This window comes from Phaethon aethereus, assembly GCF_964289735.1.
Source record: "Phaethon aethereus genome assembly, chromosome: 19".
Lineage (NCBI taxonomy): Eukaryota > Metazoa > Chordata > Aves > Phaethontiformes > Phaethontidae > Phaethon > Phaethon aethereus.
In genome coordinates, this window is record NC_138595.1 from 7520742 (window position 1) to 7629974 (window position 109233).

Sequence of the window (109233 nt, forward strand, 5' to 3'; positions counted from 1 at the left end):
GCCAGGAGCGGTGCTGAGTGTGGCTGGGGAAGGGTGCGGAGTGGCTGCTTGCCTTGGCACACTCCTGGCTAGAGGGTCTGAACTCAGGGCTTACAGATCTGCCTGATGCAGATCAGCAGTGGCTCTGGGCTGGTTTTGTACAGATCTGCAGCGACTCGGGTGGTGTTTGGTGCCGCATTCCACAGGAAGCAGAATCTCCCCAAAGTGTTTTTGCTCTACATAGGCAAGAAAAGTTGCTGGCACTGGCAGGGAGTGGGTGGTGGTACCTTGTTTGCCCTCAACTAGAGGGTTGTGAGGCCAACCCGCTTCTCTGTAGTATCCTATATGCATAGCGAGCACCTTCTGTGAAAGGCTGAGCTTGTTTCTCCCTCTCTTGAATGGCTTGTGGGGTATGGATGCAGGGTGGGGTGGATTTGGGGCATCATTCTCAGTTCTGTGTGCTCTCTTTGTTTCTTGCTGCAGGTGCCCCAGAAGAAAATGGTGTAAGGCCAGCCAGCGCCGCTGCTGCTTCCAATCGCGGCCTGCCCAGACCTCAGGGAGGAACATGGCAGCAGCTCAGGGAGCAGGAAGCGGCTCAGCCGGGCCATCCGGACTCCCCGGTTCTGCCCCGGGGCACAGCAGCAACTCCACGGCAGTGGCAGTGTGGGAATGGCAGGATGAGTTTGGCAGGTGGAGGCCGTACCGAGGGAACGTCTGCAGCTACATTGAACAGGTTTTTCAGGCCTCTCAGCAGAAGGGCCGGCGTTCGGGGCATGTCAGCAGCATCCCTCTGGGACATGCAGATCCTGTCTTGGCCCCTTACGTCATCGACATCCCAAGCTTGACACAGTTCCGGCAGGATACAGGTAAGGGAGCTTCCCTGCCCATGCTGGGGTTTTGATGAGGCTGCTTGCATGCTGGGGGATAAGGGGGACCTTGTTCTGCACGGGAGAGCCCTACAAAGCTCTGCTGTCACTGCTGGGCAGTTTTTTCATGGGTGGTGTGTCTGCTTCTCTCCTGATGCTGTCTGCTGCCCAGCATATTAGCACGTGAGCAAATCTGTGTTGGGTGCTGTGGATCTGTGGGGCTGGGGGCAGGCAGGCGGGGGTGATCTCTTAAGTAGCCTTATCACGGGACCTCTGGAGCTCAGAGCTTGTGAGCCAGAGCCCTCAGAGCTGCAAACTTTCTTCCTGCTCCCACCCACATCCAATTCAAGACCGCTCACATAAAAAGGCCTTTTTACGATTCAAACCCTCCCATTTGAATCCGTTGTTCCCTGTGCGACTGGAGTGCCAGCTGCTTTACCTTGGCACGCCGCCCTGCACAAGCTGCTTCGCGAAAGCCTGCAGCCCCCACAGAACGCCGTGATGCTGCAGCAGAATACTCCCCGCACTTGTGCTATATGAGGCTGGCTTGCTTCCTCCCTGGGAGGAAGGGCAGGCTGGTCTTAATGCAGAATTGAGACCTAATTTTCATTCTCGTCTCTCTTGGGGTCACTGAGGCTAGCAGCTTAGAATTCGCTGAGATGACTCCTACCCACTTTTGCTCCAGATGTGTTGAGCAGCTGTAGCTTAGGGGGCAGGGGTGGAATGCATGCTCTTCATCTCTGGAAAATCAGGGAGATCCCAAATTACACACCCCGAATGAATGGCTGCTTTGGAAATTCTCCGTGCATCAGTTTCCCCTTTGCCAGCATTTTTCCCATCGCCCCAAGGCACAGCCAAACATCACCCCAAGCTTTAGAGACGGGCAGTGCTCTGGTTTCTTGCCATTTGAAGCAGTAGGTGAGCAATATCTTGAATCGACTGCACAATCGAGTAATTACTGCAGGAGGGGGAATTGGTTGGAGCAAATGCCAGTGGTCATCACAGCTGCATCCGTGTTTTTATTCTGATTTGGTGACCTTGGGATTAGTTTTTCCTAGGGGTGTCTGGGTGAGGAGCTTTCTTAGCTGGGTGCCTTGACAAGTCTGGCTCAGCGTGGCCTGTTTGAGGACCTGGAAGCCCTGCTGAAGCTGTGGCTCTGAGCAATACAGCATGGAGCACCAGAGCTGGCATTAGCGGCTGTTTCTTGTTTAGTTTGCACTGAACTTGTGAAGGAACCTTCCAGCCTCTTGTCCTTTCGGCCAGTGCTCCAACACATGGACAGCAGTGTTGTCAGGAAATGGCCCAGTTTGGTGAGGGTGAGCGGAGTGTCTGTGGGAGACTGAAAGATGTGTCCCAGTGTGAATGAGACATCCTTCTCCACAAGTGGAGCTCTCTCTCTACAAAAGTCTTTATATCTTTTCAGACCTTGTGAAAGATCTCAAAACACCTAGTGAATATTGTCCATCCCAGGATGGTTTGGAGTTGGTCATCTGTAGGGGACAGCCCCACAGAATTTTGGAAATTATGTTGGCTGACATAATCTCGTCTTTCCTTGGATGAGATTGTGGTTGCATCATTAATAACAAATGCGCTGATTCCACTTCACAGCTCTCCTGCAGCGTTTCTCACTGATTTGGAGGGATGCTGATCAGAGCAGCCAGGTCTGTGAGCCTCCCTCCACCAGTACCTGTGTGCTCTGCAACATGACTATTGGAAACGCTCTCATATCCCCTTTCAATGGCCCAGTTCTAAGTAAAGCTTTTTCACTCTGCAGGGCTCTGCCTCAAACGTGAACCTTTCCAAGCGAGCAGCCAGCTGACCTTTGTCATGTGCTGGAGAAAAGAATTTCTGCAGGAAACATCCCCATGAAAAATCTTTAAACAGAGCAAAAAATAGGCTGTTGTATTCTGCTCATTAGCTATTAGACAGACAAATAGGCTCTTCAAAGGAAGCCAGGGAGAATAACAGGAAGCCAGTGTTAATGGGACCAGCATCCTCACCAATAGGGAATGACAGCTGTGCAGGGGATCTTGTGGGCAGGATTAGCCATGGGCTTCAGCTGCTGGCTGAGGCCGATTAGCTGGGAGTGAATGCAGGGGAGCAGCAGGAGTTGTCCTCTCGCCACAGCTGTTTGCCCACCCTGGAGAGGAATGCCAGTTTCCCTGCCAGCTTGTGGGAAGGGGGATGTTTTCCAAGTGCGTGGCTTTGGTCTTGTTACTGACTCCTAAAAGCTCTTGTCCCTGCTGCTGTTTTGGGATGTTAAAAATACAGGTTGCTTACAAACTCCTCAAGTCCTCTCTGTGCTGCTTTTAGCTTCGGACCTGCCAATGGAGCAGGGACAGCCTTGCTAATCTCCTCTGAGATGTGTCCCGCGGGGCTTTCCGACACCTTGCTTTATGCGTGGTAGTCCCCTTTCTCCTGGGAGCAGGCTGCCTGCTCTCATCTCTAAATGTAGTTCATTTCACACCATCTCACTTCCAGCCCGGTCTCATCCCGTCCTCCTGCTCAGGGGATCATCCCTGATGTTGCTCGCTTGTGAAGGCCATAGGTTGTATGTTTCTAAAATTCAGTGGCACTTGTTTGCTGGATAGGAGCAGTCATTGCTAGTGTTTGCTCTTGGCTGTTTCATCTGCTTTCCCACGTAAGGTGTTGATACCTGGTTGGGGAAGGTCACCTTGGTTCTCCTGACACCTTCTGTACTTCTGCCAGAAGAAGGTCTGGTCCCACGGGAATCCCTGGGCTTTGTGGTTGAGCTATTGGGGTTCAATCCCAGTTCTTACCAGGGAGGTTGCTGTGTTTCACTGGATGCTAGTAGCTTTTTAGGTGTGCTGATGAGATGTTGTCTGTTGGATGGTGTCACTGGAGAGTCCCGTTCCGCAGTAAGTGGGATGCTTGGTGCTGTTCTGGATGCTGAAGCAGAGGTTGGAAGCAAGTGCTGGACCTTTCCTGGCTGCTCATCGCCTGCATGGGCTGAGGCAAGCCATTCCGGTCCCCAGCCCCTTCAGCTCCCCAGCAGGAACAGGAGTCCTGCTGTTCCTTGGTCTGGCACGTTCTGCCTTTGAGAGAGCCTCAGCCTTTATGTCAGCTCTGGAGCTCAGATCTGTCTTTCCCTATTTAGTTTCTGCAATGACACGTGGGACATACCTGCACCCCCAGCACAGGGTCTCATTGTAGTCTGACCACCAAAGCGCTGTGCAGAAACCACCAGCACAATTAACAAAGAAGCCTGGGAGTGTGATAGGAGCAGGGATGTGACTGTCATGCTGTTGAACAGAATTTTTAGCAGCGAGGAGGTGGTTAATGCCCTTAATGTTTGAGTCAAGTCTTAGCAGTTTCTGCAGTACCCCAAGAGCAGGAGGTAGAAATAACAGCAGCATGAGGCAGAGATACTCAAGCCAGCATTCAGCCAGCCAGAGCCTGAACACAGGTAGCAGTTGGGTTTTGGCAGCCTGGAGTCCCACGTGGGCTGTCCTCCCTCTTCCTTGGGGTGTGCTTGTTAGGCGTAAAGCTCCCTTGGATTGCCTGCTGCCCACGGAACCACCAGCAGCATCCTGGGGCAGTTCTTCACAGGCTTTAGGTGTGGATACTGTTTTTACCTGTGGTCTTGGAGCTTAGGGTCATAACTCCTGACCTCTTAGGAGGCTTTATTTTATTTTTTCCCCTCTCAGTGCTGCTGTTCTCTGAACTCCTGTGTTGTAACGACTCACTGCACCCCTATTCAACCCCACCTGCCTGCATCCCCAGACTTGCTTGCCCTGCGGCGTTCCGGGCTCCTCATTCTCAGTGCAGAGCACTGCTGAGGATTTTTCCAGCAGCAGCAGTTTCGACCCTGCTGCAGGAACCTGTTTTTGCAGAGGTTGCAGAGCTTCTGTCCTGTTGGGTGGCTTACCTCCCCCTCATTAGGCTTCTCCTTTCTTAAAGAAAGGAATAAAGTAACCAGGAGTGAAGTCACCCGGGAGAGCCAGGGAGTTTCGAGCTCCTGCTGTCGCATGGCCTTGCAAGAGTAGTGTGTCTGCTTTCATTTATCTCTTTGTCTGAACAGCTGCTCTCTCCAGCTTCCAGGTTACTTCGTTGTCTCCTCCTCCCTAGTCTTGCTGTATCTCCCAGCAGTCAGGAGCCTGGAGAAGCTGGCCCTGTCTGTCTCCTCTCCAAAGTCCTTGTCCTTGTGGGACTTCACCCACTCCCTCATGAGCAAAATTGCCCAGACCCTTGGGTAGCGAAGTGGGCATTTAGCCCCATAAACGCTCCTGCAAAGCACTTCCCGATGGTGTCGCGTCTCTATAGTTACTCTGTTGTCAAGGCTGTGGGAGTTGGTGGGGTTTTTTTTAACCAGATCTGTGTCTCAGCCTGATTTTTTTTTTTTACTTTTTTTTTTAACGTCAGGGAGGCATATGTGATCGCTGTGCCTTTGTGCTCGGGTGTGTCTGTTTCTGCATCCTCTCTCCTTCCCTCCTTTCCCACCCTTCCTCCCAGCAGCTTTTGAACCTGTTGCCAGCCTGCAATCAGATTTGGCAGAGGGACAGGGATCTCGGGGGTATTGCATTTCTCTAAGCTTCATGAGCAAACCCAGCCCTGTCGGGAAGAGAAAGTCTGTTAGTGCCCCTGTTGAGGGAGAGGTGAGGAAGGCCACCCCGACGTAGACACCACAGATCTATGCAGAAACAAGTCCCTGCAATAACACACCCCCCCTTAACTCTCTGCTCACAAAATGATTTTATTTATTCTTCTCCCTCTCCCCACACAGGGACGATGCGGGCCGTCCGCAGGCACCTCTTCCCTGGGGACTCCGCTGCCGGGCAGGGCATCGTCTGGGAGTGGCAGAACGACGAAGGCGGGTGGTCCCCTTACGAGATGAATGTCTGCGTGTTCCTGGAGCAAGCCCGTGCCACGAACCACCAGCGAGTAGATCTCGGACCCTTGGGCTACAACTATGAAGTTGACTTTGTGGCTCAAGTCCAGACCAACAAGACCACGAGGTTCCGCCGTGGCGTTCAGAGGCGCTTGGATGCCCCGTACCCGGTGACGGCCTCCCCGGCACCCCTTCACACAGGCGTGGCTTGTTCCTGCCAGCAGTGCTGGCTAAATGGTGGGACTGGTCCCATCACCACACGTTACCGCCACTCCATGATAAACTTTCCCAACTCTTCAGCTACTCATCAGGTTTCCGGTAGGACAGCATCAGTAAGTTCTTCCAGTGTTGGCTTCGTGCCCTATAACAAACCGACTTTGTCTGGAGCAAGGTCAACACCAAGACTCAATGCACAGAGCACCTGGGCTTTGCCTCAAGCTGGGGGCCCCAGCACAGGACTGTCTGCCTCTAACGGAGTCAGGTACAGACCCTAATTCACCTTTAAATATTGTGCATGTGTTTGAGAGACCTGCTGTGCTCAGGTCTTCATTATCTAGGAGCCTCTCTGTCCCAGAGGACTTTATAAGGGTCCTCTCCCTAGACTGAGAGAGGTGTTTGTGCCTTTGTCCTGTACAGTGGGTGAGAAGGCTTCTCGTCTGCTTTTCTCTTCTTTTCTCCCACTTGAAATCTAGTCCCTGTCTACTAGTCTCCCTTAACCACTGGAGAAAGCAGTTAGGTTGACATACTGCTGGTTTGAGGAAATTAAAAGTGTTTGGTGGCATTTCTGGTTACTTAAAAACAACTTCGAGGGGGTCTTAGTGAATGAAAAGGAGGCTTGTGAACACCCTTGTTAAATGAAAAATATGCAGTAAACATAGAGTGGAAAACTGCTCTGTGTTCAAAGGTCTTCCCCTTCAAGGAGGGACCACAGGGCTTGCTTCATGTGGCAGAGACCTCATGAGTCCTCTGACAAAATCAGGAAGTCCACGTTGGACATTTTTAAGGTGAACAAGCAGGAAAAATACCAACTCTAAGACACAGATTCGATCAAGAATTTTTTAAAATCCATTGTGAAGATGTTTAGAAAACAAATCAGTAATTTACTTTCCCCTTCCTTTGATATCTTGAACCATATTTATCCCTCTTTATCTGAAATCAATGGGGTGACACTAGCAATTTGAGTGGTGTCCAGGCTATTCGTCAGGCTAAATGCTGATGCAGAGCAGAGATGCCACTGGATAATCACGGAAGAGATTTGTTTTGTGTGTGTTGAGGTGTTGCAGGGCTTCCCTGTTGTGATGTTGGAGGACGGGAAGCACAAGCAGGACTGTAAGTGATTTAAAATCCAGCTCAGCCTTGCCTTGTGAGTGTTGTTTGCCACATCCTTTCCCTTCATCTTTCTTCAGTGACCCTCTCTGAGCTGGGTGCTCAGGTGGGCTCTGGCTCTCTGGAGGGAGCTAGTTACTTTGAAGGAAGGACTGGCAGTTGTTGCGGTGCTAGCTGAGGTCTAGCTTTCCTCGGTTCTTTGAGCTGTCACCCCTCAAATGCTCCAGCTTGTATGGATGGGACACCCGTGCTGGCTGCTGATCCGTTTTCACCGTGGCTTTTCTCTGACAGGGCTGAAACTGGTGCGTATCTCACAGCACAGGACTTCAGCTCCCGTCAGTGAGCGGCTGGAGCCGAAGGAGAGCTGTGTTTGCACCTTGCCGGTGGGGGAGGAAGGGCTTCACTTCTCTTCAGGCCTTTTGGCTCTTGCCAGCTAAATGAAAAGCAGTCTCGTGGGCTGACAGCTTGGCTCCTCTTCACAGCGTGGGCTGCTGGGCCAAGCCACGCTGGGTTATCCCCCGCGGGCTGGAGCAGGGCTGCGGCACTGGGCTCCAGCAGGGATTTTGGGGTTGGGGGAGATCTCTGTCACCCTTGCAAAGTGGGGCACTTCTCTCTGTGTTCTGGTAGGATGGCCTCTGTGAAGCCTGGGCACCCAAACCGAGCCAGATTGCCACTAATCGGCTTTCAGGGTCTTACCTCTTTCTGTGTGTAAGCCTTTGCTAGCAGAGGTCTCTGTGGCCCATCTGGTGATCCTGCTTGCACCCAGTATCTCCCAGCATTAAACTAAGGACCGAGCCAGGGCTGTCTGACTGCTCCCGCCTTTTGTAAACCGCTGGAAGTGTACGGAGCAGTATATGCATTTCACCATAAACAATCCAGATGCTGAACCACTGTGTGAGCACCTGAGAAACTAAAGGAGGACTTGCCAGGGTTGATTTACCTGTCCAAGCTACCCTGAGTGAATACAGAGATAAGAGATCTAGAAGGGTGTTGAAAGCACATTCTGGTAATTACATGAGGCACAGGGGTTTGAGGTTTATTTTGAATCTCGTTTGTATTTTAAGCAAGGTGATGAATCTTCAGATATTTTCCTTGGTGTCATATCAGGACTTTCCCTCTTTGGGGTCATCTGAGTGAAATGACTTCCTGCACCCTCTTATTCTTTCTCACCGTCTTTTTCTGGTGCTTTCTTTGTACCTGGTGATTTTTTGTGGCGTCTTAAGCATCCGCAATACTTCTCTGTTCCAGTCACCTTTGAATAGGGCTGAGAACCAGAGCTTGGTACTGCCTGTGGGAGCCCCGAGTAAGGAGCCGCTGGTCGGTGCTGCCCAGCTGCCTGGAGCCCGTGTCCTTCTCCAGAGCCTCAGCGTGATTTGCAAAGTGACTCTTGGGGTGGGAATTGCTGATAAAAACAAAGAGCCAAATGCTGCAGCCATTGCCCTGCAAGCCTGTCTGGAGCCGATCACGGTCTGGGTGTGCTGTCGGCTGCTGATGGGGAGACAGGCTGTCCTGAAAGGAGGAAGGATGGGAGGCAGATGTTAGAGAGGGGTGGCACAAGGTCCTCGCCGTGAACTGAGCCCACAGCCCAGGTGATGCTGGCTAGGAGGAGAGGGACGGCCAGGAGGAGATCTGTGGATGCCCAGCCAGGGTGGCTGGGGAGGACATTGTTGTGGCAGCTCTGGGTCCCAGGAGCTGCTGGGGCAGCGGGCAGCTCTCGGCGGCTGGTTAAACCCCTTGACAGGCAAGTTGCTGGCAGAGTCTGTGCTGGGTTAACGCAGCAGCCCTCCGGCCTGGCGTCTGCTCCCTGCTCAGCCGCTCCAGCTCGGTCCCTTCTTGAGCACTGCTGAAGGTGGCTTTTGCGGCAGGAGCATCTGGTACCCTCCACGATGGCCGGCCTGAGGACAGCAGCAGCGGGCAGAGCCCTCCCAGAGCGCTGGGACTGCTGCGGTACTGGTGCCGGCGTTGGCACGGGATGAGCCTTGGTCAAGGTCTGGCTGTTGCAACCTGTTTTGCAGCTCAGCTGTTCGTGGTGTGCGAGGGGTGAGGTGGCTGGTGTCTTGGTAATGATCCCTGGCTGAGACAGCCTTCCTGGGGGATGCAACGGATCGTACGGTTAAGTCTTTGCTGGGGACGGCAGAACGCACCACGCGGGGAAGGCGGCAGCTCTTTGGACGCTCGGAAGGGAGCATGCGAGTGCTGGCAGGCGTGTGTGACAGGCACGCTCTGTGCAAAGCCGGCACCCCCAGCTGGGAGCCCTGGTCCCCGCTCTGCCGGCTGTCCGTCCCCACCGGGCTGCGAGCGTGCCCTGAGCACGGGTGCGCTGCCCGTGCTTGCCGTGGCGAGTGTGACGTGAAGAGCCTGGCCCAGACGTGGGGATGCTACTGGGCGCTTGCCTGGCTACAGGGCTTGTTCAGGAGGGGCTTTTGTGGGCAAGACATGAGGACCTGTCTTCATCTCTACAATTCCATTTCTGTTCATTAACACCCAGTGTTTTCTACTAAACGTATCTGTGGAAGCCTCTGTTTTCCATACCCCCTCGTAGGAGCATGCGTGGATTGCAGATCCAGCCCGTGGCTGCGTGCTGAGCCCGGAGGGAGGCAGGCAGCCTCTGGGGGCTCACCCAAATGCACCCCGGAGAAGGGCACAACAAAGATGTGCATTGGTGGCCCTTCATGGATGATGGACGATGTCTGGATCTCCAGTCCTTTGGGATTAGTTTTGCCAAGGGCGCTCTCCTTCTTCCCTACCAGACAGACAAATGCACCTGGGGGGCAATCTCTGCCTTCCAGTGTAGTGCTGTATGTGAAAAGGACTTTGTCGGTGCCAGCTGACAGCTCGAGATGGCTTTTCCCCTGTCACCGCTGTGCTGGCTTTGAGTCGGAAGTGCCACTGGGTGGGTGTAATTGCTTCTGGCTGGGGTTACAGTCTTAGGCTCGTGAAAACCCGTGTTCCAGCAAAAAGTACTCTTAATTTCTGTAAATTAGGGGAAACCTGAGTAGCAAACTCTAACAATGTGTTTCATTTAATTCCTAAGCCCAGAACATTCCTGAGTTATTTTCTCCCCCAGGTTTCCCGTCTTCCCCCCGTCAGCTGGGCTTGGCGCGGTGTGGTGGTTAGTTCCCCTTCCCTCGCAGGCGCTGCCCGTCTCCTCCCGCATCGCTGAACAGTGCGGCCTTTGTGGCGGTGCACGCAAGGCGCTAATTATCCCGCACTAATTATCCCACACTAATTATCCCACGAAAGGTTTCTGTCTGTGTCCAGCACGCAGCATTGCTCATTCCTCTTAGCTGTGATGTGCAATTCCTGTGCTGGCCCATGCTCAGAGACTGAAGGGAAGGGAGCAGCGGGCCACGGTGGATCCTCTGGTGTCTAATAAAGGTTGTGCTGTGTTCACCCCACAGCCTTTGGCTCCAAAGCAGCCCTGGTGGATTACTTTCTTTTACAAAACTGCTTATCTTCACAAAGCTTGCAGGGATGACCCAGCTCCTGCCTCTCAGAGCTGAGCTGCAACTGGCAGAAGGGCTCAGAAGCTATTAGAGACTGAAAGACAGTGCAGTTGTGTACACCCAGTCTCTTTAGGAAACACAGCTAAAAATGGCAGTACTGAAGCAGACGTCTCTGCTGCAGGGCTGAGAAAGAGGTGTAGTTCGTCCTGGAAAGCTGCCTAGCTCCCTGTGTGGCTGTGACAGTTATTTCTAATACGCAGGCAGGAATAGCCCCCAGTACGGGCTGTTAGTAGCGCAGGCGCGCCTGAGCTTTTGTGGCATTGGCAGTGATTAAATATATTTCCTGCTCGCTGTGGGGCTGAAGGGTGGATGCTGGTGTGAGAGAGGGTGGAGCTCCGGCACTTCAAGAGGCAGGTTTAATTTCCCCGTGCTCTCAAGGAGGGTCAAAGTCACTGGATAACCCTGAGAGGAGTGCCAAGGCTTAAATCGATGTTAATATTCTTGGCTCTGCTACCGATATGTTAAATACATGTGGGCAAGTTATTTTGCTTCTTAGTGCATTAGTTTCCTCCCGTGTATTAAACACAGTTCATGAGTCCAGCCTCCCTCACAGACGGCACTGAGATGGGCAGATGGAAGGTGCCTCGGCAAGGGTCGTGTCCGTACATCAGCGGTGTTAACCGGCTCTGTGGAGCGGGACTCGGCGCCTTGCTGCCTGCACTTCCCCGGGCTGCCAGCCACGCGTGAGCCTTCCCACCCGCTGCGGGAAAGCATCCGTCCCTGGGGCAAGAGCTGCCCTGCTCCCTGCGCCGTGCTGGCTAATTACAGAGAAGGATGTTCCCAAAAGGCGGTGAGGAGTTCTCTGCTTGGAGTGTGAGCAAGTAAAGCTGCAGGAAGCGATCTTCTCAGAGATATTTTAATTAGTGCCCCAGCCAGGCAAATCCCCGCTGTAGCTCTGCTGGCCCTTCGGAGCTTATGTGGCTTTGGGTGCCTGGCTAGCTTGTGCCTGCAAATAAGGCAGGCAGCTCAGGGCGGAGGGAGGGTTTCGTTAAAGATGTGAGGAGCGGGGGTCTTGGGGACTTATAGCATCGTGGTGGTCCTAGAAAGGTCTGGTGGTGTGCCCCCAAATCTTCTGTGGGGCATGACCCATGCTTTGTAGCATCAGGAGGAGTAAGCGATAACTGTAAGCAGTAACTGCTCTCTCCTCCTTTGCACCTTTCAGATGCTTTGTCCATGGGTGCACCCACGAGCTCCTCGGGTGGTGAGGAGGTGCTCTGCACGGCGCTGGTTCCACTGGGATTTGTCCCGCAGCCTTCTGTTAGCCAGAGTGGTTCTGCCACCACACTCTTCCTGAGTGGGAGCAGGGGATTCTCCTCTGCTCGGTGCCAGGAGTGAAACCACGGATCCACGTGGCTGCGTGCAGCACACCAAAAGGTCTTCCTTTAGAGGGATTTGGTCTGGGTTTTGGCATTGCTTTGAGGAGAAAGGTAGAGGAGAAACTTCTGCACAGTCATTAGTGTCATCATACACTTATAAAAATTATGACCTTGAATCCAACCACGTGAGAAAATAGATGTTCTTTCAGCCTTCTTGCAGATTTTAATTTTTTTAAGCTTTGAGGCTGCATTATAGCCAGGAGTTTGAGAGTCAAACCAAGGAAGGGGGTTAGACCTTTGGGTGCTGCGGTGGCACTTTGTGTTACTGTGAGGCAGGGCTGGACGCAGTCCTGATCTGGGAGAAGTGTTGGCTGTTGTCCAGAGGGCCCCAAAGACGCCATGATGCAGGACTATGTGGCCTGCTGGCTGGTGTGCAGGGCGAGAGGAAGAACGAAAGGGCCTTATCAGGTGGGGAGGGTGAATTGCTACAGAATTCCCCGTTTCTGCCCCGTTAGGGTGTTGCGTACATGTGGCTTAGGCGACGTTTGGCTCAAACCTGGCTGCCCAGTGTTTGAAATGGCAGCAGCCACGGACACCACACTTCCTCTCTGGTCTTGTGCTTTGCTGTCTCACCGGTGTTGCACTATCTTGAAATTCTGGAGAAGCAAGTGGCTTTGTCATGCTGAAATATCAGTTTGCCCTGTCTGCCCCCCACAGCAGATTGCTTGGGAACCGTTGAGGGGTAATCTTATCAGGATCTTCTTGCTGAATCTTTGAGGATTGTGTCTTATTTTGCATCTTTCTCTTCACAACTTGGTGACCCCTGTTGCGCTCCGTCACCTCCAGCGTACAGAGCAGTGGGAGAACAGGAGCTGCAGCGAATGACAGGACAAAATTGAACCAGGGAGGAGGAATCGATATCAGGAAACATGCAGAGGATTCAGGCATTGACTTTCAGGTATTGCAAGCACAGCCTGAACACTTGGCTGGGAGTCAAAGGCACTGACTGCTTAGAAATCTCATCTGCAGCAGCAGGAGCAGGCGTCTCGGTGGATCCCTCTCATTTCTCCACGCTGCAGCGCTTGCTCTTGCACTGATGCTCTCCACATTTCCTGTACCCAAGACCCCCACCAGCCTGCCTGCATCAAGTTTTCTCCTATCTGAGCCTGGCTTGAGGAAATCAGCAGGACCTCACCCCAGCCTGGCTCCAGCTCGCTCCTGAGAAGCCAGCTCTGGTATGGCGATACAGGAGTAGCTTGAGTCTGAGCTGGTGGACTAAATAAGTCTGTCTGTGCCGCTGGCGAGCCTGCTCTCGGAATCAAGGCACAGCCCATGTTATACTACAACAGCACTATCCTTCCTTGTTACCTCTTCCCCTTCCTCCTCAAAAAAACCCCCATGTCAGACCCAGCGTAGGCTCCGAGTAGCATTTCTGCGCCCTTTCTGGCATGGCAACACTTCCTCCTACGCACTGTGGCTGCACGTCTACCCAGGCAGTGTTGTGGCAGAGGCACCTCAAAGCGGTGTGGATTTCCCTTGATTTCGTCAGCCTCAGGTCTGGGCTTTCTGCAGATGGAAAGGAAATCACAGCGTGGGGCGGCCCTGCCGGTGCGCTCACACGGTGTCGAGCACATGGATCAGCACATCCTAAGACATTGTTGGCTGAGATGCCGCTAACTGAACGTGTGTGTGTTCAGCTTGTGTGAAATAAGAAGTATTCGGGTTCTCCATCATCACGTCAGTTGGCTTAAAGCCTCCAGAAGTCAAAGCTGACACGCTTCACCTTTACAGCAGGAGTGTAGCTGCTCAGCGGCTGTTTCCTGGCTGATGGATAGTAATTTATCTGCAGAGCACTTGCAGCTTCTAAAACTTGATTGCTTGCAAATTCATCAATTGCCTACCCATTTCCCTCTGCAAATCTCAAGGGCTCTTCTCGCTTTGTAGAAGCTCTAGCTCCTGGGCAACTTGGGCTTGAGCCTTGCAATGCAGGAAGGAAGAGTGAAGAATTTCTCTACCGGTCTTCTCGAAGCGTGGTTACCAGTGATCCCCGTCCCAGAGCAGCTCTGCGTTCGCGGTCTTCAACCTCAGGTGTAATGACCTTTTGCTCCAGCCCTTTAGAAGGATCCCCCACTACCCATCTGCGTTCCTGGCAGAGCGGAAGGTTCAGCTTTGTGCTTTATTGTATTTTTACCTTCCACAGGGAAGTGAAAGCGGCCGGGGTGGCTGCTGCACATCACAGTGTGACGATGGAGCACAAGCTCTTCAGTATCAGTCACATGCAGGGTCACAGACTGGGGTGGAGGGGCTGCCCAGGCACCATGTTGTCTTCTTGGCTGCTCAGTTGGAGGAGGGAAGGTCCAATGCCTCTCTGATTTTTCAGTCTTTCAAGTTCCTTTTCATTATCTGGTCCTCAAATACCCTCCTTGTCTGCAGCCGGAGAGGGAGCAGCCCTGCTACTAGCCATCATCTGAAGAGGATCATAGGAGCAGAAACAAAGCAAAGGGATGAGATAGAGAAGGAGGAGGGAAATACCTGAGAAAGAGCTGTGACGAAGAGGCTGAATCAGGAAAGAAAAAAAGTCATAAAGAGGAGTCGCGGCATCTGTTTCAAAGCCCTTGGAAATTGAGAGGAGGATTTCCACTGTGATCGGTGGGTTTGAATTGGGCTGTAGCGAGAACAATCCGTTGCATCATTTGAAGACATTGCAAAACTGGGGACAACGGAGGGGAAAACACAGCCTTTGAAAGAGACAGAAGGGAAACCTCTGCGGTCTGGAGAGCTTTTTAAGGGTCTGGAAGAGCTGGGCTGGCTTGGTCAGCCTCAGCACAGCGCCAAGCCCTGGGTCCTGCCCGGGGGTTTCTTCAGGGAGCTCGGCGCACGTGCGGAACCCCTTTCAAACTGCGGCAGGTAGGAGAGGAGGGAGGTGGGGGTGCGTCCCTGTCTTGAGGGGGGCAGGCAGCCATGGGTCACTCGCAGATCTTTCCGGCTCTGGTCATTGTCATGGAGCTGTGGACAAAGATTTTAGCAAGGGTGAAGGAGGGACTGCTGTCTGTGATGCTATTTTGGGCACAGTGGCAGCTTTTGCATCCCAGCTGGGGAGAATTAGGTTCCCTCCCTAGACAGTGGATGGCATTTGGGCACTTGACCACCTTAGTCTGCCCTGTGAATTCCTAAGAAGCTGGCCAGGTTTGATATTATTTTGTGTGTTTTGGGGAGTCCTTTGAGACGGTTGTCTGGATGCACCATGTATTTACTGCGGCTGGTGTGTATGAGCCTGCATCTGTCACAGGCACATGTGCCACCTGAGACAAAGTCCGTGGATGGCTTCTTCGTGCCAGCATGTTGGATTTCAAATGTTCCTGCTTTGCTCATGTGGATCCAGCTTGCTTTCTCCTCTAGTGACCCCCTCATCAGCTTTGATGGTACTGCTCACCCTTTCCTTCCTAACTCCTGCCACCAGCTAATTGCATGACCCTGACTGCCCACACATCCCAAACTAGCCTGAGGTGCAGCCTCCAGTGCTGGGAAACACTGCCAAAACAAGTTGGTTACCAACCCGAGGGGGGTGTTTGGTATCCAAATTCTTTTGATTTCCAAAGGAAGGTGGGTGCCAAACTTTTCTAAGTCTCCTTCAACCTTTCCTCCCTTGTTCCCACGTCTTGCAGTAAGGCCACAGATGCGCAGGGAGAGTCCAGACCTGATTCTGTTCAACCCAGGGCTGCAGCTGCATGTGCTCAAGTGCTTTTCTTGGCCTTTCTCTGCTTCAGTTTCCCCATCTGGAAAGCAGGGGGAGGTGATAAAGCTTCCTTCCTTTGATCAGTACAGCTGCAGCTTCTCATACAGCATGGGGGTTCACGCTTTGGTGAGTAGTGTTTCTCTGGCTGGGGACCAAGTCACCTTTGCTGCATCCCAGCGGTTTCTGGCCACCTGCTGATGCCATGGACCTGCTGGTGCAGCAGTCTGTTGCGGTACAGGTTGGCTACTCACGGGAAGCTCAGTGGTGGAGCAGCAAAGGGCAGGGGCTTGACAGCAGGGTCTACTAACAGACCCCAGCAAGGGAATGGGATGAGTTGGACCCAGCCTCCAGCGAGGAGGAGATGGGGCTGGTAACAGCCATCTACAACATAGGTCTGAGGTCCACCTTAGAGATAAGTAAACCTATTAAGTAGCTCTAGCAAGGACTGGCCTCCTTAAATGGAGCTGCTGGACCACTGAGCAAAGGATTTGTGGGTGGGGGTCTCAGGTGGGACTCATCTGAGCAATTAATCCATGTTAATGTATCCAGGGCCCTGGCACCCAGGAGGGAGCAGCACACTGCCAAATTGTCTGTGTTTTGTCAGTGATTGAGCTATGCTGTTGAGCTTGTCCCTTTTTCTTTTCTCTCTCCAGCACCCCAAAGCTGCCTGTCAAGATGCCTAAACCCAGCAAGGTGAACCAGGCCCTGGCAGGTAAGGATCCTGCTCTGCCCCTAGGGTTAGGGAGCAAGCGGTTTACCTTTCTGTGGCACTTACTTTTCTTTGCTAGTTTTTAGGAAAAGTCTGAAACATCGCTGGCATTTAGGGTTTTAGGCCCAAACACTTTTCAGAAAGGCCAAGAGGGCAAATTTGGGGGAGGAGGGGATGGCCAAACCTTAGCAACTGTTTTTCATATCAGTGCTGGTCCTGTGGCTCTCAAAATGAGTGGGTTTATTTGAGGGTTGAATATTCATCTTCTCCCGTAGGTGTGGATGAGCAAGTAGCAGGGGGGAGCACATGGATCAAGCTCAGTGTTAGCTGTTACTTGCTACTTTTTTAAGTCAAAGGGGTGTGTGATTTTTAATGTGTGGGGTTTTTTTTAATGTGTTTTTATTACAAAAGCTCAGGTGGTCTTTAGCTTAAAAAATAATTGTGATGCCTTGTCTTGGGGAAAGGAAGGGGCAGAAGTTGAATCAGACATGTCTCCTCTGGCAGCAGATACAGGTTTGGTTGTTATCATCCAGACCTGTGAATACAATGCTAAATATACCCGAGGAGTGTGTCTTGGAGGGATGAAAGTGCCAGTTTTTAACGCTCCTTTTCAGAGTAGGTTTGCCTGTGAAACATGAAATGGCGTTGCCTTGAAAACGACAACTCGCGCTTGCAGCTTTCGGTGGAAGCGTTTCTCTGCCAAAAACCGTCGGCACATTTGCTCGGTTTTGACTCAGCCAGCGCCAAACCGCAGGACCCTGGTGCGGTGGTGCCTGGGGAGACGGGTGTTCTGCTGAGAGCAGATGTCTTCTCTGTACCGACTGCGCACTCGAAGTTGTATCGTGACATGGTAGCCCAGGGGGAGATGAGTGGAAAAGACCTGATGTATGGTACTTTCTGAGTTTTCCTATACCTATTTCAGACACTACAGAATATCTATAAACCCTGTCCTCTGGCTCTTGTCCATGCATGGTCTGGTGAGGTTATTAGCTCCTCGGACACCAAACTTTGCTCCTGAGCAAGTGGAGACAGTTACATTCTCATTCTTAGAGAAAATGATTGCCACCGTATTCCAAGAAAGGTGATGGTGCTTGGTCTCTTCCCAGGCGTCAGGCTTTACCCTGCCTAAAAGTGTTCCCCAGGGTTGATGTTTCCCGTCATCTGCTGTTATCACCGTTGTAAAAACTGTGCCTTGCATGGCTCTAGCCAAATGGGCACTGTCTAAAGACTAATACTGCGTGTCCTCTGACAGCGTGCAGCCCATCTGTCTCCCTGTTAGCAATCAGTCTTTGTGGAAATGAGGTGTAAAGTCAAGCTCAGACCCCGTCTAGATGGATGACCTGAGCAGAAGAACTCCCCTTGCTTATGAAAGCTCTGAATTTCATCCCCTGGCTATTAGCAGTGACTGTGTAATTAGGTATTTAATTGCGTAATGGTAAATACAGGAAAGAACTGAAGAGCCCTGGTGAATCCAGGCTGTGTTAAAGTTGTTAACTGTGATCTTGTTCTACATGTGCAAATCATTCACTGTTAATTTGGAAGAGGTGAATATGCATGGTCCATTTATACCTTGCAGTACCACGTTTAGATATAAAAGGCTGCAGGAGAGCTGAGTAGAATAAGCCATTTACCACCATGTAATAAAATAAAATGAAAAGTTTAAGTCTGTAATTGATACCTCTGTTGTTGGAGGCTGGGGGTGCAAAAGAGGGAATAATTATTCCTTTTAATAATCTTTAGCTCTCCACGAGGCAGCTAGCAAGAGGCACCCCAAGAGGCTGGGTTGAGGGTGGATGCAGAGCTGCCTGGGCTGGGCTGAGTGTGGTCAGCGCAGAAGCAACTCCCCGGGGCCAGCGTCTCCTTCCGATCCAGGTCTTTGTAGGACACAGCTTTGATCGGCACTATGCTGCCTTCTGCCAAGTGTCACAGACCTCAGAGGTGCAAGGGAGGAGAAAAATCTGAATTTGAGCCCGTCCTTAAAATCACATAGAAGCAGAGGAATGACTGGACAAGTTAATTAGCAAGCAAAAGGAAAATAAATCTCTGGGAACATTTCTGGTAAAAAGCAAGCAGCACAGTTCTGGTTAAAAGGGCAAATGTTATCGAAATGTTAATTGGCTGGGTCTTTAGGGACACCTTCTTCCCCTTCATGCTCCGCTCTCTGTTTCTATAACCTCTTCTGGGAAGTGGTATTTTGTTCGTATTTAAAATCCTGCAGATGATGTTTGAGTTACTTATTATTCAGGTTATTCTCTAACACACAGGCTGGGCCCCTTTTGTTCCACCAATCCCCACTGCACGACTGCTTCCTTAGCAGCCTTCCGTGGGGGAAAGGCTGGGGACCCAAGGGCTCTGTGATGATGTGGGGGAGAGGGCAGTCTCAGATGTGAACCGAAGAAGGCTTTATTCTGGGCAACGTGTCCGGAAGTCTCACAACACTTGGTCTCCATCCTGAGGTGCCTCTCAGCAGCTTTGGCTCTGGTTTGAAGCAGGAGAGATAAAACCCCTTGAATCTTGTGGATGATCTCGAGAAATGCTGCAGGTGCATCTCTTGGATGCAGAGGGAACGTCTGGTGGATAAACAGGAGACGGGGGATTCTGCGAGTCTGAATGAGAAGCTGGGTTTCAGATTTGTAACTCTGTCAACCCCATGTCTTCTAAAAGCACCACTTGGGATCCCAGAAATCATGAAGCTGACTTTAAAAACAGGTTTTGTACCCCCAAAAAAATTTCTTTTTCCTTGCTTTTGGCTATTTATTACTTAAAGGTGCATGTGGAAACTTGTCTTTTGAGCTTTTTCTTCCCCTCCAAGTATTTGGTTAGTATGGTGAAATACCAGAACCAAGGTCTAAGCAAACTGTTGAACCACAGTGTTGGTGTTTAAGGATCAGCTGGACTAACATCTTTCGGGAATAATGGAGTTTAGCTGGTGTGCCTCAAGGCTGGAGGGTGGACTAGGCAGTCATGTGAAGGCTTTTATATTACTATTTTTAAGATGAAGGCTGGAAGTGAGCTTTTTGTTAAATGAAACCGAGTGTTTCTCATTAGCGTCGTTCCTAGAGCTGGGGCATTTGGGAACATACTAACCCTAATAATTTTGCTGGTGGATATAATTGTACAAATTAGCAATGCTTTTCTGAGATCTCACATTATTTGAAAGTAAGCTCTGCCTTTTCCCTTCTACCTTCTCAAATCCAGGACGGGAACCAAAGGCATACCAGTCTGAGGTCTGTGCAAATACAGCTCAGTAGCCGGAGCCGGTGACCAGAGGGACATGTTAGGCTGGGTATGTGAGCAAGCGTGTGGTCAACGCTCATTACATTATGTAAGGGTGTTTTTCCCATGCTCAGCGTATGCACAGGATATTACAAAAGTCCCTTATTTACATGGCAGGCTGAGAAAAGCTGGTGAATGTTGTCATAGCTCCAGTGAAAATAATTTTACCCAGTCAGAAGCGTTGTACTTCTGGCCAAATAGATGCTTTGAGCGGGAGGAAAGAGGCAGTTCTCCGAGTGTCCTTATTGCGTAGGATTGGATCGGATGCAAAGGATGCTTTGCAAGGCTTTTTCTCTCTTCCCTCCTGCAGTCTCTGCAGGGAGGAAACCCAGTGGCCGGTGGAAAGTGTGAACATATTCATTAATGTTTTTCCAGCTCCTGGGGTAGCTAGTGAGCAGCTGGAACTCTTGCAGGAATGCGTGGGCGTCCAAGGCAGTCTTGGTCTGCGCAAGCTTATCTTGTTGCAGCTTGGCCCTTGGCGTCTTCAGGGGAGAATTTTTCCAGGTCCAGGGCCCCATTTGCTCCTGACATAACTCCACGGATGCCTACGTCGAGTTCTGAATTAAAACTTATGTCTGCAGATCAGAATCGGAGAACTGATCTGCAGATGTGATGTGTGTGTCTGTGTTGTTCTGGCACTTGGTGTGAACGCACACCCCCACATAGGGCTTGGAGCAGAGGAGATCCCTTCCCCGGGACTCTTGTCACCAGGCTTGTGGGAGGATTGTTAGGTGCTGAGATTTCCAGTATTGTATTAGAACTTCAAAGGAGGCATTGCTGCTGGGTTTTGGAATGAGCCAGAGGGGCAATGTAACACCGGAACAGCCCCTTTTTGAATGCTCTCTTGATTTGAATCTGCAGAAGATGATTCGTTGTGTCTCTCTGAAGGCGGCAGAAGGAAAAAGTAGAAAATTACCTTTTCTTGGTCGATTTCAGATCGTCCATGGGAGAACATTTGGTTGGGGGTAATTCTGCTGGTTCCACGATTTCCCCGTGCTTTGTCTGTGTTGTAATTGTAGATCTGTTTGTAGCTCATGAAACAGAAGTGAGGAAGTTCCTGGAATAAATGTTTATTTTTCTTTGCAATGATTTGTGATGATGGATAAGTTATTCCAGGTATGAGAGGGGCTGTGTTAGAGGGTACCTGAACTCAGCTGAGGTTCTGTGGCTCATGCTCATCACTTGGTCTGATTTTTGATGGCAACGTTTTGTCCTCTGATGTTAAGAGCCTGAAGTCAGTTGTTCAGCCTCTGCTTCTGTCGTGTTCGGTTTTTTGGTTTTTTTTTAATGGGCTCTGCATGTTAATGTTAGCAAGACCGTATTGATCTCTTAAGAAGAAAGCATTAATTTTGCATTTGCCTATCAGTCAGCTGTGTGTAGGTGGTGATAATCCCTGTTAGTCTGTGGACTTGCTTTTCAAATGTCAGTCTCTGCAATCAGTGTGATCGCGCCGCTTAGAAGCAGGCGTTTCGGAGATAACTTTACCGTTTGCTTTTCCGCACCGCTTCTGGGGAATTGCATTTGCAGCCTCGGCAGGGTCAGGCTGTCTGCGGTGATCTCCCCCAGCTGTGGGCAGGTCCAGCATCTTGCCTGCTTCTCAAGGACGCCGTTCCTCCAGGCGCTCTAATCGGCGTGAGTTGGTCCTGCTCCTCTGGGAACACCTCTGACTGTCCTTTAACCTGCTGCAAGGGGAAAGTACGCGCCTGGGGCGCCGTGCACGTGGCAGCTTTTGTGCTGTTGCTGGGCTTCAGGTGTTCAGTTGTACTCCTGCGTTCAAAAAACAAGTAGGTTTTGTAACGGGGACATTTAAGGTCTTGCTTAAGGCTCCTTGGGACTAGGGAAGGACTGCTGGCTTAGACCGGGGTTGAGAGCACGCGGTAGTCTTCTGGTCTTTAGTTCAAGACCTAAAGGAAGTTATTTTGGTTGCGAAATTTCTGGATCTGTTGGTACCTAATGAGGGTGATCCACGGCTGCCTGGTTTGCTGTAACCTGTCGCCACTGGGAAGCGTGTGGTTTCACCGTGCGCTGGGCAGCCTGGTCTTCTGGCCAGACCAGCTCTGCCAAAGGTTCTTGGGTAACTCTGGGGAAACCACTTCATCTGCCTGTGCCCCTCTCCCTGCTTGTGAAACTCCTGCAGTCTCTCTTTTGGCTCATAGATGAGGAAGTTTTAGTAAAAGCGTCCAATGCCGTGTAGGGAGAAGGGACTGAAACAGGTTCAGGAATATTTCTTGTGCCTAGACCTTAGGTGAAGGAGGTGCGCAACACGGTCGGCACTGCGTAGGCGTAGTTCTGCTTGTGGGGCATTGACACGGGCTTTGCACGGAGGATTTCTAGTCACAAGGCATGGGTTCTTGACTAGTTCCATGTTAGAGGCAGAAAATAGTCTTACCATTTGCACGCAAAGCTGGCTGATCCCATCATAACTCAATTTTTTTCAGTCGTGTGTAGACAAGGTACCTTGTTTTCATCCTGAACAAATGCGCTCTTGTATCTTCCCTTCCCAACCCAGTTGAACAAAGTCTTGAAAAAGAAAATCCACAGAAATTTCAGCTTTGGTTGTGAATTACTGTGCAGGATGCTGGCAAGAATTCCCACAGTGTTAGGATGTGGTCTATTGTCAGAGGTAACTTTGGGGGAAATGTTGGCTTTTAGGTTGTCTGCAGGTGGGAAAGTCATTTCTTGGGAAAGCAAAGGCAGGTGTGTTCTTGACTGTAAGTTTAAGAGCAATATGCTACCTTAGAAATGTTATGACTTGTAACCGGCCTGTATTTCACAGGCAAACGTCGTATTAGATCAGCATGATCAGTCCTGTAGCTCTCTGCGAGCCAGCTTTACCTTCAGGGAATGGCTGTCCTTTTTAATGATTCATTAGCTTTAATGAACTGCATCCCATGCATGCAGCTGGCTGGGATGGAGGCAGGTGGGAATTGCTTTGCAGCTGGGGATGCTAGGAAAAACCAGAAAGCCAAGGAGGAGGTGTGGGGTGAGCAGGGGGCTGCCACCGTGGGTCAAGTGGGGCTCCTCGGGCAGGGGACTGAGTGGAGCAGCTCCAGCCCACGGTCAGCCTGGCACTGCCGCGGTGTTTGAAGGCGGTTAAGCTGCTCTCTGGGGATCGGTCTGGTGCGTCGCCTTTGACACGCGTAGCTTTACGGGGGGAGTAGCTGAGCGGGACCTTGAGGGGTTACAGGTGATGCCCCTTGTCCTTCAGGGCCCCGGAGAGCAGGAGGACTTTGCACCACAGCAATGCAAAACGCCTGGAGAGCCCTAAAGCCGAGGCAAAGAGGAAGGTCCTGTTCACCACCAGCGCAGAGGGTCACGGGCGAGACTTGTGCCCGTATTTCTGTGCTTTAATTTGTTGCCTGGGCTCCTCCCTCTAAAAACCTCTGGATCCTGTCCTTGTGCTGGCTCCGACCCTGCTGCCTCCGATGTTTTATGTCCTCTGAATCAAGGGCTTGGGTTCTGTTTTATTTTTATCTTTAATTTTCTTTGAAAGGTTAAAGCTTTTTTTTTAATGAATGTGTTTCCCCGTTGTTTCCTTCCTGCATGTTGATCTCGTACCCGCTGTAGGCATGACGGCTATTCTGATGTCAGCCGCTGGACTCCCCGTGCACCTCACCTGTGTGCCGCAAGCTGCCAGCACCCATAAAGCCACTAAAAAACACAGCTCAGTTAAGGAGGGGAGGAAAGTTTCCAAGAAAGGTAGTTTCTGCTCAAACTCTGATATTTGCTTCCATCTCCTTCTCTTTATCTCTCTGCACTTGTTCTGCCTCCCTCCTTTCCTCTTGTCTCTCCCCTCACCCTTTTGGCTCTTCTGATTTGACTGATGATGTTCGTCCCATCACGGGGAGAAGCAGGGCACGTCTCCTCTGGCCTGCATGGTCTCTGACAGGCTGTAAAATAAGATGATCAAGTAGACCCTGTCCTGTGGTAGCTCTGCTCGTTTCCATCAGTCACTAAAGCTGGGGCAGCCCAGTCGTTCTCTGTGCGTGCCAGAGACTCCTGCAGCCTCCTCCATGGTCCTGCTGCACCCTCTCGGGGAGCCCTGGGCATCCACGCACCAAGATCTTCACTGACTCATTGATGGGACAAGTCTGGGAGCTGAGGGACCATCAAGGAGAGCATTTAATCCATGCATGCTCTCAAGAGAAGGTCTGCCTGTGAGCTATACTTGTCATGGTTGAGTCATGGAGTGAGAAGGATCTTCCAGACAAGAAGGTCCCTGAGTCATATAAGGCTTTCAGGGTCGAATTGCAGAGGATTTGTTCTCTCCACCTCTGTCTGGGGTGGAAGGGAGTGAGTGGAGCTCTCGGATGGATGTGCCCTGGCAGGAAGGGCTGGGTTACCCCAGCTCTCCTGCTGAGCTGAGCCTCCTCCAGGGCAGGGCCTTCATTTCACCTCTTCATATCTCACTGGCATCCCGCACCCTTGCAAAGTCTGTGGGCCCCTGATCTAGAGCCTGGGTCCCACCCGTGTATAGCAGCCCTGGGACTCTGTGGGGGTAGGTGTGAGTCCAGCCTGGTGTAGAGGTTGTTTGCCAACCCTGGCACAGGTGACCTGGGGTGGGCAACCACCACCAAACCTAAGGCGTTTCCCCCCTCAGATAAGCCAAGAGGGGACTAGAGGTGGGTGGTTGTTCAACATGGAGATGCTTGCATTTAAGAAAGAGGGAAGAGCCGTGAGGTGGAGGGGAAGAGGCATCTGGCTGTCTCAGGGAGTTTGTTGGTGCCAGTGTCTCTCACTGGAGTCTGTGCATGCAGTGAGGAGACCTGATGGGGAAGTGAAGTCCAAACCCGACTGAGGGAGGCGGGATGGTTGGTAGAAGGAAAATAGAAATTAAATGCAGAGGGAGGTATCTCGCAGAACTGCGTTATGGAGGGAGCTGGGAGGAGGAGACGCAAACAGCGAGAAGGAGGGAGAGAGCAAATGTGGAGTAGGATGTGTGATGGAGGGGGAGGGCAAAGCAGGGGCGGCCGGAGGAGCAGTGAAGAGCAGGAGGAGCCAAGGAAAATGGGAGGCGAAGGAGAGGAGCCGAGCGGAGCTGGGTGGTGGAGGGGCTGGATGAGGGTCTCGCTCGCTCTGCGGAGCCAGCTGGCAAGGCGGCGGGGAACGCCGGCTCCTGGCACGGGCAGCATCCGTGCAGCCCTCGGCAGCTGGGGGCAAGGGCTGGGTGGCGGGGGACGTCCTGGAAACCGTGTCAAAGCGGAGCTGCGGAGAGGCCAGGCCCTCCCGCAGAGGCGTCGCCTTGCCCCTGTTGCTGGAGGAGCCTGAGAAACAGAGGGCCTGGCCCGCCATTGCTGTCAGTCACCTGCTGCTGGTTGGTGACGTGAAACTAGCTGTATGTAGGGCAAGGAGTGGCCACAGATTTACAGCCCTGCTCCTCTGCGGTGCAGCTCGCTGCCAGCTTCTCGGTGGGGTCTGTCGGCAGCGGCACGCTCGCGGCATCCAGCCCTTCCCCGGCGTGGAGGGGATGCGGGTGCACGCGACCGGGATGCTGGCAAGAGCGTGGTGGTAACAGGAGGACGTGTGCCGCAACTGAGCAGCAGCGGGGCGGGTGGGGAGGACGGGATGTGGGCTCGGGGCAAGAGCAGCACACATCGCATTAGGTACCCGCCGGGGGAGCGGAGGGGTGGCTGTAGCCGTGACGGGTGTTACGTACCCCATCAGCACCGGTTCCTCAGCGCTTGCTGCAGCACCCAGGAGCACACGTGTGTTGCCTCCCGCGGCCGCTGAGCCATACCTTGGCCAAAAGCTGGGTGTGCTGGGGCAGGGCCGGCTCCTGCCGCAGCCCCCAGGGGTGTCCGGGCAGCTGGCTTAGCCCCAGGGCTGTGCCCGGTACCAGCCCGGAGAGCCAGGCTGCCGCCTTCCCGCCAGCTCACCAGTGCCGCCTGACGGGGCCAGGACACCTCCAGCCGGGGGGGCTGAGACCAGAGGTGCAGAGAGGGGGCACCAGCAGGAGGGACAGGATGGCATCTGTGGCAGGGGCACAAAGCAGTTCCTTCTGCCATCTGGTGTGGCAGGATTTGGCCCAGGCACCCTGCTGCAGAGGAGAACCTTTGCTAGCTCTGCCCTTTCCAATGCCGACCTGTGGGAAAGGGGGCCTTTCTCTGTTTTAGTTTGCTAACATCTCCCCTCTTGCTTTAGAAAGCGAGATCCCCTTTGCTGGGAACAGGGGGACTAGTCCTGCAGAATGCATGACTCCCGGGATGAAGAGGGTGCTCAGTCCCTGTTAGGAACCAACTGTTTGTACAACAGCCCTCCTGGCTTAGGAACGCTGTTCTGCAGTGAAAGTAGTGAGCCTGACTTTGGGTCAGACTGTTCTTTTTCCCTTTACAGTCCTTGAAGCTGCCAGCAGGCAGAGATGGGCCTGTTTTGTGCTCTGAATTTCTGCATCGCATGCCCTTTCCCCTCCCGCACCCCTCTAGGTTTTTCTGTCCCGGAGGGCTCGAGCCAGAGCTGTGGGTCCAGGAGGAGGCTGTCAGTGAGCTGACTGCAACCAGCTGGTGCCCAAATAGGCGGTGGTGGGTGCAGTGTACCCCTGCCGAGCCCCTTCTTGCTCTCTCCTGCTGCTGCAAACCCTGGCTGCACGCTGGCCGAGGCGGTGTTGAAGGAATTGCAGCCAGCCTGGTGAATAGCTGGTTTATGTTAAACAAAGGCGCTGCTTAGTCAGGACTCATTAACGTTGGTGTTGCTGTCCTGGTAATGATGTCTCTGGCGCAGGCGAGTCCTGCGCCGTGGGTGCTGCAGGGCTCGGGGAAGCCGTAGTCCCCGGGCAGGCACGGTGCTATCGGTGCTGGCACGCGGCCCGGCAGCGTCTGCCGCCCTGATGGATCAACGCTGCCTTCCCGCCGGCCGGCACGGTGCCGCGCGTCCTCCGGCCGCTGCACCAGCGCCGCTGGCTGCGCGCTCAGAGCGGGCTGAGACCCCGCTGGCCGCCCGGGACAGAGGCGAGCGGCTTGTCCGGCTCTCTCCGAGTGCTGCCAGGGCATGGAGCTGGCTGCTGCGGAGGGGAACTGAAGGGAGAAGGTTGTTTTGGGGCTGGTGTGCCACTAGTTACCCTTTTGGCTAAGGGGATCGCCGACCACTTGGCCGTTTCCCTGCAAGTCCTCTCCAGGGTGGGCAGTCGCACGCGGAGTGCTGCGGTATGGAGGGAGAGGAGACGAGCACGCTCGTCCTTCCCTGTGGAGCAGGATGGGATCTGGCGAGGTGAGGGGAGTAATTCCCAGCTGACTCTGATTGCTCCCAGTATGTCCATCCCCCTGTAGCTGGGACAGCAGACCGTGCCTGTGGGATGGGTGGGACTGGGGAGCCCCACGGAGTCGGGGGAGCTCTCTGTCCCTGTGGGGGACCACCTGCTGAAGGAGATGGGCTGCAATAACAGGGATGCTCTCTGTCAGGATCAGAGCAGCCTGGTTGCTTGGTTAGCCTGCCAAAATGCTAAATGTGGAGAAACCTGGTTTTAACACCAAATCTCCTCTCACCTTCCTGATCTCTGGACAGCCCTCTTGGGGGTTGAGGCCAGTAGGTCCAGCCTTTACAAATCCAGGGAACAGAGAGCAGAGGTGATCCGAGTTGGGTGACTGTCCACGACAATAACTAGAAACAACCTGTGTCTGGCCTGCATAGCGTATCAAAAAAAAGAGTCTGCTGCCAACCAGATGGCTCATTTTGGGCTACAGAAGGAGGTATGTTACTGCTGCAAGCATTTGCAGCATTTGCTTGCCAAAGAAGGATTCAAAACACATCTGTTAAATGTTGCCCATGGAAAGCCCTTGCTTCAGCAAGCAACTTATTATCTACAGGGAGGAAGGGGAAGCATTTAAAAAAAAATAAAATCGTTATTCCTCTCTTTATAAATGAAAGAATGGTAAACATTCCTTCACATCCCAGATAAATCAATAGCAGAGCATTGAGCCAGCTGGTGAGAAACACCATCGGTTGATTCTGCTATTGCATTTTCAATCTGCTATTGAATCCTGAAAATTATGGGAACTGAACAGGCTTTGATGATCCCAAGGGATAGCTAGAACAAAGATTTGGAGGCAAATGCTTTTACAGAGCAAATGGTCCAGTAAGGAAGTGATTCATGTGCTGAAGTATATGTGGCTTGTGCCGTGGCGCGTGCTGTGCCCCCCAGCCTTCTTCTAGCTCCCGCTCTGTGCTGCTGGGATGCAGCCTGCCAGCTGTGCTGGTCTGCCCAAGGAAGGACCTCTCTTCGGAGGCAAGGAAGGCTGTGTGGGCTTCACTGCCTTTGCTGAGTCCAAGTTCTCAGCATCGAAAGGCTTCCTTGGGGCTGGATATTCAAGCACTTGCAGCTGGGAACAGATTTTCTAAAGCATCTGTGCTCCCCAGCCCTTTTGTCTCCAGACAGGCTTGGTGGATCTAAATGCATCAGAGCATTATCCCAGTAAAGTGATGGGAACAGATCAGAGATGCCACAATGCAAACGCATCAGGCATGGGTTTCCTGAGGACGGCTGAGGGCTGCATCACCCTCTTCTGCCTGTCTGCCCCCAGCTCCATCCTAATGCCAACTGGTGAGGTGGTGTAACACCATTTGCTTTGCCCAAAATCCCTGCTGTACCCCCAAGATTCTGCAAGAGCTTTATTGTCCTCACTCTTACTCACTCCAGACCCAATACACCAGCTCTGCACTGGGATTTTTGTCTCCTTTCATTGATTTTATTTGAATGAGCCTGGCCAGTTCTTGAGCAAGTCATTGCTTTGTTTCTCTGAGCTGCTACAGAGGAAGTCAAGTCAACAGGCAAGAGAAATGCACAGCGGGTGCTGCAGGGAAGGAGCGTCCTCCGCCATCCTGAACGAGGTGAATAGCTCTAGAGCAGCTCAGATCTGCTCTGCAGGTGGGAGCAGGTGAGCTGGGGCGTTCTGCCAAGTACCGGGCAGGCATTGCTGCTGGTGTAACACACCCTCTCCACTCGCTTCCCTCGCTGTCTTCATTACCTTCTCCGCGCATCTCTTTGGCATTGCTTTCTCCAGCCCATAGCCAGAGGAGACAAGAAGGTCACTTCAGAAAGGGCCACCTGGAAAACACAGTCTGGATGGAGGACTTGGTGGTAAGTCTGGCAGGCAGCACAGGATCCTCAGGAATGAGAACATAGTGGTCATCATGACCGGGTGCTCATGGAAGTGGATGGAGTTATGGTGGGTAGCAGCTAGCCCTGTTCACAGGGTCCTCTCCAAAACCTGCAGAGCAGAAGAAGCTGAAGCCTCTGTCTCCTGTGTGACTCTGAAGGTCTCTTGCAGTTGCAAACCAGAGCCTGTTTCCAACCACCGCATGTGGAAAATGCCACCCTGTGTTTGCCAGCCTGGAGCAGCGACCTTGGCTGGGAGAGCTTCAGGCACAGTGAGCACCAACCTGAGCTCTGATGAGAGATTTCAGTTCAGATTGATCACATCCCCTTGCGACTCATTCCTGGCTGGCAATTCCTGATCCGCTGTGTGCAAGCAAGGTCCCAGCAGAGAAGATTCCTGGACCCATCTCTCACCTTTGGAAAAGGTGAGGCAAGGATCTGTATTCCCTGTGAGATCTGGTGAGGAGGCCTTCAAGCAGCTCCTGGCGCTGCTGAGAGCTGGAAGGCTGGGGCTTGCCCAGGCTCCTGTTTGTCTCCTGCTCTTGTGGCAGTTCTTGGAAATGCTTTTCCAGGGGATTTTTGCATGCTGCTGAAGTGGAAGACATCTGCTTCCATGATGCTCTTTGGCTTAACGCTTATTTTATCCTGTTACCACCGTCCCGACTAAGCGTCTCCAGAGCGTGATCCTTGCAGGCTGGCTCTGCCTGAGATGTCAGGCATCTCTCCTGTCCAGCCCCAGCACTCGGAGGGAGCATCCCTTCACCTCCTGGGCTCCTCCTCTTGCTCTGTGTGCTCAGTCATCCCTTCCGCCTGCTGCTGCTGCCAGAAATCATGTGTTTCACGATGGCCAGGATTCCCCTTCTGAAAATAACTCATCTTAATGACTGTGCCTTCATTTCAGAGAGTCCAACGCCCAGTTCATCAGTCTTCCTTAGCTAGAAGATTTTTCCACCCACGTTAGCACTCTGCCCCACTCTCTTCTGCTGCCACGAGCTAGCTTGTCTGCAGCGAAAAGGCATCTCTTCCCTGGTTGCACCTCACCCGTCACACCTCTGTGCTGCGGGGCGGCCTCGTGCTCTCTGCCGAGGTGCCCCCATAGCACCAGCTGCTTGCGGAGCTGGTGTTCATGGGAATGATACAGGATCTGTGCCATCCAGGTCCTTGCCTGTTCAATGACATCTGTGGCACGTGAGCAATCCTTCCCTTCTGCTTCACCACGTTTGCCTCTACCATGAAAAGTGGTTATCCGGCAAATAGCACCCACCCCTTCCTGCTGCTGACAGAGACTGCTCTTTGGGGTGGCAGAACAGCTCGGTACTGGCTCCGGTGTGGCTATCTCTTGAAGCGCAGCTTTTTCAACCACAGAGGCAACACTTGTGAACCCTTCCATCTTCCTTGAAAGCTCCAAAGTGGATGGGGAGAGCTGAAGATGCGTGTCGTGCAAGTGCACCCACAGCTCTGGTGCCCGGCAGACGTGCGTGGTGATGCTCTGTGTCCACCTGGGAGCCTGGCAGTTTGGAGTAGCAGTACTCTCTGTGCTAAAGCACAGTGAATGTCCTACAGTGGCTTAGAAACGAGCTCCAGAACAAAGCTCTTTGGAGCACTGTTGGAGTACAACTCCTCGCAAGGCCCTGGGGTGTTGGGCACGGATGCTTGTGGCCCGTCTGGCTGCTGCTAGTATTTCCTTTGCTCCCCGCGGCTTGGCCGGCCAGGATGGAGGAGAAAGGAGAAAGAAGAGCTACGCCTTTGCTGGCCCATTCATCACAGCACTGCTCTCCCCTGATCTCTCCCAGAAGTAGATTCGGGAAGGAAGGGCGAGGTTCCCCCCAAGCCAAGTGGCAGGTCTCTCTTTTGCCTCCTGCCAGGTGGAGTCATGAAGTCGCGTGTGCGTGTTTCCTTTCCTAGGCTGGCGGAAGAGCCTGGCAGCCTCCGTGATGGGCCTGATGACTGGTAAAGAGCTCGTCCCCCTTCGCCTGGGGCTGGGCGCCGTGCAGAGGCGTGCGATGCTTGCTAGCTTAAGCCAAGCCTTGCTGGGCAGCTCCGAAAGGACGGGCTGGGCGTTGAGGTGACCGCTGGCACTCTCGGCGGTAACTTGCTCTGGGTGTTGTGTGATGTTTGTTGCTTAATCCCGTAACGTCTCTGAGGTGGACCAGGCTGGTGATGCTGGTGGGCTGCACAGGTGCCTGTGCCTGAGTGGACAGGGAGCAGGGACTATATTCAGGAAAATGCAAAGATATCAGTGTTGTGTGCTGCAAATAGGGTACCCGTTACAAAGCTGCTTTGTTTTGTGTACCCTGTGACTTGCGCTGTGTTTTACTGGATTTGAGAGAAAGGCTGCTATTTTGTGCTAAGGATGTGAGGCTCATTCTGTCACACTCAAAACAGGGCCTGAAGCTTAGTGTATTGCTGGGTCCCTCTTTAGCAGGTGCTAGCTGCTGGGTGTGAGAAGGCCCCACGTCAGCTGGGGCCATGTGGGAATGCCTTTTCTCCACAGGTGATGTTACCCTCTCTCCCAGTGAGACCACGGTGTCCCTGGGTTGATCCTAGCTGGCCTTTGGTGCGCACAAAGGAAGTGCAGCTGGGTCCTGGCCAGCATCGCTTGGGGCACATGGGGAGAACTGGAGCGCAGCAGCTACAGGTGTCTGTAGCCGGGTGTGCAGTTGGTGCCCTGGGTGTACGGCACAGGGCACCAACATCTGCCAGTGGGTTCTCCCATCCGTGGTGCTCACAGTCCTAGTGATAGTCATTTCTGATAGCAAAGCCTTTGTGGGGCTCGTAGGGATCAGTCGGAGCAGCCTCTTCTCCCCCTCTAACCCTAACCTTTCTCCTTGGCGTCCTGGCCAGTGACTTGCTTGTTCCCCTTCTCTCTAGCTCACCCTGCATGTGCCTGTCATACATCACAGCATGTCTGATTTCTTCTCCTCTCTTTTTCTCCTCTCTCTCCTTGTGCAGCGACACCAACCGAGCCAGAAGCAGTGGTGAAGAAGTACATGGAAGAGGTGAAGGGCTCTCCTGCTGATGAGGTGAGAGGACAGTGAAGTGACTCGGGCTTGCCTGGTGGCCTGTTAACTGAGGTGCCGTGAAAACCACGGCGATGCCTGAGGACCGTCCTTCCTTGGGCATCCCGTGTGGTAGGTACTGCTGCTTGCAATGGCACTGTTGATGTTGGGTGGGGAGGCCTGAGGACTGCCTGAAGCCCACACGTGGTAACTGGTGAGTTGTCCTCGTCAGGGGACTGACAGAGAAAGCACAGCGTGGGTTGAGTAGCTAATCCTGGCAATGCCTCCCCATTTCCCTTGGAGGTGACCGCAGGGCCTGGGGCGGAGGGGGGAGTTTGACTTTGGTCTCCTCTCAATGCTCATAGAGGTCAAAACCCCGCACTGGAGCTGCTCTGTGGAGGAGCAGGAGGCATCCACCCTCAGTTCCCACTCTGACTGATGGCAGCTCTCTTCCTGTGCTGTCCAGGAGGTGGCAGAGTGGGGTGATACCAGCCTGTCTTTGCCCTTTGATCCTTCCCTTGAGGTTTAAGTTTAAGGCATAATCTTCCTGAAGCATCTCCTTGATTGCATCCTGGGTGGGTCAGTCATTATGATCAGCCCGTGCTCACACTATATGGTGGTTTTCTCCTTGCTCTCATGGACTCTAGGACTGTATCATCTGCATGGAGAAGCTGTCCTCCCCCTCAGGTTACGGCGATGCATGCGAGTGCAGCACTATCAAGCCGGAGATGGTCGGTCATCTGACAAACTGCCAGCACTCCTTCCACATGCTCTGCATGCTGGCCATGTACTCCAACGGGAACAAGGTACCGAGCTGGCCCATCCCAACCAGGTCCCCTGTGCCGGGGTGAACCCAGCTGCAGAGCTTCGATGCCTGGTCTCTCTCCCTGCAGGATGGGAGTTTGCAGTGCCCCTCTTGTAAAACCATCTATGGAGAGAAAACCGGTACTCAGCCCAAAGGGAGGATGGAGGTCTCCACGTTTCCCCAGTCCCTCCCTGGCCACAAGGACTGCGGGACAATCCAGATTGTGTATCACATCAGCAGAGGCATCCAGGTGAGTGTGCAGCATGCTCGCAGGAGAGGCTGCTGCTGGATAGGACAAGCTGTAAGAGCCTCTTGGAGAAGTGTAGGGATCTGGCAGAGTACCTGCTGGCAGCCCACTGCTGAGCGGGCCAGGGTGCCTGGAGCCAGCAGCTGCACTGGCTGGTATCTTCAATGTATGGGTGACCTGAGTCTCCTCTGTGAAACATCTTTTCCCCCTTCAGGAGTGGTCCCAGGCTCTACAAGAGCCTTTCACTTACAGTGAAGACTAGTGCCTGTGTGAAGCAGAGGGGAGACTCAGCCCATGCTCACAAGGTGGGAGAGAGCCCAACACCTGGTTTTGCAACCCACGTCTGAGATTTCGGTGGTTGCAATGAGCTTGCAAAGGTTTGAGCTGGGTGGTCTCTTTAGGGTGTCATCAGACCACATGGAAAAAGCTGTGGTTTGAGGTGGTCTGCTACCAGAATTTAAGTAATCGGAAGAGCTGGCATTGTATCCCAGCATGAGACCGCTCTTGGAGGACCTGTTATATTCACATGTCCCATAAGAACAAGTCAGAGACCTCATACTCATCATCAGCAATACCTTGCGCCGTTTTACATGGAAGAGCTGCTTTGAGATAGACCGATGTCAAATCCTGCTGCTGAAGGGTTGTCTAACTCATGAAGATGGATGTGTTCCTGCTAAATATGTCTTATCTGTTGCAGGGCCCTGAGCACCCCAACCCTGGGATGCCTTACACAGCAAGAGGCTTTCCTCGCTATTGTTATCTACCAGACAACGAGAAGGGCAGAAAGGTAAGGAATCGCACCCTGATAATGTGACCCTTCTCAGGTTGCCTCTTGGCCCTGTGTTGGTGGATTGGCACAACGCGGTTGCTTTTGGGAGCTGTCCTCAACGATGCTAACCAGCTATTCTTAGTAGTTGTCCATGCTGTTTGTTCCTTACATGTGTTTGTAAGGCCTCTGCCTTTGCAGATCTTTGTTGCTTCTTCACAACTTTGACTGTGAAGACTTACTCCGCTTGCCAAGCAAAATCCTGTCTGATCTTTTAGGAAGACGCTCCTGGCCTGTCTTGGGCTACACAGTGACAAGGGCTTGCACTTAAAACTGCTGAGCTCGGATAGTCCGGCTGCTGGCTCTTCCTGTCCCTGTTTCCTCTGGGTGGGTGTGTTTGTCTCAACTTGTGCTGGTATTTTTCAAGTCCTGGAAGACCAGGATGTGCAGGGAATGGCCCTTCCCATCAGGGGAACTGCATGGGTAATTAGGAGGTGAGGGAGATCCCTTTTGATGCTGGGATCTTTGGTTTCTTCCTGCTACAGCAAGGTTTTAGGCTGTTAAACTTCTGGCAAGCTGCTTTCGTGGCTCAAGTCTCCTAGCTGCCGAAGACCAGCTTTGGTTTTTCTCTTTCCACCTCTAGGTCCTGGAGCTCCTGAGGGTGGCCTGGAAGAGACGCCTGATTTTCACAGTGGGCACCTCTAGCACCACCGGTGAGAGCAACACGGTGGTGTGGAACGAGATCCACCACAAGACAGAGATGGACACAAACCTGAGCGGCCACGGCTACCCTGACCCCAACTACCTGGACAATGTGCTGGTGGAGCTGGCCGCACAGGGCGTCACCGAGGACTGCCTGAGTCAATGAGCTGGGGTGGGGGCCCGGCTGTGCCGGGCACGTGTCGGGGGCCCACCTAGTGCACTTATTCCTGTTGCCTTAAGTTCCTGTGTCTGACCGCCTGTCACACTGAGCAATAACACTGTACCGCGGGAGCCCTGCCTGCTCTCTACAGTCTTTTTTTTTTTTTTTTTTTTCAGGAGGGAAGGTGTTTTTGTAGAAACTGCACTTGGATCTCTGGGTGGGGTTGATGGCCACATCTGGGACTGGCTGGGAGAGCGGTCCTGGGGTGACAGACCCCCTTGTGAAGGCAGAACCTTGCCCTGGTGATGCTTGGGGAGAGGACAGGGAGAGCGGGGTGTCTTGCTCCCTGTGAGACCAGCTGGAAAGCAACCCAGGGCCTCCCTCCGGCACACGACAGCTCCCTGAGGCACCTCTTAACAGCGAAGCCTCCTGCCCCTGTATCTCTGCTTGGTTGTAATAAACGCTGCCTTTCCACAGCGAGTCGCCGCTTTGCCTCCAAGCTGCCTGATGGCTTGTGTGCCTCCCCGCTCGGTGGCCCTCTCTGAGGGACCAGCCTGCTCCACAGAGCTGGGGACACTCGATCCAGCCAGGAGAAAGGAGGGAAAGCTCAGCTTTGCTGGAGGGACACAAACCTCTGCGGGGGCAGGACATGGGGTGCTGGTCCCCGGGCTTGGGGGTTGCAGCTTGTCAGAGCCTGGTGGTCTGTGGCCACGGTGCCAGCAGAGGTGACCCGGCAGTGCCTGTCTGGGGGGAAGTCGCAGCCCCTGCTCTTGTGTGAGCTGCCATCCCTGCTCCTATCATCCTGAAGCCCTTCTGGCAGGACCTGCCCCTCTTTTCCCTCTTTCAGGTGAGGAAAGGTGAGGTGAAATGGCAGCGGTTTGGGGCTGTTTGCGCCAGGTGAAGCCTCTGCAAGGGAGGAGGCTGTTGTGCTTTGTGCTAACTGCGTTGTGCCGTTGCAGTGAGTGCTGGTGCCACCAGCCGGTGACAGGCCACCCTCCTCCCTGGCTCTGGTGCCGGCCGGGCGGTGGTGGCAGCGATGCAAGGCTGCTAGCAGAGATGCTGTCTGGGTGGGAGCACGCTCCTGCGCCGTGAGCTCGGCCTGGTACGAGTGCTAGCACCTTGTGAAGGGGATATTGCCCCAGTCCCGGTAGCCTTGCAGTATGCTGTCACCAGGCTGCTTGTCACCTGGTAGCTGAAGCCTTTCTAAGAGCTGTTTCTGGCTGTTCCCCTCCCCGTGGCCACTGGCCCCAGCTGCAAGTCCTGGGAGCTTTGCCCACATTAAAGCCCTTTGGCACATCAGAGGCCCTGGTGCCGTCTGCCGTTTCACCCCCTTGCCAGGAGATCCGGGATGTGGCTGTGCTTCGTGGTAGCTCTGTCTTGGCATCCTCCTGGGACCAGCATGTCCTGGGCAATTTTCTTTCTGTCATGCCAATATAAAAATGAAAGGTTTTTCAGAGCTGTCATGGGCTGGAGATTTGCCTGGTATCCATCTTGTGCTTGCAGCCTCCTGGTTGCCCTCTGCTGCAGGCTTCCGGGAGAAAACCCTCCAACACGCAGCGAGTTTGGGAGTGCTGCAAGAATGGAAGCTCCTTGGGAGCAGCAGGTACGTGTCTGTGTGTTGCTGAGCTCTACGTGACTGGGCTGTGTCTGCTCCTCCCCTGCCCTGGTTGCGAAAGGGAGAGGTTTCGAGTTTAAACCTCAGCTTTCCCTCAACAGGTCATGTTCTCCAGCCATCAAAACAGTGAATTGAAGCAAAAATTGGGCAGGTACACCCAGTGCTGTACAAAGTAAGAATTTCCTGCTGAGCGTGGCCCAAGGCATCTTCAGCAGATGCTCCTGTGCGTGAATGGGCTGGAACCTCCCTGCGTCTGGGCTGGCCAGGGCCAGGACACCACGCCATGAGCCGGCCAGGCTCAGCGGCTCATCCCTGCCTGCCACGTCCTTTGCCACCAGGCATCTCCTAAAATCCTTGCCAGGTCCGTGCTGAGCCCCAGCGGCTTAGCCCCAGCGGCGAGGGGATGCAGGCAGCAAAGGGGTGCAAAGCAGCAGAGCCGGGGGCTCGGGCACCGCTCGGGAGCTGGACCCCTCTGCCCTGGGGCAGGGGTCGGCAGAGGGGGAAGGCTCCAGGACTGGCACGGGGTGAAAGCATGACCGCGATGCCGTGGCGCCGGTTGGAGCGGGGAGGGGACAGAGCCTGAAATAAGCGCTTATAATGCCACCGGACAGGTCTGACCGAAAGTCTCGGGTCCCCCTGGCCCTGGCTGGAGCCCCGTGGTGGGTGTCTCTCCTTTCCCCCTGCGGTGCCGGCTCGCTTGCAGGAGCTTGGTTATTATTAGCCGAGCCTTGACCCCGCAGGTATGCTGGCCCCACGTCCCAGAGCGGGTACCGGCAGCAGAAACTGTGAGTCACTGTCCCCCCGCGTCACCCTGCCTCCCTCGCCCGCCGCTGGCACCCCGCCGGGCAGCGCGGAGGAGGGCTCCGGTGCGGCCCTCAGGGGCTGGTGTGTCCCTGTGGGCACCTGCGGACCCCGGCGGGGGAGTGAGGCAGGGAGGGATGGAGGCTGCAGCTGCGCCTGGTTTTTCCCTGTGCAGCTGGACTGTGTAATCCTCGAATGCCCCCTTTCCACTTCATCCCAAGGCGTGGTCCCGGCCCCTTCGGGAAGCCGGGCAGCCGCGGCCCTTGGCAAACACCGGAGGAGAAGCACTCGAACCCCTCTGCATGGAGAGCAGGCGGGGGGGCCAGCGCCGAGGGGGGCACTGGGGAGACACTGGCTACATCCCAAGGGTTTGGGGGGCCTTTCCCCATGGGTCACTGTCCCATGGCCCGGCCGCGCTGCTGGCGAGGGGGAATGATGGATGGGGAAATAGCACGGGATGGTCCCAGAACTTGGGTGCCTCCGCGCCCCCGGCACTGGGTGGGACCGTTCACCTCAAGTACTTGGGGTTTTGGGTGCGTTCTGGGCGTGATGGCTCCCGAGTGCTTCCCTGCCCTTGGGGCGAGGCTGGCTGCACCCAAAACTAGCCAGGTGTGGGCTGACCCTGCACCCCAGCTGTAGGTGCTGGGTGGGCACAGGGCACCCATGGGGAGTCAAATCTGGGGTGGGGCAAATAGAGGTGCAGGACCACTTGCCCAGCTGCCCCAAAAAAACCTCTGACTCTTGCCAACCCATTCTTGAATGTGCCTCCGGTGCCGCCTCTGTGCCTCAGTTTCCCCTCTTACGGCGCAGGCTTGTGCCCTGCACCCTCACAGCGCCCTGGCGCCGGGGTCCAGTGGGGCGGCTCCCGGGGGCATTTTGGGACCAGTGGGTGACCCAGGAGGAGCAGCCAGCCCCCTTTGCCTGCGGGGTCTTGCCGGGCCGGCAGAGCCGGCGCAGGAATGCGAGGCTGGGAGGGTCCGGCACCTCGGGACAGGCGGTCCCCGGGGTGGGGGCTCTCGGGGCAGTTTGTCCCCTCAGCAGTGGGACTGGGCGGTCAGAGCAGGGCGGCACATCCAGCCCTACCGGGACGACGCCATGGAGCCGCTGCGGGTGCTGCTGGTGCTGTCTGGGGTGGGCGCAGCGACGAGCCTGGGTGACTGCCTGGGGGGGACGGGGTTATGGCGACGGGCACGGCTGGGGGGTCTCCACACCGGTGCTGGCACTTCTGGCACCCCCTGAGCCCCTGCGGTGCTGGCAGCGGTGCTCGTGGAGCCCAGCGTGGAGCTGGGGGTCAGGCGGAGCAGGGGGTTCCCCGCTCACTGCCTGTGCCCCCAGCCCTGCTGCCCTACGTGCCCCGCGTGCCCGCCGCGGCGCTGCCGGGGAAGCTCACCGCCACCACCTTCGCGCTGGAGAGGCCCTGCTGCGTCTTCGCCCGGCACGCCGACGCCTCCGACGCCGTCTGGCTGGCGGTGGCTTTCGCCAACGGTGAGCGCCCGCTGCTCCGCCATGTGCTGCCCGCCGTGGCGGGGGGACATGGGGTACCCTCGCCGCAGCCCCTCACCTCCCATCTGTGCCGTGCAGCCTCGGCCGCCTTCAGAAATCCCACGTCCCGGGCCGACGTGCCCCGGTACGAGCAGCTGCCCGCTGCCCACTCCTACATGACGCTGGAGACGGCGGCGGCCGTGTACGCCTGCTCGGCGCCGAGCCCGGCCGTCCTGCGGGTCGGGGACGACACGGCGTGCGGGGGCCAGGACAGCCGGGACCCCTGCAACGGGCCCCTGCCCTCCCCGGGGCCCTACAGGTGAGGCCGGCAGGCCAGAACCCCCAAATCCCAGCCGGGGTAATTCCCCATCCGGGGTATGCTCGTCCCCCCGGCGTCACCGCCGCACCCGTCCCGCAGGGTGAAGTTCCTGGTGATGGGCTGCCACGGCCCCAAAGCGGAGACGAGGTGGTCCGACCCCATCCTCCTGCCGACAGGTACCGGTGGCACCGCCGTCCCCCCGCCTGCCTGGCTGGGCTGCCAGCGTGCGGCACGGCATCGGCCCTGTGCCGGCACCCCAAAACCCAGAGGGGAGAAGCGGTCCCCGATCCCTCCCGACTGCCCTATCCCTCCCCCTTTCCATTGCACCATCTCTGAGCCCCCCGTGTCCCCCCTCGCCTCCCTCATCCCGCCTCCTTCCAGCCGGCAGCCCGAGCACCATCGACCCCGCGCCCGCACGCCGCAGCAGCGCCGCGGTCGTCATCGCCGCCATCCTCGCCAGCCTGGGGGCCGTGCTGGCCGTGGCGGTGCTCGGCGCCGTGGGGTACGGGGGCTGCGCGGGGACGTGCGCGGGGGGACGCGTGCGCGGGGGTCCCGGGAGAACACCCCCTCCTCAGCCCCGTCAGCAAAGAGATGGAGCGATGGAGATGTTTTTCAGATTTAAAAAGCCTTTTTGTTTCTTAAATTGGGGGTTTGGGGGAGTTTGGCAAGCAGAAAGGGCCCCTCGGCGGGGGTCGGCGGGGGGGGCCGGCAGGGCCCCACGGACCCCGCTTGACGCCTCTGCTTCTCTCCCCCTGCAGCGCCCAGGCGTGGGGGTCCCTGTGCCGCCGGGATTCGGGGACCGGCGCCTTCGCCCGCAGGTCCTACAGGACCCACCACATCCCCCCAGCCCTGCCCCAGCCCCTGCCCCCCGGCTGCATGTGCAGCCCCCCGGGGCTGGGCTGCTTCGCCCCCCGCCCTCCTGGTCCGCATCCTGCCCAGTAAACTCTGACTTTTCAGCTGCAAGTGCCTCCTCCTCGCTCGGCTGCGGGACGATGCCCCTCCGCCGCCGCCCCGCTCGCGCACCGGCTCGGCGTCCTGTTCCCCGGGCCCCGCCGTCGGCCACGCAGGGCTGGAGCTGCGGAGGGTGGGGGCACCAGGGCCCCCAAAAACCACCCGTGGCCTCGGCTTGGTGGCACTTGGTGTCGGGGGGGCGGGGGGGGTGGCATACTGGCACCGGTGAGGTCTGTGGGGAGTCCCGAGGTGGGCATCACCCTGGGGGTAGCACTCTCTGCCTCATTGCCCGGGTGAGGGCTGTTGCTCACCCATGCCACGAGCGTGGCAGTTCTCAGCACACCTTGCCGGCGGGCGCTCAGGCGTACCAAATGCTCCCGGGGGAAACAGGCCCGCCCGGTTTGCCGCAGGGCCGCAGCCGGCGCAGGAATGTGGGCGGTTGGTGGCCGCAGGCGGGTGCCGTGGGGACGCAGAGCCCTGCCGCCCGCACTCCCGCCCTCGGCACCCAGGCGCCCGAGCCATGCTCCCGCTGCTCCTCCTGCTCCTGGCGCCGGCCCACGGCCTGGGTGAGTCTGCCGATGCCATCGGGCTGGGCTGGGGGTCCCCGCTGTCCCCTGCTTGCGGGGGTCCCCTGTGCATGGGCACTGGGACCTGCCTGGAGGTGCAGGGCAGCGGGTGCCCCCCCGTTCTGGGTGCCACCTCCCCGGGTCTGCTGGCACAGCGTGGGGTCCTCTGGGGTCTCGCAGGGGTGTCCCTCCCAGGGTGGTGGCACAGGGGTGTTTTTGCTTCCTCTTTCCACGAAACATGTGTCTGAGCCCAAAACCAGGGAGGGGAGAGGGTCCCCGCAGCCGGGGTCACAGGGGTCAGCACTCTCCTGTCCCCAGCCCCACACCGAGCCCCCCGCACCGCTGCAGCCGGTCGGAGCCGCGGGTCAGGGGCTGCAGCGGGGGGTCCGCACCCTCCGCCGCACCCCCCTCGGCTTCTCCCTGCAGAGAGGCTCCCGTACACCCCGTCCCTGGCCACCCCCCCGCTGGGGGGCCTGACGACCGCCTCCACCTTCGTGCTGGAGCAGCCCCGCTGCGTCTTCACCGAGGCGCAAGACGACGCCGTCATCTGGCTGGTGGTGGCCGTCCCCCAGGGTAGGTGGGATGCGGCGAGGGCCCGGGGGAGCAGCCCCGGGCGGGGGGGTGTGCAGGGCTCCCGGGGCCCCTCCTCACCCCCGTTCCCGTCCCCGCAGCCGTACCCAACTTCAACAACAGCGTGGGGCCGGGGACCCCCGAACGGGCCTTCCAGCGCTTCCCCGCCAGCGCCCCCGCCTACATGACCCTCAACACCACCCGCCTCAACTACCCCTGCCCCAAACCCCCCGGGGAGATCACGGTGCTGCGCGTCGGCAGCGAGACCGGCTGCGCCGGCGATGCGGCGAGACCCACCTGCAACGGCCCCCTGCCCCACGCCGGGCCATACCGGTGAGCCTGCGCACCGGGACGTGCCCCCCAGGGCCGGCCGGCCGGCCGCCCCCCGGCTCGGGGGTGCGTGGCCAACCCCCCTTCCCGTCCCAGGGTGAAGTTCCTCGCCCTGAGGGGCTCCGAGCCTGTGGCCGAGACACGCTGGTCAGAGCCCATCACCCTGAGGACAGGTACCGCTGCCGGGGTGCTCGTCCTGCCCCTCGCACCATCCCGCAGCCACCGGCTGTGGGGGGGTGCGGGGTGGTCCCGGGGGGGCCGCACGCTGAGCTCCAGCGGCTTGGGGTGCCGCGCTCCTGCGAGCAGCCAGGGAAACTGAGGCAGGGCGGGGGCACCGTGCGACGGCACGTTGCGTTTGCACGGTGCGTTCACGCACTGGGGTTGCACGCCGGGGTTGCGCAGTGTTTGCACGCCGCAACGGCACACGGGGATGGCCTGCGAACGCGGCGTGCGCCGGCCGGGCCCCCTGCACGGCCCCGGGCTGCGCGTCCCGCTCCCTCCCCTCCCGCTCTCTCCCCAGCCCGGCAGCCCGGCAGCATCGCCGCGACGGGCAGCGGGCACAGCGCCGGCATGATCGCTCTCACCTCCATCCTCTCCATCCTCTTCGCCATCCTGCTGGCTGGCCTGGTGGCCATGATGGTCTTCTGGGGGTGAGTGCCACCCCCGCGCCCCACCGCACCGCCCCGGAGCTGTGATGGGTGCTGGACACGTGGGACAGGCGTCAGAGGGTGACACCGGCACCCCATGGCCCCCACCCTCACCCCTTGCCCCCCCTTCTCTCCCCAGCTCGGACGCCTGCGGCGGCAGCAGCACCTTCAGCAAGCCGGAGGCGGTGACGGTGCAGCGGTACAACACCCACCACGTCTACGACCAGCCGGCCGCCCGGCTCTGAGCCCCCGCCGCGGCCCCGCGCTGCCTCGCCGCCGCCACCGCACCGCCTCCCCCCTGCTCCCGCGCCGGCCCGCGCGCCCTCGGGTGCCCCCGGTGATTGCCCCACCGGTGTCGGTGGCGCGGCGCCCGCCGCCGCAGGGCCACGGCCAGAGCTGCCCCGTGGAGCGGGGCCCCGGGGAGCCGCGGGGGAGCGGGACGTTAAAGGCCTTTCCGCGTGCTTTGCGCCCGGCCTCTGCCTCCTGTTTGTGACCCCCCGGGAACGGCACCCGCCGAGACCTCGCCGCCTCCCGCAGCCCCCGGGCAAAGCCCCCGGCCCCGTGCCCCCACGCAGGGCTCTGAGCCCCATCCCCGGGTGGGGGACAACCACCCGCTGGGGCAGGGTGCGGCCGGGGATGCTCTGGGGTGGGAGACGCATTTTCACAGCCGGCTTGGGGCACGCGGTGCCGCGTGCGCCTGGTTTGGATGGGGACAGAGGTCCTCCCCCGCCAGCAGCCCCGACGCTAGGGTGAGGGGCACAGAAATGCCCCCAGGAGCAGGTGCGGGGAGGGGGGGGCTGGGGTGTGTTTCTCCCTGTTCCCTTTGCTCCACAGTGATTTCCCCAAGCCCCAAACCTGGAGGAGGGTGTCCCCCAGGCAGAGCTGGCCCAATCCTGCCCGGGTGCTGCTGATGTTCCCCCGCTAGCCACGAGATGGCAAGAGGGGACCAGTCGCCCGGGGCCTGATCCCGTTCCAGGGGCGCGCGAGACTAATCCTGCACCGGAATGTGGGTCCCTGATCCTGCTCTGGGGGTTGTGGGGGCCTGATACTGCACTGAGGGGAGTGGGTTGCGGTGGGCCTGATCCGGGACCAGGGCCTGTGGGGGGCCTGATCCAGCATTCCTGATCCTGCACCAGGGTGCGGGTCCCTGATCTTGCACGGGGGAGGCGGGGCCTGATCCTGCAGCTTGGGCAAAACGAGACCCCCCCGGTGCTGAGGACAAGAAGGCCAGAGAGCCCTGCGGGGTGCCCGTGCCCCCCGTGGGTGGCTTCAGGGCAGGTATGCGTGTACGTACGTACGTCATACACACGTATCAAAACGCCCCGTGTTTTTTCCGTAGGCGCTGTGCAAAGGGCGGCATCACATTTCTACCTGCTGCACGGTCACGGCGCCCTTACCGGGGCGTCCTTTTGCTGCCTGGGAGGGGCGTTGGCAGCCTGGCCCCCCCCGCTGCCGCTGCCAGGAGCCGGCCGCTGGAGCCCAGCCAAGGAAAATCAAGCAAATCCGGCGATTAACCCCTGCGGAGATCAGCCCGGGCGCCGCGCAGGGCCGGCTTCATCCGGCAAACGCGGGTTCCACCCCGTCCCCCGACGTGGAAACGCCCGTGTCACCCGCAACGCAGCTTCGAGCGGCTGGGGGGGGGGGGGTTTGTCCCCCGTCAGGCGGGCGCTGCTGGAGGTGGGACGTGCGGCCCCGACCGCGTGCGATGTTCCCCCGTGCGGCACATGCGGAGCCGGGAGTGACGGTGGCGGGGGCCTGCGCCTCGTCCCCCCGTGCGGGGGAGGCAGAGGGGCAGAGCTGCAGGACGGGGCAGCCTGTCCCCGTGGTGTCCCCGCGGCGGCCCCGCGGCGGCCGGGCGCAAATGCCAAGGACCGGTGGTGTCTGCCGGCACGGCCCTGAGCCCCGGCGTTGGGTGCCGGGCGAGGCCTCGAGCCGAGGGCTCACAGGAGGGGTTCGCCGTGTCCCCCTCCTGTACCTGTGGCACCAAGCCCCCCCCGAAATGCCACCGGTCCCTGGTGCTGCAGCTGGGGGGTGCAGTGCTTAAGAAAAGAAAAAAAAAAGAGGGAAAAAAGGCAAGCACGAGGAGGGGTCTGGGCGCAGGGCAGCGGGGAGCGGCCGGGGCTGGGCGGGGGGCTGCAGGTGGGAGCGGGGGGCAGCAGGGACCCCGCGTGGGTCCCGTTCTTGATTGCCAGCCCTGGAGGGGCGCTGGGCTGAGCACCCCCGGGGCTGCACCGCCCTGGGGCCGCGGCTGGTCCCCGGGGCTGAGCGGGACCCGCGGCGGGACCCCCGGCGGGACCCCCGGCGCCGCGGGGCGAGCCCCGCCCCGCCCCCCCTCGGGCGCGACTCCGCCTCGGCCCCGCCCACGTCCGCCGCGGCTCCACCCTTTGGCCGACAGCCCATATAATCACCCAATCGCCGCCGGGGAAAGGCTTCCGGCCCCGCCCCTTGTCTCGCCCCGCGTGCTGATTGGCGGCCGGCGGCGCCGGCCCGCACATGGGCGCCGGGGCTGGGTGGGCGCGGGTTCGAGGCTGGGCTCGGCTCCACTGCCCGCCCGCCATGGCCCGGCGGAGCGCGCTCGCCATCCGCATCGTGGAGGGCAGGAACCTGCCCGCCAAGGACATGTGAGTGCCCCCGGGGGTCCGGGAGGGCTGTCGGGGGCGCGCCCACGGGAGGGAGCGCCCCTTCCCCAGGAGTGCTGTGGGGTGTCTCCCAGCAGGTCCCTGTGCTTTGGGGACACCCCCCCGGGGCGCTTTGGGGCGACCCCTCCGCTTTGGAGGCTCACCCAGAATGGCTTGGGGTCCTCCCAGGCAGTACCTCTGCTTTAAGAGTTCCCCCTCAGCGTGGCGTTGGGGTCCCCTTGCATTGGGGGCTCTCCCCGGGGAGGCTTTGAGGTGTCCCCCCAGCAGTGCCTGTGCTTTGGGGGTGCCCCCAGAGGCTCTCTGTGCTTTGGGGGCTCCCTCAGGAGTGCTTTGATGCCCCCCCTGCTTGGGGACAGCCCCTGAGATGGCTTTCAGGTTGCCTCCCAGTGTTGTGGGGTGCCCCCAGCAGTGCCCCCAGTTTGTGGGGCTCCCCCTGTGCTGCCATGGGGCAGGGCTGCCCCCACCATGCACCCTCCGCCTGCAGCTGGCCCTGGAGCTGGGTCCTTTGCAGGGACCCCCGGACACGCAGCGGGACCCCCGGTACAGCCGTCCCCCAAAAGCAGCAGGGAGGAGCGCGGGTGCTCTGGCCCCTGTCCCCGCTGCGTTCCCAGCCCCGGCTCAAGCCCGCCTGGCTGCGGTCCAGGGGGCTCCGGGTGGCCCCTTGGGTCGGGCTTTCCCTCCTTGGCAGCCCCCCAAGGGCCACCCACGTGTCCTGGCATCACCCTCATCGCTCTGATCCTTACGGGGTGGGATGTGGGGACAGTGTTGGGGTGGGATGGGGGGACGGCATCGGGGTGGCCCCCAGCCACGGAGCAGCCTGAGGCTCTTGAGGAGCGTTTGGCAGCTGGGCAGGGTCAGGGCTGCCAGAAAACCAGCAAAAATCCCTGCAGCCGTCATGGAAAAAGAGGATAAACACGGAAAGAAACATGACTTTTTTTTTTTTTTTTAAAATCTTTTTTAAAATCCCATGTGAAGGGCCTGATTTTTAAATCCCTTGGCATAACTCCCTGCCAGGAGCTCAAAGCAGCACGAGTAGGCTCTGGTTTTTTAGGAGAACATCTTGCAGAAAGCTGCTGAGCGATAACACCTTGAGCGGAGCTTTCCGGACCGATGGCTTTGGGACGCAGCTTTGGGCAGGGAGAGCGGCCGGGAGGGAAACCCGAGCGCCGGATCCGGCACGCTCACCTGCTGTCGCCTGACCTTGGCCGCCTCTGGCCGCCGTCCCCCTCCCCTGCGGACGGGGGCTTCCGAGATCCGGTTCCCCTGCTCTGTCCTGGCACAGCCTTTGGGATCACTGCTGGTTTCCCCAGGGGAAATCCGTCCGTGGGGTGTCAGCGCCGGCCCTGGGCACGTTTGCAGGTCAGACCCTGCTTGCGAGCACCCGTGGGTGATGGGGGGTCCCCCCAAACCCCCGTGGGGCCGCCCGGCTCCCGCAGGATTCAGCACAGGGAGTGGCAGGAGCAGGATTTGGCCGATGTCGCTGTGATTTGTGCCCCCCCCCCCGTGCCACCCTGCTCCAAGGAGCCGTGCAGCCGGCAGCCCCGCAGCAGCGCGATTTCCCCGGGGTTTAGCCCAGGCCACCGCTGTGCCCGTGGGTCTCCCACCTCCTCCCGCCGCAGAAGAGCCACTGTTTGGTTTTGCCTTCCAAGCAAACGCCCGCCCAGCGTGGGGCTTGGCACCGTGCAGCCACGGAACCACGAAACTGCCCATAAAGAGGCAGGAAACCCGCTCCTGCTTCGCCCTACGGCACGTCGCTGCCTAACGCCGGGGCCAGAAGCCGGGCACGCGGGAAGAGCCGCAGCAGCTCCGGCTCGGCCCTCGGGGGGCTCTGCCTCCGTCCCCCCCGGGATACGGTGGGGCCGGGAGCCCCCTCCCAGCTGAGCACTGCAAAATCCTCCCCTGCATCTTCATTGCAGGAAAGCAAGGGAAATTGTTTATTTTATTTTATTTTATTTTATTTTATTTTATTTTATTTTATTTTATTTTATTTTATTTTATTTTATTTTATTTCCCACCAAGGTCTGGGCAAAGCGGGGGAATTTCTAATTGTAAAACTCGATGCCCAGCCCTGTTGCTGGGACAGATGGCTGCGGGGAGCACGCATATTTATTCCCCCCCCCCCCCCGATTTATACTGTGCTATTAATCTTTAAAGCTCCGTTCTTCATTTCCTCTTTTCGAAGCCCCACCTTCCCCGTGCCGGTGCGGAGGGGCTGGGGCGGGCGGCCGAAGCAAACCGTGGGCGTCAGCAGGATGCCCAGCGCCCGCTGAGAGCCTGCAAGCCTTATAAATCTCCCCGGCATCCCCCGGGCGCTGGTTACGTCCAGGGACGGTGATGCGGCGCAGGGGTTTATCCCCCACCGCCGCGGGTCGCAGGCTCCCCAGCAGCCCGGGCACCTCCGCAGCCCGTGGAGGATGGATTTTGGCCACCCTGTGTTTTAATCCCCGGAGCAAACGACGCCGCAGCACCGCGAGGGCGGCTTCGTGGCACCCCGCGTCCCGGGGGGACCTGGAGCATCCCGCATGCTCGGAACGTCCCCGTGCCGGGGACGAGGTTTTCCCACCGCCGGCATCGAGGCAGCTCCCATCTGGAGCCGGCCCGGCGTTGCTGGGCACGGCTCGTGTGGGCAGATGTTCCCTTTCTGCCCGCGCGCTCCCGGCGGCGGGCGACGTCGGCAGCGGGCTCTGGTTAATGGTGCTTCGTCCACCGCCCACGCTGGAAACCGCTCGGGAGGGGGGCTGGAGGGGGGAGCAGGCAGGCAGAACGCTGCTTTTGGCAGCCCGCCGGCGCCGCGCGCGGCCCCGCGCCTTGGGGTGCCGCGCGATGGGGCCGCCAGCGCGGTGCCCGGGAGGGGCGGCCCGGAGGAGCCCCCCGCAGCCGCGTTTGGCAGGGCGGGGAGCGCCCCGAACCCTTTTAATGCCCCGAACCCTTTTAATGCCCCCAGCAGCTGGCGCTCAGCCTCCCTGGATTTGGGATGGGCAAAACGTTCCGTGCTTGGCGTTCCCGAACCCCCACCCGTGCGCTCCCCCCCCTTCTCCGGGACCCTCGCGGCTGGCTGACGAACGCCGCCGGGCCCGGCGTTAATGAGTAACCGCGCTCGGAGCGGGCTGTTCTGTGCCGGCTGCCGGCGGGACGGGGGCCGCAACCATCCCACCCCCTCGGCCAGCACCCGCGTCCTGCCGGCTCCTCTGCCACCGACCGGAGCCCCCACCCCCGAGTCACCTCGTTTCTGATGAACTGGGGCTGTAAAACGGGGATTTTTTTTGGCGGCGGCGCGCGGGAGCGATGGCTTGGATCGCCCCGAGGGAAGAAGCAGGCTCAGAGCGTGGCGGTGGCTGCCAACAGCCCGTGGCACGCACCGCTCGCCCTTCGCACCCTCCGCATCCCTGGGGGTGTCCCCGGGGGTGTCCCCGTCCCTGGGGAGGTGTCGGGGCGCTGGGTGCACCCCGGCACCGCAGGAGGCTGCTGTGGCCTCGCTCCCAGTGCGTGCAACGGGGCTGCGGGTGCCTGGAGCTGTTTTAGGGGAAAGGGTGTGTTTTGTTTGTTCTTCGCCTTCCTATTTGGAAGAGGAAAGCCACTTTCGGCCGCCAGCGGGATGCGGTGGCTGGACACAGGTCAGGGATACGTTTCCCCGGGCTGGCGGTGAAGCCGGGGTCGCTACGTGCCTGCAGCAGTGGCCAAATCCACCCGCTGAAGCCTTTGGCTTCTCGGGGTGCCTCTGTACCCCAGCACCCCATAGCCCTGGGGCGGACCTACAAGGGGCACCCGTGAGGTCTTGGCTCTGCGGGGAGGTTGCCAGGGCTGAAGGCTTTGGTTGCCCATGGCCAGGAGAGCCCCGCGGGGCTGGGGCGGGGGCCGGGGCGGCGGCTGGCGGCACTGACAGAGCCGTGCCGTGTCCTTCTAGCACGGGGAGCAGCGACCCGTACTGCATCGTGAAGATCGACGATGAGACCATCGTCCGGTGAGTGGCTCCACGTCCCTGGCTGGTCCCCACACCTGCCAGCACACCCGGCTCCTGGCGGGTTCCTCCATCTACCCTGCTGCAGGCACATCATCATCATCATCATCATCATCATCATCATCATCATTGTTATTGTTATTCCCTGCTTTGGGCTGAGTCGCTCCTCCAGACAGAGGCTGCGATGTCTAACAGCTCATGGCCACCCCTCACCCTGTGTAAGCCACCTGCCACATCTTGCCAGCCCAGAGCCACAAGACAGGACAGGGACGGGGACCCGACCCTGCCCCAGCTGAGGGTTCGAAACCGTGGGTGCTGCCCCCAGCCGTACGTCACCAAAAGCTGGGACGCTCAGAGGGCTGGGGAGGTGGGGAGTGCCGCGGCAAGGGAGCCCTGTCCCCCCCGTCACCGGTGCCATCTGCCCCGCAGGACTGCCACGGTGTGGAAGACGCTGTCCCCGTTCTGGGGGGAGGAGTACGAGGTGCACCTCCAGCCCACCTTCCACAGCGTCTCCATCTACGTCATGGATGAGGACGCACTCAGGTAGCGGCAGGTCGGCTGTGGGGCGGTGGGGGCTCGGCACAGGGACTCGGAAGTTGGTGGCTTTGGCTACCTGCATGCACAACCTCGTTGTAGACACCAGAGAATCCACACCTAGCCACTCTGGCTTGGGCTTTGGGACACAAACGGGTGAACTTATTTCCCGAGGCTGGCAGCAAAGGGTGGCTGGCATGCTCCATGGGGACAGACACGCCGTGGCGGCCCCAGCCCAGAACTCCCGGGCGACTTTCCCCCCTCCATCCCCAAAACGCGCGGCAGGGACCGCCCTGCCCAGGGCCAGCGCAGCGGGCGGGCCCCGATCCCATGCCGTGTCCTGCTCCCGGCTTTTGTTTTCCAGCCGCGATGACGTTATCGGCAAGGTCTGCATCACCCGGGACATGCTGGAGGAGCACCCCAAGGGTAGGGGGACGGGTGGCTGAGAGGGTCCCAGCGGGGACCCCGTCTCCCACAGCTGCGACGAGCCGGTCCCCAGGGCCTCCCGGTGACCCCCGTCCCCCATGAGGGTCCCCTTTTTCCCTCGCAGGGTACAGTGGCTGGGTGAGCCTCAGCGAGGTGGACCCCGACGAGGAGGTGCAGGGCGAGATCCACCTGCGGGTGAAGGTCCTGGGGAGCCAGGGCGGCCGGCGGCTGCGCTGCACCGTGCTGGAGGCCAGGTGGGGAGGGGGCACGGGGCCGGCAGGGCTGCATGTGTGGCCGGCACGTGGCCGGTCTGTCCTGGCTGCTCCCTGACTCGGTTTCCCCACTGTATCAGGGTCTTCTCCATTATCTGCCTTGGGTGCAGAGCACCTTCCCCGCCACCCAGCAGCAGGTCCTGAGGCAGGGTCCACCTCTTCTGCTGGTCTTCAGGGCGTGCATCTCGAGATGCGGGGGAACCGAGGAGGGGAGTGGGTGCCCGTAGGTATTTTGGGAGGTTACTGGCAAATTCCCCCTCTTCTCGGCAGGGATTTGGCCAGGAAGGACCGGAACGGCGCCTCCGACCCCTTCGTCCGCCTGCGCTACAACGGGAAGGCGCAGGAGAGCGCCGTGAGTAGCCACTTGGGTTCACCGCGGTCCCGCGACCTGCCGGCGGTGCGGGTGAAATCGTCCCACTGGCAAGCCTGGACCTTGGCCAGGAGCCACCCCTGTCCCCTGGCATCCCCAGACTGGCGTCCCCGGGGTGGGCTGTCGGATCTGCCCTACAAGTGGGGGAGATGAAGCCGTTGCCTTTGCAGGTGGTCAAGAAATCCTGCTACCCTCGCTGGAACGAGACCTTCGAGTTTGAGCTGGCTGAGCCCGCCGAGGAGAAGCTGTGCGTGGAGGTGTGGGACTGGGACCTTGTCGGCAGGAACGACTTCCTGGGCAAGGTGAGCCCCCAAACCCTGTCACCGCTGCCGGGGGTCCTGCCCGGCTGCCCGCCCGACCCCCTGCTGCCTTCCCCTCCCAGGTGGTGTTCAGCGTCCAGGGGCTGGAGGCGGCCGGGCAGGAGGAGGGCTGGTTCAGGCTGCAGCCGGACAAGTCCAAGCCAAGGGAAGAGGAGTGAGTCCTGGCCCCGGGGTGTGCTGAGGACACGTGGTTGGGGTGACCCCGGTGCCCGCGGGGGTGTTGGGGAGTATTCCTGGGAAGCATCATCCCTTTGGAGGGGCAGCTCCTGGAAATGCCCTTGTCCAAGAGCGGGGCAAGCACAGGGCTTTCCCGGGCTGTTGGGCCACCTTCTGCTTGGTGAAGGACTTCTCCATCCCTCCACCCACCCACCCACTCACCCACCCTGTGCTCCTGCAGGCGCCAAGGCAGCCTGGGCTCGCTGCAGCTGCAGGTGAGGCTGCGGAATGAGACGGTGCTGCCCTCCCACTGCTACCAGCCCCTGGTCCAGCTCCTGTGCCAGGAGGTGAAGTCGGGGCGCCAGGTGAGGGGTCCACGCAAAGCCCTGCCGGGGCACCCGCCTTCCTCTGGCTCTCCGCCAGGGCGTGCGTCTCCCTCGGGCCATCACGTCGTGGTGCCTCTCCTCACCAGGACGGCCAAGTGCACCTGGTCACGCTCCTGGACGAAACCACCACGGCCGAGTGCCGGCAGGAGGTCGCCATCAACTTGGTCAAACTCTTCCTGGGGCAAGGGCTAGTCAAGGAGTTCCTGGACCTGCTCTTCGAGCTGGAGCTGGCCAAGCCCTGTAAGGCTGGAGCAGGGAGCGGAGCTGGCGATTTCTGACCATCTCCTGGGGCAGCAAAATCTCCAGGACCTTGCGTGGTGATTTTTTTGGGGTGACGGTTGAGGTTCAGCCATCATGTTGTGCTCCGGGTGGGAACCTGTTTGGTTCATCCTGAGCGACTGACAAGCTGATGTTGGCTGAGGTTGGTGGAGAAGCAGGTAGTCTGAGGTTAGGAAATCCCTGTAACTCCCATGGAAATGGCTGGGGGCGGAGGGCAGAGCCCCTGTAAATGCCCCCCATAGTTGCAGCTGCCTGGTGGGTGACCTGGGGCCACAGACCCTCTCCTGTTTTGCAGGTGAGCCCAACACTTTGTTCCGGAGCAACTCCCTGGCCTCGAAGTCCATGGAGTCCTTCCTCAAGGTGCTGTGCTGCCCGAAAGCTGCTCTTACAAGGTCACCTTGGCTGTGGGCTGTCCCCACCGGGGCCGGTTCCCCGGGGGGAGCACTGGGAGGGCTTCTGGGGCTGCATCTTCCCCTGGAGCAGGGAGGCTGGAGAAAATCCCCTGGGTGACCCTTATCAGGGAGTCTGGAGGTGTCGGGTGCCAAACCGGTGGCCGTACCCCCGTGTCACCGTCCCCTGCGTGGTCCCTCGGCAGGTGATGGGAATGCCGTACCTGCACGCTGTCCTGGGGCCCACCATCACCCGCGTGTTTGAGGAGAAGAAGTATGTGGAGCTGGACCCCGCAAAGGTGGAGATCAAAGACGTCGGGTAAGGGGCGTGCGGGGCAGTGGGGTGGGGGGTCCGCGGCCATGGGGCTGACGGCGCCGGTGCCCGCAGGTGCTCAGGGCTGCACCGGGTGCAGACGGAGGGCGAAGTGATTGAGCAGGGCCGCCAGCACCTCCAGTCCTACCTGGGCGAGCTGCTGGATGCCATCGGCAAGTCGGCCCCGGCGTGTCCCCCCGTCATCCGCACCGCTTTCCGGCAGCTCTTCCGGCGTGTTGGGGAGCGCTTCCCCCAGCACCAGGTCAGGCTGCGGTGGGGCATGGACCGGGGGTCAAACGGGGACCTCCCCCGGGGACAGGGTGCACTGGGTGCAGTCCCCAGCTTTGGTTGATGGGGTCTCCTGCTGGGCATGGGGGCAGCCCCCCAGGGACGGGGTGCAGGGGGACAGCGGGGCCATGCTGCACCCACACAGCAGCCCTGCTGCTGGAAGCCAGCCCCCGTGTCCCTGGTGCACGGATGCATGCGCTGCCCGGGGATGTCCTGCATTGGGACAGACCCGCTGGGGCCGTCCTGCGTTGGGACAGACCCTCACGTCTTTCCCCCCACCTCGGTGGGCCGCAGCACACGAAGTTTGTGGCCGTCACCAGCTTCCTCTGCCTCCGCTTCTTCTCGCCGGCCATCATGACCCCCAAGCTGTTCCACCTGCGGGAGACGCACGCCGACGCGCGCACCAGCCGCACGCTGCTGCTCCTGGCCAAGGTGGGAGGGCGGCGGGGATAGCGGGAGGGGGGTGGTGTGGTGTCACCCAGGTGGGGTTTTTGGGGTGCTCGGCTGCTTCCCATGGGGAGGGCTGGCTCTGCCGCCGGTGACGCTGCTGTCCCTGGGGGGCTCCAGGCTGTGCAGATGGTGGGCAACATGGAGCTGACGGCGGGGCGGACCAAGGAGGCCTGGCTGGCGCCGCTGCTGCCTGCCCTGCAGCAGGGCGTCGCCCAGATGAAGGACTTCATCGCCCGGCTGGTGGGGATGGAGGAGAAGGAGGAGGAGCAGGAAGGTGAGGGGCAGCTGCTGGGCCCCCCCGCCGCGGTGGTGAAGGAGGGGCCGCTCTTCGTCCACAAGACGCGGGGCAAGGGGCCGCTGCTCGCCGCTGCTGCCAAGAAGCTCCACTTCTGCCTCACCGGGGAGGCCCTCAGCTTCGGCAAGAGCGCCGGCGCCGAGGTAGGGGGGTGCCGGGGGGCGGTGGGGGTGGCGGCAGGGTGCTGCTGACCCCCTGCGTCACGTCCGCCCCGCCGTCAGCGTAGCGGCGCCATCGCCCTAGCCGACATCCTCGCGGCCGAGAAGGTGGAGGAGAAGAGCTTCGGCAGCGCCCACGTCATGCAGGTGGTCTACCTGGGCGCGGGCGGGCGACAGGAGACGGCTTACCTCCAGTGCAAGGTGGGACGGGGGGACACGCGCGCACGCCGCGAGGTGTGTCGCAGCCCAGGACCCCCCTCACCGCCTCCCCACAGTGCGTCAACGAGCTGAACCAGTGGCTGTCGGCCCTGCGCAAAGTGTGCGTCAACAACCCCCGTGTGCTCCGCGCCTACCACCCCGGCGTCTTCCGCGGGGACAAGTGGAGCTGCTGCCACCAGAGGGAGAGGACAGGTACCGGGGAGGGGAGCCGGGACCCCCGCAGGGGTGCTGCTGGGGGGTCCCTGCCACCCCCTCCCATCGTGAGCTGTCCCGCAGGGCTGGGGTGCGACCGGACCCGGCACGGCGTCACGCTGCAGGACTGGAGCGACCCCCTGGACCCCGCGGCGGAGGCGCAGCGCCTCTTCCACCACCTCCAGGGCCTCCGAGGGACCCTCAGGTGAGCCCCCGCCCCGGGGGACCCCCCTGCACCCCCACCTCCTGCCGAGGGCCCATCCCTCTCCTCCCGCTCCCCCCAGGGAGAAGTACTGGGAGCTGCTGGAGCCGGAGGATGCCCAAAACAGCCCCCGGGGTGAAGGTAGGTGTGGGGTGTGGGCGGATTTTGGGGACCCCTTGGAGATGCTGTGGTTGGGACGCGTCTCCAGGGGACCGGGAGGGAGCTGTGGTGGTTGTGGCGTGCCCCCCTTGGGGGGCGCGGGGTCTCACTGCTGCTCTCCCCACCCCACAGACGCCCCCCTGCCCGAGGGGCTGAGCCGGCTCTTCGGGGTGCTGGGGGACCTGGAGGGCTGCCACCGCCTGGCGCAGCCCCCGACGCCCCCGACCCACGCCCTGCTGCAGCTGCAGACATGAGGGGCCCGGTGCCCCCCCGCAGGGGCCAGGGTCCCCATGCCTCGGGGGCCGCGGCCGTGGCAATAAAGGCACTTTGTACCCCGCAGCCCTTGCCCTGTCCTTGCCGAATCTGGGGGGGATGCCGCTGGCTGCCGGGGCGGGCACTGGTGGGTCTGGGCGTGGGCAGCGCAGGGTGGGGGACTGGCCGAGGTGCTGCTGGTGGCACTGGTGCCATCGCCGATGGCCCTGCTGGTGCCATTTCTGGTGGCTGCATCACTGGTGGTGGTGCTCTTCATAGCATCACTGATGACGTCGCCGGTGCCCCTGCTGGTGTCCTTTCTGGGGGAGCCAACAGGGCACCGATGGTGGAAGCAGCCGCTGGTTTTGCTGCTGATCCCACCAGTGGTGGCACTTGGCGTAACTGGTGCCGCCAGGAGCAGCGTTGACACCCCTGGCTGGTGCGATTTCGGGTGGCCGCGGTCGTGGCGTCACCCGTGGTTCCGCTGGGGCCAGGACTGGTGGTGGTGCTGCTCTTCATGGCGTCACCGCTGCCATCACCGCTGCCCGCCCCCCGGCTGGTGCCCTTTCTGCTGCCACCGACGGCGACGTCACCCGAGGGGGGGAGCGCCGAGCCCTCCCGCCCGCTTGGGGGCGCTGTCGCTGCCGGGAACGAGCGGAAGTGACGCGACGGGCGCCGTGGCAACGGCGGGGCGAGCGGCGGCGGGATGAACGCGCCTCCGGCCTTCGAGTCCTTCCTCCTCTTCGAGGGCGAGAAGAAGTGAGCCGGGGCGGGGCGGGCCGCGGTCGGCACGCGGGCTCGGGGCGCGCCGCGGGGGCCTGGCGGGGAGGCCGGGGCTCCCCGTTCGCGGCCGCCCCCGGGGCCGTACCGAGCGGGGCGGGGAGCCGCTCCCTGAGGCGCGGCGGTAACGACCCGTCTCTGTCCGCTCGAAGGATCACCATCAACAAGGACACGAAGGTGCCCAACGCCTGCCTCTTCACTATCAACAAGGAGGACCACACGCTGGGGAACATCATCAAGTCGTGAGCTCAGCTGGGGGGGGGTGTAAATTTTGTGGGGGTTTGAGGCTTTTTTTGTTCCTCAGAAAGCTTAATCACGTTGTGGTAGATGTTGTCCGGTCAGGGCAAAGCAATTCTGCCTTTAAAAGTGATGCAATAGCTTCTGCAACCACATTCACCCTGTTTGAAAGTGTGTTGGGAAAGCCCATCAGGAACACGGCTTTTTAATTAGTTTTTAATATAACAAGCATTTGTATTTGTGCTGCGGGGTTGTTCACTGCTGCTCTTCCGTTCCAGGCAGTTACTAAAAGACCCCCAGGTGTTATTTGCAGGGTACAAGGTCCCGCACCCGCTGGAACACAAAATTATCATCCGGGTCCAAACCACCCCCGATTACAGCCCCCAGGAAGCTTTCACCAATGCCATCACGGATTTGATCAGTGAGCTCTCCCTCCTGGAGGAGAGGTTCAGGGTAAGTGTGTTTGTGGGTTGTTTTTTTTTTCTTTAAAGCATTTGAGCTTCTTGCAATTAAAGAAAGGGAGGGGTAGGGTACCTTGGAGCTGCTATTTTAGGTCAATAAATACATCAAAGCCATGTAGCGTTGCATTACTCGGCTCCTGTCAAGGCATGGTGGAGCCTGGCTGCTCTTAAGGGTTATTTGCATGCCCAGCAAGGGTTCTGTGGTGCTCTGCAATTCCCTACATGGCCGGCATTGGTTTTTCTCAGTCTTATTAGTGTACAAAACAACTTTCTAGTCTTCCAAGTGTTTTTCCCTTTTTTTTTTTTTTTTTTTTTTACTTCTGCCAAAACTCTGGGACAGTGTTTTTTTTTTACCAGTTTTCATTGTTTCTGCTTAGCTATGCAATTGTATGTATTTATTTAGTCCCTGATTTTTGAGACTTAATCCGCCCAAAAGGTTATTCAGATAAAACTGGGGGGACTCTGAATAGGACGGTGTCTGTGCAGTGTTCTGTGGTGTGCTGGTAAAAGGTAACAGTGCACCAATTATGTAAATGTGTTTTTGATTTTAATTTAAGTATTATTTTTCTGGATGGTGTAGAGATTTCCACTGATGGTTGTGGTGGTTCTTGTGTTTCACAGAAGACTGTTACGAATGTTTAAACTAACCTCTTCCAGGTCAGTAGCGGTTCTTGTCTTAACATATGTATTTTTGTTTGTATTTTACAGGTTGCTATTAAAGACAAACAAGAAGGAATCGAGTAAAATCACCCCATTCAGAGCAGACTGTACTTCTGAGGCAGGACGATGTGTCTGTTAGCTGAATCTCCATTCATGGCAAATATTTTCCTCCTTGTCCCACTTATGTTTAATTTTTGACAGCAGCAGTGATATTTTCAGGTTGGATTTTTTATACCAGACAAGCACTTTGCCAAGAGGATAAATGTCTTGTTTGATTTGATGGATAAGTCATTAAAATTATTTCTACTTTTCTAATTGGAGCCTTAAGGCAAATACTTGTACTGAGCTGCTGAGTGGCAGATAAACCTCTCTGCTTTTCCTCTTCAAAAAGTCTAGGCACCGCCAACTGAACTGGTATTTTGTTTTATTAAGTGTCATTTCTATAAAACAAATGCACAAATTGTGAAAACTTACAGTAAAAGAAACCGGATGTTTACCATGACTTGATGAGTTTAACAAACTCTTACCTTTTTTTTTTCTCTTGCACATAATAGCTGGTCTAGAAAACTTCATGGTTACATGGGTAACAGTCACTAATACTGGCACTATTTCAAAGCACGGGAATGAAACTCTGTTACAAGGAACTATGACTTCTTCCAAATTGCTGTTATGTTCACACTAGTTAGAACAACAAGGTAAGTAAAAGTAGGGTCTGATACCACATTGTTTATTAGGACTTCAGTCAGCTGCTCCCCGTTGGCTCGAAGCTCTGGCCACTTGAGAATCTATGAGGAGAACAGAGTTTAGGTAGGAAAGGACCAGTGGTATGGTCTCTGGAAGCGGGAGGTTATCAATTACTGCAAGGCCTGGTTTGATGATTGGGTTTCTGTGGATTCTGCTTCACTACTGAGCTGGGGAAGCGGAATAAAAAGGTTCTTCCCCTTCCTGAGGGAAGGGGTGCAGCAAGAAGCAGGGTTTGGTGCAGAGGGACGTGAAAGGAGAAAGTGAAAGCAGCTCGGCCTGGCTCTTGACCTGGGCAATACACTTGCAAAAAGTTCATGGAACGCTAGGCCACATCATACCTATACGTAATGATGGCTCAAGGCCATGCTCTGGAGCGAGAGCCTTTGAGTGTGTGTGCCTTCGTCATGCAAGGGAACAGTAATTGCCCAAAAGAGTTCTATCTTTGGAAGCCAGGGAAGTGGGACCTACCTGTGCAGGAGGGATCCTCTTGTCTGAGCGTTTTCCCCTTGCAGAGCTCCACGCTGCGGTGTAGTTTGAGAGGTTGTACATCCACACGCTTCCCTTCTCGTCACCACAGAACACGTAGGCTTTTGCTGTAAGACCAAAAGAAGAAGCTGGAAAATGAGTGTGGAACTGAGAGACCATTCTGCTATAAAGCAGAACTCAAGACAGTGCTGTAGGAGCCCAACGGAGGATGTCACATTCCAGCAAAATTCTCTTCCCAGCACTAATATATTGATCTACTTTGCTCTGAAAAAACTCAATTCATTTAAAGACAAATTGTCTTTTACTCTACTAGAGAAAAGCTAGTGATAAATGTTTTGGGATTTCTTCTGAGTTTTTTTAGACTTTTTTTTGTTTTGGAAAGGTTTGTCTATTCCTTGTTAGTCTTAAAAGCCAGCTGCATTGTGTGGCATTCCTACCCCTTACTTTAGTTACACTGAGTATTAAAATGGCTGCAGAAAAGCTACAGGGCCAAGCCAAAGCTGTGTGCTTTGAAGACCTGTACAAGGAAGGCCATGTTGGTAATCTAATCAGTCCAGGTCATGCTGTAAAGCCTCAGTTGTTTCCCCCTTGTATGGCAGATGGTATAGCTGTAATTTTTTATTATTTATATTATTTACATACAGCTGGTGCTGGGCTGTTGCTGCACTGTACTGGAGCTGCGGTGCAGGGAGCTGGGGGGCTCTTGTTGCTTGCAGAGGGGCGGCCAGACACGCTCTCTCCGGCAGGAACTGACATCCAGGCCTCTGCCTCTAATCTACAGGCTCCTCTGACAGGTTCAAAGTAAATCTTGACCCATGCGGCTGCCTCTGCTACAGTGACTGGTACGGCCTCGCCGCTTGCCCCGAGGAAGGGTGCTGCCTACCTGGGCAGGTGCTGAGTGTCAGGTAGGACAGGTCTGTCGCGGACCACTCGAGCTCAGCCAGAATAACTGCAGATGCCGTTCGCTGGCAGCCTTTCCCCTTTGCATCAAAAGACCGACTCCAGCTCCATAAGTATATGCATCCTGGTTTAGAGCTCTTGGAAACTAGGGAAGAAAGAGGGGAGAGGCTGAGTCGGCTGCTGAGAAGTGAAATGCCCCAAAACAAAGCCTGGCCTCTGGTGAAGGTGGGGTCCATCCAGAAGGTGGCTGTTAAGACGTGGGACGTGATAACCAGCAGCAACTGCTTCCACCTCCTTTACCTTATTTCAGGATAACTGGAGGCTGCAGAGGGATTTTCAGTCCCATGCTTATGTTCCTAAACTGTAGAACAAACTATTCAGAAAGACCCGCCCATACTTAAAGCACTCTTTCCCCCATCCCCCTGCAAAAAAATAGTGCTGCCATCAGCCCTTGAGCAGAAAGAAGCTCTCCTCCCTTCCACTTCAGCGCTGCTCGGCCAACCGTGCTCTCAGGGATGAGTCCATCTGATTTCCAGTCCTGCCCACACATGGGTTTGTAGCTCTAGCCCACATTTTAGGGAAAGGTAAGTGACTCTGGGAGACAACTCCATTCTGTGTAGCCCCCAAAAATCTAAAGAAGAGTTAGTCACGCCCCATTCAGTCCCTCTGCTCATCATGCTGGCTTCAGCCTGCCACAGGCTGAGGTGCCTGACTGTTTTTCTGGATTGGGCTATTGTGTTTATACTCACCAACGACATCATCATTCAGAAAAGCCAAACCATCAACCCTGTGAGATGTTGTCAGGCTTCCATCCTCCTCAGGAAACTGGAATATGGCTTCAAAAGTCCTGGAGTAGGGGGAAGGGTGAAATGAGTAGAGTCCTGAACAGGCAGCAGTGGAAGGATGCTCGGGTACAGAACCCAGAAGGAAATTCACGTGTTAGTCTTTCGCCAAATGCAGATGAATTCCCACTTGAACTTACGGTTTTGGCCACCTGTGTTTATTAATATGGCAGAAACCCATTTGCTTAAGAGACTGCTGTTTTACTTCATCTGTTCTTGTAGGCATCAGGCTTAGTATAGGTCAGCAGGGCATGACTTCACTTGCTGCTTGCTTGTAATTTTTTTCTGTGTTCCCACAGAGTGCCAGTTTCCTGGGTAACCCTACGTACCAGAAGCAAGGTAGGGCCTTGCTGTGAAACTGGAACTTGATCCAAGAATTTACACTCCCTTACACTACTTAAAGTTTTAGGGTATTGTATTATGCTCATGTCAGCCTTCCTTCAAAGCAGCCAGCAACACTTGTAGACTGGAGCATCAGTACAAGCTTACGGCTGCTAGCTTTGAGCACTCCTTTAGTGTGATGCTAGGATTTTTTCTTGCCACTATGGGAAGGGGAATATGTTTTAAGTTTGATAGGACATGCTGCTTTTCTTGCTCAGACCTCGGTTAGAAATAAAGCCTTTGCTAAGACTACCTCTTCTTGTTATGGAAAGCAGATGCATGCTTTTGGTTCTCACCTGCTTTTTTCTTCCTTATCCAGTTTTATATTCCAGGCAAAGCAGCCGCTTTCACAGCCAGCCAGCAGGTACTGCTCTGGGAAGGTGGGGACCAGCGCAATCCGTAAAGGAATAGAGAGTGCTTCCAGCACCAGCAGCTGGCTAAAAAGAAAAAAAAAAAGAGAACAAGCAGTTAAGCGGTGCTGCGACATGATAGTTATAGGCTCCTGGACTGGCCACATCTCGTTTTTGAACCTTTACCTTGCTTTGAAATTGTAGTCACAGTCTGGAATCCCAATATCCCAGAGTGCAATTCGCTTGTCATAGGATGCAGCTGTGGGACACAGAAGAGAAGCAGGTAGTGACACCGCTGCTCATCTGGCTCTTCTCGTGCTAGCTGGCAATTCTACCTGTGTCACAGGCTGTAACACTCTGAGCCTGTGGCATCAGAGAGCTCATTAAAGCACAGCGGCAGTCACCAAGTCTCCTGGCTCAACACCACTTCACAGACATTGTCAAACATGCACGGTCAGTAATTTGCATTCTTATCCTGTGCTCTAAGAGGAGCAGATAAAAGAAAGTTTGTTTCCTGGTGTCCATTACGAAGTTGTGGCTTCACAAGGTCATTAACTACTGCCCCTCCGAGCTCATGCTTCTGGTCATGGGTTCTAGTGGAATCTAAAATACGAGCTCCAACCTCTACTCTCAGGCAGATGCCACTTTATTCCACATATCCACGGCTTACCGTGTTCACATCCACAGCAGCTCCCATTGGGAAAGTCAGGCACTGACATAAAGTGTGAAAGACACTTAATGTCTTTGTCACTGAGCTGCTATACTGACAGCAGAAACAATCCTAATAGATCACTCAGAGTAATCTGGATCCTAATCAGATGGCATCTCTCAAACTTGGAGTAAATGGTTTAGTGTCCAGGCCCCAAACAGGCATGCAAAGACTGTCACTTTATTACTATACATTTGTCTATGCAATATAATGAGCCTTGCTGTACACGCCATTATATGAATGTGCTATCAGCCTCCTTATCCCTCTAGGCTTCTGCTTTTTGCAGAGGCTCTTCTTGAAAAGTATCCACTACAATACCGATCTTTTAAAAAAATGCCACTTTTAACGGTTCATGTAGCACTCTAACCACTCCAGGATGTGGGTAATTGTAGGCAAGAGAAACAATGTGCTGTGGGGTGCAGGTGTGGTCTGAATGGCTCTGTAACAGCTTACTTCACAGGCCTGACAATGCAGCTGCAATTTGTAATATGATGGTTCATTTCCTACCAGTCCATACGCCTCAGCCTCTGTGGGCCCTACTGTGGCAAAGCTCTCTTCTACATCAGGACCTGAACAAAAGATTTCTGACAAAGCACAGAACTCAAAAAAATTTTCATTTATTCAAAGGCAACTAAGTGCATAGTTTTGCTTGCTGGAAAAAATTAAATGCAACAGCCCATTATACGCTGCATTGCCCCTGTTGCCATGCTTGAGGAGAGCCCTGCCAGCTGACCACTCGCTGCCTGGCCCCCAGCAGGCTGCTCCGGCTGTCATTCTTCTTACTCATCCCTGCAGAACGGATCCACTGCTGGGTTTGTTTGTGGCTAGTGTGTGCGTGACAGCCACCCTGAGAGCTACCGAGAGAGAAACAGGAGCTGCTGCACCTCAGCTAAAGAGTCGGGCTCTGTGACTGAACCAGTTTGTACCTTCTGTAGATGACTGCCATATGAGACTAACAATACTCTCTCCATAACATCTGTCCATGCTTTTTGTGTGTGCGTGCGGTCCCTACTCGCACCTGCTTGCACTGGTGACCATCCCCCTTGTTAAGGAAGCCCGGCCTTTTCTGCATTAGCTACTAAAGCTAAAGAGATTCTGAACCAGAGACTTACTGAAGAGGTGCGTTTCTCGAGTTGGGCTGAAGCAGACAGTAGCAATGGGCTTTTTATGAGCCTTTATCTCTCCGTAGCAGAAGTCAGCCGCCACATGAATCAGTTTGACGATCCCTCTCCTCCCAGCAGCCGCCAAGATATTGTGAGATTTTTTCCGACTGTCGCTGATTACCATTGTGAGGGTTGTCCATGCAACACTGAAAAACTCCTGGAATAGAAAGAAACCAAGGATAGTGTGAAAGAGAACAGCCAGCAGGATGGCTCACAGATAAGGTCACAGATAAGACAACTATCACGACAGCTATTCAGGTGAAATGACTATTCGAGTGGGAGCACTGAATCTCAAAGAACACAAACTATCACAACAGGATGTTTGTTCCTCCAGGCCATCAAGCAGTCTTAGCAGCATGGATACACGTGTATGCCTGTGTGAGGAGAAGAGAGGCAGACTAATCTTTTAAACTAATAAAAAAATCAAACCAAACCAGGTTAAAAGGAAGAAATGTTTACTATCTGTCTTCGTCCTTTTAAGACCTGTCCACGCTAATTCTTGAAACCCTTCAGAACTCTCTGTAATATATATTATGTATACATGTATGTAATTGTAACAGATGATGGTATTTCCATCCGATGCTTACTCTTCCCACTTGCAACCTACCTCTGTAGCCACCTTATACTTTTTCAGCACTGTCCCTGTCTCACAATCAATCAGACAGACAGATTCCCCTCCACATGTTGCCACTGTTCTGGAGGAGCTCACAATGGGATCTGAAAGATGAAAAGAATAGGTGAGAAGTTCCCAGGTTCACGGATAGCACATGAAGACTGCAGCTTATCACTGCCTGGTGCTCTCCCAGTCTCCTGTTTTCAAAGTCAAAGAAGAAGTATGTAAGCAAGTCTCTTCCTGACAACGGAGACTACAGCTTGAAGGAGCAGGGGTCTAACGCATGGAGTCCACTGGGATTCCAGAGCCGGGTGGTTCTAGGAATCCTGCAAACCTCTTTTAAGAGCTCACCTTTCCTGGCTCCACAGTCTAGCAATGGCTCGAAGACACAGGACCAGAGCTGCGTTTTAAAATCCTCGCGGCTGTTGCCTTTACTGTGACACTGAAGAAAATGCAATGGCTCTGCACTGACATCCTCCTACAATAAACCATCCACATTTAGAAAATTCATTCCCCTCACAGTGGTTTGCCTGTGATTGCCTTGACAGAACCCTTTACTGAACACAGCAATCTGAGTTAAACTGAAGTATTTTTCAGCCCTTCTGTGCTACAGAGAACAGGAGAGACTGAGATGCTGCCAATGCTCAAGACTCCTAAACCAGCAGGCAACTGTTTAGAAAAAGATGTGCCCAGCAGACCCCAGCAGTGAACCCCAGTTCCTGTGGCAGAGAAATGTGAAAAACCCTTTAGATCCCCACTGGTCTGAGCTGAGGGGGAAACACCTTCCCCCATGCAGCCACCAGTTTGACCTGAGAGCAGGTCACTCCAGCCCCATTTCTAAGAACAGGCTTTCAGTGCACCACCTCAGAGTGCTGGTCCATCCATCCCCTGCAGGGGATTCACTGTCTCCGGGCGGGGAGGGGCTTCCCTGGTGCCTCTGAGAGATTTAAAACAACAATAAAAAAACCAAAGCAAAAACCATAACTCACAATATATCTGGCCAATTATGAGCTCCAAGCTGTGTAGAGCTCTGATGAAATCTGAATGCAGCTCCTCCCACTAAACCAAGAGGCCGAAAGCCAGTCCCAAGGGGGCTGATGAACATACCTTGCCCTTGGAGTTCTTCACTGGGGTCAAGGTAACAACTCCGTTGTCTTGCTCCTGGCTTTTCTGTTCCCCTGTCAGCTGGCTGGATCTTCTGTTGCTTTGCCCCTTGGGAAATGGCTCTCCATTCTTAGGTGTCCCTTCAGCTTCCTGCTCAGGGGTTGCCTCTTTGACTGGCTGGTTCGATGTTCTTGGTTTATCAGGAGCTGCATCATCCTGCACATGACTGGACTTTCTGGGATTAACTACAGCCTCCTTCTCGGTGTTTGCCTGCGACTTAGACCTCTTGTTTCCAGAGCCTGGTTTTGAATGATTTCTTTTCCTCTTGCTGGGCGTTACTGTGACCTATAAGGCATGTTGTCAGTTTCTGCAGAAGGTTTATAGCTTCCCTGAGATGTGCAGATGATTTGTAAGTCAGAGACATTAATTATTCAAATGCAAGTACCCTCCCACGGTTACAGACTGGGCTCCAAGAATCAGACAGCCCAGGGCTGCAGAGTTCCTAGAGGCAGAAGCTAATGAAAATCACGCAGCCAGCCTCATTTTCCTTGTCCCAGTTACTTGTGATTTACATATGATGTGGAAAAACAAATCTGGCCCATGGACCAACGGGGTTCAGTCTGCAGCCATTTCAAAGGCGGCAAGCACCATCAGTCTGGCCATGCATCAGCCTAGTTCTCTCATTAAAAATACCCCTTCCTGAAAGGAGGGGTGGAGTCAGTAGGACTATCCTCATGAAATCTTTTGGGTCTCCTATGAGAATGGAAGCTCTCTCCTCTTGGAAAGTAACTCAACCTTCACAGTGCTGGGAAAGCTTCAGTCTGGCCATGTAAAGAACAAGCCTCAGCTGTTGAAAACAGGTTGGAGCCTGAGGCTGCCCCTACAGTTACCAAAGGGTCATAAACATAAAATGACAAGTGCTACTGAATTCGTAAGAAATGAAAAGGACATTGTTAATGTAACTGGAAAAATCACCTACCTGACCCACGTCCTCTGCAGCTTCACTGGGGTTTTCTGTACTCTCTTCCTCATTCTCATCCATCTTTTCCTCTGGTTCAGGATCTGTGTTTAACTCCAGACCCAGTGAGTATGCCAGAAACTCTTCTGCAATCATTTTCACCTTAGAAGCAAATATGTGGATATGTAAAAAAAAAAAAAAAAAAAAAGAGAGAGAGAGACAAAAAGCAACAGCAGTCAAACTCTGATGTGTAATGACAAGAGCTGCCTTGCTGAGTTTTTAATATCTGCTTCCACTATTCTACATGAATTTCACAAGTGATGGAGGAGTCCTCAGCTGAGAGCCTGGCAGGCCAAGTCCTCTGCTGACATGACACAACCCAAGAACCTCACTTTGTCATGGGCATCCAGGGTACACATTTGCAAAAACAACAGCACAGCAATGAAACAAGACAAAGGCGAGATGAAAGCCTCAATTGTATGTATGCACATACAATTAAAACTTATGTTACAAACTAAATGGTATCTTTCCCCACTGGCATTAACTACAGTTCTGTCATTATCTTTTCTCCTCTCATACAGCTTCCATCAAGACTAAAGGTTGCCATTAAGAGTTATTTGCAAATAATTAAGTACTAAGGATACTGCAGTCATCTTAATGAGTACAAGTATCATTATTGCTTGTGAATTAAAAAACAATGTTTAATGACAGTCATTGCAACTTGGTGTCTATTTAGTCCTAGTGCTTCTGTAACTGCTTAACAAAGCAGTAAAGAAAACCAGAAAAAGTGATACCACCTCTCTGCAAGAGCCCTGATACCCTGAACCCAAATCCATAGACCATTTTAATCAAATCCATTCAGAATCAGGCTGCAGAGTCCTTGCCTGAAGAGCAGAAGGGTAAGTGAATTGTAACCTACCCGCCAGCGGGTAAATTCACTGAGCGAGCTGGGTCCATACACTACATTGGTTTGTACTGACTTCAGGAACTTTTTCCTGATTGACTTCACTTGTTCCGCTGTATATTTCTCAGGAAGTTGGTCACGGAAGAATTTTTCCCAGTGAGCAGTAACCTAGGCAGAAAGACTGGGTTTATTCAACAGAATACTACAGAAAACCAGAGCAGAAAAGCACAAGAGTACTCGTGAGAACATTTAAGAAGTTGCCAACCCTCAGGCTCTGCTAGCTACATGATGGCACTGCTTCAGTTTATTTTATCAGTGTTCAAACCACGACTTCATCCAACAAGAAACTCAATTCCTCTGAACCAAGCTTAAGTAAGTGTGGCTAAGCAGATACTGTCAACATGGACGCAGAGCAATGCCTGATACTGTGTCTCTGGATCCACAGCAAATGGTCTTAAGGAGTCTTACACTGTGCCCCACTAACAGGGAGTACCTGACAGATAACTAATTTATTATAACAGGCACAGGATAAAGGGGGATGTTTGAGTTTTCTTGTAGTTCAAGTGTGCCTGTGAGCAGGGCTGGTGCACATGTCATCCCCATTTATTCCACAGACATTTCACATTTAGACACAGCAGTAAGAACTGGGCAGCCAGCTACAAAGCAATACCATCACAGAAAGCTATCTGGGGCATGGATACCAGCACAAAATTAAACAGCCAACCATGCCCAGTTGCCTGGAGGATAAGAGGCTGAGTAGCCCTCACTAAGACCCTTTGAGGTACAAGGCATTATACAGATAACACTTAGCACAATAAGCCATCCCAGTCTTCGGTATTTGATCTCTCCACTACTGCTACACAGAAAGAATTATCAAGATCAACTAACTAGAATACAAACAGTAAGAGCAGTACTGCACAAAAAAATCCCTTTTTCATAACAGAACAATAATTTTGCTCAAGATCACAACATGCTTTATAGGGGCAATCTCTCAGGAGCTAAACTGTGTATGTAAGTGAGTGAAAACACAGTTCCAAACACGCACAGCTGAAGAAGAAAGAACAAATCCTTGTTCCCGGTGTATGCTGGAAAAAGCAAGATTATCCTGAGCTTGGTTTTGTGCTCCCCATTCCTGGGGCCAGGACAGTAACGGAAATTACATGGGGAGGTGTATGCAGCTATTATGTCAGAACCAGGCTTCTCCCATTTTCGAATGATGATCAGAGTGACCTGAAAAACTAGAGGGTGAGACACAGACCTTGCTGGCCCTGCTCCTTTTAAACTGAAGGCAGAAGTTGGCTACACAGAACAGGAAGAGCAAGTGCAAGCAGTGACCAGAGAAAGCAGCAGTAAGACATTTCCTAGGTGGCCCATACTGCAGGCTGTGTGCTCAGATCATACCAGAATTATTGTTAACCATTTGATGCTTGTTTGCAACTCTGTCATTAAACCGAGCACAGTATTTAGTTACTTCTCAGGTGTTTAGAGATTAAGAAGAAAAAAAAAAAAAATCACACATCTTACTTTGCTGGTGAGCTTACGACTATTGACACGCCTCACATGATTAGCCAGTTTGGTTATATCCTTGCCATTGAGTAGCCGAAGATTTTGCAAAAGAAACATTACTTTATAGTCATCATTGAGCTGGAAAGAGAAGATATCAGAGTTACAAAAACTGTACACATGGTACTTGCCTTAGCTTTAGTCCTTTATTAAAATACAGCCAAGGATGAGAAGAATATATTTTGTCAGGAAAAGCCATTTCGTAAAATCTTATCAGCATTTCCAACTTGAGTATCACCGTACGTTAACATTCTCCTATGAGCAGGGACCTTAAAGCAGTACTAACATCCAACACAAGGTGGTGGTGGTGTAACCAGGCTCATCTTGCTCCAGCCCGAGTGCAACGCAGGGTATCCTGTTCGCATCCTTTAACTCTGAGTGCACATCTAATGCAGAGGAAGGCCTGCCCTGCCTACAGTAAACGAATACCAGCAGGCCTTCCTTAGGACAGCTGCGTTTTAGGTCAGACCAGTTCCCCAATCCAGTTTACCATACAGTCACACAAATACTTCTGCCAAGCATGCAACAGCAAATAAGCATCTGGGGACAGCGATGGTGGCTGATGCCAGTTTGAAGCACAAGTAAAATTACAGTTGCGGATGTTTAAACAGTACAGTCAGCAGAGCCTCTTGGGAGAAGTCAGAAAACCTAAACTAATCATCAAGTTTAACCCCTCATCAAAGGACGAAGTCTGCTCTTCCAGAGCACAAGGGGCACTAAAACTAACTAACGTATAAGAAGGACATTTCCACACAGTCATTACTCTACTTTAAACAAGCATGAGCATAAGATATCCTACCTGATAAGCTACCCAAGATAGGACTGTGGCCTGGAGAATCAGGAGTTCAAGATACCCAGATTTTATTATCTGAGTGGTTTTGGGCAAGTCACTTCTCCAGACTGGGAAACAGCGGCACAAACTGGTGAAGGAGCTGCAAAAAGACTGGCTGCTTTCTCAGATGCCCTAACACTTGCTGCCTAAGAACAATGTATAAGAACTAGGCATAACCACTGTTTGTTTCCCCCTCTATTTAATGCTGAGCTTGTAAGGATGGGAGGTAACTCACTGTCAAGTACACATTGTTCTCGTAGGTTAGCTCCTCAAGCAGAGGGAACTGTTTCAGAGCAGTTACATCTTCCAGTTTGTTGTTGTTGCAGTTTAGGACACGCAGATCAGGCAGGGTTAGACTGTTGGGAAATTTGTCCAGTAAATTATCAGAGAGATCTAGTTTCTGCAGATGCCTCAGGCGGGAAAACAAACGTGGGTCTAAGTCCCCAGTCTTCAGTTGCAGCTTGGACAGGCTGAAAACAAAAGAGAACGTGAACTATCTGCAGTTCATTGGAAAAACAAGCGCTGACTTTCAAAGGATTCAAGGTCCAACCTGGCGGCATCTCTCAGTCTAGCACAACTCACTGGGTAAATCTGACCAAACCTGCTTCTTCTTGGCTGCAGCATGCTGGACTGCAAGCACACATACATGGAAAAGATGCTGTGTCCAAGCCAACAGACACCATCAGAGACTTAAGTCTACCAAAGTGTTTGCAGTACAATTAACCTGCAATCCAGATAAACCTCCTACGGGGGACAGAGCTGGCTGCGAGCAGTGAATCACTGGAAAAGTTCTTGTTTGTAGAAAAAATTACTATATCTCTGAGAATTTTGGTATTTTATTCTTTTGCAACATAAATTCAACAAAACAAGCCATAGCAATACAAGACACTTATTCACTACACCATCAGTCTACCCTGTCCACAGGGATTCATTATTTCACTCAGTTTTTAGACATCACCATCTCACAACTGGTGCAAGCAATATGAGACTATGGTGATTCCAACAGGCTAGTCCTGTCCTCCCCCTCACTTCATGCTGACACCTGCACTCACACAACGACGTGTCAAGTTGGATCGGTTTGCTGATCTGACTCAAAACTTTTCTTCTCTGCATCAGAAGTTCAGGCCAAGTGCAGAGTAGGTCCCCAAATCATTTGGCTGTTTTCAAAGAACTAACTTCACAAAAAAAGTGTTTTTTCCATTTCTTTTACAGTCAATTTTGCTGCAAAAACTTCCAATGGCAAATATGGAAATCTACCTAACAAAATTCCAAGGCTGCCACCAAAACAGAAGCATTCTGTCCTGAAAGAAGTGGTAAAATATTTGAGGGGGGGGGGGGGAAATACGCCTTCTCTGTAAGAAAGTAAAACCTGTGTATTATAACAAAGGTCATTTAGATTTGATTTAGTTTTTGTTTAGATTTTAGCAGGTTTTTCTGAGCACAAGCTCTTTTAGTTGAGCTCCAAAGGGAGCTTCTGGTCCTGACAGCCAACATCTCTTGAGGACACAAGCCAGAGTTCCTTTAACAAACAGAATCTTCATCTCTAATGATTAGTAAAAAAAGGCCTTCTAAATATAAATGAAGTGTGAATAAATGAGGTAAATAAAATTAGGAAGCAAGACCACTTCTTCTTCACTTGCCGTCTCAGAAGCCTAACCAGCCAAAGTATATAAAAAAGGTTGAACAGAATTCAGCTGGCTGCAAAGCTGAGTGTGATTACTGTGTCATTTTGGGGAGAAACTCAACACAGTGTTCTCCAAACGGACTTTCTGAAATATAACCCTTCAAAATCACGGAACAAAGCTGCATGGAAAAAGCCACACTCTAGACATTCACTATTTCAAACATCTCAACATCACTTTGTTACTCAGATTATTGCAGCCTGTACTCTTCCAATAAACTTCTGGGTTTCTCTCTAAAACCAATTATTTTAGCACAAGACAAACTAAAAGAAGTAACTTTAAAAAGTACGTATGAAACCCAAAATTCTTACATCAGCAACAAAAACAACGAAGGTGTCAGCCAGAAACTGGCTAGCTGAGTCACTCAGATTTACCAGTTCTGGAATAGCAAAATTCCACTGTATTAAATATGTGCAAAGACATGTATTTTCAATAACCTCTGTTAAGGATCTGCGCAACAAAACTGTTTTTAGTGGTTTCTATCCTCCCTCTCTGCAATGTCTGAGGTACTAACATAACTGGATTTAGAGGAGATGGAAAGTGATGGAGGGAGAGGGAAAGGGAGGGGAAATAATGCCAAAAATATTTTTAAAACTTTCTGAAATCCAGGCCAGAAGAGATTCTCTTATTCACATTAAGCAACTGCTAGCAAAGACAGAAGCATTTTAGGGGTAGGGAGCCTATCTTAGAGTTAGGAAATCAGGATCCAGCCTTAAGCAGTTTTACAGAAAGAAGGTGGCAGCACATATACAATATAAATGGTGACAAGAGCTGGTAACTGCTGATAACCTATGTAGTGAATGCAATTCCACTAGTGCTCACCGCTCCTGCATCAAGAATGCCATCTCCTGTTCTGTGCTTTGTAATCATGTCTCTTTACTCAGTCAAAATGCTCAGGGGAAGAAAAACAAAAAAAGGGTTGCCCAGGCTGAATACAGTTGGAATTTTCCATGGGCCTCTCTGCACTTACTTCAGCGTTTCGATCTTTCGGAGCCGTGTAGATCTTGGAACCGCTCTTTCCAAAAGAAGTTCTGTAGTAATTTTTGACATTTTTAATCTCCACCCCTCTGCTGGAATCACTAATCAGCCAGCTGCAAGATCTCTTCTCGTAACCTTCCTGGTAAAACAAACAGGAATACAAGGAAGTCCTTTCAACTGAGTCTGAAAGGGGTGGGGGAAAGTTACAAGGTTAGCTACTGATTTTGCTGCTGTGTTTGAAGTCACCTTTTTTACACAGTTGAAATGAAAATACCAGAGATTGTTATTATGCTGGGCACACGCTCCCAACACGCTGACCCAACCCATCTCCGAAACAACAGTGATACCTCCCTTGGCTATTAAAGCAACAGACTTGGTGTAGATGAAATCTGTCCACGGGGTGACAGCACTCAGGACTAGGATAGTCTCACAGTTACCTGTTTGTACCTCTCCTGAGCAACAGGGCTGTGCTCCAAGAACTCGACACGCTTTCAAATAAACAGCAAGAATAAATACACCTGTTGTGAATGTCTTCCTCCCAAGGAAATGACACAGTGCGCTCACTGGCCTGACCAGATGGATAGACTCTTGGCTGACAACTTCTAAATTCCCTAAAATTTTGGAAAACTGAATTAATTACCAGAAATGTAAATACCCACCAATCAATAACATTATTTCCTCACCAAGGCAAAAAACCAACAGCATTCTCTATTGGTAATTTATTGGTAATTAACAGATGTTTTCATGCATCATTGTGGATAGGACAGTTACATGCACATACACATGGATACACTGATATTTAGACTAACAACACTGATAGGGCCAAAGTAGCTTCGTGAAACTACTGGTTTGCACCTTGCCACTCTTTCTGACACAGATTCCAAGAGAGAGAAATAAAAGAGAAAAGAGCTCCAAGGCCACACTCACTACTGTCTTTTTCTGTTAGTCTCACCACCGCCTAAAGGCCACTCCAGTAAATCGTGAGGAACACGTGAGGCACTAAGCTGTCCTTAGGCTTGACTTCAGCACCATAACATGCATACAGCACCTGGACCATCGGGTTTGATGAGCAATGGGGCACTGCTTTGTTAACAAACACCTGTAAGTAAGAACAATCCTTCATGTATGGAATATTTTGTATCAGCATAAAGAGCACTGAGCCTGAAAAACCATCTGAACAGTAGCTGTCCAGGATTTGATCCTTCAAGCGACAGAGCTGTCACTGAAAGCCAAACCACAGGATCAGGCCCTTACCTGCTCAACCTAATAAACCTCGCTAAGCTCTTGTATCTGTAAGAAAAATTTGACACCAATGACCGTGGATGTTACTGTCACCCTCTTTTTGACCACCTCAGACACAGCTGTGTCACCCATGACACCACAGGAGCTGCGAGGAAGACCATGACATAACATGGCCCCATCACCACGACATCACGGGTGACGCTGCAGAAGGCGCGTTCAGTTACCCTGGGCCCTGACGAACCCCATAACCCAGCCTAACTGGGAACCATCACCAGAAGCAGCCACCGACCCTCCTCCTGCCCACAGCAGCACCCCTCGGGGCCGGCAGCTCCACAGCAGGGGGTCGATTCAGGCCAGACTAATGCAGCAGAGATTAAAAGGAGTTTAGTTTTAACCAGCCGGACCACTGCTTTGGCTAAACTGAGGCGAGCCTGGCGCTGCCCGCTGCACGAGGCCCGCGGCACTACCACCGCCATGCTGGGGATGACAACCACAACGCCGGCCTGTCAGCCCATCCAGGGGCGGCTTCCCGCCTGCGAGGCGGCCCCGGCGGCCCCTCAGACGGCGGCAGCCCAGGGGCCGTGCCCGGGCCGCGGGGCACCGGCTGCCGGGCGCAGGCCGCGGCACGGCCCGCGGGCAGGGGCGGGCGGCGCTGGCTTCGCGCCGAGGCGGCCAGGTGCGGCTCTGGGCCCGCGGTCGCCGCCTCGCGCTGCCCTCGCGCGGCACCGGCTGCACCGAGCCCGGAGGCCGCGGTGATGGCCGGCGCCGGCCGCGGCCTGAGGCGCCCCCCGCGGGGTGCTGCTTTGGGTGGCGGGACTACAACTCCCAGCAGCCCCCGCGGCGCCACCGTGCCCCGCACCGCTGCTCGGCGCCGCGGGGGCTGCTGGGAGAACGAGTCCCCGTCCACCCACCCCACCCCCGCTCGCCCGACCGGGCGGCCGCGCGGCCTGCGCCCAGCCCGCCTGCCTCGCCGCCGCCCCGGACCCCCGCCCCGCGCCGCCCCACGCTCCCCTCACCTGGAAGCGGGCCGGGCCGCGGCGGCGGGAGAGGAGGAGGAGGAGGAGGAGACGGGGAGGGAGGGAGAGAGGGGAGAGGGAGGGAGAAAGAGGGGAGGGGGGGGTCGTATCCTCAGCGCGGCCGGCGGGGATGGAGGCGGCGGGCGGCGGCGAAGGGCCGGGCTGCGGCTGCAAGGGGATCCGCTCCTGCCTGCTCTGCGAGGGGCCCGCGCAGGCCGCTCCGCCCCCGCAGGTACCGGGGAGGGGGCGGCGGGGCGGGGCCGGGCCGGCGGCGGGGCGGGGCCGGCGGGAGGAGCGGGGGGCGCCTGCCATGTTCCCCTCGGGGCGGGCCGGGGATGGCTCAGCGCCGGGGGCCCCGGCCCCGCCAGGGCTCACCGAGGCGCTCCCCGAGCGAGAGCCCAGCTGGGGACAGCGCCGAGCCCCCCGGGGGTCGCTCCGAGAGCAGCTGTAGCGTTGGCTTGGCCTGGCTTGGCCTCCGTAGCAGGGTGCAGGCAGCAGCCTCAAAGGCCAGGCCTGACCTTACCTGGGTTCCATGTGTTAGGAAAGTCAGGTTCGCTACAGCTTGGCGATTTTTATCAACTTTCCTCATTCAACACTCATTGATGGGACAAACCGTATCTCTACAGCCGGCCCGCGGAATACTGACCCTTAATCTCATACATTTGGCACGGAGGATCATCTCTTCTTCCCTGTCTTTGCAGGATTTTAGAATTAGAATTAAAACATTACTAGGAAAGAAAAGTGTCTTCAAACAAGCAGCACAGTAACGCTGAAGCTGTAAAAAAAGCAGGGAAAAGTTGTTCCCCAAAAGCAGCTGTGAAATTTCTCATGTCTACAACAATCCTGGACAGTTTTCATGCTGCAGCATCAAGGCTGCAGACTGAATCATGGAAATACCTTATCTTAATAAGTGTTCCCCCCCCCTTCTTTTTTTTTTTCCTTCTCCATTGTTATTTCCACAGGGAGAAGATAATTTCACTTACTGTCCAGCAACAGGCCTAGCTGAAGGAAATGAGCACTCTGAATTTGCTGGCTGGGCATTTCCATTTCCAGGGGTGTTTCTGACAGAGGAGTTCATTAGCAAAGATGAAGAATCTGAGATAGTTGAACTGATGGATCGAGACGACTGGAAACCATCACAGTCTGGCCGAAAGAAACAGGTTTGACTTTTAAAGCACATTTATTCTTAGATCCCTCTGGAAAAGGAAAGCTGTTTTCAGTTAAAACCCCAAATATTTAGAGGTTTCATTAAATGTTTTCCTTTGAAAGCTTCTCTTGAAGTCAGTTGCAAGAATTACTTGTAATTAAAGTCAACTTCTTGCAAAAATATGATAGCTATAACAAACAGTGTTTGATAGTGCGTGATCAGGCATTAAAGTTCACACCATCTCCAAGTGACAGAAGTGGGTGTTTTGGTTTGTTTTCACTTTACAGGTGAGAAATCTAATTCCAGACAGACTAATGTAGCTTCACCGAGTCCTTTTGCAACCTGGTGACCAGGTCACTGGAAGAGATGAGGACAGAACTCAAACATCTTGACCGTGAGCCCTGTAGGGACCACAGCCTCTGCAGAAAGACTTGTCCTAGATTTTTTTCCTTAACACTGACTTTCCACCGCTCTCCTCTTTTCCAACAGGACTACGGACCCAAAGTGAACTTCAAGAAGCAAAGGCTGAAAGCTGGCACCTTCACCGGTTTGCCAAGTTTTAGTAAAAAGATTGTGGCACAAATGAAGGCCTGCTCTGTACTAGGCGGTTTCCTACCTGTTGAACAATGTAACCTGGACTACATGCCAGAAAGAGGTTCCGCCATCGACCCACATTTTGATGACTGGTGGCTTTGGGGAGAGCGTCTGGTTAGCTTAAACTTGCTCTCAAAAACCGTGCTATCCATGTCTTGTGATTCAGAGGACAGTATCCAATTATTTCCCACTTTCAGTAAAGAAAATGGGGAATTAAGTCCCCCTGGATCTTTTACACAGACGTCAGCATGCAAAAATCCAGGTGAAGAGGGAATCAGCTGCATTTCATTCCCAAGGCTTGTTCCAAGGAAAGAGGTGACTGTTGCCATTCACTTACCCCGACGGTCTCTGGTGGTGCTGTACGGTGACGCACGGTACAAGTGGAAACACGCGATTTACCGCAAGCATATAGAGCATCGCCGAATCTGTGTCACGTTCAGGGAGCTGTCTGCAGAGTTCAGCGCCGGAGGAAGGCACGAGGAACTGGGTAAAGAACTGCTAGAAATAGCTCTTTCATTTCAAGGAAGACCAGTGTGATCAGCAAGAATCATCAAGCCAGAATTGCATTTTGTTAGGAAATTTGAAAAATAAAGTACAGAATTTATACAACTCAGTTTATTTCTGAATTGTGCGTAAGGAACCAGGTGTGTACAGAGATAAGCTCAATCAAATGGAAATTTAACAAAGAGAAATGAGAGAGTGCAAGGAAGGGGTGAGCTGCTTGTTTCTTCGAAGACTCTCCTGGGCAATGGGAGCTTTTAGACAAAAGTCAGTTGTATTCATTCGCTGTATTGTAACTAAATACAAAAAGCAAACAGACAGTTCTTAAATACTTAATTTAAACCAAGAAAGAAACTTAAAATCATTAAACTCAGTTAAGTATCAAACAGCCCTTGGCACAGATTCAGCCCAAGCCCTGCAGCAGGTTTTAACCTTGGTTCTGTCAGACCACTTAGCGTTGCGCTGTGCCGTAGGGACACAGCTATCTTCTCACTCGCTTCAGATAGGTCCTTTAGAGATCAGCTCTCCAGGGGAGGAGGATAAGCAAGCATCTCTCCACAGATAGTACAACACACTGAGAACTAATTAAAGTAATTATCCTTTGCTGAAGATTCATGCTCTAACAGTGAGGATTAATCATAAATACTGTGTGTGACCTATATCTTCTGGGACCAAAGAGCTGCACTTGCAGAGGGCCGATGCCGACTCTTCAGCAATGGCGGCTTGGACAGAGTTCAGAGCAAAGTCTTGCACAGGCTGTGTTATTTTCTGATCATTTGTCATCTCTGAACCCCGCTGTCAATTCTCAGTAGCAAGAGTCTGATTTTGGGAATAAGCTGGGCAACAGACTGCAACACTGGCGGCTATCTTTTTTTTTTCTTGGCACCTCCAGCAGTCAGGTTTGAATCATGCCTTGTACCTAAGATTCAAGTAGTCATTTGTAGCAGAAGATGATTTGAGGCCATCTGTCTGCTCTGAACAAACTTCTGTGCTCTTAAAAATGAAGTTGTGCCATGGAAGAAGTGTGATCCATTAATAAACACAGTTGTGTCATCAAAACCATTCAGCACAGTCACACCCACAGCAGTAAAACAACACCTTACCATGCTGCCTGCTTTTAGCTGGTAAGGAAAAGGGATATGTATTACACGTGGCAACTCAGTGTCCCTGTAATTCTGCCCAGAAGTACTCCCTTTGCCCAGTGCGCAGGTTTTACTGTACAGTAATGCACTCGTGCCGTAGATGCTGCCCTCCGCTTCAGGCACTGCAGGGGAGGGAGCTCTTCACCCAGCAAAACAGTTACGAGAAATCAGTTGGGCGAATCGGGAGATTTTTCATCAGTTTAAGCTAACAGATACAACTAGTGTCTTTGTTTCAGTTTAGCTCAGTATTTAAACAGTTGTGGACATCTACGTGATAATTCCAACAGGGACCTGCTCGCAAGGCTCCTACGGGCCGTCCTGAATCCCAAACCTCCGTCCAGACCGGCTGGCAAGCATCACCTACGTGCTCCAGCAAGCAGTTTCAGCAGTCACAGCATGCCCTCTCTGATGGAAACCCATCGCTGCCAATGCAGCCAGCCAACATCAACAGGCAAGCCACGCTTGCTCAGAGTGCGCTTTATCCCAGGAAATTTCTCATAGGCTGCAACTTCTCCCTTTCGCTCCCAAAAGCAGGGTCTGGTGCTTTCAAAACAGCGGTTCCTAACCTTTTTCCAGCAGCCTGGTGTGATGGGCACCGTGCTGCTAGTGTCCGCAGGGCTCAGCGGCGGAAGAAAGCGTGATGTCCCCAGGCCAGCACCTGCAGCTGCCCTGAGAGCAGAGGGCCTTCGGCCAAGCAGGAGGACACGGCTGGCAGCCTGCTGGAGCTCAGCACAAAGCCACGCCGCGGGAGGAAGCCCAGGGCAGGCTTTCACAGATAGAGCAAGCGCTGAGCCCATATCCTCACCACCCTCTCAGTACCGAGCCTCTCCAGCAATCTGCTCTTTGCTCAGCAAACTGCGGCAGTCGAGTATTTCCATTAATGGTTGGCCCTTACTTCCAACGCTCCCTTTTAGATGTAGATTGTGCTCTCAGCCTGTTAAAATACTTTCTGTGCACGTACCTGCTGTTTCATTCTCTCCGCAGTGAAAGCAGATGATGGCTTCTGATGAATCAGAGTGCCACAATAACAAGAAACACAATATTAATTCATTTTGGGCTCTGCATTTGCTAGCTGAATTTTTCTGCCTCAACTGATCTATATGGAAAGCTGCTGTTCTTGCCATAAAATTCCAGCTCTTCCTAGTTGATATCTTAAATTTGAAAAAAATGCAAATAATTAAATACCGAGCCAAAAACTGAGGGCTTTGGCTAGATGATTTTGAAGTCCAAAACTTAATCTAGACACTACACAGTCATTGCTATGTCTATCTTTTGACATTTTTCACATGTTAAACAGCCTCTTTGGGCATCATCTTAGATCAAAATGCAACTACATATCCATCGGTTCTGTATTACTTTCTAAAACTTCATGTACGTTTCTCTCCTAAAATGCCAGAATCGCAGCGCTGCAGGACATTAACAATTGGTTTGGACTGCCAAGTATCATAGAAAATTGAAAAAAAAATAAAGAGGTTTTAATCTTAATTAATTAGCTCTTAAAAGTAATTTTGTCCACTATGCTGGTATTATTAATGTAAGACAAACTTTAATGGTCTTCATGTTATAGGAGTTCCGATCACAGCTCTTTATCTCCTTAACCAAGATTAGCACTTGTAAAACACATGCAAAGAGCCAAGCCTTCATTAAAAGGAAGTGCATCTAATTGTTATCTACTTGTGTATTTTAAGAGGAGAAGGATAATATCTGACCAAGCTTTTTTGAAAAAAGGGCAAACCCCAAGTTAACCCATAGAGGATGCTGGAGGACTTGAGCTGTCTTTCAAAAAAAAAAAAAAAATCAGTCTGAAATCAGCCAGAAGTGTAAAACCAAGCAAGTTTCTCCAGTTTCTCTCCCACAGCTGGACAATATCTGAGATACATATTGGTGTTCTACATTAAATATTATTCACGCAGAGATAAAACAAGAATAGGCAAAGCTAAAATACAGAGATTCGTTGTTGTTTTGGTTTTTTTTTTCCCCTCCTAGCACTTAGCACTCATCCTTGTTATAGCCCTGGGCAGAAGGCAAGCTCCCGGTCAAACACCCAGGTATTCACGGGAATGCTTTCCAAATTCAGCCAGTCAGTAACTGCTGAAACCGCTGCGTTTGAAGTGGCTACAGAGGAGACGGCCTGCGAGAAGTTAGGCAGAAAATAAGCACGCTGGCCCAGCTGTGCTGGGATCTGAATTTGAGGTTGCGGCTTGGGGGGTAGTTTTTGAGGAAGCCGTCTTAAAAGTAGATGCAACAAGATTTAGCAGATAAGGAGGCTACAGCAGCAGGGAAGCTCGAAGGCCTTTTGGTTTTTTGTTTGTTTTAAGGCAAGGAAAGAAGAGAAAGGATGTGATGAAATTCCACGTAACGCCACTGAAAGGCAAAGGGAGAATGGGAGGTGCGAGCAACCAGTCCCGCAGCCAGCCGGGCACCCTGCACCTCCATCCCCGCGCCCGGCGCGGCCGTCCCCGTGGCGAGCCGGGGTGGCCCGTTCCCGAGCCCCAGCGTCGGGGGAACCAGAGGATGTTCGCTCTGCAGCTGCACCCACCCCACCAGCTCGCTGTCAGCACTCCCACATATCTGAGCGCTTACCGCAGAGCGTGCTCCACCCGCGGCTCTCGCGCAGTATCGCTTTCATCTGTCACGTGGGTCAGGCCCAGATGGTCAAATCCAACATCTACTCCATCTCCCCCGGCCATAAAGCCTTCCCAAGAGTCACATATCCACCGAAACAACGGGGCGGCAGCTACCAGAGCCAGGCCTGCCCCAGGACGATGTTAAAAATAGGGAGCTCGCAGAGTAAGAGCTGCCACTAACCACGGCAAAGGGAGAACCCGATACTGCTCCGGCTCCGACAGCTCCCTCCGGCTCACATTCGTGCCTGGTCTTGACTCCTGCTAATGAGGGAAGGAGAGAAAGGAGTCACCTCCTAAACCAAGGCAGGTGCCTGGGAACGATACGCAGCAGGGCTGTACCTCTGTCCTTGACGGCTCCTTCCCCGTGTTAGGGTGGGCGGGCGCGCAGGGTCCCTCCAGCGCTGGAGCCTGCAGAGGCATTTTTCTGCAGGGCAAAAACTGCCCAAAAAAATCTGATGGATGACTCGGGACTCTGGAGCAAGATCGTGGCTATGCCCTGTGGTGAGCCCCGCTGCAGAAACGGGCAATAACTGGTCCAGAGAGTCACAGCCCAAGGGAGCTGAGAACTAGGGCAACAGCCACCCCAACTACAGCACCCAAGGGCCCAAGGCTGGTAGAGAAAGCTGACACACACGCCAAGGGAGATCCGACGCACGTCCCAGCCCGAGGGTGGGACCCTTGGGAGAGGCATCCCAGCGCAGGCACCGCAGGAGCGGAGCCACACGAAACTCAGGAGGTCCCAGGAACGACAGAGCGGTGACAGCGGCGGACAGGCGTGGCCAGGCACCGGCAGGCAAACCCAGACGTGACGCAGCGCGCTGCCAGCCCCTCCGGGACACTGGCGATGGTGTGGGCGACGCAGGCGTCTCCACACTCGACTGACGGGAATCCTGCTGACAGCCACGGGGGCAGCAGAAGCGAGGAGGATTTTCCGGCGCCGTAGCACAGAAACACCCATCTGGACAAGTACAACGTCCCGACCCCTTTGCGGATGAGCCACCGCGGCCGATAACCACAGGCAGCCATTCCGCAACACGAGTCTGGACCCAACAGCGGTGGAAATGTAAACAAGTTGGAGAAAGAGAGGCAGGAGCAAGAAAAGCAAATGCTGGTGTTGGGAAGGAAGGAGAGGAGTTACAGCACAAAGGTGATGGGTAACCTAAAGAGCTTCCAGACACCAGAGTCAAGGAGCAAAAAATACTCCTGTGGGTTCCTCATGGAAGGGAGAACTCGGTGCTCGGAGGGACACAAGAAACAAAGCTGCAAGCAGAGACAGGAAAGCACATTGTTATTCTGTTTTAAGTGCATTTGCCCTTGGGGCACCATCTCAAACCATACCTCAGACTCCCCGCTGGAGTAAGGCGATCCCACTCCAGCCACAGATGCACTGCCTTGAGACTTACCTTGACTCCAAACCCACCAAAGCCTCGCCAAGTTATTCTACAAAACTGAAGCACAGTTTCTGTTGCATTTCTCCATTTGCTAAAGTTTATTATATTTGCAAAGAATTAAATGAATGCTTTGGCTGTTTCCAAATGAGCTGCATTGCTTTTGCAGCACTGTGAAACCCTTCTTTTTTTAAATTGCAAAAATGGCTCAATACTTTCCTCTACAACCTCCTGAGCTCCACAGCACAGTCTCCTGTTATTACTGATGTTAAAGGAGAGCGCAAAGTACAGATGAGAGATTCATCCTATCTGGTCTGGCTCTGGCCTCACAATAGAAATTTTGTTGGCAGAAGAGCTTACATGTGTAATACTCAGCAGAAAACTCAACTCTGATTTTGTTGTATAAACCTTTAATTTTTATTATGGTAAAAAGAGGAGGGAGAGAGGGCAGACTCCTGGGGAGATCGTACGAATTTCACGACCACCCACTTCCTGGAGGGCACTCCTTATTTTCTGCATTGCATGTAAGTACAGACTAGTCATTTAGCACACAAAGACTATTTTCTTTGCCGCGCATCAGCCAATATGGTACATGCCAACTGTGGCAAGAACAACAGATGAAAGCCACAGACACAGTGCTAAGCAACTTGTTCAGCAACGCTCAAACTCGCATGTAAACAAAAAGAGATTAGAGTTGGGTTCCCAAAGCCCTCGCGAGAGAGGAATACAGGGATAGTCTCGCCCTGCTGCACTGGGATTTGCGTGTACTCTCCATTCTGGAAAGCTGACATGTAATACACTGCCACTGAATTTCTCAAATCCCAGTGGAATAAGGGATCAGGGTTAAATAGAACATTGCAAACATCCTTAATGATTTCAGAAACCTGTAAGGCCTGGGTGACTCAAACCGCAATGTTTGAGTGCAGAGCAGGAAACCGGCACAGGATCAGGGCCAAGAAAACATGCTTATGCACCTTTCAGCCCTGTGTGGCAGAAAGCCTTACCTTCCCTTAAAAGAGCTGATGATTGCAAAACACTCTTTTCCCTCCAGAAAGTTACCATAAATAATAGAATAATTTTTACAGAAGTTTTCACCCAAAAGGATGCTGTAGAATTTACAAGCTTCCCTTGCTAAGCAATACAGACATGCAAATTGTCATTTTCTCTGCTGCTGAAAGAAAAAAGCTCAAATGAAGCGTGATAGGTCTTTAATGGCACACAGCTCTCTTGCCAGATCCAGCTCCATCAGACTCACCAGTACAGCTCCAGGTTCCACCAGAGGAGTTGCCTGCTTTGGTGGTGGGAGAAGGAAACGTCCGTTTTTGACAGACAAACGCCACAGCTGACAAAAAACCCCGAACGGCTGATGAAATACGCAGGACTGAGGCTTGTTCTCTCCAGCAAACCAAGCAAAGACATTGCAACAGTACATAAATTAAGACAACATAGCGACAGATTTCTACAATATGCTGTATGCTGTCACTCCTTACCTCCTTGAAACTGGTGCTTTTCTAGTCCTTCAAAGTTGTGTCTCATTAAATTCCCTGTCACTGTTCTGTTTTAAGAACGTCCTTGTTAAAACTAAAACACCTTGTAAGCCTTCCCTGGGCACTCTTGCCTCTTACTGGGAAAAAACGACATGAACTTGGCATTCATTCAATCTAAAGTGACAGACACTGCTGAAGAAAGTACAACAGAACTTCCCAGCCTCCTCCAGTTCAAACCTCTACCTCCCCAGCTGTAAAAATATAATAAGGAATAGCAAGAAAAAAAAAAACCCTCATAAAAGCTAAGGCTGAGTTCTTTCTGGTTATGAATTTATGGAACACTTGCTTTGGAACAAAGGTGATCACCACTCTCAGTTTCTGTTGTGCTTTCCTGGATGTCCTCAAGTCAGCTGCAGATACCCCCATTAACCAGCTCAGCGCTAGACATGAGCTGCCAGTTAATTGCTGCTGCACTGACAGCCAGGGAGTTCTGACACATAAGACAGGTCCTACAGGCACACACTCTTTTTGGACAGCTGATGCAGTTCTACTTTTGGCAACAGAATATTGCATTTGTGAAAAAGACAAAGAGTTTTGGCTATCTGAACCAATGTTAAGGTAGATAAAGTTTTGACCTTGAACTCCATGGCAGTGTCGACTTAAGTACGCAAGTGTGTAGGACCAGAAACAGGCCAGAGACCCCAGCATCTGAAACAGCACTAGAACCCACAGCTATACATGGCAGGCAATTAGCATTTACATATTTAAGCCCCAAGACAATCCATCACTGGCGCATCTCACCAACTAGCAAAACAGGTATTTTGCTCTTAGCCTTAGCTGAGCAGATTTGCTGGAAGCAGCCCCTGCTGCGCCGTCACACTACCTGCATGCCTCTGTCATGCCCGTCTAACTGCACTTTCAGTTTGTGAAGCTCTTCGATCTCTCGGTTGTGGCGCTCCGTTTTGTGCCGCACCAACGAGCGGTAGAAGTGAATGGTGAAGACGACAAAAATCAGACCCACTGGAACCATGATGATGGTAGAGACCAGCGCTGACTGCCAACCCGCATGGCCGCTGGGCTTCTCGACGTTGGTGGTCTCATTTTTCAGGATGGAGCCCACAGGCAGAAATTTTATCCAGCACAGAAGCACGACTTCAGCAAGGAAAAGGAGGATCCCCAAGACGGTGGAGAAGCCCCATGCCAGCTCGATGTAGGGGTGCATGCGCTCATGCGGGGACTCACTGATGGAGTTCAGGTTGTGGATGTTGCTCACTGCTTCCACGTTAGGCAGAATGCAGGTGCTGATGAGAAGGGCAAAGAGATGAACTGCCACGAGCACCGTTGTGCAGGCACTGAAAGCGATCAGCAGCATCTGGGGGTACTTGTACTGCACCTCCAGCTGCACCTCCACCATGGCAACCTGGGGGAAAGGAACAAAAAGCTTGTCAACAGCTGCTAGTTCTCCTCTTTTCAAGGCTTTCATCCAGGAAAGCGTCTTTATTCAGGAAGAGCACCTAAGGTCAAGTACGCACTCAAGTGCTTTTTAGAATGGCAGCCTAGATGGATCATTCCCGTTTCCCACGAAGATGTACAGGCAGGCTGCAGCTTGGCCTTTCTGAAGGCTTACACGCACGTTTCCACGCCGTAGTTTTCTGAAATAACAGCTCTCTCCTCGCAACCATGAGCCATACGAACCGCATCAAACCGAACGCACAACAGAAGGAACTCATTAGACAACAAGTGGAGCTCGGAGGCAGCTGACAGCCTGCTAGCCCGCCCGCCCATCACACTTTCTCCTTCCGCTCACCACTTGCGGCTGCGGTGCAGGAAGTTTTGACTTCAGGCACATAAAGAAAAGCAAAAGCAAGCAGCTCTTCTGGCCAGCGGCCAGCAAGGTTTCACTACCCCCCATGGGAAGCACGCAAGCTACTTTACAGTTTGTTAGTCCGTAGTTAAAATAGCTGTCTTCTATTCTTGGAACATTGTACATTTGTTTTTACTACAAATATGCCCAGATACAAGTTATTTCTAGCCCCAAAATTCTCCCTTGAGAGCTAATAACTTACTGATATACTCAGCAGAAGTGGATAGCTACTGGCTTATGGGTGTGTTCAACAACTCAGTCTTTTTTTCTCAAAGCGAGCTATCATATAGCAAGTCTCTAAAGCGGTCTTTTTTTTTTTTTAATCAAATAAAGCTTAACATGCAGAATAAGTGCAAGAGAGCAAGTGGCTCTTCTGAGACCAGACCTGGAGTCCTACTACAGGTCTGTTAACTGGTTTAGCATAAAAATTTGTAAAATTACTTAACCTATCTATGAAGTAAAATAGCACAAGTACTTCTGCGTGGCGTCACCCCCAAAGGACTGCAGAAACCTTGTGCTAAGAGAAGCCACAAAAACAGTGGACAAGACTATCAAACACTCTTCTCTAGGAACTCTCTAGCAGCTCGCTTGGATCTGCAGCTGCACTTCATGATTTGTACGGATACTAACTTGCAGCACGCAAAACCTCCGGTGATCCCAGGCGACCTGCTGCTCCGGCACGGCACGGCTTGCCGCGTGCCTTAAGGACAGCAGAAGCCAATGCTTGGATGCCTGCCTCAGGGCAGTGCCTCTCAAGACCATCATGAGAAGGCAAAGTTGGAAGAAGCAGCTTGATTCTGGGGCATAGATGGATTTTGCAAAACAGACACATCATTACTTTATCTAGACTTAGCAGGAGACCACCGCTGGGCAGCCATTTCAGGCTCTGTATAACGATTTGCACCATCCGCTCTGGCAGTCGTTGTTAATAATATTATTTAGGCACTGGAAGACCAGAGGTACACTCATGTTCTCCCTGTGGGTAACCCTGAAAAGGATTAAAGGGGATGGAAGAAAGTGCCTATGTTAGCATGACTGCTGCCTTACCTGCATTTCCTTTGAAACCATCAGCAGCCTGAATGAGAGGATCACAGTCAAGTCTGAACACATTTAAGTAGCAACCAAGACATAACGTGTCTATTTGGGGCAGCAAATGGTCAATCTCTACAAGTCCAGATTTTATACCTACGTCCACTATTAGGATATTAGAGATACCAAAAATATTGTGGCAGTTCTTGGACATCCCCAGCCTTTTGTTTTGTTCATGACCATATGGGGGTTTTACTTTTTTGTTTGGTTGGTTTTTTAGAGGTTCCTGTTTGCAGTTTATAGTAGTTCTGATTGTATAGCGGAGAAAATAATAACGCAGGATTGGCTTCACCATCTATTGCAAGGTCCATTTAATCAGCACACATGCCACGCTGCCTTGCATATGTTCTCTTTGCTGATCCCCCTATATTGATTCCAGGAGGAGGAGATCAAACTTACTCTCTGCTGCACTGCGCTGTACAACGCATTTGTGATCGTCAGTCACACCCTATCAGCCAGGAAAAGCTGCAGGTATATTGTTCATGATTGGGTGCTGTAATACCCAGAGACATAGTATTCAGCAAGCTGAATAGGAATTGTACCCACATGTTCAATTTATAGCTTTATATTAAAGCTGAAAGCCTGGCTGATGTCAACATATCAATTTCTACTTGTTATCCTTCGCATGAGCAGCACTTTTCAGCTAATTGGATGTTTTGTCCCAGACGAACCTATTCCCTAGGGCTAGCTTCAGCTGTGCAATGTGATGAATTTTTAACACTGACTGATGGCTCAGTAAGAGGTATTTCAGGGAAAAACATCAACAATCCAGATAGGGCAGCAAGGCAGAAAAACATTTAACATTCATTTAACCCGAACAAGTAGTGGAAAGGTGAGTGAGCTCTTACTGCTTTACCCCTTACAGACTATCATGTCATTCTCTGACCGGGATAAAAGAAAGAGGACAAGCTGACATAACCCATTTAAAAATCATTAAATATGCTGCTTAGTCTGTAAAACTATTAATATGTCATGTTTGATAGAATTATACTCTTCCATGATAACAGCCCTCTTTATTTGTAACCTCTTCCCAGAAGCCAAGGTCTCAAGGGCTTGACTTTGCAAAGCACTGAGCACTCTGCCGAGCCGCAGAGCATCTCAGCATAGGCTTAATTTTAAGCTTGAGAGTTGCCCTGTGGAACTCCACACTCACTGGTTTGCTAAAGGTCCAAGTACTCGGAACATCTTAGAATTAAACTGCAATTAAATGGCATGCAGTTATGTTCTTTTTAGACCAGTATAGCCCAGATTGTCCACAAGAAAGATGATGCTCCTCTTGAGAAATTTAGACCAGGATAGATAGTATCAGGCAAAAGGATGACAAATGACTTAACATAAACCATGTTACATTCACACAGATGGTTTGGCAGCTGCTAAAAACAATCACTCCAGTAGATCTGTTGGATTTTTTTTTTTTTAATCAAATACATATCCTATAGCAATTGGACAAGTACCAAGAAGACTGACTAGCAGTATTACTTCCATGAGGGAAATGATTAAGGAGGCTTCCTAAGCTCCTTCTAAATGTCCTTCGCCTGCAGTCTCCCTAGGACAGCCCTGCAGCCCACCTCCAAACAGACCTGGAACTGGAAAGGACTCACACCCTCCTGATCTGCTCAACTCTGCCAGAAATACCAGAGATAGCATCGAGCAAGGAGGAAGGTTCACATTATTCTGCAGCCTGTCCAGAAGGAGCTGGATCAAAGCCACCGCCTGTTGATTAAATATCCATCAGCTCGTAATAATTTTCAGCCAACATGGAACTGGCTTGAATCAAACACACTGACAGGGAAGTAAATAAAGCAACAGCCAAGCCCTGTATGACATTTGTTTACATAGTTAAATGCGCAGAGGGCTTCAGGGAAACTATTTAACTCTAAATAAGTTCTCTACTTTCATCAATAGCCAAATAAATGCTCTTATTAGAAAGTAAACGTCCGGGTACCAAAAACCTGCCTGCCAAATCACCAGCAGAGAAATAACCCGGTAGGAAAAGATACCTCCACTTTTACTGGAAGGTCCAGTACGATCAGCTGGGAAAAGGCTTGCTAATAAAGAGAATTCCTTATTGCAGAAATTTTTATTTCTGACAACATAATAAGTACACCTGAAATCAGTAATTAAGCTGGTGATTATAATTAACACTACTTATACCTATGTGTTTATTTGGCTCGCATTTTAAACAGTTTAAAGAGTATAAAAGTCAAATGGTTAATTCTGTGTGTTTGCCAAGACCAACTTTCTGTTGTGCGAGTTGAGAAGGCACGCTTTGTTTTCAGAGACGTGGCTCAGCCCCGCAGTGTGGGTGGGCTGAAGCCCCCCCGAGTCCCAGCGACAGCACACCCCAGCACGGGCACCTGCTTGTGGAACCACGCTGCCTAGCTGGAGCAAGAGTTCCCAACACTGCAAAACGTTACTCTAATAACCAAGTTGAAGAGAGCAGTCACAAATGACTAACGCAGAACTCGAGTAACCCAGGGGCACAAAGGACAAGCGCATGAGTGGCTTTTTAGAGTAAGAAGGCTTCCGAGTGAAAGAAATCTACAGGAGAGCACTCAACTTTCTCAAAACGAGGAGGTACCTTCTGCCATTTCAGCACACAAGCTGGGTTAGAAACAACATATGCCGCGTGGAAAGTTTTTATGAGCATTGCTTGCACGCAGCCAGCGAGCGGAGAGGAATCGCAAAGCGACCAAGCACCCTCTCTCCCCTGCAGCCTGCTCCCACTTAACTCCCCGCTTGCACGTTTCCAACTTCATGCTGGGTGACAAACTTTGTCATCCCAGACTATAACATTATAGATGATTCACGTTCTGGGGGGTTGGGGGAGGGAAAAGCAGCAGAAGCAGCTAAAATAAAACAAGGAAAGCTATCTGGAAAGTTCCCGAGATCTGTCCTCCCCCCAGCTTCTGAGCTGCACGATGCCACATCTTCACATCACGTCCCACTCACCAGGCATTGCCCTCTGCCTCTCTGCATTCAGCTGACAGACCTCAGGAACAAGCAGACCTGCCCATTTCCTGAGCAGAAAACCTCCCCCAAACAGGTTTCAATTCTCACTCCCGATAAGCCAAGAACTAGAGGGAGATGAAGACACTCACACCAACAAAGCATGGCCGTGTTTTGCTAACACCACGTCTCGGACAGGTCTGAACACTGAGCTGCTGTCTCAGTCTCGTGCTTCCTGACATGGTTTTGACCTATGCAGATAGCTTCAAGATAACACCCAAGTGCTGCACGGAGGCAAGCAAGTACCAGGGATTATTCCCAATAGGCAGCACTGACAAAAATACACCAGGTTTGGCTCCCTTCAGGCTACAGAGTCCTCTGACACCAGGTCCGAGGCTGCAGGGCCTCTTCTCACACCTCAGCATATAACACGATCTCCCCGATCACGCTATGCAAACTTCGCTCTGGCAGACTGTGACCCAACCTCCATCTTATTTTAGACACCATGACCTGAAAAAACACATACAGAAATTAAGATAATGTTCAGGACCACGGCAACCCCAGGGGCCGGGAGGAGCTCCACGCCCGAGTGCAACCTCATGCGAAAGCACTCAGTGACGAATGGCCTCGGGACCAAAGGAGAGCCCAGGTCCTGTATTGTTTAGCAACGCTGGTGGGGCACTTCGGATCACTTGCAGGTAGGAGATTAGTATTTTTAAAGGGCTGACTTGGAAGTGTGTGGGTAGACTGTTAGGCAGCTCATGTATCCATGCTGCCTTGAGAAAGCCAACCTCAAACTTTGCAGCAGCAGCCAAGCAGAAGCCCCCAGGCAGATGCCTCCTGCCTCTTCAGGAAACAACAGTACGTCCTGATTCTTCACAGGAGGAAAACACTGATTAATAGGTCATTTTAGAGAACCAAAACCTTCACAATTCAGAGAGTGTTGCTACAAAGTACACATACCATTGCAAATCCAGAGAGCAGAGCAGAGGTCCTGCTGGAAGCTTTCAGTTTGGCCCGGCTCAGGTACAATTTTCTCCATGAAAGGGCTTGAACGGAGTGGTGGTTTGATGTGACCAGCTCCAGATAGCTGCGCCGGACCCAGTCCCGATAATCCATGCCTTTTGTGCCAGGTTCAGAGCAGCAAGCAGGAGTGGAAGGATCCACCGGAACGTTTAATTCAGAACTCATGATGAGAGAAATGCTGAGGGGACAAAATAGTCACGTTCAAAAGGAGGTAACAGACAGGACGAGCATCAACTACTGGAAAAGCTACATTTAAACAAAGTTGTCCTCAGTCAGTAGAAAAATGATGGAGCAAATAGCATCACACTTGCGAGGCCCAGAACAGAGAAAGGACCATCCGTAATTGCTAAAAAACAGCCAGGAGAACTAGGAAAGGTCACAACAGTAAACCTGGGAACTACTCCAGCAGGAATTCAGGAAGGCTGCAGAGCATCTAGCTTTTCATTTCAAAGCTGGCATCTCAACTTTCCCCTTTAAATCCTTCTTGCTAATAAAAAAAAATGTTGTATATAAAGACACGTTGGAAATAGTGCCCTCATCTTATCGTTTTGTCATAAGCTGACAGTGTATTTCACAGTGCATCATGGACTGGCCCCAAATGCAGCTCCTTAGAGTACCAAAGTAACGCCAGCTAGCATGTTCAGGGAGTCACTTTTTGCTCTTTCTTTGGAAACCAGGTTTTTTTTCAGTTAAACCACTGCTCATCATAGCTTGGTTCAGATGGGCACAGTTCTTCCCCAAGATTTCCCCAACAGTCATAGAGCTGAATGCTGTGTAGGGTTAACAACTGAACTTCCCAAGCTTCTCCAGTGGGAAGTTAAATTTCCTGAATTGCTCATGCTCCACTTACCAGCCACATCTGACCAAGAATCCTCTTCCCTTACTTCTCAACTCCAACAAACATCTGAAACTACATGTTTAACTCAGCCTTCCAAAGAACAGGAACCACAATTCTCTGATTAACGCCCACACTCCCAACTCTGCCACCGACCAGCACGGTGGTAGCAGGTAGCAACACCAGAGCTGCACCACACGAGACCCTTCTGGTGATAAATACTTGCTAGCTCCTGGGAGGAGATGTATGCCCAGAATCACACACGGTGCGATACTAATTAGTCCCAGCGCCACACCTCAAGGTCACGGGCACCTTGCTGTTCGTTTGAGAGGAGCCCCAGCCCTGCCCGCATCCCCCCCTGCTCCACCCAGCTCTCCACGGGTGCGGGCCACACGGTGACAGGTAATAAATCCTTGTTTGCTGTGAGATTTGAGGAAGTGGCAAAGACAGAAAGGACACCAACTGCCCACAACTCCAAATGCTATTACTAAAAAGGAATAAAGCTGTTCCAGGCACAATAACAAAGATTAGACTGCAGGAACAAATAAAACATTGCAGGGTGTAAGACTGTCCCTCCTGAGCATGGTGGGCCTTCAGATTCCAGCCCCCTCAGACATAATAAGGATGGCAGCAAAAGCACAAGACTTGTTTTTCAGGGCACGTATTTTTACACGGCCACTATTACAGCCCCGGAGGACTCCAGGATGGCTCCTGAACTGCTCAACAGTTTTCCAGTTATTAAAAAGAAAACAAACAAACAAACCCATAAAAAACCCTTTCATACAACAATAAAAACCAGAACAGAATAACAAGAGAGAAATCTCCCTGCTTACTCTGCGTTTCCAGAAAAAGGCAAGAATCACCTATTTTACAGAAGGAAGAAAAAAAAAATCTCCCCAAGCCTCCTGGGAAGATCGGAGCAGAAACATTCTATGAGCAGCAAAGTTATGAAGCTGTTTCCTGTGACAACATCCTGTGTGGATTCTGCAACGTATAGTGTGGGGTGAATTTATTAGCTTTGTCCTTAGTTGGGCCACTGACGGCCTCTACCCTGCCATTTATTTTCACAAAACGCGTAGGAACTTTGTATGTAGGAAACTTCAACCCCTGGGACAAATTCCATTGAAAAGACAAATGAATTCAGAGGTTACAGAGGGAGAGCAAGAATACCCAATCACATCTGCTTCTTTCCTTAGAAAAATAAGCTAAAAATACCACAAGGATGAATTTTTACTCTGGAGCAGCTCAAGGGATGTTCCCAAATAAGTAAACAACTTGAGAATAAAATCCGTAAATACAACTGTAGCCCAAACAAGCAGTAACAGGACAGCAAACTCACCTTGCTGGCTACAGACATGGAGAGACTGGGCAGAGGGCTCCGAGGGCTGAAACACAAGAACAAAGAAGCATTTCACATGCACTGTATCTTAAGCAGTTTTACTCTGGAAATATTTTTCGGCCAGTTATCTGCATCAGAGGAGAGTTATTGTGGAGATTTCATGTTCCTGCCTTGCAACATTAAAGCTTTAGGACACTTGCTTTTGCAGAAATAACTATCCTTCAGGGTTTTACCACACAGGGCTGTTGAGTTTTGGATGGAGAATCAAGACTTCCCCAGGAGACCTCTTCCTCAGCCTAAGAGCCAGATCTGGCCAAGTCCATCCCATCTTTACTCACTTTTGTTGTACCACCGATGCACTTGACCACATTTCATTTCACACTGCTGAAGACAGAAAGCTCTCTGCAATTGCTACCTCATATTGATTTTGTTAATCTGTCCAGCGTGGTCCTTCAGAGCAGTGAGCGTAGCGGGGAAAGCCTTCGCCGGGCCTTACATCTCAGCTGCCCCTGCGCAGTTGCAAGCTCACGTGCGGGGATTTCTTCGCAGCAGGGAGTGAAGCGGACGCCGCCGGGGCTGATATGCGGATCCCCTCCTGCCGCCAGTGCTCCCTGAGGAATCGCCCACAGACTGCTCTCTCAGCAGCACTGTCAGCTTCTCTGCCTGGCTTTGGGATGCCGGCCCCCGCCTCGGACCCAGGTTTCTGCCCTGCACCCCGAGACTATCAGCAGATTGGTACCAGCACCTTTCTCCCCTGTATAGTGTCATTTAAGACCCCGCACACCGTGGCTAAGCCTAACCTCGGGCCCCGCTACTCCCCCTTCTTCCCCTGCTCGGGGCCTCCCAAGCTCAGGCTGCCTTTGCTATGGGGAACCCCTTCCCAGGTTCTCTGCTGGCTCGGGCCCCCCTCTCAGCAGCACCCCTGGGATGGCACACCATGCAGGCAGGGTGTGACACCCCGCAGCTGTGACCCCCCCGTTCCGGCAGCACATCTCACGCAGGGGATTCCCTCCTGCCCACCCAGCAGGATGTGACCCCCTCGCCCCACCACAGCTGGGACCCTACTCACAGGGCACTGCCTGAGCAGGGGGTTTCTCCTCCTCCTTCCCAGCCATGGCCCAGGCAGGATGTGACCCCACACAGCGAGGATCTCCCCTCCAACAGCACCCTCAGACAGGGGAGCCCCCAGGCCAAAAGGTGACCCCCTCAGGGCGAGGATCCTTCCTCCCAAAGGCACCCTGAGGCAGGAGACCCTCCCCAGGCAGGATAGGACCCGCTTCCCCCCCACAGCTGGGATCCCCCTTCCAGCAGCACCCTGGGCCAGGGGCTTCCCTGCACCGTAAGCCGGAGGTGTCTCCCCTACAGCATCCCCAGCGAGAGGAGCCCTCTGTCAGGATACGACCCCCGAGGGCTGGCCTGCGTCCCAAGGGAGCTCCCAGACACCGCCGGGCAGGATGGGACCCCCTGCTCTGCCCACAGCGGACCCCTACCACAGCCCCCCGGCGCTGGCAGGGGATTTCCCCTACCTGGGCAGGACGAGGCACGTACCCCCCGCCCAGCACCGCGGGCAGGGGAAGCCCCATCCGGGCAGGATAAGACCAACCCTCCGCTCCCCAAAAACCCGGGCAGGGTGAGACCCCCTCCTGCCGAGGCAGGAGATGCGCCCACCTATGCAGGATGAGCGCCGTCCCCCCCCCCCCCCCGGTGGGTCAGGATGAGGCACCCCCCCCGGGGCAGGGCCCCCCGCCCGGGCGGGATGCGACCCCCCGGGGCCGGGCTCACCGCGCTGGCTGGCCAGGGGCCGGGCCGGGCCGGGCCGCCCCGGGAGCGCCCGCCGCCGCCGGCTGCCGAGAGCCGGAGCCGCCTCCGCCGCTGCCAAGGCAACGCCGGGCACCCGCCACGTGACCCGCAGGAAATGGGGGGGCGGGCAGGCGCCCCGCCCGCCGCACGTGACCGCCGCCTCATTGGGCCGTGGCGACGCCAGGCACCGCCCCTTGGCGGAGGGCGGGGCCAGAAGCGGGGCGAGGCGGGCACCCCCCAACCCCGCCTCCCGCGGTGCAGCGCCGAGCACCGCGGCGTGCGGGGCCGGGCCGGGGGCTGCCCCCGCTGGGCGGAACCGGGGCCTCCGCTGGGCCCCCGAGACAGGGCGCGGTGGTTTGGGGGCTTTACTAAACGGGGACACGCACTTAGCGGTTACAGAGGAAGGACGTCCTGGGGGTCCCCCGGCCGCGGAGCCGTTCCAGCAGGGGGCTGGGATCCTGGGGGCCGCAGCCTTCTGAGCTCCGTGTGAACACGCAGCTGTAGGGGGGGAAAAAAATTGTCTGCGGCTCCCTAAATTCATGGTCAGGGTGAAACCCCCCCAGTGATAAAAACGTTACTCGGTCTGGACCTTGTGTCTGACAGTCTTTCCACAGAGAAGGTATTGGTGCAATGGGATGTAAATGTGCTTTTATTACAATTATTAATTATACAGCAAAACGTGCTGCCTTGTGCCTCCGCCGAGCTGCAGCATCCTCTGGCTGAAGCACAGAAAAGGCTCCCTGTGCAGAGCGGGGCTGCAGAGGCCAGGCTGCTATCTCCCCGCATCCCTCCTCTATTGACTCAGCAGGAAATCCTGTATCAACCCATCGGAAGAGCAAGGATAGGGACAGACTGATGGGAAAGAGGAGGGAGTTCCTTCCCTGAAGAGGAAATAAAGAAAATGCTGAAAGGCGGCACAATGGGTCAGCTGTATCACACCGTAGTTCCATCTTCCCGAATTCACTTCTGCCTGTGGGAGGGAAAAGACAAAGGAAACTATTCCTAAAAACTTCTTAAAAAGACAAATGCATCTGTTACCCTGAGCATGCTTTTCACCTCTGAGATTATGAATAACTCTGCTCAGTTACAGCACTAACGCTGCTGTCTCTTGGGGTCCCACACTTGCACAAACACATGTAGAAATGCTGCTAAAGCAGCAAACTTTAGCCTCTGAAGATTAGTCTCCATCAGAGAAAGAAGAGGGACTCCTCTAGAAAAGAATCCAGAGCAAGAATTTAATGTAAGCAGGTCAAACTCCTTGGCACTTTAAAGCCTTTATTATTTATTATTCCTGCTTTTTCAGTGACGTATTTGGAATAGGAAGCAGTTGTAGTATAGTTCCTCATTTTACTACACATGGGAGTACTTCCCTTTTTCCACTCCATGGACGACTTTTTCCCTGTTTTGAGGGCACAGAGTACTTGCATTTTGCCTTAACGAAGAAACATCCCTTCAAACGCTCGCTCTGAAGTGCCTTTGTATTCTGGAAGACATAGTACTGACATGAACCACCACAGCATGGTATAGTTTTTTTGAGAATTCATAGCAACACCTACCAAATGCAGCTCCTACTGCTACATTCAGCCACCCCAGCAAGAAAGACTGTAAGGCAGATGCCACCTTCAGCAACACATTCTCTTTGCTTTTTATGGATTTCAATTACAAACTTAGCATTCTTAGAAAATGAAGAGTATTGATAATTCAGCATGGGTAACGATGGCGTCTTAAGGAGGCAGGATGAGGCCACACAACTTGAATTTGTTTAGTTCACCAAGACAAACTCAAGTCCATCTTCCTCACGACTGAGAGAAGCATGTCCTCATGCAGCAACATTTGCTCTACTTAATCCAAAACAGCACTTACTTATTCAGCTCAAAAGTCCAACAAGCTCAGAGGCAAAACAGTCTTTGTTTATTTGTGAGACTCTCGCATCTCCTCTGTCCACAAAAGCTGAGAAAGATCACAATGTTTTTATGGTGCATCCTCCGACACAGACGTAACGACAGGGCTTACCTGCCCTAAGGGGGATTGGAGTGAAGCAATTCTCATAACTCATCTCTCCACAGGGAAAATGCCAACAACAGAACATCCATTCTGCATCTTAAGCGCTAGAGAAGGAAACACTGTCACAACGTACTCTGAAGCACCTGCCTCTATGGAGATTAAACAGAAAACAATTCCATGCAGATCTCTAACCCAGGGGGGTGGTGGGGATATGGACCTTGCAGCTCTGAAGTTATCCAGCTCTGAAGTCTTTGGGTATGTACAGGGGAACCAAACACAAACATCACTTGCACTTGATCACATCTGCTTCCCCGCCACCATAATACCACTGAGAAACCATTACATAAAGCCAGCTCAGACAAAAATCAGGATTTCTGGCAGCACTGTTCAACAAAGGCTAAATCTGAAAAGGATTCTCCCTTTTTATTGTTTTTGCTTTAAATAATTTGGCATTAACAAAGGCATTAACATTAAAGAAGAAGTAGCACCACATTCTGGATGCCAAGGTCCTGGGATGAGCGTGTCTGAAAGATAGCAGGCACCTCTAATTAAAGATACACTGAAAAGACAACAACCTAAGTTACAAATAAAACCACCACTGCATATGCTTTTCAGTTAAGCACCGATAAGTAAATATGTATATGGATGTTATGATTCCTACCAGGGAACCCAAAGCTCAAAGCAGAGAGCTCAAGCAGAGAGAAAGGCAAGTGTCATTACATGAAGCTGAACACAAGCAAAACCATTCCATTCCAAGCCTTTCTGCCAGAAAATGTTTTACAGACATAATCCTTTGGGAAAGATATTGTTCCAATCCAAAAGCAAAAAGTAAATGAAATGCAGCTACCACCTTTTTCCATATTATCATGTGTACCACACCACTTTGGTCTTTTTGTTCCTTCCTGCAGCACTGCAAGCATCTCTTTATTTTACTGAAATCCTCTTCAAAAAAAAAAAAAAAAAAAAAAGACAACAGAACAAGCCAATGCATCCCCTTTATTCATTTAAAAAACATGGAAGAAAAGCAATAGGGAAAGTTTTAGCAATAAAAAAGGAATCCTGCTTAAAAATCTATAGAACTTGTCTAGCAACATAAACTGATTTCTTTGGGTTAGAGATGACCCCATACAAAACCCCAAATTCAGAACACTCACAGTGCAGGATAGTCTGGCTACAGACCACTTTTCTACTTTAGGTTAAACTCTGCCCTTAGATTCACATATCCCACTGCTACCAGCTTTGACATAAGTAGAATACGTAGCCCTCACAGTAATATTTTCCTTAAATGGTAATGGGTATGTTTTAGCTTTCAGACAGAAAAACACTCTGGGCCATGTTAGAAAGAACTCTAGGGTCACAGAGACTTATGGCTGACTCTTTAGAGCAAACTTAGAGCAGACTGCACAGCAGTTATACAAGCAATTAAGAAAAAATCTCTTATTTGGCATTTCTCTATCAGTATCTCTTGGGCCTGTGACGTGAAGGTCATTCACCATTAAGCAGATGTAACGTATGCCAATGGATTCTGCTTGGCTCAGATGAAAGACTTTCATGCTCCTGAATGTAAAGCAATGAAGACTGTTTCCAGCTGTCCCTTAAAGGCCTCATCCTCTTCCCATTACAAAACTTGGCTCTTCAGCATCATCCTCCTTTTCTTCTTCCTCCTCCTTGCTATCCTCTTCATCATCCTCGCTGCTGACTCGCTCTTGAGATTGATCAGGTTCTAAAAACATGAACGGTATGAATTGATAACATATTCCCATGTGTCTTCCTTGTTAAGTAGCTAACAACAAAACAGTCTCAGCTGCTAAGCAAACATGTATTAGGTCACGCTAATTAGCACGGATGGATAACATATTCCCATGTGTCTTCCTTGTTAAATATCTCACAACACAGTAGCCCCAGATACTAAGGAAACATGTATCAGGTTATGTTAATTCTACCGAGGGATGTAGAGCTCAGAATATGGAATTGTCCCTTGGAGAAATATTACCTTACCTCCAAAGTTATCACTGTGCCAAGTTCATCATTAACGACCCCACCTCCTAGGGAACTTTATTTCAAACACGGGTAGTCAAATGCTGGAGTGAGGGATTGTTTTATTCCCAATCTCACCTCTGCATATCGGCATGACCTTTCAAGCATCACTGAGTACTGTTAAGGAATGCAGGCACTGGGAAGCCACGGGCAAGACTCACTGTATTTCTACATCTAACCAAGTTTACAGAAACTCCACAAGGTGCCATGAACTTTTACAGACTGTTTGGTATACTGGAAGTACAGGAACTCGTTAAGATATGTGTAAGATTAATGAGTGTCACAGAAAACTCCTGAAGCCTGCTAAAAGACCAGAAAACACCTACTAGAAGATAAATAATGGATAATGGAAATTAGGTACGGCAATAAAGTGGGACCTGAATATAATAGCCATTCTTCTGCTCTCACCAGCTCTTGTACCTTTACTGTTTCTCAGATCGAGTCACACTCAGCTCGTGCTCTGACACGTAGGATTTAGCATTAATGGTCTGATGCCACCGCGTGGTGAAATTCTGTACTTTCATTTTTATTAGGGGTCTGTACAATAATGCAACCTTAACAGCTGACCTTATATAGCTCCAACCTTTATTCTTAATGTTTTTACTACAACAAAGGTGAAAGATGGCAACTCAGAGGTTTTATTTATTCATTCAGAAACAAAGATAAATGCTTGCCTGCCACATCCAACAAATACACTTCAATTAATTTGGAAGAACTCTTCAGATCTCAACACAGGGCACACAAAACTAGAAAAAGACAAGCCTGTTCTCAGTAGACTAAAGATGGCTATCCCTGGCTTCTATCCCCACTGACTTATTATTATTATTATTACTACTACTACTATTGTGATTATTATTAAAAACACAACCACAAACTGTAAAGAGCTAAGAACTGTTCTAAAGACAGGAGAGTTTGGATTCTGCCTTCTAGAAGATGCCTTACTTGTGCCAAACAAAAACACTCCTGGTGTACAACTGGTACATGGCTGTCCCATACCACAGTGCCAGTCCCTGATCCAGCTCCCCTTTCTCCCAGCCACTCCCTAAAGGGATGGGTATTCTGCTTTGTTCACTCAAAGTGAACAAAAGTGTGTTGACTCATACTTAAATTCTCCTCCCAGCCACAAGTCATAAGCGAGTAGCTTTCAAAAAAAACCAAAACAGAACCAAAACACTGAAAAAAATCCTCTCTGCTACATTTGCTTGCTGTCAACAAGTAAAATTAACCTAACGATTAATTCGTCCTCCCAAGTTCATACGGGAGTTTGGCAACAGTTCAGTTGAAACAGAACCTATTCTGAAAAGCAAAGCAAAAGTAAGGTAGAACTGTCAGACGAGTCACTGGTCTAGTAGAATTATCAGAAACCGTTGTAACTTTAACACTAAGAATTGCTGCAGAGTTAGTGTGCACAAAGGACAATTACTTGCAAGAGCAAGCTAAAACATACTCACTGAAAGGAAACGTATTCAAAAGTTTGAGCAAACAGTTACACTGACATTGCTGAACATTAATTTTCAAGACTGCAGGAGAAGAGAGGTTTTTCACATTTATTTCTATGCAAAGTAAAATAGTCATGAGGAACAGATGGCACCAAGGTGGCTTAATTCCTTACACACAAAACCATAACTCAGTTTCTTGCTGTGCATGTTTTCTACCTGTTTTCCCATATGCATTCAAAATATACTTTAAAAAAAGAACAGCCTTTAACAATACTGCCTTTTTTAGCAGAAGGTGTTCTAAATCTGCAGTTTGTCAGAATAGCTGGGGCAAAACATCTACAATCAACAAACTCGGATTCCAATGTTTGCTGTCCAAAGTTTCCCCCAAATAAAGGGAAAATATTCACAAACAGCCAAGTTATTTGTAAGATTAAATCTCAACATAGATGTCTTTCAAAGAGGACTTTTGAAACATTAGCTAAAATAACAAGCTTAAGGTTCAGTCTCCCTGTTGAGAATGCTTGGGGCAGGGAGTGGAACGAACCCTTCTAGGCTTCGATTCAAGAACAGAACTGAGTCTTGAGAAAAGAAAACTAAATTTCACTGACCTTTTTCCTGCTTCTTTTGTTCAAGTTTATTTTTCTTAGCTTGCAGTTTCTTCTCTTTTAACTTCTGGCTATAAAGCAAAGAAAAAAAGACTCTCTTGCAAATCCAACATTGCAGAGCTTCTGCACATTCATATGCTGATAAAGGACATATTACAGACATCGTGGAAAAGCAGACTTCAGAAGAGACGTTCAATTTACATTTGGCCTTAACTGAAAATTCAGTGAGAGCAAGCTTAGACACGTGATCAACAGAAACTTTTCTATGTTGTTTTTAGTCTAATGGAATCCTTTTTCTTAAAAAGTCTTCCATGACGCCACTGCAACCAAAACTATATGATATGCAAGAATCTCCAGGAACACAGAAGAGAGAAGGAACAAAAATTAAACTGTCCTTATATTTTAGCTACCTAACCTAGTAAACAAAAAGAGAAAACTGTCAAAACCCAGGCTGCTGGAACTGACCATTATAAAAATAATTAAGTCATCACAAGTAATATATTCTTTAATTGCTAAAAAAAACCCCCCACAAACCAAAAAAACAAGCAGTATGCTTTGACCTTCATCTTTGGCTGTACTTAATCAATACGTTGGGCCCTAGTGGGTAACATGAGGGGAATGAGGGAATTTCAGTTTGGACAACCCAGTTCTCTTTGCCTAGCTAAGGTAACCAGGCAGCCTAATGGCAGACACAGGGCAGAGCAATCTGGGATTCATGCTCCCCTCTCAACACCATAAATGAATTCTCTTGAAACAGAGAGCCAAGTACTGTACCTGTTAGGACAGAGGAGAAAGCGTGGCGAGGGAAGTTAGAGGGGCTCCTACAGGGCTAAAGCCGCGTGGTACCTACACCGTTAAGACTATAGAAGGGGAACAAGGAGGTGTTAGAGTGTTTAGGCAGCATTTGCTGTTTGAACAGTTGTTCTCCATCTCAGCCAGCGAAAGGCAGCAGGCCAGATCTGACTTGTTGGCCATCTGTCAGACCACACTAAACTAAAGTAAGGTGGCAACAGTGTTTGTGTTGCGCACTTTTGTGCTAACATGCCAGTGAGTCACCCTGCACAGGCCTCTCAGCAGCAACTCTCAGCTACGAGATGTAAAACCCTCATTCTCAAAGAAGCAAGAGAAAGGCTGCTCAGGGTCAGACCATGTGAAAGAGCCAAGCCATGATACCCTGCTATTTCTGAAAGGTATGGTGGACACAAACTGTGGAATTTAAATTCTTGTATCACTGCATTACAATTCTCAGACCATTTCTTGAGGGCATCAATCTTGTAACTGTTTCACTTTGTCTAAAACTTGAGAGAAGGAAAGGTTTCATATTTAATTTTTCCATCTAACTTAGTAGACTTGACCTGTCTGGATCACACTGAGGTAGGTACTGATTTTACCAATACTGTTAAAAGGTCACACATCAGTGGCCTCTTCACTATTCAGAGACTGAACTGGGCTGGTCACACTGATGGTGTACAGAGGACAGCATCATGCCCCATCACACTCCGCTAGTCCAATCCCATATGCGCACCCATTAAGTGGCATCCATTTCTGCACTTAAGCTGCTTGGCGTCAGCTCTTTCAGATTATTTATTTAAGCCAGATGTACATAAAACCCTTTCCTGACATTGTTATAAGAAATATGCAGTAAGACATGTAGCAGTGAATACCACAGTGTCAGCAAAAGCTGCTCAACCAGTCAAAAACTACCCTGCTAGCAATGGCACGGAAAATAAACCATGCCAGCAAAGCCTGTCAAGTTTAGAGCTACCTTTAGAAACCAAACAATGACGTTAACAAAATTAATTTCCACAGCCAGACTTCTCAGCTGATAGATGTAGACACAGAATGACAGCATTTATCCAAAGCATGCAGCTACAGGTAAGGCACGGGGCATGAGTGTTTCCATGCCAAGCCTCACAGGAACAATCTGCCCTTACCGCTTCCTTCTGCGTTTTGCTGTTTGTTCTTCTGCAATCATCTTATTCCTCTCCAGTTTCTTCTGGAATTCCTCATCTAGTCTTTGCTGTAATTGATCACGTTATACTTTGGTCACAATCTAAATTAAAATACTTCTTTTCAAAGTCATGTCCTTTTAGGGAGAAGTCTTTCAGCAAAATACAGAAAGGAGCTTTGCCAGCTTTTGTCTGGCTACTTCTTCATACAAAAGCCATATTCCTAGGGGTGACTTCTGTACAGACAGCATTTTTAACCTGCAGCCTGAGCCAAGCATTGAAGCCTTTAGAGGGAGGAATCCTCACCAAAACGGATGAGGGAAGTTGGGCTTCTGCCCTAAGAATGCTCCAGTAAAAACGAGCATAATTTGAGACACAAACATTAACATATGGATCAGAGGACTCGTCTTGGCCAAGAGAGAGTGTAACAATAACGCTCTTTGAAGGAGCTGCTATTCTACTCAACCAAGACTTAAAAGAGAGAGATCCAGACTCTGTGCACAGGCACTTGCTTTGATTCTGTCTGTGCAAAAATGTTGTATTAGGCATTTCTAGTTTTTAAAGTATTTTCAATCCAACCCGAGAACACAAACATTCACATGCAGTCTTACTGTGTGCTAAGACAACCACTGAACGGAGAAGATGGAGCTTGTCTGACACAAAGTACCAAATGTTTCAATACTGACAAAGACACCGCATATCGCATATTCCTACATTCTTCCTCTGATAAGGGGTGGCTTGGAACTGAATTAGTATGACATGACTTTAAAAGAAAAAAAGATTTGCAATGAACATCAAATAGTCAGGGGGAAAAAAAATTAGAGAGTCCTGCTGACCTTCTCGGCCATGGCATCCATGAAATCTTGCCTCTGGTACTCTCGCCGACGAAGATGTCGGTACACGTGAAACTCTCCACTTCCAGCTCCAGCACTGGAACCTACAATAAAGAAGAGTTACTCTGCTACAAAACAATATATACTAGAATGACTACAGCTAGTTGCTGAGGGGCAGGACACACAAAAGGGCACCATAAGATGAAAATCTACTAACAACACACAGAGTGTGTCACCATTTTATATAAGCTCAAAACACTCACAATCAAAAGCGCAAGCGAGCTGCAAAACCATACACTTATGTTTCACTTGTTTCTACTGGCCAATTACTCCCCCAGAGAGAATCCAGTCTTAGTTGGACATTGAGGCAGTAAAAGAACTAGAGATCAAACACAAACTCCATTCTCTTATAGGCAGAGGTGAGCTAAAACATCCTACTGAGGCTGCTTCTCACTAATTTTCAGCACTTCACACAAAAAATAAAGGTCAACAGAAAGGTGATACACCCCGTCATATTATACTTTCCTATGCAAGACAGATACCACTGACAGTTTTTGACTGTTTCTTCATAAATGAAATCCCTATAGTGCTCTCTTCCTGGCATCAGTCTGCATGTTGAAGTCTCACAGGAGCTTTCAACATCGCACTCCATTCTCTTCCTCTGCGTCCTGGGCCATTTCTCAATGCAGAGCACAAAAAAAAAGCCTCAAAGACGACACCTAGTAATTAAAACATGGTAGCTGGGACTGCAATAGGGGTGCTCTTGATACCAACAGAATCCTAGCACGTCAGGTGCTCCCAGAAACATAAGACTGTTCATCTCAAGCACATGGCAAAGCTATTTGAAAAAGCCATGAAGGAATTACAATACGCAGAACAGTTTACAGAAGTGTATAAAAGCTTTAGTCCAAGATCAATTATTCTGAATGAAGAAAAAGTCAGCCTCTAGAAAGGATCATTAATAAAGATGACAGTCCTAAAGAAAGACAGAACTTCTACACGCAGATATGATTTATACCACAACTACTAAATTTATTCCTTGCAGGCAAAGTGTAAGTAAAATAATTGGGTCAGGTTCCCTGCACAGCTGCCAGCTCCCTACCTGAGCACATACAATCGTATCTGCTGCATGCGTCTGCTTCTCACTGCCTGAGACTCAAAGCAGTCAAAAGAGGGACTTAACTCTAAGTTTCCAGAGCACGCTCAGATCAACAGAAAGGACAACTATCATCATTTACTTGTCATCACCAGAGCAGAAGCTTATTTCACTGCACACAGTCCACGTGCTGGAGTGCCACAGGCATTGTTCATTTTGCATTCTGACAACAAGCAGAAAAGCGGAACCCAAGAAAATAAAACTTGGAAAAGCAACTCCTGAAGCACATTTCATACCTCTTTTCTCCAGCAAAATGAGCAACAACAGAAAAATGTCTCTGGCCTTTTCTGTTAAACACTTTTCTAAGTTTAATGTAGCTGACCCTACAGTGATCTGAAGAATAGTATCTTTACCCATGACATCTCGAACAAACTCCGGGGGAGGTCGTGGTGCCCATTCATTCAGTTTTTCAGGAATTGGTACAGTCTTCTCCTGCAAGAACAAACCAACCAGTCATCAGTATCTTCTAGGAGCAAAGTCTGCAATTTTAACACATTATTGAAAGGTGGTATATGTCTGACAACAGCCTCTTCCATCAGCTGACAGATCTCAGAAGGAGCACAGCTGTAGTAATTTCTTCATGCATAGGGATCAGCAGGCAGAAAACAAGAATCAGAAGGTCTCCTCTCTTTCTCTCAGATTCAGGCCTGCAGGTCAACAAACCCAGGAGGATTAGGAGTGCCTGTGCTTCTTTTCAGTACGGTAACTAGAAGGAAGCAAGTCAGCACCTCCACGCGCTCGCAGCAGCTGAGTATGCTCGCACTACCAGGAGTCTGGGAAGAGATGAAAGGCACTTGTGCACCTTCCATGTCAGATCTACGGAGGACAGGGAAGAGCAGGGAAGGGAAAACACACGGTGCAAGGTCAGAGGAAGAACACTCTGTGGGGACGTCTCGGCCTCCTCCAGCCCACAGAGAGGGAGGGCGCGAATCTCCACAGGACAGACACCTCCTCAGGACAAGGATCAAAACACCCAGTCAGAGGAACCAGGACCACGGCCTGCCCCCGCAATTAAAGATCAGCGGGCAGGAAGACCAGCGGGCAGAGCACTGAGGGGCCAGTCCTCCCCCTGGGTCCCCAGGGACGGGTGTCTCCCCTCACGGCAACCCGGGGTGTGTGGAGGGGGTTCGGCCTCTCTCCCCTCAGGGACCCGGGAAGGAGCGGGATGCAGGTCGGTCCCTCGCCCCTCACGGAGCCCGGGGGTGGTGGGGCTCGGCCCCGCTCCCCTCAAGGATCCAGGGAGGCCGAAGAGGGGGTGTGTCGTTCGCCTCCCCCCATGGAACCGGGGAGGGGGAAGGGGGGGTCGACCCCTCTACCCTCACGGACCCCGGAGCAGAGGGGCGTCGGTCTCCCCCTCCCCTCACGGACCCGCCGCCCCGGGCAGGAGCAGAGGCTCGGCGGGTGCCCTCACCGGGTTCCTCATGAGCCGCTCGAGGCGCAGGCGCTGCTCCTCGGCCGCGCTCCGCGGGATGACGAGCGGCTGCGGCTCCTTGCGCGGCCGCGGCGGCCGCGGGGCCGAGGGCGCCGCCATGCTCCAGCCGCCACCGCGCCCCGCCCCGCCGCCGACGTCACGCCGCGCGACGCGCCCGGTCTGCGGGGCCTCTGCCGCCTGACATGGCGGCTGCTCCCGCCCTGCGCAGGCAGGGCCGCGCCGTGGAGAGCATAGATAGCGTATGATAGACTCCCGTGGGGAAGCGGGCGCCTGACGGGCCGGCCGAGGGCCGTCAGGAGAAAGCAGGCAGCGGCCGAGGGTGGCTGCGGGCCCTTTCTGGGGGCTGAAGGCGGCTCCTGCCTCGCTTCTCCCAGGTCCCAGCTGTAACAGTGGGGCCCACTTCCCCCGAAAGCTGCGTTTGCTGGAGCTCTGATTTCCCCTGTCCCCCCGAGCACGTTCTCTCTCTAATGGCCCCCCCGTGGGACCCGTTAGCGAGGCAGCTCCGGCATCTGCCAGGCGGGCTCAGCCCTGACAGCAGAGCCCTGAGGCGGGTGAAAATTCAGTGCATTTCACACTGGCACCCTCGGCCCAGCCACAGCCCTTCCCCGTGACGGTGTAAGCGATACGGGACTTCCTAGTGCCTCCCCGGCAGGCTGCCTGCACCATCTGTTCCTGTCGCTTTGGCAATTAACCTGCTGTGGCCGCAGGCTTTGTCCGCCGATGGTGATGAACAGCGTGATTCTCCACAGCGCGGCCTCGTCGAGTGCCGGGGAGAGGCAGGCAGGTAGCGCGGGCGACGCCACACCGTCTGCATTCGTATTCACGTGGGGGCTTTGCAGAAGCGGTGCCTGGACCAGCTGAGGGCTTGTACACGCAGATCCACGCTTCTCTGATGGGGACGGAGCTGGCTGCGATACAGGCTTCCTCTGCAAGCCAAATTTCTTGTCCAGCCACTGTGGCCCTACAGAAATGGCATGGCATGTGCTCAGGCTGTGCGTGCGTCAGAGAATTAGCTAGTAAAGGTCAGCTGCAGTGGAAGAGGGCATAAGCCTTTGTGTAGTTTATGGAGATAAGCTGGGGCGTTGGGCTCCAGGTTTCAGACAGCTTCGTGCTGCGCATGTGGAGAGGGTGACAGAAAGGGGAACGGAGAGGTTGGGAATGGCTCCTTCTGAGATTTATGGGTCATTTGTATGACCTGAATTTATTAAGCCCCCATGCTCTTCCCCCTTCTGTGAAGAGAATCGGAGCTGGTCCTTAGGTTCAGCCCTGTGTTTACAAAAGACTTTTCAACCTCTACTGAGGTTGCTATGGAAATCAGACTAGTTTATGCCTCGTGTTTGTCTTACCAACCTGATTTGTAAAAGAATGCTGTGAATTTAGTGTTGGCTGAGTTCCCAGCTGGCCGTGCTGGCCCTGGGAGGCATCACTGCAGTCACAGCCCTGGCTGGAGCAATGCAAACAGCTTTCCCCATGCTGTGTCCCAGCTCACGAGCTCCTGTGCTTGCAGCTCTCCCAGCCTTGGGTCCTCTTCAGCCCACCAGGACAGAAACATGATAGTGCCAGCCTGTACTCAGCTACTGATAGGGAGACACCAGCTCCATTTGCAGAGCCCGGGACAGGTACTTGCCCCTGTCCCCTCTCAGTCACTGCAGAATGGGGTTTAGGAGCTGTGTTCCTGCAAATCGATTTGAGTCTCCTCTTCTCTCCACTCTGATGAGTCCTGAGCACAACACAGGCCAGTTTAGCCTGCTAGCCCATAAGGTGTCACCCTCTTTCTTCCTCCTCCCTGCCATGGCCAACTCTCCAAAACACAGCTTCCAAAAGCGGCGTGTGAGTGATGAGCTGTCGGGTCTCAGCACTCTGATGCCAGTCACCAGGAGAGGAAGGCAGAACGGCAGCCATGCTTGCAGACATTGCGACAGCTGCGTGGAGCAGCTGGGCATCTTGACTCCCTTGCCCGAAGCGTGGCTTGCACCAGCAACAACTCACAGCCCTGGGCAATAGTGGGCAGTTGCCTGTCATCCAACGGAGCCCACGCAAAGAGCGTGCGAAAAGAGACCTGGGAGCATCTCACTCTCAAGCTACGTGTCTAGGGAATTGGTGCAGACTCTTGATGTATTATGCATGTATCACGTATTGCTTTTAAAATAAGGGGACAAGACTATTATTTGGGTCATAAAAAAACATGAAATATTTCATCATGTCTTTAAAAACCACAAAGCCCACAAAATCAGAGTGCTGGGCTGGGATCTGGGCAGAACTGGACTTACTGGGGCAGGGGATTTACATTAGAACAGGGACGTGTTTTCATATTTCAGTGCAAACCAAACACAAAAATCAGCTCCCTGAGCTGTCTCAAAGCAGCTCATTTGTGTTTCAGAGCAATGGCATTCTGAGGAGCTGTCTTACCAAAGGGATCCTTCTGGAAGCACTGTCAGCCTTTGCTGAAAAAGACCCTGCGTGTCAGGCAGGCAGGAGCAGCCGTGGACGGCTCAGCCAGCCGCGTGAAACGTGGGAGGCTGTGCTGCTGAAATCCTTTCACATTTTTGCCCTTTTCATAGTAGCTGCCAGGGTGCAGCTTGGCGCCAGCATCCCCGCAGACTAGTCCTGCTCTGTCCCCGGGCAGAGGCTGTCACCGGCACACAATCCAGCCCAGCCCACACGCTGAGGCTGCTTTCCCCCTTGCTTCACTACCAGATCTTTGCGTTTGATGCAAAGGGCTGTTGCATCCTGCCCCTGCCCTCCCAGGAACCCCGCGAAAGGAAAGGAAAGCAGTTTTTCCAGCAAGACTAATGCTGTAATTAGCCAATTTTCTAAGATGCTGAGGTGCGAAGGGCTTACAGTGAAGCAGGAGGAGCAGCTGTCCTGCAGGCACAGCCCTCAGTGCCTGCCTTGCGGGCAACGGAGTCGTCCGTACGGAGGGGCCGTCACCTGCCCAGCTCCTGAGGGGTGAGCTCTCCAGGACCGGTGAACAGGCTCTGGAGCCTTTTGGGGAGGGAATGTTTTTGTGAATGGATCGTGACACAACCACAGCCTGATTACAGAGCTGAGCGGCTCCCTCCACCCCCCCAAAGCCATGTGTTGGCTGCGTCTGGAAGCCGTGTCTGTCACGCTGCGTAGCTGTGATGGTACGGTCGGGGACAACGTACCAGTTTTCCCAGGGGCTCCTCAGCAGAGGAGAGCACGCTAGAAAGACATACAACGGCGGAGTGTGAGGCACGGCCTCCCAGGAGAGACGAAGGCATGGGGGGATGACACGCTATGGGGAACGCGGCTGCTAGGAGATGCCAGCATGGGCCTTTGGCAAGGGAGGGCCATCTTCACGCCCCAGGGCTGCTACTTCAGTATTATCTGCGCTGCTCCGGGGATGGAGGCGTTCCAACTTGCACCAGTGACAAACCAAACAAAGAAAATAACAGACTGGGAGGAAAGGAAACCCTGCCCTGCAGAGCCTGGGCCCATCCTCCACCTCCCTCTGCTCAACAGTAGAGAAAAAGATCCCTCTTCTCCATCCTGGGTGCACTCCAGCAGGCAGAGGCAATCTGAGCCCAGCCCCAACTGCCTTGAGATACCAACGAGGTCTACACACATGCGACATGACGGCATCCTCCCTCTCTCTCTTATTTCTTTTTTTTTTTTTATGGAGCAAATCCAACAGAGCCCCAAGCTCATGCGCTGTCCTTTTTGCAAGTGATTTTATTTTAAAACTGGAACTCGAGTTCTCCATTTGTTTAACAAGTCCCCCCTTTTTTTTTTTAAATAAAATTAATTTATTCTACAGAACAGTAAATTCTTCCAGACTCTTCCCTATTTACAAATTAACATTTTTGCTTGCAGATCATTGCTTCCCCCTCCTTTTCCTATCCCGTGATGCAGAAGATGAAAAATCAGCCAACGTTTGAAGGTCTGTAAGGCAGTGCTCCCATTCACAACCCCCTGGCCCATTGCAGGGACCTCAGTGAAGAACAAGAGTGATGATGTCAGTGCTGCATCAGGAGGTGCCCCCTCATTCACCATGTGTTAAATCCATCAGCCAAGAGCTTCTGTCCTCTGCCTGCTGCACGGGCTCCTCCGAGCTGTGCTGAGGAACGAGAAATACCTCTGCCAGAGCAAACTGTTCCCGCTGCCCTCTGAAAGGATGCGTTTGGGGAGGAGGTGGCATTTGCTGCAGGAATAAGATCCACCAGCCCTCGTCTCACACACTCATGGACCAGAAAAGGCAGCGCTCACATCACAGGAGAAGACAAGGAGCCTTGGAGACACCTTCCTTACCCCCTTGAAGAGGGAGAGATAAGAGACTCCAGTGCTGGGGACATGCTTTGCTACCTCAGGAAAGAAGGCACCTAAAAAAAAAATTGACCCAAAACTCCAGGCAAATTCAAGGTTAGTTCTGAGCTAGGTTCTGGCTTGGCTCGTATCTCTCTTTGTGCACCAAGTGGTAACTTCTAGCTGGGTGCGGTGGGCTCTGCTCTTCCTGGAGACCTGTCCAGACACTTCAAAGCCACCTCGCTCCGGTCCTGCTAGCACTGTCACCCAGGCCTGGCAGCCACATGGGCAGCCAGGAGTCCTGGTGACAGGGAAGACAAGCTGTGTGAGGCAAACCAAGAGGGAAGTGCAAGCGTTGTCTGCAAGCAAAGCTACCCCTTCGGAGGGTCTCGCGCCTCACCATGAGGCACGCAATCTCGGTAAGCAACCTGGCTTGTAAAACCACCCTAAGGGCTTCAGTGTCCTGTAGGAAAAGCAGCGACAACATAGCGCATACCTGGCCACACTGGGTTTCTGCTCTACATTCTCTTCCAGGGCTCACCTTTATCAGGGGAACCTCCTTTTTCTGCTCTAGATGCATGTGACTGCACTGGTGTATCCGAAAGCCACCAAGAAGCGGTGACCGCTGCAGTGCCTGGCTCTTCCCGACAGCAGTGCTGCTACAGCCGTCTCTGCCAGGGAGGGACTTCAGGCACCGGCAAGGGCAATCCTGCCTGTCGCCCCAGTCAGCCTGGCCTGGCCACTCCGTGTCGGCAGGCTGTTCACCCACCTGGCAGCAGCCCCGTTCCTTGTGCTCTTCCTGGGCATTTCTACTTCTCTAAGAAAAAAAAAAAACCAACAACAAAAAAACCCCTCCAATAGCATCTCCTGAAGATGTGTAGTGTTTTCGTTCCCGGGAGCCCAGCCAAGCACCTGCAGGGTGAGGCTGCCCCTCACCTCTGGACACAGCCCCCAGCCTCTGTCTGACCCCCGGAGACATCCCCAGTGACTAACCAGTGATGCAAAGCGGGGGCGTTGTCATATTTTTCAAGGTTTGCCTTGAGCAATGGAAAATATTGCCTCGCTGCAGTAAAGAGAAGGCAGAAGGCTGAGCTGATGCCCTTGCAGAGAGCTTAGGTTTTGAAAAAGCAAGACAGAGAGGGAAGAAGAAAGGGATTATCCAGGGATTCTCCGTAGGTACAGCTAGGAGAAAAAGGACAAAGGAACAGAAATGGCAGGACAGCAGGAAAAACCTTCCTCGAATGCGATGCA

The 109233-nt window shown here is 53.0% G+C and overlaps 9 protein-coding genes across 11 annotated transcripts; 6 read left to right on the plus strand and 3 right to left on the minus strand.

The window, feature by feature from the left end:
• The first annotated feature begins 373 nt into the window (after positions 1 to 373).
• On the plus strand, positions 374 to 34775 carry DTX2 (deltex E3 ubiquitin ligase 2). Its single transcript, XM_082008636.1, is given in 11 exon segments — positions 374 to 845; positions 5590 to 6175; positions 16232 to 16290; positions 23131 to 23262; positions 30517 to 30532; positions 30534 to 30601; positions 31604 to 31674; positions 32298 to 32456; positions 32544 to 32705; positions 33400 to 33489; positions 34112 to 34775. Coding segments are annotated over 11 exon segments (2022 nt in total). The 5' UTR covers positions 374 to 391; the 3' UTR covers positions 34337 to 34775.
• A 3066-nt stretch (positions 34776 to 37841) lies between these two features.
• On the plus strand, positions 37842 to 39489 carry LOC309411975 (uroplakin-3b-like; the record flags this gene model as incomplete). Its single annotated transcript, XM_082008754.1, has 6 exons — positions 37842 to 37899; positions 38082 to 38231; positions 38328 to 38547; positions 38647 to 38723; positions 38929 to 39049; positions 39306 to 39489. 6 exons carry the CDS (start codon positions 37842 to 37844, stop codon positions 39487 to 39489), a joined length of 810 nt encoding a protein of 269 aa, XP_081864880.1.
• Positions 39490 to 40018: 529 nt separating this feature from the next.
• Positions 40019 to 41991, plus strand: LOC309411734 (uroplakin-3b-like protein 1; the record flags this gene model as incomplete). Its single annotated transcript, XM_082008437.1, has 6 exons — positions 40019 to 40064; positions 40491 to 40637; positions 40736 to 40967; positions 41061 to 41137; positions 41485 to 41614; positions 41751 to 41991. The coding sequence occupies 6 exons, from the start codon at positions 40019 to 40021 to the stop codon at positions 41854 to 41856; spliced, it is 738 nt and encodes a 245-aa protein (XP_081864563.1). The 3' UTR covers positions 41857 to 41991.
• A 1379-nt stretch (positions 41992 to 43370) lies between these two features.
• On the plus strand, positions 43371 to 53870 carry RASA4B (RAS p21 protein activator 4B; the record flags this gene model as incomplete). The annotated part of the gene is made up of 20 exons (XM_082008510.1): positions 43371 to 44232; positions 48155 to 48211; positions 48638 to 48751; positions 49107 to 49168; positions 49293 to 49422; positions 49711 to 49792; positions 49981 to 50112; positions 50193 to 50284; positions 50528 to 50651; positions 50759 to 50912; positions 51247 to 51311; positions 51547 to 51659; positions 51729 to 51915; positions 52236 to 52373; positions 52509 to 52829; positions 52908 to 53045; positions 53120 to 53255; positions 53340 to 53460; positions 53540 to 53598; positions 53749 to 53870. Exons 1-20 carry the CDS (start codon positions 44105 to 44107, stop codon positions 53868 to 53870), a joined length of 2475 nt encoding a protein of 824 aa, XP_081864636.1. The 5' UTR covers positions 43371 to 44104.
• A 704-nt stretch (positions 53871 to 54574) lies between these two features.
• Positions 54575 to 56224, plus strand: POLR2J (RNA polymerase II subunit J; the record flags this gene model as incomplete). 2 transcript variants are annotated; one of them, XM_082008534.1, is made up of 4 exons in its annotated part: positions 54575 to 54627; positions 54801 to 54890; positions 55164 to 55338; positions 56055 to 56224. In XM_082008534.1, the coding sequence occupies 4 exons, from the start codon at positions 54575 to 54577 to the stop codon at positions 56088 to 56090; spliced, it is 354 nt and encodes a 117-aa protein (XP_081864660.1). In that variant the 3' UTR covers positions 56091 to 56224. The 2 variants fall into 2 exon arrangements, with proteins under 2 accessions (XP_081864660.1, XP_081864661.1); XM_082008535.1 differs by lacking the exon at positions 54801 to 54890.
• Positions 56221 to 70287, minus strand: LRWD1 (leucine rich repeats and WD repeat domain containing 1; the record flags this gene model as incomplete). Its single annotated transcript, XM_082008533.1, has 15 exons — positions 56221 to 56791; positions 57219 to 57343; positions 58120 to 58281; positions 58886 to 58983; positions 59656 to 59796; positions 59896 to 59968; positions 61531 to 61738; positions 62189 to 62298; positions 62546 to 62672; positions 63302 to 63643; positions 64278 to 64418; positions 65176 to 65328; positions 66685 to 66804; positions 67791 to 68025; positions 70208 to 70287. 15 exons carry the CDS (start codon positions 70285 to 70287, stop codon positions 56651 to 56653), a joined length of 2256 nt encoding a protein of 751 aa, XP_081864659.1. The 3' UTR covers positions 56221 to 56650.
• Positions 70288 to 72603: 2316 nt separating this feature from the next.
• On the plus strand, positions 72604 to 74751 carry ALKBH4 (alkB homolog 4, lysine demethylase; the record flags this gene model as incomplete). The annotated part of the gene is made up of 3 exons (XM_082008557.1): positions 72604 to 72705; positions 73436 to 73633; positions 74110 to 74751. The coding sequence occupies 3 exons, from the start codon at positions 72604 to 72606 to the stop codon at positions 74749 to 74751; spliced, it is 942 nt and encodes a 313-aa protein (XP_081864683.1).
• Positions 74752 to 81058: 6307 nt separating this feature from the next.
• Positions 81059 to 88461, minus strand: ORAI2 (ORAI calcium release-activated calcium modulator 2; the record flags this gene model as incomplete). Of its 2 annotated transcripts, XM_082008606.1 has the most annotated exons (3): positions 81059 to 81160; positions 82240 to 82779; positions 88225 to 88461. In XM_082008606.1, the coding sequence occupies 3 exons, from the start codon at positions 88450 to 88452 to the stop codon at positions 81059 to 81061; spliced, it is 870 nt and encodes a 289-aa protein (XP_081864732.1). The 2 variants fall into 2 exon arrangements, with proteins under 2 accessions (XP_081864732.1, XP_081864731.1); XM_082008605.1 differs by lacking the exon at positions 81059 to 81160 and having other exon boundaries at positions 82089 to 82779; positions 88225 to 88452.
• Positions 88462 to 95869: 7408 nt separating this feature from the next.
• PRKRIP1 (PRKR interacting protein 1) lies at positions 95870 to 103815 on the minus strand (the record flags this gene model as incomplete). Its single annotated transcript, XM_082008784.1, has 6 exons — positions 95870 to 95988; positions 98350 to 98417; positions 100281 to 100366; positions 101132 to 101232; positions 102638 to 102716; positions 103696 to 103815. 6 exons carry the CDS (start codon positions 103813 to 103815, stop codon positions 95870 to 95872), a joined length of 573 nt encoding a protein of 190 aa, XP_081864910.1.
• Between the last annotated feature and the right edge of the window lie 5418 nt (positions 103816 to 109233).